The 144,179-nt window shown below is 38.5% G+C and overlaps 1 protein-coding gene and 1 long non-coding RNA gene across 4 annotated transcripts; one reads left to right on the top strand and one right to left on the bottom strand.

Annotated features, from left to right (window-relative positions):
- Nucleotides 1–49,438: 49,438 nt before the first annotated feature.
- LOC142873279 (uncharacterized) lies at nucleotides 49,439–58,032 on the bottom strand. Its single transcript, XR_012921329.1, has 3 exons — nucleotides 57,976–58,032; nucleotides 55,958–56,158; nucleotides 49,439–49,664 (listed from the first exon to the last, which is right to left on the bottom strand). It is a non-coding gene; the product is annotated as an uncharacterized LOC142873279 (long non-coding RNA).
- Nucleotides 58,033–63,021: 4,989 nt separating this feature from the next.
- SLC38A4 (solute carrier family 38 member 4) lies at nucleotides 63,022–126,524 on the top strand. Of its 3 annotated transcripts, none has more exons than XM_012751814.3 (17): nucleotides 63,022–63,118; nucleotides 87,932–88,015; nucleotides 96,692–96,922; nucleotides 101,122–101,212; nucleotides 101,718–101,833; nucleotides 104,628–104,701; nucleotides 105,158–105,250; nucleotides 109,845–109,926; nucleotides 110,015–110,097; nucleotides 110,208–110,266; nucleotides 111,136–111,411; nucleotides 111,544–111,623; nucleotides 112,875–112,975; nucleotides 114,920–115,044; nucleotides 121,534–121,678; nucleotides 122,556–122,653; nucleotides 124,170–126,524. In XM_012751814.3, exons 3-17 carry the CDS (start codon nucleotides 96,804–96,806, stop codon nucleotides 124,269–124,271), a joined length of 1,644 nt encoding a protein of 547 aa, XP_012607268.1. In that variant the 5' UTR covers nucleotides 63,022–63,118; nucleotides 87,932–88,015; nucleotides 96,692–96,803; the 3' UTR covers nucleotides 124,272–126,524. The 3 variants fall into 3 exon arrangements, with proteins under 3 accessions (XP_012607268.1, XP_012607131.1, XP_012607195.1); XM_012751677.3 differs by having other exon boundaries at nucleotides 63,040–63,171; XM_012751741.3 differs by having other exon boundaries at nucleotides 63,055–63,148.
- Nucleotides 126,525–144,179: the final 17,655 nt, after the last annotated feature.

Here is a 144,179-nt window from a genome sequence, read left to right as displayed (position 1 = left end):
ATTTTAAAAAGTAATAGACCAGTTATGTTATAAGATGTCTCTCAGTTTGGGTTTGTTGGATGTTTCCTCATGATTAAATTCAGGCTGTGCATTTTGGACAGGAATACCCCAGAAGTGATATTGTGTTCTTCTTAGTGGATCATTACCAGGAGGCAAATGACAGACATTCATATTTTTTAAATCTTCCTGTGTGATTCCAACAAGTGCCCAAGGTTGAGAACTACTTACTTTGGCCAAGGGTGTATAGTCCCTTATTTTTCAAGCTGAATATCCTTTTAAAAGGTAGAAGCAGGAAGTAACCAGGAAAGAATATTCTAACTCTGCAGAGGACAAAGCCAACAGGTCAAATGGTGATGTCAAAATGTTGGGAAAGTTGGTGATAGATTGGAGGAAATATTAGGGAGGAAGAGGTAACAAGCTGTCTTCATGTTCTATACAATTTAAGTCTGTTTTTTCAACTCCTACTGAATAGGTCAACAGATTTGTGTACGTCTCCCTATCTGCCAGTCCTCCCACACTGATTAAACTCCTTCCCTCCTCCTGTGTTCCTTAGGACTTGTACTTATTACATTGTCCCTTGGATTTAAGATACTTACTTATGTTTTCCCCACTGGATTGTAAGTTTCCTAGGTGCAGAAAGCTTTATCTCATTAAAATTTTATCCTGGTACATCATACAGGTGATTCTAAACTACTAGATTCTCAATGAATGCTTGCTGAGCTAGATTGTGGGATGTGGCTGGCTTGCATGTTCTGCTAGTGTTGAAGAAAATCAGATAATGTGGGTAGATACAGACACATGAACACATGGCAAATAAAGTTGGCCTGAGTCACAAGTTCAGGTGTATAAAATATCACATCTGCTTATTTTCAACAGAACAACTTAATATGGTTAGGCCATTGAGAAACCTAACTGCAACAATTTGTGGAGCTTCCTATCCTTTGCTTGAGTTCACATCAAGAATTCAAGATTATAAATAGTTTCCAGATATGTGTAACTGAAGATGGCAATAAGGGGAGAGGAGATCCTCCTATTCCAGGCATTGTTTCTTGTCCATACTGATAACCTGCAGGTCACATCAACCATTTACTTTAGATGTAAGCAGGCTTCCAAATTAATCCGCCTTGGGGAGGTCTTGTGACTCGATGGCGACATTCTCTGAGTAAAGAATCTTATCGTAAGTTCCTCAAATTGTTGATGTACTGATCAATGTGTAACCTGCTGACATTGAAGAGGACACCGATTTATTTTAAGATTAGCTGAGGTATGAAATTTTACTGATTGTCTTGAGCGTTGACATTTTTTAGCCTGTATGTTGTAATCTGTAGCTAGTAATTATGACATCTGTATCGTACCCTCCAATGAAAAGAGGACAACTCTGTTAGAGGAGTTCCTACTTTTAAACTTTCACCTGTGACAGACTCTGCAATACTTCCAACTTTGTCGAAGTGTCTCCCCAGGTCAATCCTCACATTTGATTTTGAGCGAACCTTTATAAAATCATTTCTATCTCAACAGCCTTAATTCCAGGCAATAATATTCTGCTACTGAGATGACAATTATCCTTGTCCCTATGGTCCGTAGTGGTTTGATGGCTTTCTGTTGCTTTCATATCACAGTATTTGATTGTGAAGCAAATTATGTCTCTGTATACTACCCTAGAGCCCAAGAGATAAAAATTTGGCTCACAAATATTTTGACTCACAAATTTGCTTTGATGACATTCAAAACTTTTTACAAAAAACATGCTTCATGCCTTTAAGCAGGCCACGTGTTCTCTAGTTAGTTGCCGTGACCACCTCTCTTTCCTGCTGACACCCATGTGCTTCACACATTTGCATGGGCTTCACAAAGACCTTTGACTTTGCAGTCCCAGCTCTTAGGTTGCACTCCACTTGATGATCTTGCTAGATCTCTGGGGGAAACTCCAGGAGAAGTTTTGTCTCCTCTTCTACAAACTAGAGACTCCTCTTCTCTCCCTCCAACCTACAGCCTCCCAATAGGAAAGCACCCTTCTAAGCCACTCTGGTTCTTCCCATACTCCATGTTCATTCTTCCACTGCACGCTGCATGCATTGGACCACCACTACCTACCACTGCTGTATTTCTGCACATTGGTGTCCCCTTCCAATTTCCATTTATATCCTGAAGCAGAGGGTTTTACAGCTGTCTTTGTCTTCGAATGGGAAGAAAAGAAAATTGTAATAAAGACTAAGAGAAAGAAAATAAGTTAATATTTCAAATATTATTCCACCACTCACATATAGTTGGTTATTCCAGGTTACTGTGCTGTAAGGTGACAAAAATGAAATAATTTTTGTCTCCTAGCTGAACTTGTCTATCATCAAATTATGATATTTAATAAGTAAAATATATAAGTAGATTAAAAAGGTAGGATACCTTGAAAATGCACTTAAAATCCAGTAAGTTTTTCCTTTTTTCACACACCCACTTCTTTTTAACCTTCAGCAGGTAAAACTCAAATTTTGCTGACCACAGAATTAGAGGGTGACCTTGGTTTAATATAGCTAAACTGAAACTCTCACAAACTCTCCCCATATTCCCATCACCCAGCTTTCTCCAAATGTCTAACTAACATTTTATTTCCTGAATCACAGTCTTTCTCTCCAAGGAAAATCTCTACATCATTCTCAACTGCCCAGACTATATTTGTTCTCTGGAAGTCATATTAGGTTGCACATTTTTTTGAGGACTTCTCTACCCTGGACCACTTAAACAACACATAACTTATATCTTAAATATTCTTTTCCATGAACATTTCCTTCTGGTTAATTAGAAGACTGGTTCCCCATCCTGACCTCTGCTGGCCTGAACATGCTGCTCACCCTGTTTGGATGACCCTTTAATTAACGCACTGTTTCATCTTTGAGATTCCTTTGGATCTTCTGTAACTCCACTCACTGCAGCACACCTATCAGATTAAAAGTGGAAGAGGACACAGGCCCATGTTTAGTTTGCTTTGGTAGAAGATTCCAGTGAACTGGGACAGACAGACCTAGCCCTAGCTAGGGGTGCTATTGCTTACAAAGGTATTAGCATCGGTGGGCAAATGACAGCCCCGGGGGCCAAATCCAGCCCATCATCTATGAGTTAAAAATGGTTTCTACATTTTTAGATGGTTGAAAAAAAACAATGAAATTTTGTGACACATAAAAATTACATGAAATTTAAGTTTCAGGATCCACAGATAAAGTTTTACCGGAGCACTGCCACACTCATTTGTTTATATATTGTCCAGACTGCTTTTGTGCTACAATGGCAGAGCTAGGTCGCTGCAACAGAGACCATATGGTTCACAAAGCCCACAATATTTGCTATCTGGCTCTTTACAGAGAAATTTCTCAACCCCTGGTTTAGAAGTCTTGTTTAAAGAAATCAGGCTTTGGACAACTAGCAATTTCAGAAAAAAAAATGTAAAATACACAGAACTAACACTTGTTTAGCCTTGTATCTAAAATTTTGTTCTTCATTATGGCCTAACAAAATATTTTTATCGTTCATTCATTCATCTACTCGCCCCAAGCTAGCCAATTAGTATACTAACAAGTTTACTCTTATAACTCCAGATTCCAAAGTAGAAAGCAAACAAACAACAAAAAGTCAGTCTCTAAGACCAAACAGGCAAAGGCAAAGAAAGCACTGCATTTTCTATTCCTTTGCAATCCAGAGCTAAGGCCATGGCTCTCTCGCCGGCTGTTTCACCTTGGAAAAAAACACATAGTTCTCTATTCATATTCTCATCTATAAATTGGGTTAATAAAATCTTCCCTTTTTACCTCATAGAAAATGAGCTAATACAGGGGATAGTATTCTGTAAAATTTAAGTCAAAACACACTGAAAATAAAGTTTCATTGAACAAATACTGAGCACCTACTATGTGCCAGGAACTATTCTAGCCTTGTGAGTCACATATAGGACAAAACAAAGATGCGTGCTCCTATGACTGTCTTGCCACCCTTTCTTCTATCCCTGCCCCACTCCACTGGCAATTCACATGCTATGGAAAATTGTTCTGATCATACATAACTGTAATGATCTTCTTCTGAAGTTATTATATGCTAAATCCAATGGGCCCTGCTCCGACACAATGTTTTTTTTTCTCCCAGTCACCAACTGGGCTGGAATTAAAACTGCTATAAATTATCATTAACATTAGAGATGTGAATCAGGCAATCTTCTTAACCTTGGCAAGAATCAATCTAGTTTGTCCAGATCTGTCCAGAGTTTTTAGTCAGGGAGATTATAAAGGTTTTTTCCTTAGTGCAGACAATTTTAATTCCTCTTGGCCAATATCAGATAGTAATGCATTATAAAAACTCAAATGGACTCTCTGAAAGTGATCCCAAAAGACATATTCTAAGATTATGAATGCAAAATAACAAGTTATCTAAACAATCATATCAAAGTATTTTAATGAAATTTACACATGGAAGATCACTTCTGTCAAAATCTGCTTTTAGATGTACTCCAACTTCTTAATTTGAAGAGTATTTTCTATTTTATCTACTTTCTTGATTTGTTTAAATATGAAAACATATTTTGGCCGGGGAGGGGATGGACGTGGTGCTCAGGAGAGACAGATGGACTTGGCAGTGCAGACATGGGAGAGCACACCCCGGGGAGCAGGCGGAGCGAGAAGAGGAGGACAGCTAGGCTGGAGTGCTGAGTCTGGCATTCAAGGGAAGGGCGAGGTGGGGGGCAAATCCTGAAAAGTAGACTGAAACCAAGCTGAGAGGTCAGAGGAAAGCTGGAAAAATGAAGTGTTATTGAAGTCAAGAGAAAAAAATGTTCAAGAAAGTTAGGGGTGTAGAAAGTCAAATCTTACTGAAATCTGACACAGGGTCAGGCCTGAGAAGTGTTCTCTGGATTAGCAATAATGAACTTGTGGGAGATCTTCCAAATAGCTTTTTCAGTGGTATGTTGGGTGCAGCAGCCAGTTGTGGTGAGTGGGAAATGAGGAAGTGGATGACTATTCTACAAATGGCCTTGGGAAAAGTGAAACCATTTGGGGAGGAAGAATCAACACTAAATGTCTACTGTGTGGCATGAGTGTGGGGGAAAAAAAAAACAAAAAATACAGTCAAGTGCCTGCCCTCAAGGAAAATGTAAGAGAAGGTTGCATTTGAAATGTAGCCAAAAGTTAACTGGTATTTTTGGAGATAGAAATGTGAAAAGAATATTTAAAATACTGGGAAGGGCACAAGTAGAGGTGTGAGAACAGCAGATTAGGATACACAACGGGGAGCTGTAAGAGGTAGTCCAGTGTGCTCTGAGCTGAGTTTTAGAAAAATTAGTTAAAATTAACCAAGACAAATAATCCAGACAGAAGGAAATCTGGAAGTAGAAATATTGTTTAGGAAACTCCATGCCATGGGCACTTTGTCATCAACATTTAAATATCTTCAAGTCATTCTGTTTTAAAAGCATTCACCACCACCACAATAAAAATCCTTGTCTTCAACAGCATGCTTTTCTCTAGCTTAGCTATATTCTCTTCTCTTTACAACCAAACATTGTGAAGTACTTCCCACCCATTCACAGTCATCTCCTTAAAGTCCTTTATGGTCAGAGTTACAAGGCCCTGTTATTTAACCCAACCTACCTTTTCAGTTTTATCTCCAGATACTTGTCCACGAAGGCAGGAGGACAGAGAGGGAATCTGGGTGCTGACTGGTGTGGTCACAGTACCTGTCCAAGGCTCTCTTGTGCTGCTGCCCCCACCTGCCACCTCTTTCTTTCCTCTGTTTTAAATGTCATTGGGCTTCCACACTCTTCAATCTTCCAGGTATGTCTTGAGACCTTGTTCAATGCTTATTCCCTATCCATCCTCTTTGCTCTTATAAGTTATTTATTTACTATGGGGCCTTGGGAGGGCTCGTTTTAATTTCTGAAAATAAGAGATTAGGAATAAAGAAGAAAACAGTTTCTTTCCTGCCATATCCCTAAAGGCATACCTTAAAATGAATTTACATTCAATGACAAAATTTATTTTCAAGTTATATACATGCTAAGCTGTTCCCTCCTTAGGGTCTTTGCCCTAACCTTCCCTGTCATAGTCACAAAATTCTCTTCTTCCATTGTGGACAAACATGTTACATTTGGGATGGTCCAGTGTCTATGTATTTCCAACTCTCTCCTCCTCCCACTCTCCAATATTCTGGGTCCATATCACCAAGATGATACAATCTCTGGAAGGATTAATGTGAGAAGATAAAGGAAGGGTGAGGAGGAAATGGGATGATTTGGATATTTTTTCATTTAGAGAAATATGAAAATGCGTTTATCAATCTGTGTCTAACTTTTGAAAAAAGATTGTTTGATGGTTGATTTAGTCTGTTTGGGCTACTATAACAAAATATCATAGATTGGGTGGCTTAAAAACAACAGAAATTTATTTCTCACAGTTCTAGAGGATGGGAAGTCTTAGACCAAGATACTGGTAAATGTGGGATCTGGTGAGGGCCCATTTGTTAGACAGACATCTTTTCGCTGTGTCCTCACATAGGGGAAGGGTAAGTGATCTCTCTGGGGCCTCTTTTACAAGGGCATTAATCACATTCATGAAGGCTCTGAACTCATTACCAAAGGCTCCACCTCCTGATACCATCATCACCTTGGGGTTAGAATTTCAACATATAAATTTTGAGGTGACACAAATGTTCAGATCATAGCAGTCAATAAGGAAATAAATAAGACTGCAGCCCCTCTTGTCTTTCACACATTGAGCACTGCATGGTGTGTGTGTTTTCTGACCAAGTTAGCCCTGAAAAAGAAAGAATTCCAAAGCTGATGGTGTCGTAATGCCAAAATATCCAGATGAAGAATTCAATCAGTTGTGCAGATGTTCCAAACGTCTAATGCCAAATATCCCAATCTGTTAAACATCCAGCAATGATGATAATTTTTTTTCATTTTGTTCATGATATTTTGGCAGGTTAAAGTTGCAGCCCAATTTGCTGAGTTTAAGAGCCAAAATCACAACATTCACAACATTTTCTATCCAAAGTTATAAGGTTGATATTGTGAAAAGGGTTTCTTTGTATTCTAAAGATTTATATTTTCTTCTCTTTGAATACTCTTCAAGCAGAAATTCTGTTTCTCACTTCTGTTACTTATTTAATTTAATCAGAACAGAAAAAAAATCAATAAGATAAATCCAGAGAGATTCCTACAAAATAAATAAACATGTATTCTTCAAAAGAAATGGCGTAAGTTGGGACAAAGTTTTTAAAACAGATTTAAGTGGTCCTAAGGAAAAAAATGTATAGAAAATTGCAATTTAAGTTTTCTCATATCAACATAGTAAGTTTTAATAACACAACCTCTCTAAACTCTGGTCTATTTCAGGAATGCTCTGAGTCGGTCCCAGCTATCCAGGTTCTCAAATATCTGACACCCTGATTCCACAGTCCACTCTTGTACCAGAGCAACTTGACACCACAGTTCCATGTGGAGCTTTGCGTCCAGTTAATCCTGCTCAGCCTCACATCCCTGTCATGCTGGGTCACTGCCCAGACTCCAAGCCTGTATGGCCATCCACCTTCTCCCTTACTCTGCCCCCAACTGCTCTTGGTTTTCACTCCCCTGATCCAACCTCCTAACACTCTCCTCTACCTGAATCCTTAATTATCTGGGGGAGAGGAGAGACAAAGAACAAAGGTTACTCACTCTCACTTTTGAAAGAGCTAAGATTCTTCTCAATCTTGTTACCATTTTGTTTATTTTTTACATATATTTTATTGTCACTATGATTAAATAGACAACCAAGTATTGTTTCTGAGGCACCTATGATTCTATCTTAACCAACTATTCAAATTTCTTCTGCCAATTTCTTTTTTTTTTAACCTTCCAAAAATTAGATCCTAAATACAGGAAACAAACCCCCAAATTTTCAAGCTATCTTTTATACATAAAACTATCTTTGAGATTTTTCAAAGGGCCCTTGGAAAATTACAAATATTGTTTCTTTCACTTTTATAGAAAGAGGGATGCTGGAAACAGCTAGATTTGTTTGACGAGCTGCATGGGAAAAGATGCCAAATGAAAAGAGACACTCGACCATCCCTAGGTTAATTTTGTATGGGTAAAATTTTATTAACATAATTTTATCAGAAATGGTATGTTTTATGGGAAACACCTTGTATTTGTCACAATACAGTATATTCTAACTCTCAGGGATAACACCGATCAAAACCCCAAGAAATATTACCAGTTGTGTCATGTTGTCCTGTATTTATCAGCATTTGCCTGACGACCTGATGATATCAGGCAACCACAGTGTTATCAGTAATAATTTCAGAGGTTGATAAGGGCATGAAACTAAGAACGCAGGAAGTGCTGAAAATGATGAGATATGACTCTGACAAGGGTAGGTAGATAGATGTCTTCAAAGAGTGTGGCATCCAGGGGACAAAGGGACAGGAACATGAGCAGTGCCCCTCCTAGTTTAGGAGCCATGAAAGAACAGTGGTTGGCTCTTTGGCCAACGTAGAAAGGACTTGACGTCCTCAAGTTCTAGAGCCACGAGAACAGGCTGACAGAGCTTGACAGACTGGCTGAAGATATTAGCTCACAGGGAGCCAGATTCTGCACTACCTTATGCTCTGCTTAGCTGCATTCTGTTTGTGCTACAGAATTCCTCATGCTGTGGAAAAATAAATTTTTCATAGACGGGGATTTAGGATAAAGGCGTGGGCTGAAAGGATGGAACATGATTGCTGATTGAGGGTGGTCCCCCAGATTGCATTTGAAGAGGAAATTATATGTCCTTCAGACAGTGGTCTTGCAAGGTTCAGAGGGGATGCAGCCAGTTCTTTCTAGATGCCTCTGTACTTCTAACACATGACACAGCACTGCCCCTCAGCCGAGTCTCCAGAACTGACCCCAGACCACTCTGCACTCTGTCTCGCTCACCTTTCTACCTGGCAGGTCTAGGCTTTGAGGTTAGCACATAAACAAAATGTTCATAGGCTACTCTCCTCCATGCAGAGCAATAGTGGACCCTCCTTTGTAGCAGAGGTAACCCAGCAAGTAGACAAAGCCCTATATTTAGAATGGAAATTACATGGAACCCACCTAAAGTGGGACAAGGTATTGCCACTTGCCCTCCTCTGTATAAAGGTAGCCCTTTAGAAGCAGGCTTAAGGTAAGCCCCTGAGAAGCAGTTCATGAAAGACCCTTCCTATCACCCTGGGGTAAGTATCATAATATAAACATAAGTCAAAGAAAATAAAGCAATATGTCAAATGAGTAGGTTGGGTGCTAACCACTATGCATGAGTTTGCCTATTCCTGGTCCTTTCCCCAGTTGGAAGCAGAGAAGTGGACGTATGGAGTGCCTATAACAACTCATACCTCTTTAAAATTATGAAAAACCTGTGTCCATAATACTGAATAAAGAGATGTAGCCCCCAGTGGAGGGGCCAGCCTTAGGTGATCTGAAGCATCTATTTGAGAAAAAGAAAAAAATTGTTAATATTTTCACTAATCTTTTTTGGTTCTGTGTATGCAGGTATCCTCAAACTACAGCCCGCGGGCCACATGTGGATGTTTTTGCCCGTTTTTTTATTACTTCAAAATAAGATATGTGCAGTGTGCATAGGAATTTGTTCATAGTTCTTTTTAAACTATAGTCCAGCCCTTCAACGGTCTGAGGGACAGTGAACTGGCCCCCTGTTTAAAAAGTTTGAGGACCCCTGGGATAGAGGGGCAACTCCTTAGTGAGGATTTCCCAGGGAAATCTGCTAATCTGTCTTGTTGCTGTGTGTGTTATCCTAAAACTCACTTGGTACAAGTATTTCTGTACATGATTTCTGAATTTGCAGAAGCCGGTGTCTCAGATCACCTACAGGGCACAACTCATAGCTCTGCATTCAGAGGTCCCATGTTTCTTTTCTAACCCAGCCCCGCATCGGACATTGTGACAAGGTGACAGTCCATTTCACCTTCTTGGTCCTCATGGTTGGAGTTATTGCTTAAGCCCCTTTTCACCTGATAATGTGACCTTCCATCTAAAACATCACCCCAGTTCAGCAGGAAGTAGATTGATAACTATGTTGCCCCTCCTCCCATAGGTATGGAAAGGTAAAATTGACAGTGGGGAATATGTAACAGAGAGAATGGCTTGAAAAGGGGGGAAAATGTTTTCTGTCTCTCAAAAGCCTGTTTATCCTTTTTGAGAATTAAAACTCACATCCCTGCTTCAGGCCAGTGGTGAGGGGTGGGACAGTATCCTTTGTTCTTTGTGCCATAGGGGATGGCTCAGGAGAATTGCTTGGCAGAGGTCCCGAGACTGTCTGAGCCAAACATGGGATTATGAGATTAATCAGAAACTTTAAAAGCTCATTGCTGCTGCTCAGAAACAGGGTGTTGGTGCTTCGAGATGGGAGTTTGCCAACCTCCTCATTTGCCAGCTAATTAATAAACTCCTTTTTTTCTTAAAAAAAAAAAAAAAACAGATATAAAAGATATATCACTCTGTCTTCAACCCTGAACCTTATCCCATTTCTCCTACTGCTTCCAGGTCCAGACTATCTCCCAGCTTAATTTCTCCAAAGAAGTAACCTGTGGTCGTTTAGGGAAAGGTGATAGGTTGGTGTATAGGAGAAAGTTGTCACCTGTGTGTATGGGTTGGGGAAGAGATGTGGACTTCGAACTTATTTCCCTGATTTCAACCTTTTGCTAGATCCACACTTTGGTGTCTCCAAGTCCTGAGAATCTTTGTGAGTTTCAGTGGAGCAAATTGGCTCATTCCTTATCAGTGTCCTTTTTAGCAAGAGCTTCAGTTTTAGCTTCCTCCGCTCTGCTACACTTCCCAAACTTCTTTCAATCTGGAAATTTATTGAAAGGCCTTGTCTGCTGATGACTCATCTCCTTTTCTCGTTCTGGGTTTTTTTTTTTTTTTTTTTTTTTACCATTTTAATGGTGTTCAGGAGCAGAAAGAAGATAGCTATGTGATAAGTATGCCATGTTTCATAGGAAGTTTCGCTTCAGTTCTGATTGTGCACAATTTTCAAAAGAACCTCACTTCAAACCAAATCATAGCTTATTTCAGTAGGAGATTAAGTCACAAAGATAAATATACAGTTAAAGAGAGAGAGAAAGGGAGAATAATTTTTCTAAATTAGAGTCTACACTCCGTATGAGATGCCATCTATTGACAAGTTTAACCTCCCTGAGGGCAGGTGCCAAGTCACTGCCTCATCACTGATTTTTCAGAGCTTAGCACAGTGTCTAATACAAAGGGAGCTTTCAATAAATGTTTTGAAAATGAATGGAAGGATTAGTGAACAACTATATATAGATAAGAGTATCCAATTACCATTAGTAGCCTCTGGTCATACAGTACTTTCTTTCAGCACTTACAGCATTGATTTTAACTGACTTTTACATCCTAATTGGAGGAGTTAGAAGAAATACTCCAGTAGTTTCTCAACTATATCTCCAAAGCTAAGCTGTATTTTACTCATATGCCAGCCAACACAGACTGACCAGGTATAGGAATTTACTCCTAGTTCAAAGAAATCTGACATCAAAGTAAGTTAAAATTACTCTTAAACCAATCTCACATTCTTTCTCCCACCAACCCCAGAAGACAACATGTTATTGTTCCCTAAAATGACTCTAAAATTGAATTTAATAATGAACTCAATCCATTTGGTGATTATAAAAAAATACTAAATTTATAACAGAATACCAGTATATTACCATACTGTTTCAAAATTATTTATTTATTTATTTTTGAGACAGAGTCTCACTTTGTTGCCCAGGCTAGAGTGAGTGCTGTGGCATCAGCCTAGCTCACAGCAACCTTAAACTCCTGGGCTCAAGCAATCCTACTGCCTCAGCCTCCCGAGTAGCTGGGACTACAGGCATGCACCACCATGCCCGGTTAATTTTTTCTATATATATTAGTTGTCCAATTAATTTATTTCTATTTATAGTAGAGACGGGGTCTCGGTCTTGCTCAGGCTGGTTTCGAACTCCTGACCTCAAGCAATCCACCCGCCTCAGCCTCCCAGAATGCTAGGATTACAGGCATGAGCCACCGAGCCCAGCCAAAATTATTTATGTTTTTAAGCCTGCTGAGATATATGTGATGAACTGAATATTTCTTTTGAGTGTGCTTTGGTTTCATTTTACTGTAAAAATTCTTAAAAGATATTTCTATTTAGATTTATATCACCTAGAGATATTTGCTCTGAGTTTAATACTGTTCTTGTATGAGGTCATCAAGATGTCATCATGGCTATAAATAAGCTAAGTTATTCAAAGGTGAGGAATCAGGAGAAAAATAGGCAAACAGAAAACAATACAATATTATATGGTTATAATTTTATATGGTTTTATTCACTATATTTACTAAACCTTGATTCAATCTATTAGTAAATTCTGGCATTGGAAAATGTGAAATAAATGGTGTTTATTTTACTTCTCAAAATGCTTAATGACTGAAGAAGTTCAGATAACTTTTAGATTCAGCACATCTAAATTGTTAAGTTGGCCTCAACCCATTGCCTATGTCTTGGATTGCTGCCTAGCAATTTCTTCAGGATTGCTGGAAGGTGTTGTTGCTTGTCTTTCCAAGAATAGCTGAGACATGATCAAGAAAAGAACATGTTCCCATTATTCTGAAAAAATGTAGAGGAAAAGAGTTTCCCCCAAAGGGGGAAAAGTTGTTTGATCTCAGTTGAGCTCTGATTCATAATTCCAATCTGTTTTGTTCTGTTTTGGTTTGGTTTGGTTAAAATCTCTTTCTAACTAGTGGCATTCTTTAATTTGTTATCACTCATTAGGTATTTTTTAAATTATATGAACATAATTTTTAAACATTAAAAATAATTTACAGTACATTACTTATAATAGTATGAAGATGTAAATATTTTACTGTTAGAACCATGTACTGAGCTTGGAGCTACAGAGAAGTAATATATTCACATTTTTCTAAAGAGAACCTTTTACAAGCCCCAAACTAATGAATTCACTTTTAATTTTGTTCTAGTCTCTTTCACATTTAAGTCACACTCAACTGCTGATGTTTCTTGTTTCTTAAATCCTTTTATTTCTTGGAATCATTTTATATTTGATTGGTTTATCTTTTTGATTAGCAATGGACTTTCTGAATTTTTACATGTCCAAATGTCTTTATTTTTCTTGCCCATTTGATTAATATTTGGGTATAGAATTCTAAATCCAAAACTTCAGAATTTACAAATCATTATGTTGCTACATATGAAACATCTGATTCTCATTTGATTCACAATACTTTGTACCTAGTTGTCTATCTCTTTAGAGGTTTCAGGTTTTCTATATTTTGGAGTTCTAAAATTTCACAAGTATATGCCTACACGTATTTTTAAAAGTCATTCTTCTTGGAACTGCGTAGGGTCTATTTTTTTAGCTCAATACATTTCTACCTTTGTTTCTTGATTATTTCCATCTTTCTATTCATCTGTTTCCTTCTTTTGCAACTCAAGTTAGGTGGTATTGAACTTCCTGAATATATCTTCCATATCTCTTAAATCCCACTATTTAAAAAACTCCCCTATTTAAAAAATAGGCAATGTAGAATATTAATTAAGAGCAAAGTCTCTGGAGTCAGATTCCCTGGATTTGAATTTCAGCTTGGCTACCAATTTGCTGTGTGACTTTGGACATTTTACTTAACCTCTCTGCATATATAATGATAGTTCTTACCTCAGAGGATTGTTGTCAGAATTCAATAAGTTATTATAACTAAAGCAATTAGAACAGCCTGGTACCTATTAAATGCTACTCTTGTTTCCTACCTTATTGAAACTTTGATCTATACATTTTAAAAAGTTGCTTGAATTTACCTTCATATCATGAACTTGTCTATTTGTCCAATTCATTATTCAGCCCATTCATTAATTTATTTTAATTTGGGCAAATGTATTTTTAATTGCAATAAACTCTTTTCCATTTTATGATTGCTCTACTTTCATAGCAGCTTGTTCTAATTTTCAGTTGCAAAATCTTAATTCTGATATTAATTTTTTTAAGTGTAAATTCTTATTTCTTCACCAAGTTATCACTTTTTCTGTAGGCTTTTTATTTTGTTCGTGTTGATCTTTTTCTTTCACAGTGCTGGTTTTCCTCAAATACCTGGTGCCTTGATTTCCTGTTCATATTTGTGAATGCTGGTAAGCACACATGCTGAGCTCGGGTTTCCTTCCTAGCTGTGTCAACTATACTTCCACACCTTCGGTCCGGCTGTATCAGTCAGGCTCCACACAGGAAAACAGAAGCCACTGTAGGTATTCCAAACATTAATACAGATCAAATTTAAAACAGATTCTCTAAAAGATTGTTGAAAATTCTGGAGGAACAGAGACAATACAGTTAAGTTATTCAAAGACTAATAACTATAGGAAACTGCTACACTCTCTGTGCTGCAGAGGCAAAATCTACCCAAAGGCAGGCAGGATGTGCTGCTAAGGTATCTGTTGTTGGAGCCCAGTTACCTGAGCCTGAACCCAGTAATTAGATCTAAATGGTTGGGGCTAGAGTCTAAAAACTTAAATGCCTTCAGAGGTTTGGCAAGCGCTGGGATGTGTAGAGCAGGTGGCCAGTGGGTATCAAACAAGGGTGATAGGAATGGTGGCTAGCTGGAGAATGTACAGTCTGCCAATGGCATTTGCATTGGATTTTTCCAAAATATTATGCTGTCGAACAAAACAGATTTTCAGCTAGAATCTGTTAATTTTTACCTTTGAAAAATATTTAGGTTTTTGTTTTAAAGAAAAACTTATTTTCATATTCACCAAAGGCTCAGTGCATTTCCAGAGAATAAGTTTATTATTCTTTGTGGGGCTGAAGAACTTAGCAACTTGCATCCTATTTTATCTTTTTATTATAATCAGATATTGTGATATGATTTTGGTCATACTAGTCTAAGCATTCAGTTGGTTTTTGTTCCATTCTTTTGAGGGCATAGGAAAACAATTCTGTTACTTTTAATATTTTATAGTCTGTTTTGTGTAGCCATGTCTGACAGATAGGAGCTAGGATATCATTATGATCTGGATGCTTTCCAGATATAAATATCACTTTTCAGGCCATAAAAGGAGCCTCAGGATCCTTGGCAAATGGGCTGGGACGGACTGAACCTCAGCAGGTCTAACTTTGTGCTGACTGAAGCAGTGGAGAAAAGAAAACAAGAGAAAGCAAAGTGGACCTGTCATATAATCACTGAAATTTTTCCATACATCATTAAATTTATGGGGGAAAAACTTATACTAAGATCAAGCAATTATCTTCAACATGAGAAATAAGAAACTGAGCTTTTATGTGCCAAATCCATGTCAGGGCCTGTATGTGTGTGATTTTGTTTTTCTCAAATAATCTTCATAAGGCAGGCATTTTAGTCCATGCTACAGACCGAAAAACTGAGGCTTAGAGAATTAAGAAACTTGATCAAGCAGCTGTTAAGCCAGCAGGTCTGATATTCAAACTTAAACCAATTTGAGTCCAACAATCAGGTTCTTTCTTCTATTCTGTAGATTTCTTCATGAAATCAGAAGTTGGTGAGAATTTCAGATCTTAGGGAAGATATCAATAAAGGAGAGTTTTCAAGAACTGTCAATTTTCCCCTAGTAATGAGTTGAAAAATTATTATAATTTTAGACATTTTACTGGTTAATCTGCAAGGAGATCAATAAATGGGTAGAACGATTCCAAATTAACATCCACTTAGATAACTACGGAGCCAAGTCAGGCTCTGAAGATCACCTGGCAATCTTCCCGTTCCGCAAATAGAACCGTGATGACGCATGTGCACGAAGTTAGTATTAAACACACACACACACACACACACACACACACACACACACACACACACACACACACACACCCTGAGGTTTGGTCCTCAGTGACTTAACTGCGTCTCTTAATGTTGACAGCCTCATCTGAAATCAAAGCTAGGAATAAATAGTAAGGGGCCAAGAAACCAGATACTGCTCTCAACTTCCAGAATCCTCACGGCAGCATAATGGAAAAACCAGAGTAGGCCTTCAATAGGCAGCGGAGAGATTAAGTTCTGGAATGGCAGAATTAGTCAAGTGGAAATGTAATTGTTCAAAGGGCAATTGATCCTGTGACTTGTAGAAAACAAGAGGCCCCGGAAAGGCTGGCAGTTCACAAACACTTTGTTGATCTTTGTAAGATCAACATGTTGATATGTTTATGAGCATATAATGGGCATTGCCTAATACCACTAATTGCCACTTAGTGTTAATCTTCGGCTTTATTATTTCTGTGTGCTTTATGATCTCTTAATTGGTTAATTAGAGCATCACTGGCTGTGAAGGGGTAAGTTAGTGTTGCCATCTGCAGCTTCAGGTAAGAAGGTAGAAGTAAATAACCGCTAGCCAATGGAGACCTCGCTTCAGTTGTCCCTTTGCCACGGCCTGTTTTGCAATTAGGTGCACCTGGGAGGCTTCATTTACTTGTAAATATTCTATTAAATGAAAAGGTCCTAACTGGCTTCCTAACATCCTCTCTTGCCTCCTTCTCATCCAATGGTCCTCAAATGTTAGCATCGGAATCATCTGCTGAGCTTGTTCAAACACAGATTGCTGGGGCCACCCTGAGATCTTCACACTCATTGAGTCTAGGGTGGAACCCAAAACGTGCGTTTTTAGCAAGTTCCCGGGTGACGCTGATGGTACCTGTCTGATGGCCACACTACAATAACTACTGCTCTGACCAGATACTTCAAAGCTGCCGTGGATAACCAAGGTGTGGGCAGTCTTTAAAGACCTGGCCATGCAGAACCCCCTCATGGAGACCACAAGCTTTGTGAAAGAAACATCAAGGAACAATTAGACTCTTTTTTTTTTTCCCTTTGAAATCAATAGCAATGGGTTAAAAGCTACAATGACCCTCTAAACCAGGCGTCATCAAACTACGGCCCGTGGGTCACATGCCACCCACCTAGGACATTTATCTGGCCCGCCGGGTGTTTTTGTGTTTTTGCCGCCGTTACCCGTCCTGCTTAGCACCCAACTCGTCCCGGGCCCACAGTGTGCACTCTCCAACAGTCTGAGGGACAGTGAACTGGCCCCCTGTTTAAAAAGTTTGAGGACCCCTGCTCTAAACTGTGAATCTCCAACCAGAAGTATCAGCATCACCTGGCAACTTGCTAGGAAGGCAAATTCTTGAGTCCTGCCTGAACAGGATGAATAAGAAATTCTGGAGGTAGAATCTAGCAACCTGTGTTTTATCCAGCCCCGCAGGCACTAAAGTGTGAGAATCACTGCTTCCAATGCATTCTCTACCCGACAATCAGAGTGACCTTTTTTTTAATTGAAATTTTTACTGTGATAATTGTAGATTCACATGCAGTGTAAGAAGTAACACACGAATATTCCTTGTACACTTTCCCTAGTTCCCCCCAATGGTAACATTTTGCAAAGCTATGGTATAGTGTCACAACCAGGTTGCTAACATTGACGCAATGCGCCTATTTTAATCAGATCTCCCTAGGTTTACTTACAGTCATTTGCATGCATGTTCATGCAGTTGTGTGAATGTGTGTGTGTTTATGTGTGAATGCATGCACATGTATGTGTGACTGTGAGTGTGTATATGAATGCATGCATGCATGTGTGTATGTATGTATATGCGTGTGCATATGTATGTGTGAGTGTGGATGTGGATGTGTGTGTATTAAGTTCTGTACAGTCTTACTGCCTGTGTATGTTCACGTATCCACCAGCACAGTTGAGTTCCAACACCACAAGGATCCCTCTGTTTGTCCTTTGACAGGTGTATCCACCCAACTCCTGCACAGCCCCCACCTTCCTTGTCCCTAACCCCTGACAACAGCTAATCTGTTTTCCATTTCTAAAGTTTTGTCATTTCAAAAATGTTATATAAGTGAAATCATATAATGTGTACCTTTGGGAGTGGCTTTATTCAGCCAGCACGATTCCCTGGAGATTCACCCAAACTGTGTATATAAATTTTGTTTCTTCTGTGAAGTAGTAGTATTCTGTGGTATGTACCACAGTGTGTTTAACCATCCCTTTTGAAGGATATCTAGATTTGACTTTTGGCTATTACAAATAAAACTCCTCTGAACATTCACGTATAGTTCTGTGTGTGTGTGAGCATAAGTTTTCATTTCTCTGGGGGCAACTGTCTAAGAATGCAATTGCTAGATGGCATGTAGTGCATGTTTGGTTTTATGAGAAACTGTCAAACTGTTGCGCAGAGTGGCTATACCATGCACAGTCCCACAGTAAGGTACGAATGAACCATCTTCTTCTAGCCACTCCCCCCTGTACAAACTCATGTGAGTTTTAGCTGCTTTACTCTAGGTCTTTTCTGTATATTTCAAAGCACTAGCATCTGTACTCTTGAAGCACTTACTGCATGAGTTGTAAGTGCTCATTTTTCTGCCTCCCCACTGAAGACAAGAACTACACATTCATTCCTGTCTTTCCATTGCTGTCAAAATGCCCACCACATAGGGAGCCCAGACCTAACTGACGAATTTCTGAGATGTGCTGCACTCCTCACTGCATCACCCCACAAGAAGGAAAGAAAGAAATCCCCAAATCTAACCAAAATATTAACTTCCAAATTAATGGCACCCACACCATCTCTGATCCACTTTCAAAAACATTGTGCAATTACAAAGCAGCCTTCATTACTCAGTCCTTGTGCCACGGGATATTTTGGCAAAGTGTTTCATAATTAGCTTGTCAATTGTTTCTCAAAACGCTTAATGAGAAATGTTCATTCACCCTCTTTTAGAGATTAGGGCACGGAGCCCAGATAGACCTGAAAACCACATCTAAAGTCCTATGGCGACTCATTAGCCCTCACCACAGAGTGTCTTTGTCTCCTTGCCTTTGACCCTGAGGTGGAACTACTCACAGCGTTGGGGAAATTCATGAAGCCTGGGGAACACACAGAGGATTAGCCAATTCAGCTTTCTCTTTCAGACCATTAGCGAAAATCAAATGGTGATCATTTTAAAGGTCTGTTGAATTTGTGAATTGAACAAATACATTTTTATTTATTTTTTTGTGAAACTAATAATGCTGTTTAAAGAAGTAGGCTCTTTAGGAGTACTACTCATCACTAGCTTACTGGATGGTTTCTGACTTACGGAATAGACTCTAAAAATCATATAATCATTCCTACAGCTTCTGTAGTATTGTAAATAGAAAAAAAACTTCACAGTGGCACTATTTATTTTGTACAGTTTGATCTGGATCTCTTCTTCATTAACTGAGAGGTATTAAACAGGAACCACTGTAACCCACCCACATAGTCAGATCCACTTGAGCCCTCAATACCAGGCCCTTACAAAAGGAGAAGGGCCTGCTCAAAGGGAACAGTGGACAAAAAAGAAAATTTAGGACGAAGACTAAAAAGCCCGCCTCCTGCCCCCATATAGCGTCCACTTTCATTGTAAGGCAGCGTATTCTCAGGGTCCACAGTTTCCCTTGGCAGGGCTGTGATTGGGACAAATGTAGGATCAGGGTGCCTTCCTGGACCAAGGCTTGACTGCTGCTGCATCTCCATCCTGCCCTCCGTCCTGAAGGAGGCAAACAGCGAACAGGTCAGTCTCAAAGCATCATCTGAAGCAACAAACTGGGTCCAACAGCAGCCCCAACCTGCCGAGGTCTCGGGTCTCACCACACATCCACCCATCAGGGGAGGACCTGCTCGTCACTGGTGTATCTGTCCCACAGCTATTGCATCAGGAGCAGAAATTTACTTCCCATAGACTTACTCTCTCCTAAACCTACTCAGAAATAGATTATAGACTCAATGATTTTATGTTTCTTATGAAGATAACATTTAACTAATTAATACCGGGGCTTAAAACATTTTTGTGGTATGGTTTTACAGACCAATATAAAACTGTTACTCATTTATTCAGCATGCACTTACTGAGGGCTTCCTCCATGCCGGGCACTGTGTTTGGCACTGAGGGTAGGGTGGTGAGCAGCGTGAACAGGGCCTCTGCCCGCTAGTAGCTGACAGTCTAGTAGGGAAAGAGCCTCATATTAAACAACCACACAAGGGCACACGTCTCCTTTACGGCCAGCCTCTGTAGGCAGAACTAATTTGTTATAACATTATTTACATCCAAAATATCTTCCTTAAAAATATGTACATATACACACACAGGGTACATTATGCATAAAGCACTCTATTGCAGTGCACGGTGGGGGACCAGGGGTGTGTCCCCGCGCTTGGTGGGAGCCAGCCTGGACAATGGCACATCTGTGTACAAAGGCGTCCACCTACACGCTGCTCAGGATAGCAGCGTTGTGTTCTGCTCTGCATGGCCTCTCTTTAAATGGGTGCTTTGGCAAATAATTTGACCCAGAATACCTGACAAAAAGTGTGATAATGCTAATCTGTGACAAAGAAATGGAACAATTATAAGCTGAATGTTAAAAACCTAACTGTTGTGGTTGTTAAAGAACCATCTTTAACGAAATGGTCAAGAAAGCAGAGTCGTCGTCAAGAGGCGGATGGCCTTGGAGGGCCTCCTCTGACATGACCAGAACATCAGGAACAGCCATGAGTCGCCCAGGGTTGACTGGTAACTGTGTCAGATAGTTGGAAGAGACTTAGTGGAACATGTCGTGTCTCAGGGACTCTGAGGTGAACAGGAGAGTGCTCACCTATTGTGACACTTCAAGGCCATAAAACATGCCTTGAAGTCGGGCTACTGGAAGTGTAACTGCAATGTCCCCAGCTGCCCTGCATGGGAATCCACTGCTGTGTCTGCCCCGAGCAGTGCTTCTCCCAGGCTGCTCCCTGCCAGTGACTGAGTGTATGTCTTGGGCCACCTTGGGGTGGGGGTTACTAAGGCAGATCCACCTGGGAAAGTTTCTCATCAGACTTTGGCTCAAGGATTTCTTGATGACTTTTAGAAATTAGGCTTCCTTAGACTAAGGGCACTGTATTTTCCACCCAACCTTCCTGCTCTTTCTTTTTAACCCAGAGTCAGGCTCCCATCAGCTTCTGATTGCTCTTCCAGCCTTCTCCTGCTCTTCTCTGTCTCCTTCCCCCCAGACAATCCCTCTAATAAAATCCTTGCATATTTAATTCAATCTTGGCATCTGTTTCTTGGGGGACCCACACTAGAACATCACCCTAATAGGGTTTGAACTGACGTAGGCATTTCCAGGCACACTTCCCCCACACGAAACTCTGCAATTAAATTTTGTGGTAAATGTCATGAAGGAAAAGAGCAAGGTTCTCATTGAACAAATAAAAATGTGAGACATCAGGGACTGCCTCTCTGAGGAAGTCACATTTAGGCTGAAATCTAAAGGATAAAGAAGAACTCATTCATTCATTCATTTATTAATTAATTCATTCCATAAACACTGATTGAGCACCTGCCGTGTGCCAGGTGCTGTTCTATGTATTAAAGACACAACAGAGAACGAGACAGATCCCGGCCCTCATGGGCCTTACATTCTAGTGGGGTAAAAACATTATCCAAACAAGTATTTAGATGGTTTTTAAAGGCCTACAGAGAAAAGAAAAGGAGAGGAAATAGGGGAGCCGGGGCCTTGGCCTCACCGATCAGGTGACCTCAGAGCAGAGGCATAGAAGTAGGTGAGGACAAGATCCATGAGGATATTTGGGGTGCAAAGTCCTGAGGCACAGCGTGGCTGACACATTTGAGGAGCAGCAGATACTAGGGTGGCTGGGAGTGAGTGAAGAGTGAGGGGAAATGAGGTCAGACAGATATTGGATGTGTGTGTGTGTGTGTGTGTGTGAGAGAGAGAGAGAGAGAGAGAGAGAGAGAGCGCACAAGGCAGCACAAGAGGAAGATGGGAGAGATGAGGCACAAGGGAAGGTCAGAGAGATCTGACCACAGAAGGCCCAGGAGCCAAGGAATGTAGATGGTCTCCAGAGGCTGAGAAAACCCTCCAGCAAATAGCCAAAAATGAATCGGGGACCCCAATCTTACATCCACATGGAGCTGAATGCTGCCAGCAACCCAAATGAGCTGGCAGTGAGCAGTGAGTAGATTCATCCCCTGCACCCCCTGAAAGAAACGATGCCCTGTCAACACCTTCAACTTTGTAAGACCCAGAGCAGAAACCCAGCCAAGTATATTGGATTGCTGTGGAACTCTGAGATAATAATTAGTGCTGTTTTAAGCTGCCAAGTTTGTGATAATTGTTACAGCAGCAACAGAAAATGAATACAGGAATAAAGACATTAATTAAGAAATTTTTGCAAAATTCTAGCAGGAGATGATGGCATGTACCAGGCAACAATATGGAAGTGATGAGAAGTGGTCAGATGCTTTATATATTTTGATAGAGCCTGAAGGGGTTGCTAATGAGGTGTATGGTTGGGATGAGCCAAGGGTGACACCAAAGTTTTTGGTCTTAGTATTAATAATTAGAAGGATGGAGTTTTCTGCTTATTGAGATAAAGTCAACTGTGGAAGGAACAGTTAGCAAAGATGAATTTAGAGAGGTAGGTAGAAATCAAATTATACAGGGTGTTCTGAGTCATATTAAAACATTTTTAACTTTATCTTAAAAGTGAAAAAAAATTACTGACTACTTTTAAGTAGTCAAAGGCTAGAATCAGATTGGCATTTTCAAAAGAGCATGTGGGAGCCCTCGCAGTGTGGAACTGATGTAGCGAGAAACATCCACTCAATGTAATAAGGTAACTGGAGAAACTTTTTCCCACCTTTAGGAAGACCAGCAAGCCAGGGCCCTCCAAAGTGGCACCAAGTAGAGTCTCCTAGCCTGAAAGACAGAATTTTTCAAATATAAGTAATAAAATAACAGACCATTTCAAAGGAAAAAAATTCCATGGGTTTTCAGGATTTAGTTAAACTATTTTAATTATAATGTTACTTAAAATATGTAATGAAAGTATACATAAACGAAATAGAATTATAGTTCTTATGCTATATAAAACCAAATAAATTTACAAAGTAAGCACTAAAAAATATAAGTAAAGTTTAGAACATTAATAAACTATTATGAAAGATGTTGTTTAGTGAAAACTAAACTGTCAAAGCTTGATTTGGCAGTTGAAAGATGCAGTCTATTTTCTCTCTCTCTCTCTGTTTTTTTTTTTACTCATCAACAATACAAATGCCTGCTCACAAATGTATTATACAAAATGATGTTACTAAAAATGTTTTGCTTGCTAGCTCAAGATAATCAGATATCATGTTAGTCAAAATTTTGCCAATGGGCAATCTTTAAAGGGCATTGTAATGAGGCACAAGTTGATAATTCTGTAAACTTTACTTACAGACATCAAGATGATACAACATTGCAACATCTTAGAAATCTTCATTAACATGGCATTTAATAGTTCTGTTGAACGTTCTCCATTGTATATTTACTCCTCCACTTATTACCAATGAATTATTGCAAACTGATACAGATAAAGGTGGAACTTGTATAATACATCTACTTACAATAGAGTACAGTTTCTTTTGAATTTAACATGCCTGCATGCAAAGAAGGCAAAGAGAAGGAAGTAAAACTAAAAGGATTGGAAATGAAGAGACAAAATTGAACTTACTTGCAAATTCTATTATTTTATGTATAAAGACTCTTAAAAATGCTTTAGATAAATTAGTAGAATTAACAAGAGAGTTTAGCAAATTTGCAGGCAACAAAATCAAATAAATGTTGGTATGCATTTCACATACCAGCGTCAGTTGAAAAATAAAATTAAAAAGATATTATTCAAAGTAGAATAAAAAAGAAGTACCTAATAATGAATATAACAGAAGATAGGCAGGACTTTTCTGGAGAAAAAAATAAAACTTTTCTGAACAATGTTGAAGAAGGTCCAGTTACATGGAAAGATAGACCATGATCACTCATCAGAAAATGCAGTGTTTTAAAAAGATTAATTTTCTCTAAATTGATTCAGTGAAATACTAATTATATGCCCAATAGGTTTTTTTTTTCTTTTTGGAAATTGACAAGCTGATCGTAAATTTTATATACTCAAGGAGCCAAGAATAACCAAAACATTTTTGAAGAAAAAACAGATGGGGGATGACAACCCAAGTAAACATGCTTTATAAAAGGCATTATCAAGCTAAAGTGAGTAAGACTATAAGATGTTGGTGCAGGCATAGAAAAATAGACCAATAAAACAAATTAGAGACTTTTGAAACAGATCTATGAATATATGGGCTTTTGAGACAAGATAAAGTTGGTACTATAGATCAATGTAGAAATGAAGATTTTTCTTTCAATAAATCATTCTTGGAAATTGGTTATCCTTTTAAACAAAAATAAAGTTGGATACCTTCCTCATGTCATAGATAAAAAATAATGACAGCTGGTTGAAAACCTAAATGAGAAAGCCAAAATTATTCACCTTTAAAAAGATAATAAAATAGGATATCTTTATGACCTCAGGGTAGGGAAGAATTTTATAAATATGATAGAAAGAGCAAAATCCATAAAAGGCTAATACAATGAATTAAAGTTGGGAACATTTGTTTACTAAAAGACACCACAAAACATTTGTTTACTAAATGACAATCCACAAACTGGGAGAGGATATTGACAACACATCAATAAGATGGGAGAGTCTAGGGCTGCTTCTTGACATGAGAAGGAGCTAGATCAAAGGGAAGGTAAAGACAAGGACAGGGGCAGGGCCTGTGCGCCATTTAGTAGACTAAGGCCTTTGTGGGGGCAAGGGGAAAACATCTGAGTGCTCGAGCAGGCACTTGCCTTTGATACCTGTGGAGACATTTGCCCATTAGCAGGAAGGATGAGAAAGAAGAGGGTTACAGACACAGGAATAGTTGTAGACTTGCTGGGGTGAGGAAGGGAGAGCTCCTGAGCGATAGTTTCCGTATTCTTTGTAGTTTACAAGGTCATCATAAGGTTGTCATGAGAGTTCAGAGAGGTCAGATGCAAGGTTGAAAATTCGAAGAGAGGAAAAAAAGTATGAAATAGTTGTAGAAGGAAGAACAAATTTACTTCCGAGCAGTTATCGAGGACCAATTTGAGTTTGATGATTAATAATACATAGAGTTACTATTTTTCACAATTACATGAAAAATTTTCTGGTAATACTCAGTCTTTGAACACATGTTCAGAGAATACCAGCAGTTGGGTTTATCCAGGGTTGGGTCTTTTTCTAAGTAGGCATGACAGAATAACACTTACCTGTTTCAAACAAACTTCAAAGTGTTTCACAAACACTAACATTTAATTCTCTTAACAACCCTATGCCATAAGCTTATCTAATATTATCCCCATGTTACAGATGAAGCAACAGGATTCTAATTCTGACCAAGGGAATGGAGATAACCAAGGGAGAGAGATTGTGATGGATCATGGACTCAAGGAGGAGTAAGGAGTTAACGACAGTAGAAGACACTCATCGAAATAGACTCAATGAGTTAAAAGTCTTAATGAGGCTAAAATGTTATTTCAGTGAGAGTTCTTAAGCAAGGAACCAGAATGCTGGTAGGTTGTGACAGAAAAGGAATGTTACAATTAGTGATTTCAAGGAGGGTTTGTTTCTGGTGATGACAAGGCACAGGGCAAAAGCAAATGGGTGTCTGAGTTGGATGAGAGGAGCTCACTAGAGGCCAAGGACCTGAGATGCTGGGATGCTGGTGGAACATCTTTGCGGACATGGATGTCAGCTAGCAGGAAGGCACAGTAACCCTGTGGGCTGGGACGGGGAAGAGTGAGCCAGGTGGTCATGTCTCAGTCAGTGAGTCAGAATGTTTAGGAAGTTCAGAGGTTAAAGGCAATCAGAAGGAGGAAGGTGGTGTAACTAGACAGCATGAGCCTCAACGGCAGGGAAGGGAAACTATCTTGAAAGAGCATTGGAAACCATGAGGAACAACCCACTTTGATTCTGGGGAGCCCAAAAGGACATAACCCCCAAGTGAAAGGCTACAGAAAAAATATTAATACAATAGCCATCTTATTCATAGAAGCTACTGGGGACCTCACAAATCTTATGCTAGTTAAGGGTATGTGACACTCCTGAGCAGTAAGCAATTACAGGAAGGCAAGCTAGGAACAATGGCTGGTTATTTATTTTAACTATGCCTATACATTTTCAAAGTTCAGGCCCCTACCACAATTCTCACCTTGTGGCCCTTTATTAATTTATTAAAGGGCAGTTTCCCAGAGAGGCCTTATGGACCCTGCCCATACCTCTGGCATTCCTTCCACTGCTGCCAGAGGGCCTGTCTTCCAAGTAGCTGTGGCTCCAGGGTGGGGTGTATTGGCCTTAGCTGCAAAGGAGGCAGGGAAAGCAAGTTACTGATATATTCAACTTTGATAATGAGCAGAGTCAGAGCCTCCTGTCAAGATTCATAAGGTGAGGAATTCCCCAAACGCAGGGAGGAGGTTCAGGCACAGGACAGCTGAGAGTAACGTCATAGTTATTTGTTGTCATTGTTTTTATCTCTTGTCTTTGATTTGGTTATTTGTTTTATTATCTTTATTTTTCCTTTTCCCTGGCATTCTAAAGAACAAATGAGCTCGTGTCTGAATGCAATAGAAGGCTACAGGAAATCAGCACAACATTGAAAAAGGATCGACCATTTGGTTGATCCTTGTGTGGATTAGTTAGGACCTTAACTGAAAGGAGAAACTATTTTTGCAATAATTATGCAGTCCTTCAGGTTACTCATGTTTATTCCATTCACATGGATCACATGAGGAGATGTGAAAATTGAGGTGTTAGTTTTAAATGAAAGCAACAGATAGGATTAAGTTTAGCTCAATTTTTCATTTATTAAAATCTGACCATGCAATATTATTTTTATTATCTATGTCTACAATGTAGAATGAACAGGGGTAGCAGTCTCCATACTTGTAATCATTCTCTCTTCATTTTGCTTGTGTTCTCTTCATCACTTCTCACTTTATCTTGTCTTTTGCCTCCTTCTTTTCCCTCCTTTTTCCCAGTACTATTGATTCAACCTGCTACCATAGCAACATGTATCTCAAGCACCAGCCACATGTCTTTGATCCTGAATCTTCAGTTCAATTCAATAAATATTTATTATTTGCCTACTATGTGCAACACATCACAGGTGTTATTAAAATTTCAGGAAAACTTTTCTTTCCTTGTCTCCCTCCTCACAGCTTATAACATATTAAAATGTACCAAATTGATATTTTATAAAAACAAATGAGTTGAATGGAGGGATATAGGTGAGATATACACAAAACAAATGATTCAAAGCTTTCCATAAAATATCAATAAATTACTTCTCTTTGTCACAACTTTGTTGCTATTACCCTTTAATATCTAAAATCACACTTATTTTAGCATACAATTCAGTAGCCAACTCTAAATGCATTTAGAAATTTACTATATAGCAGAGAGAACCAGCAATAAATAAATAAAAGGAAGCATACTTCATATAAAAGAAAAATGTTAGAGATACCTGTTATTATTAATAATTCTCTTTTCTAATATTCAGCAAACATATTCTCATAAAATAGTGAATGAATTTAAGAAATATGCATCTGAGATTAAGGAAAAAATTTTAAGTCATTTATAATTTACAAGAATTTAGGTAAGATGGGATAATATGTTAGATACAGTTAGAGTAATATTATGTTTAACAGGGTCATAGTGCCTCTGCCTGAGGAAGGCAATGGCTTGGTGCTTGCCAAAGCCCAAGGGAATAGGGCCGAATGTCTCCTACTATGAGCAGCACGTTAAAATCTCATTGAGGACCTAATAAGAACACAGTTGTAGCTTTTAATCTAAACATTTATCTTGCCACTTAACAGACTTGTAGACATGGGTTAGCCATTACTAGCACATTTACTACAAGTGGAAGATTCTTCTGCAAATGACAATTGTTGTTGGTGACATTGTGATAAAGATAGTGGTAACTTACAGACACTGAAAGAAAAAGACTGATTTTTTTAAAGTGCATATGTGACACACACCGTCAACCTAAAAATCAAGTTCTAGGATTTGAATTTGGAGATATTCAAGCAAAAAGTATGCATAGCTCTGCTCTGGTTCACATATTCTCGGTCTGGCTGGTCCTCCTTTTCCTATGGCTGCTTTTCCTCACCGTCCCCGTTCCTTTCAGGCCCCCTACCCAATTCCATTGCCTTGCTGAGCGAATGACCTTGCCTCCTGTCTTTCAGTGAAATCAGACGCTTTCAGGATGGAACTCTCCCAAAGCCCTGACTTTTGTACTGACGTAAATAGGTGTGTAATTATTTGCTTAATGTCTTTGCGTCTCTCCTGCTCCAGACCTGGGATGGAGCCTGGTCACCAGTGTCCCCAGTGCCCACAGTATGGTCCACCAGGAGGTCAAGGGGTATCTATTACCTAAATGAATGAACATTCTTGTTTATATTTCTTGTTTTAAAAACAAAAGCTTTATTTTTAATGTAATATATTATCACAGTCAAAAACCAAAACAGTACCAAATTATATGAAAGGAAATATAAAAGTCCCCCCTCCTCTAGTAAATTCCACGGGCTCCCTTCATCACCTCCTTTCCTCCAGCCTCAGAAGCTACCCTTTCCCTGCTCCCCAGATTTCATCCTCTTGTTGTGATCTCCTGTAGAAAACACTCGCTTGGAGCGGGCAGTCAGGGAGGAGGACTTGGCGGGGAAGTGACTCAGAGTGGCCAAAGGAGTTGCAACAGCCAAGGGTGAAGGCAGCAGCGTGGCCAAGCACAAGAGTGGCCAGTGCCAGCGATGCTAAATCAGTCATCGGATCTTAAGGGTGAGCACAGGCCAAAGAAAGTGGAAGGCAAAGCAAAGGGTCAGAGGAAAGCAGCAGGAGGTCAGGAATGCGACTGCAAGGCAAAACCAAGGGAGAGGGTCCAGGGCTGCACAGGAGGATGGAAAAAAACACTGAGAAGGAATTTTTAATTATTTTATTTTTGGGGATCTGCTGTGGTGTGCACCCATAGTGGGTGGGTTGACATTCTGACAGATCTTCAGAACTTCAACCCTATTAATTATCCCTTCTCTCCAGGATACTGGGCATCTTCTTTTCCTCTAATTCCCTTTCTCAGACTGGAAATACGCTGTCTCTTTTACTTAAAAACAAAACACAAAACCCCTTTGTCAACCTTGATTCTCCCTCCAACTACCTCCCTCAATCTCTCTTCTGCCAATTCTAGACCAATTTCTTGAAAGAATAATGTGAGCTCACTGTCTACGTTTCTGAATTCCCACTCACTGCATGTCTCAATTAATTCTGCCTTCTGCCCCACTGTGCTGAAAACTGTTTTTGCCAAAGTCATCAATGATCTCCGTATTACGCTCATTAGATATAGAAGACAGTCAGCATTTCTACCTGCGTTGACTCTGGAGGTCCGATGCTGTTGCCCGCTTCCTCCTCCGTCGGCCTTTCTGACACGCCCCTCTGCTGGCTCTGCACCCCATCTCTGGCTTTCCCATTTCATTTCTTTCATGAGGCTGTATTTGTCTACTTGTTTTTCTAGATAGTTGCCTAGCGACATACAGGCGACATTGTGTGGTAGGTAACTGGTTATACATGTCTTCCCTTTCCTTTGCTGTTGAAGTAGTCGGGCTGCCTCGGCACCAGGCCCTGAAGCAGACCCTGCTCCAGATGGTTGTCCGGGATCATTCCCCCACACCTTCCATCGTCTATGCCTAGCCCATCCCACTGCTTCCTTTTTCTTACAAGAAAGCACCTGCATGAGTCATTTGTAGCATTGTTGTTAGGGTTAGGAGTCACTGAGCTCTTGCTGTGTGCCAGGGACTCCACTGGGTGCTTCACTTTCATTTATTTATTTATTTATGCAGTTATTTCTTGGTAAATATTTACTGACTCATCATGGTACAGTCACTGTGGATATATAATCTCTAGTTATTGCAACTAACTTAGAAGATAGTGTATTGTTATTTTACAGGTGATGAAACTGAGGCCGGGAATTGTCTGATTTGACTATAGCTCTAAGAATACTTAAGAGGCAAACCAGAAATTTGAATTCATAGCTCTTTCTGTTTCATTAAGATACCCAAAAAAGCATTCTTTCTTTCATCAAGCATCCCATGCCAGGAGTTTTCCCACAGTTTATCTCATTATACGAGTGGGAACATTAGCCTACAGCCTGATGTCAGTTTTCAAACATAGGAGGGAGGGATTCATGGCAATAAAAACCCATGATCCAGACAAGGCTACCTTTAAATCATGTAGCTTGAGATCCATTTTTTTTTTTTTTTTTTTTTTTGAGGCAGCATCTCACCCTGTTGCCCAGGCTGGAGAATAGTATGATCGTAACTAACTTTAACCTCAAGCTCCTGGGCTCAGGCGATCCCCCTAACTCAGCCTCCAGTGTAACTGGGACTACAGGCATGCACCACCACATCCAGCTAATTTTTTAATTTTTTTGTAGAGAAAGGATCTCGCTATATTGCCCAGGCTGGTTGGGAACTCCTGGCCTCAAGCAATCCTCCCACCTCAGCCTCCCAAATTGTTGGGATCATAGGCGTGAGCCACTGTGCTTGGCCGAGATTCGCATATTTATTCATGCTTTCATGGAGCTTACGATATAGTGGTAGAGGGGTAGGGGATGGGGTACATTTTTATCTCTGAGAAGAGTCCCAGGAAAGGAAAGAATAAAATTAAATAAGAACTAATAGCAAAGAGCCCTGGCCCAGATTGGATGCATGTGTCAGGGGATAAGTGGGGTGGTCAGGGAAGTTTCCCTAAAGAAGTGATATGTGAGTTGAAATCTGAGTGATGAATATAAGTTACCCTATAAGTGGGGGAGGAAAGGCACTTCAAAATGAGGAAACAGTATGTGCAAAGGCTCTGAGCTAAGGGGGAGGCATATGTTTTCAAAACCTAAAATTCCTGGGCACAGAGTAAGGTATAACAAGAGGCCAAGAGGGGCAGGCTGGGCCAGACCATGCAGACCGTACGTCCTTCTGTATATCTTAAGAATGACGATGCAGCAGGATCTGGTGTCACATCATCAGATTTGTGATTTGAAAAGTTCACTCTGGCTACAGCACAGAGAACCTGTTGGAGGGGCCCAGGAAGGACCCATGGAGAATGATTAGGAAGCTATCTCTGAAGTCTAACAAGCAATGATGATGGCTTGGACTAATGGAGTGGTCACAGAGAAAGAGAGAAGTGAATCAACTTGATACGTAGTGAGGAGATAGAATCAGTAGGGCTTGCTGACAGATTAAATAAGAAGTGATCAACGCTTATGTGCAAATATAGTAGTGACATTCATTGGGTGTCAGGCAGGTGGGAGTGGGGAAGAAGGGATGGGTATATTCACACCTATTGGGTGCGGTGCGCACCGTATGGGGGATGGACTGCTTGAAGCTCTGACTTGGGTGGGGCAAAGGGAATATGTATAACCTAAACATTTGTACCCCTGTAATATGCTGAAATAAAAAAATGCTATAAAAAAAGAAGTGATGGAGAATAAGGCACCAAGTTTAAATCCAGGGAGTCTGAAGTGCCTAACTGGATGAATTATGGTGCAGTTTATTGAGATAGGGAAATGTAGAAGTTGAAAAAATCATGGTTTTGCTGGGTTGTGTGTATTCAATTGAAGAGTTTATGGTGCAATAAGACAATTGCTGAATGCTGGACTAGGGTTGGCCTAAATCTGATGACTAGTATTCTTATAAGAGACAGAAAAGGGGAAGACACAAACAGGAAAAGGCTGTGGGAAGATGAAGACAGAGTGGAGAGACTCACAAACCAAGAAATATCAAAGATTGCCAGCAACTGCTAGAAGGTAGGAGAGAAAAAAGAACCAACCCTACTGACACTGTAATTTCAGACTTCTATTATTCTGAACTGTGAAAGAACAAATTTCTGTTTTTTTAAGCCACCTAGTGTTTGGTAATTTGTTACGGCAACCTAGCAGAACAATACACCAATTGTTTTCTCTTATGATGTCATTGGTTTTGGTATCAAGGTAATACTGGTCTCATAAACAGAGTTGGGAAGTATTTCCTCTTTCTGTTAGTTTCCTATTGTTGCTGTTAAATTACTACAAACCTAATTGCTTTAAACAATGTCAATATTTATTATTTTATAGCTCTGAATGTCAGAAGTCTGAAATGGGTTACAGTAGGTTAAATTTATGGGTTTTGCAGGGTTGTGTTTCTTTCCGAAGGATCTAGGGAGAATTTGCTTCTTTCCTTTTCTAGCTCCTCAAGGCTGTCCACACTGTCAACACTTCTTGGCTCATGGCTCCCCTCCACCTTCAAAGTGAACCTTGGCTAACCAAGTCTTTTTCTCACGATGCCAACTCCTTGGTCCTAATTATAGTCATACCTTGGAGATATTGCAGATTTTGTTCCAGACCATCGCAATAAAGCGAATGTTGCAATAAAGTGAGTCACACAAAATTTTTGGTTTCCCAGTGCATATAAAGGTTATGTTTACACTATACTGTAGCATATTAAATGTGCAGTAGCACTGTGTCTGAAAAATGTGAATTACCTTAATTTAAAAGTATTTTACTGCTGTAAAATGCTGACTCAGAGACACAAAGTGAACACATGCTGTTGGAAAAATGGCACCAGTAGAGTTGCTTGATACAGGGTGCCACAAACCTTCAATTTATAAAAAAATAAAATGTAATATCTGTGAAATGCAATAAAGCAAAGCACAGTAAAATGAAATGTGCCTGTATTTTACCTTCTTCTCCATTTAAGGATAACTCTACCATATGGTTAACTTTGTGGGACCATTATTTGCCTTCCATATTCTTCTTTGTTTTTTTTGAAAGAGCTTATAAAGAATTGGCTTTATTTTTTATTTTATTTATTTATTATTATTATTTTTTTGGGGGGACCCATCTGCAGGATAAAGAATTGGCTTTAAATGTTTGGTAGAGTTCATCAGTGAAGTCATCTGGACATAGGTTTTTCTTTGGGGCCGTTTTATGATTACTGTCTTCCTTTGTCATAGGTCATTTTTGTCTTTCTAGTGATTTATTCATCTAAGTTATCTAATTTGTTGGTACATAGTTTTTCATAGTATTCACTTATAATCTTTTTTATTTCTTTCAAGGCTATGATAATGTCCTCTTTTCCATCCCTGATTTTAGCCTTCTAAAATTTTTAAATCTAAAAAGACTTGAATCTTCCCTATTTCTTTTTTTATTTCAAAATATTAAGGGGGTAAAAATGCTTCTGCTGCATGGATAGCTTCTGTACTGCTTGAGTCAGGACTATAGTGTGCCCATCACTCAGAGAGTGCTCATTGTGCCCGTTAGGCAGGTTTTGTCCCTTCCCTCCTTCCTTCTCCTCCTCTGCTTTATTTCCAATGACTTTTACTTCCCTCTGTGCCCATGTGTGCCCATCAGTTAGTTCCAACTTGTTAGAGAGTGCATATGGCTATTTTCCCCATTCTTGAGATACTTCACTTAGGATGATGGTCTCCTTCCAAATTGCTGCAAAAGACATTAATTCATTTCTTTTTATGGCCGAGTAGTACTCCATGGTATACATTTTGTTAATCCACTTGTAAATTGATGGGCACTTGGGTTGACTCCGCATCTTTGCAATTGTCAATTGTGCTGCAATAAACATTTGAGTGCAGATGTCTTTTTGATAAAATGACTTCTTTTCCAGTGGTGAGATTGCCAGATCAAATGGTAGATCTACTTTTAGTTCTTTTATCCCTCTTTCTTTCTCTTGGTTGCTCTAGCTAAAGGTTGTCAGTTTTGTTGCCTTTTTCAAAGAACCAACTTTTCGCTTTGTTGATTATCCCTATTGTTTATTTGTTCCCTATTTTATTTATTTCCACACTAATCTTTATTATTTCCTTCCTTCTACTTCTTTTAGGGTTAGTTTGCTCTTCAGTTTTTAGTGTGTTAAGTGGAATGTTAAGTGGATTTGAGGTCTTTCTTATTTTTTTTTAATTGTAAACATTGTAGGTATAAATTTCCCTTTAAGAACTGTCTTTCCTGTATCCCATAAATTTTGTTATGTTGTATTTTTATTTCCATTCATCTGAAAGTATTTTCTTATTTCCTTTATGATTTCTTTTTGTAACCATTGTTTAGGAGTATGTTGTTTAATTTCCATATATTTATGAATTTCTCAAATTTCTTTCTTTCTGAATTCTAATTTTATTTTATTGTGTTTGAAGAACATATTTTGTAGATTCCAATGCCTTTAAGTTTATTAACACTTTTTTTATAACCTAGCATATAGTTTATTTTGAAGACTATTTCATGTGTACAGGAGAAGAATACCTATTTTGCTGTTGCTGGGAAGAATGTTCTATAGATGTTTGGTAGGGGTATTGAAGTTTCCAACTATTATTATTGCACGGTCTATTTCTATCTTCAATTCTGCTAGTTTCCTTCATGCATTTTGGGCCTCTATTGTTAGATGCATATATATTAATAATTATTATTCCTTCCTGATGAATTAAGACTTTTATCATTATAAAATGTCCCTCTATCGCTAGTAACAGTTTGCAAAGCCTCTTCTCTCGTACTAGTATAGCCACTTCTTATGATACCTGTTTGTATGATGTAACTTTTTCCATCCTTTACTTTCAATTTATTGTATCTTTGAATCTAAAGTGTGTCTACGGTAGACAGCAAATAGTTGAATCTTGTGTGTTTTAATCCAGTCTAACAATGTCTGCCTTTCTATTGGATTGCTTAATCCATCCATACTTTGTTATTATTGATAATAATTGGATTTATGTATGTCCTTTACTTTTTTCTACATATCTTGTGTCTTTTTTGTTTCTCTGTCCGTACTCTACTCCTTTCTTTTGCATGAGTATTTTCTAGTGTAACATTTAATTCCTTTAAGGAGCTCTAGGACTCTAAGGCTCACCAAATACATTCTACTTATTAGAATCAACCTCAGATTCATACTAATTTAATTTCAGTAAGATATAGAAACATTCATCATAGGTAACTGTATTCTCTCTTTCTCCTTTTATTTGCTAATATTGTTGTGTATATTATATCCATATATGTTACAAATTCCAAAATATAGTTATAATTATTACTCTATATAATTTTGTCTTTTGAATAAGGTTAGAGAACAAAGGAGAGCAAGAATATATTTTAAAATATTTTACATTAAGCTTCTTTTTTTCCATTTCTGGTTCCCTTCATTTGTTCCTGTGGATTTAAGCTACCATCTGGAATAATTTCCATAGCTTAATACAGTTTTGCTCCCAACCACTTCTCTTGTGCTGTTTTTGTCAAATACATTACTTTTCTATATACTTTAATATAACACATATTATTCTATACAATTGCCTTTTAAATCAATTAAGAACAGAGAATAAATGTGCATTTATACCATCTTTATAATTATTAATTACCCTTACTAATATTCTTTGTTTTGTTTTTGTAAATATTTAAATTACTATCTGGGGTCACTTGCTTTGAACTCAAAGAATGTGTGTGTGTGGTGTTTGTTTGTTTGTTTTTTGAGACAGAGTCTCATTCTGTTGCCCAGGCTAGAGTGCCGTGGTGTCAGCCTAGCTCACAGCAACCTCAAACTCCTGACTCAAGCAATACTTCTGCCTCAGCCTCCCAAGTAGCTGGGACCACAGGCATGTGCTACCATGCCTGGCTAATTTTTTTTTTTTTTTTTTTTTACTTGGCCAATTTCTTTCTTTCTTTCTTTCTTTCTTTCTTTCTTTCTTTCTTTCTTTCTTTCTTTCTTTCTTTCTTTCTTTCTTTCTTTCTTCTCTCTCTCTCTCTCTCTCTCTCTCTCTCTCTCTCTCTCTCTCTTTCTTTCTTTCTTTCTTTCTTTCTTTCTTTCTTTCTTTCTTTCTTTCTAGAGATGGGGTCTCACTGTTGCTCAGGCTGGTTTCAGGCTCCTGACTTGAGTGATCCGCCCAACTCAGCCTCCCAGAGTGCTAGGATTACAGGCGTGAGCTACACCGCACCTGGCCAAAGAATGTATTTTATTATTTCTTATAAACTGAGTTTGCTAGCAACAATTTCTCTCAGTTTTTAAATCAATTTTTAATTCTCTGGCAATGTTTTATTTCAACTTCATTTTTTTAAGGGTAGTTTTTGCTGAATGTAAAATTTTGGGTTGATATTTTTTGTCCTTTGAACATTTGAATAGGTTATCCCACTGCTGTCAGAATATCCATTGTTTCTTATGGGAAGTAGGCTGTTAATCTTATTGCTTCTCCTTTGTACATAATGAATTACATTTCTCTTGAGGCTTTCAAGATTTTTACTATGATGTGTCTGAGTGTGTGTCCCTTTGTGCTTATCATGCTTGTGTTTTGAGCTGTTGAACATGCAGATGTTTTAAAATCAAATTTGGGAAGTTTTCAACCATTATTTTTCAAGTTTTTTCTACTCTTTTTTTTTCCCCCCTCTCCATCTGGTATTCCCATTACATATATCTTGGAATGTTTAATTGCATCCCACATTTCTCTGAGGCTCTGTTCATTTTTCTTCATTCTTTTTTTCTCTCTGTTCTTTATATTACATAATATTTAATATGTTTTGATACAACTTCAAGTTTTCTAATTCTTGCCTCTGCCAGTTTGAATCAGCTGTTGAGCTTCACTGTTGAATATTTTATTTCAGTTTTTTTACCTTTTATCTTCAGAATTTCCATTTGGTTCTTTTGAAAAATTTATGACCCTTTATTGACATTCTGTATTTCATTAGACCTTTCCTTATTTCTTTGTGCATAGTTTCCTTTAATTTTTGAATATGTTTATAACAGCTATTTTGCAGTTTTTGTGTGTTTACTCTAACATCTGGACCTGTTGGAAGCAATTTCTCTTGCCTATTTCCCCCCCTCTCCCCACGTATATGGGTCATACTTCCCTTTATCTTTGCCTGTGTCACAAACTTTCTATTAAAAATTGTATATTTTTTGTAAAATATTCTGGACATTATTCTCCCCTTTCCCTGGGGCTTGTGTTCCTTCTTGTTTGGTTGTTCATTCGTTTAGTAACCTTGGTGGAGTATTTTAATGAAGTCTATTTTCCCTGTAATGTAAAGCATCTAATGTCATTCCTCATTGGGCAAAGTCTTGGGTATGCACATGTTTACCCTGGGATCATAGTGATTTTAACAGGGCTCTCTTTGTCTCTTTCCTTCTCTCTATTAACTATTAAGTTGTCTGCCTCGGTTGGTATCACATCCAGATGTTAGATTTAACTAATTGCTGGCTGGTTGCCCTATTGTTTTGACAGTGCCCTGGAGCGTACATTGCTTCATAGTATTATCCAATTAAATTCAAGCTCTTTCGCAAAGACAGTCTTTGAAGCCAGTCTTTGAAGTTTATTCTAACCCCAGGAAGGCTATTCTCTGTTGTCTCTTTCCCTGGTTCTGTCAGTGAACTAGTTGGCCTACAGTCGGCTTATTGCTCTCATGAAGTTATCAGCCTCCTCTTAACTGCTTACACTCAAACCTCCATTGTTTCTAAAAGTGTTTGGCCTTGAACTTCCCTACAGTCTATTTCAAATAAAATCAGTTCATCTGGGGAGAGCTTTGGAGCTGTTCTTATGGATTGCCTCTTTCTTTAGGCAAAACGTCTGAGCCCCTGCTCTGGAGCTGAAAAAGAGGATACTTGTCCATTTCTTTCAGAGTGACACCCCTGCTTTATAAGCAGGATGCTAAGTGTGGGTGATAGGCTCTGGTCTTCTCTGCTGCCTCTCCTGGTGTAGAACTTCTGATTCATGAGTGAGTTGGTGTGAGGGCAATCAGGCTCCAGGATTCTTGGCTAGTACACCTGGTGTATCTATCTTATGAGTGGAGGCTGGATAGAGGAAGGTACCCTTGACCTCTTGGTTGTACTTACCTAGAATTTAGCTCCTACAACGTGGAAGTGGAGGTGATAAGAAAAGTTGGCAAGCCGCCCTCCTAGTGAAAAGTTGAATCCCTTGGCTGTGGTCTGAGGAAAAAGGGGACCTCATTTTCTTAGTATCAACCCCACACTGGAACTTCTATCCCATTGAGCTCAGGAGCAGGGGAGCAGGTCATGGCTCAAGTGCCACAAACTCTTGCTATTCTTACCAAGATTTAGCTGATTTTCTTAAGTAAATATTTCTTCACTTGCTGTAGGCCTTTAGGACAATTTCCAGAGACTTTAAATTATTGTTTTTATTCTTATTTTTAAAATAATTTTAACCAATATGGTTTTTTTCTCTGAAGAGTGAGTTTACAGAGGTCCTCCAGCTGCCATTCCAGAAATAAATTCTAGCACAATTTTTAGACCTTTTGCTTGGAAATGCCATAAGTTTAACTATACTGATGATAATCTTTTTATTTTTGTTAATTCATTCTCATTGGGGTAAATTCAAAATGGTCTCAGAGTTTTGACACTCTTGCTATTAGGAGGTAGGGATGGGATCAAGCTTTGTGAGTAATTGACGCATAGAATATGGTAGAGAAGACACACTGTGCCTTTTCTCAGGCCATGATTTAAGAGATTAGCAGCTTCCAGTTCTTCCTTCTTGAGTGCCATCCTTGGTAATTTGGAAACCAATTACCATGCTGTGAGGAAGCTCAAGAAATTCGTGTAGAGGCTCATGAGGAAAGAAACTGAAGCTTTCAGACTACAGCCCTAGTTGTGGACAGTCAATGCCAGCTTGCCAGCCACGTGGGTGAACCATCCTAGAAAAGAATCCTCACAGTTGATGTCATATAGAGCAGAGATGAGTGGTCCCTACTGAGCAAACGTGTAGGCAAAATAAATGAGTGTTTTTATTTTAAACTATTATGTTTCAGGAAAGTTTCTTATGCACCAATAGATAACTGGAACATCTAAGAAAATCACTCATTGAACTTGTTATGACATAGTTTATCCTCACATGCATTTCCTCAGCTCTTTTCCTGTGGCCTTCTTTGGTGCATCTGAACAGCAGCTACAAAGCAGAGGTTCAAAAGACATCAGAAAATAAAGATGATTATTGTCACTCTAATAGTCTCCATAACATCCACTCCATCACTTCACCATTGGTAGAAACCAAGTGATTTGGTTGTGATGGACCTTACTCCAGGGTACAGAGGGAAGACTTCACTAGTGATCAATCAGGGAACTCTAATTCTTTTGGTTAGATTAATTGATTGATGAGTAGAGATAATGCCTAACATGTTCCAATCAGAGAAAATCCAGGACTTTGGTTTGATGATTACTAGAGAGCTATTGGGACTGTTCTCTCTCTCTCTCTCTCTCTCTGTCTCTTTCTGGCTGTGAATGTCAAAGCATTAGTTATTGGCAGCCACCTGGACCTTAAGAAAAAGCCAACCTTGTAACAAGCTGAAAATGCAGGAGGCAACACAGAGACACAGAAAGAAACCAGGTCTTTCGTGTTATTACCAAGCTGTAGAATCACACCATCCCTGAAGTACATCCTATTTCTAGATTTTCCAATTATAAAAGCCAATAGGAGACCTTATTCTTTAAACCAATTTGAGTTGGGTTTTCTGGTACTTTTACTGAAAGCATCCTTACTGATATAATGACTAATGATGAAGAGAAAACATTGCAGTAAAAAAAAAAAAAAAAGACATGGGATTTATAGTTTGATTTCTTATTTGGCAACTACTTCTGATTGCCTGGCAAAGGCCAAGTACTTTTATCTATATATTCTGGCTACCTACTAGCATGACCTAAGGTAAGTCTTACTTTTTTAGAGCTCAATTCCCTCATCTGTAAAAGGAGGGGATGATGAGATTAGACTAATTTATTTCCAAGATTGCTTCTTGCTTTGATATTTAGACTTTATTTAAAAAATGAATAATATTATCCCTCCAGCTTTGTTAATTCAATCATCCATTCATTAACTGAAATTAATTGGATATCAACAAGCTATGGGCTGAAACTAAAAGGATAAATAAGATATGGTCTATAATCTTAATAAGCTCATAGTTATTAGTGAGAGAGATATGTAAGCAACTAACATACTGCAGTAAGTGATATTAAAGATGTAAATAACAAATTGGACTCAAAATGGAGTGTGGATCAGGAAAGGTTTCAAAGGGGAAAATACACTTGATCTGGGTTCTGCACATAAACTGAAAGTTTAGAGGTAGATGGGAAGAAAGAAAACATATTTTAGAGATATAGATAACATATATAGAGAACATTAATAGTAAATGGCAGAAAGCAATAGTAACTAATGATAATAATAACAACAATAATGTTAATAACTAACGTTTGCTGAGTATTTACCACATTCCAGGTACCATTTTATTCTACTTTAGGTATTGTCTTATTTCATACTTTAACAGCCTCATGAGGTACACCATTATTAATCCTAATCTCACTGATGGAAGCCCAGAGAAGTAGCACAGCTTGCTCAGGTTCTGAGCGATGGAACCAGCCTGCAACCCCAGGCAGGTTGCCCAGAGCCAGCACACTACACAGCTTTGATGAGGAGACCCTGATGAGATGCTACATTAAAAGACTCTTTTAAAACTAGTAAGTAGGGTGTATTTGATCTAACTACCAATGAAGCAGGAGTAGCTGTGCAAATCATTAAAAATAATTAGAAAGTGATGAGATAAATAGTATTAAAGGAATAACATCAAAGGCATAGCTGTGGGCTAGAAGAGGAAGTGAGGAGCTTTCCTGGTGGAAACTTCAGTGTGAGCCTTTGCACACCTGTAAAATAGGACAATAGAGCACGTGTCTCATGGTCAGTGTCAGGAGGGGGTGAGCAGCATGTAGCATGCTTTTCATGGTGCCCAGCACATAGTAAACAACAGCAAGGAGAGTACACGAGCTCCTGTTTCAGGAGGCAATTCAGTAAAATCAGCAGATTTAAAGAGAGAATGTGCATTAAAAGCACTGTATGGAAGGACAAAGTACACTTCATATAGGATTTCATTACTATTATTTATTAAGTAGCACTCAAAAAATAGATTTAAAAAAATCCATGTTTTCCACAAAAGCTTTTATCCACCTTTTCATCACCAGAATTGAGATTCAAATGTCTTTTTTTGCTGTACATCACTTTTCTCCCTTTAATTTAGCAATCATTAATTCTAGTGACAAGGCTTTTTCAGGTGTAGTTCAATTGCCAGATCACTAAGAAACCAATGGCACCAAAACTGCTCTGAAAAAATCTGTTAAGTTTGTCCAATAGAGACACATTCTGGTTAGTGCTCCCTAGAAGTAAGAAAAAAGCATTACTGTGACTTGAACCAAAACTTCTTGTTTTTACAGAGATCGCTTGTTCTATAGAACTCTGGTCTAACATGAGCATTTTCCCTTAGATTTTCCATAAATTTCATCTAGCAGCAAGATTGTGCTGCCTTTGGTCTCCATCTTATTTTTGTGTCTTTTTACAACTCAGGGAGGTTGGGTGTTAGTCCCACCCCTTCCCTCCTCCCCCAGCGTGGAGCTGATAGTGCTGCCCCTGGGTGCACACGCACGAGGGGCCTGGGAACCTCAGCTTCCTAAAGTGAAGGGCTGAGGCTTGTTGATGCCTTTTCCTCCAGACTCTCCTAACCATAAAGAGATCACACACCCCGTAAGTGTACTAATTGTTTTGTTAGTTAAATCACTAGCTACTTTATGTATTTGTCAGGCGGTAACATGCAGTAGCAGGAAGCCACATTCCTTGTGTCCTTAAATGAAATTTTAATATCATATTTCATATATGTTTCTCAAAGCAATAAAAATAATTTACCAGAAAAGCAAATTTCAGTTTATAACTGCCAGCATCATCTTCTTTACCTAAACACTGGCATTCTAAACACTTCCAATTTTCCTACCCCATGCAGAGTTAAAACACTGTTTCCTAAAAGGCAATGCTTGCCTCCAACACCATAGGAGTGAGAGGCAATATTCCATGGTAGCTGTCTAAAGACTTAAGGAAAAGAAATGGTTGTTCTCCCCAGTGCTAAATTATAGCCCGGGCATGAGAAACTCAATAGTTCAGAAACTCATACTGGAAGCTTTGGGCTTGGATCCTGCAAATGTAGGAACTGTCATGCCCTAGCTCCTCTTTTTCCCCTGTCCCAACTAATTTCCTGCCATTAACATGCAGGGAAGGCTTTTATAGCAGGAGGAGGAGGGGCAGAGGAAGATGGGGGAGGAGAAGAAGGAGGAGGAGGAGGCTGTTGTGGCCTCTGCTTCCGGCCCTAAGGCCCAAGGAGCTGACTGTTCCTTTCTCCCCACCACCGCTCAACCCATCCATGCTGCAGGGCCCCTTGGGCATTCCTGGAGACCACACTGCAGGGGGTGGGCAGGGGTGTCCCTTTCTGAACTTTTCCAAGTGGTTCCATGGATAGCCCCGGAGTGAAGTAGGTGCCAGAACATAGGAGGAGAAACAGGGTGACTGCCGCTGACAAACTGCTGCCTAAAACTGGTGCTCAGAGAGTGCCCCTTTTGGACAGGCTCAAAAATAAATAGAAATTCCTCTTTATAGGTTCCTGAAAGACAGGAACCAGATCCTGGTGTTACTTTGATAGGAGAATATATATACTGTATATAAATAACAAAATTATATTACCTTTTGTTAGGTTATTTTAAAACCATATCATATATCAAATGATATCGCATCATATATTATTAATATATTAACCTTTATTAAATTTAAGCTTATGAAAGGGTGGAAATTTTGTATCTTGAAATAGATAGACAATAAATATTTATGAATGAAAGAACACAGTTAAAAACATACCTTTTTAGGACACTGAAGTTCTATATAGTACCTTGTGTACAAAAGGAGACAATGGATGAGTTTATCTTTTTGCCTCATTTCACATTTAAAAAATTTGTTATTTATTCTAAGTTACATAAGTTGCTGATAAAATATCAATTTTTATAAAGCATCTCCAGCATGGGATTGTTTTAACTGAAGTTTTTTTGCATAGTTCTCTCAGTTATATATTATCCTTTGCATTTTTTTATTTTACTTTCTTTTGTTATTAAAATGGCAAAAGTGATGCAAATTAATTTTATCAACTACATAAAACAGCTGTTTTCCATAAGTGAAAACAGAATTTAATGCTTTTTTGCAACTACTCATGGTTCTATTTTCTTTATAATCATTTCCTTGTAGGATGAAGTACTATGAAAAAATCTTACTACAGAATGATTACAGCAGAGTTCAGGGACATGGCTTTCTTCTTCTAGCAACTAGGGTGCCATGGCCATCCTGTCTTCCAGAGGCCTCCTGGCGATGCAGTGCAGTCAAGCACTGTCCTTCCCAGCCTTCATCCTCCCTTTACTCATGGCCGTGTGGTATTTTCCACCTGCAGAATCAGTTTCAACCCAGTCCCGAGGAATCTCGTATTCAGGGACTCCACCTTGAATCACTTGTATACCCAGAGTTGAGAGCAGGCTCCTGCATTGTTTCTTCTATCTAAATTCTTCCTGGGTAACCTGCCTTGGATCCCAGTTTCCTGGGAGCAACTGGTGTCCTGACCTCACCTCCTGGCCATCTGGACTAAAATGCTCCCTGCATTTCCTATGTCAGGGTCTCTTTGTCATTGTCCCCACGCTAGCCCCTAGAATTTCCTGATTCTGCCTAGAGGTCAAGACCCTTGAACTACACTCCTTTCTTGGCCCTCCTGCCCCTCCACACTGTGGCCAGTTGTTACCAGACCTTTGGGTTCTGCCCTTGGCTTGCCGGACCTACCACCCTCCTAACACCCCTCGAATCTGTCTCCTCAGGGGGTGAACCAGGTCTGGATATTCTTTTTTTTTTTTTTTTTTGTAATCACACAAGAGGAGATTTGTTTTCTGGCTAGCCAGGGTCTGGATATTCTTGATCTTAGTGAGAGAAAGAAACACTCAGGAAACCTGTTGAAAATGTGGATTCCTGGGGTTCAACCTAGAGATTGTGATTCAATAAGGATGGGGTGGTACTAGGGATTTTTTTACATTCTCACTCAGGTGGCCATCCAAGGAGACTGATTTACAAAACATTGATCTGGTCCCAGGCTTCGTGCCAGTTGTCCCCCGCCCCTGCTGAAGTTCAGGGAACTGGTCCCAGGAGCAAGCAGCATTCATACACCAGGGGTGGACACCAACACACAGAGAACGCAAGTCTGTCTGGGGCCTAAGTCACTCCCTGCCATAAAGTTAGGGTCCTTGAAGGGGTGAGAGTTGGTTTTCCAAATAGGCAGGCCTTCTTACCTGGTGTAATTTTTAGGCAGTCAAGAGGTAGAACAATGGTTTCCAAACCTGGTCACACATTAAAATAACCTGGATTATGTGATTAAAATATTGACTTCAGGGACAAAGCCCAACACTATTACCGAGTCAACTTCTCCGGAATAGAGTTTGGGAGTTTCCATTTTATCATATGTGGCAGATGAATCTGAGGCAAGCCTGTGGTTGCCTTGTCAGCAATTAGGAACTATGGGGATGTGCACATTTCTTCCTGGTACCTGAAATTTCACAGTTAGAGATTGATCCCTTTGGCTTGAAAGTTATTTTATAATTCTGTTAATATGTAAACATCTCTGGGAAAGAGAGACCCTTCAAATGCCAGAGAATAGGAATAATTAACATTCAGCACAGCCACGTTGTTTTGGGGAGGGTATTTAAGTATGTTCCAGCAATACCTCAGTTAAAACCATGAGGCAGCTTAGTTTTACATTGCTTCATGCATACTTCTCAACACTGGTCCCCGTACCCCTCAATTACTTTCATTTAGAATAGTTCTTTTTACATGGATACACCCCCTCCACTAGACTACACACTTTTAAGAACAGAGAATGTCTAATTTTCCCTGTATCTCAGACATTATAAGCATGTAAGTGTTCAAAAAATTGTTGCATAATAAACAGAAGATAGTAGCTTAATCCTCACATCTTAATGCCAGTGGGTTTATCAGGCCTTTTCCTCTGAACAGGTTTTAATGTGGAGAAGGATGAGCACGTGAGGATCCTAGGCTGCCACCTCTCCCGGGGCAAGAGATAGCTGAAGACACATTAGGCAAATGTCAAATGGTCATATTTTTTACTGAAGTCAGTTCTGGAAAGGGTGATTGCCTCTCTTATATCAGGATACCTCATAGACTGCCATAATACAGCTCTTTTCAGGGCTTGTTCTACAGGCAAACAGAGAAAGTTACTCTCTGTGGATTTTGGTTTAGGTTGTGCCTAAAGGCTTGCTTGCCCTAACTATTCAGTCTGTTGATATCCAAGAATAAGCTTCTTATAAAATGAGAGGACATTAAATTTTGATGAGGTGTCCAGAGATTGGGACAGTATACCTGGGAGCCGAGTAGAAAGTTTGCTTTCATATTTGAGTATAATTATCTATTTTCCCCTGCAACAAATAGGAAATGAGATAGTGGACAGGCATGCAGGGACCAAAGGAAGGAGAAAGACACTCAAAGGAGAAGGTAGGACAGTGTGCCAAAGTCACATTCCATCCACTTTACTCTTCTGTCTCTCGCCAACCTAAAGAGGGTTGTGCTTAGGTAAAGAGTAGGGTCCCTACATGGTGGGATGATTTTAAGCTGAGAGCCAGGGTAGCAGAATAATGGGTTGATGAGCATAAGACTCAATGTGATGAGGATGTTTGGAATTTATATCCAGATGCCAAATGCCATGGGCATCTTTACAAATTACATGACTAGCTCATGCCTTTGAATAGGGATGGTCAAGTTTAACTGTTAGGATTTTCCCTGTATGTTATAAATTAACTGGTAGCATGAAAATTGCTTGCATTAAAAAACACAAAACCAGAACCTAGGATTGAGGTGTGACTTTGCCCTTTACCCATTAAATATTGCAGAAGCTTGCAACACACCTTTCCTAACACACTACATGCTGCAATATGTCAACACAAGTTTAAGAACAAATGTGGGACTGACTGTAAATCTCAGTTTCCAACTGATGTTCCCACTTTTTTGTTTGTTGGTTGGTTTAAGGTTTAAAGGAACCTCTCTCTGCATCCTGTACCATCCCCTCCTCAAAACGGAGGTACTCAGTGTCCCCACGTCTGAGGCTCATTCCTTTCTGACTCGCTCAGAGGCTTTTTCCAGTTCACAGTCTGGCTTATTATGAAGTGCAGAACCTTCTTTTTCCTGGACTCTCGTGGCAAGTTAAATTAACTAATTCCTCCGTGCCCCATCTCAGTCATCAATGGAGAATCCAAGATGCAAAAGATTTCACCAGACTGGATCATTTCTCCCAGAAAGCAACGGGAACAACCGCTGACAATGATCATGCTCTGATGTTCAGCAATGTGGCTGACCTAAGGCAGGGAAGACAAAGACAGAAACACTGCATGGCGGTGGGATGGGATTTTCTGTCATTTCTAAAGGACTGGACCAATAGGAGCAGTGACTCTGGTTATCTCTAGAAAAGTAGTGTACATCTTTGTGAGGTGTGCTGATTTATGGGGACTTAGTCACACAGACCAGCCACCTGTGATGGGGAGACAGAACTGGAATCCAAGTCCCACATTTATCCTGACTTGGAGACTAGAGCTTGTCTGGCTCTGGAGAGAATGAGCAGAGAACAACTGAGCAGCTCGGGTGGCCCTCTTGCTACAGAAGGCGAGCACTCACTGAGGTGCACGTGCCCCGCCCACTGTCTCAGGAGCACCAGCACAGAGTCTGCCCGACCAACAGCAGGCTTGGGCTTCCCACAGCAATAAATATGCTAAGTGCAGCCATCCTATGGAACAAAAACCTTCTCACACTCATCCTTGGGTCATTTCCTCAGTGAAGTCTTTTCCCAGGCCCACTGTATCTTTCCTTTACTGCAGTTTTGTCATTTTGTATTTATTTCTGTCACATTTTGATTAAAATATTTTCTCCTACCAAGTTACAAACTCTATAAAGACAGAGATTGTGTCTGTTTTTGCATACTCTTCTGTCCCTGGCACCTAGCATTTAGAAGGTACCCAATAAACACCTGTTAAAGCAAAGGATGAGGCAATGCAGACAGCACTTGTTTTTCTGAGGGAGGAGATGGGTCACTAGACTTGAATAGGGGGCCATCTATGGTCAGGCAGAGTCCAGAGGGGAGAGACACTGCAAGAGAAGGCAGCGTCTGAGGGGCACAGCCTCCTGGAAAAAATCTTTGTGTCCTCTGCTGTCAAATTAGCCAGAATTTCAATGTTTACTTTTCTACCTGGGAATACCCTTCTGAGATGTGCCTGACTCTTCAGAAGTTGGCATATGTACAGTCCTGCATTTGTAGGCTGTTGAAGGTTGACCAGGTAGGATGGCCAGGAAAGACAGGGGCCAGGCCCAGGCCTTCCACTTTCCTGAGAGTCTCACCAGAGAAGGGGCTGGAAGGGCATTGGTCCCCTGAGTGGAGTAGAAGGTGGAATTCCCTTTGGTCAGCAGCAGTCACATGGAGGCGCCCAGGAGATGACTCTAGTGAGACTCAACTTCTCCACCATCTCACTTCCCCCTTTCAGATGGAAGTAAGATAAGGCCTCCATGAACACCAGGATACAGTGTTAGAATCACTAAATTCCAATGTCTTCTTCACTGTAGTATTTTAATCTGACATGTTTTTTTGATTAAATTCCATTCTCATCTTTAAGAAAATTATTACTCAGCAAAACTTCTGAAAAGTAGAGGAGCATCAGTTGATTTATCCATCTGTCCACGCCACTGATTTATTCAGCAAAAAATGTTTTGCTTAAGTGTCTACAGAACTTGCAGCCTCAAGAGGAACCATGCAAACAACCAGGTGTACGATGAGAAAGAGTGAAAACTGTACTACAACACTGGAACAGCCAAATGCCGGAGGAGAGTGAGAAATGAGCATGGAATTCTGACCTCTTTCACACCACCCGTCTCCTACTTTTGAAGACAAAAAGTTAAATGTTTCCATGGAACTTTGAGAGTTTTGTTCTATTTTAGATCTAGGCTTGGGGAAATTAGATTAATAAGAGTCTCCTTTTTTTCCATCTCTTCAGAAAGCAAATAACAGGAAAACTGGGGTTTTGTTGTGGCAACCAAGGAATGAAAGAAATACCCAGAATGTGTGTAATTGCAACATGTTAAGACCACCCAGGATATATGGATCAGTTAGTCCTCTCTCTTGGACTAAGGATAAGGAAACGGGCTCAAGGCAGAAGAATGAAGTTTTGGGGGGTAATTATAAGGATTTTTCACTAACAAATGATGTGACTATAATTGGCATTTCATGCTCTAAGTGCCTTATGCATGTCAATTCATTTAACCCTTTTAACAGCTCTACAAATAGGTATAATGATTAGCCCCAAATTACAAAATGGGAAAGAGAGGAATAGAGAAGTTAATAATTTGCCTAATTATTACATAACTAGTAACTGGTAATTAGCTAATAAGCACCAGAGCTTGGATTCAAACCCAGGGAGTCTGGCTCCAGAAACCATGTGTTTAAGCTCTCATGTTTTACCTCTTGCACATTTGGAAAACATATGTGTGTGTGTGTGTGTGTATTTAATATGGTGATTCTCATTAAACATGTCTAATTCTTGGTGATAAATCCTTTAATTTTATTTTTCCAGATAAGGAAAATATAAAGTACATCTGGCATAAATAAAATTCTCTCAAAGGAATGTGATGAAGGATAAAATTTGATATCACTTTCTGAAAGCCGCCATAAGTATTGGGTTACCTGGCAATATCCAATCAATGTCAGTCTCTGTTCAAACATTAGTTGTGCAAAGCATGCCACAGTGGCTGGTAGCTTAGGAAACTCGATCACAGAGTGTCTCTCAAAGCACCAAAATTATAACCGGGCAACTAATCAATGTGCCTCTTAACTTTACAGGAAAAAATATAGAAGATACAAAAATCATTAGGGATAAATCACAGGTAATTTTGTTTAACAAATAAATCAGGCACAGGTAATATTGATTACAAGATGTAAATCTCAAGGATGTTCTTCATTTTTTCATTCCCCCAGGCAACAAATATCTACTGAGTACTTACATGCTCAGTGCTATGGCAAATCCCAGGAACACAGGTAGGTATAATACAAAGACTGTCTTTTAAGAAGCTCAAAGTCTGGTGGGGGACAAAACAGCATATAATCCCAGAGCACAGATGAGGGCAAGTCTAATAATAGAGCAAAATAAGGAGAGCTTTGAAATCACTTGCCCCTGCATCCTAATTCTGATTCTGCCTCTTGCAGACCACTTAACTTGCTCAGCCTCTGTTTACTCATCTGGAAAGCGAGGATAAAACATCCACTTCACAGGGTGGTCCTGAGTACTAAATCACATATCCAAAACATGATAGTTCTTTTTTTTCCCCACCCATTTTCAATCTTCTCCACTACCTTATACCTTCAACCTACTAAGAAAAAAATCAAAGCAAGGGGAATTGGTAAAGGTTTCATTCACTTAAGAGGTAACATGTGACCTGGGTTTGAAAGATGAGTAAAAGGTAAAGTTGACACCAAGAGCTGGTCACAAGGGTTTCCAGGAAAAGGCAACAGTATGTTTGAAAGTACAGCAAATGGTTTAGAATAAAGGATGGACAGAGGGGTACAGTTGATTGGCACCATGAGTGTAATGCTAGAAAGGGAAGGTGGACGCCTTGGTGGATCTCACCGGTCAGCTGTCTATGTGTAGTGTTATTTCCAGACCAGCAAGATGAAAGCCGACCTCCCTGGGGTTGGGTGTCCAACACAGACCACGCGACACACATTCTCCTGTCTGAACTGCGTCCAGGTGCTGAGTGGTCTCCGTTCTCCTTTTTCGCCTTCTGGATGGGACCTCACAGTCTGGGCCCTGAAATCCCAATTTTCGACATCAGAGTTGGATCTTCTAAGATCCAAGATCTAGTTTGATATTTTTGTTTTTAGATCTAGGATCTAGTTGTTTCAACATGTGTGAAACTGAGATGGTGAGTGATCTATTCAAGTATCTTTTCCCTTCTACAGTAAGAAATAGTAGCCCATTTAGAGAACATAACACTACAGAAACTCAACCATAAATGTAATTCATGGTATTACTCAGTTTTTCACATAAATCAATTTCAAATTCATATAAAAGAAAATCATTATACTGTCGTTAGAAGGTTTAGAGAGGTTCATGTAATTATGACAAAGCCAGAGATAAATACTGTTTAGAAAATCATAATCTTCTGGCTAAACATGCCATTTGGGGTGCTCCATTATAGATACAAAAACAATAATGATTCTTAGTAAAGGATATGCTCAAAGAAAAGACAACTGAGTTATGGAAGGGAGGATATTGAATTTGGAGTCTGAAAACCTAGTTTGTGTTCCAGTTTTGTTTATTGGCTCTGTGTCTCTGGAAAAGTCACTTAACCTCTCTGAACCTCATTTTCCTTCCCCATTGAATGTGGAAATAATACCTACATGACAGATTTGTTTTAGTATAAAATGGCATAAGGTAAAGGTCCTTTGTAATCTAAAACTATTAATTGTGATAAGTATAGATTGAAAAATAATTCATGTTAAAACTCTACTGTTAAAGAAAATATAATTTATGCAAAAGTCTACTAAAATCACTGCTATCAAACTTCACAATGAGAATGCATAAACCAAAGAACTTCATAGCACTGTCATATGGTGTTTGAGTAACAATTGTATTCTATTTCCTTCCTAAGGCATTCATTTATGTTCAAATCTATTAATAGCTAATCTCTGGATCACTAGACTTGAGACTTATTCCTTCAAAAATGAATCATTATCATAGAGAAATATTGCATGCTGTATCCCAAGAGAGTCACAAAGATTTTGACTGATCAAAATCTCTGAAGCCAAAAGACCCCAAATAGTCAAAGCAACCCTGGGAAAAAAAGAAAAAAGCTGAAGGCATCATACTACCTGACTTCAAAATATACTACAAAGCCATAGTAAACACATCAGCATGTATTTGCATTAAAATAGATGCATAGATCAATGGAACAGAATAGAGAACCCAGATATAAATCCATACATTTATGTCACCTTTTTTTTTTTGACAAAGTCACCAAGAACATACAATGAGGGAAAGGACAGCCTCTTCAATAAATGGTGCTGGGAAAACTGGATAACCACTTGAAGAAGAATGAAACTAGACCTTTATCTCTTGACATATATAAAAATAAAATCAAAATGGATTAAAGACTTAAATCTAAGACCTGAGACTATGAAACTATTAGAACAAAACTTTGGGGAAACAGTGGTCTGGGCAAAGAGTTTTTGTGTTAGTATAGGCGACCAAAATGAAAATGAACAAATTGAATTACATCAAGCTAAAAAGCTTCTGCACAGCAAAGGAAGTGATCAACAAAGTGAAGAGACAATCCAAAGAATGGGAAAAAATATTTTCAAACTATCCATCTTATAGGGTATTAATAACCAGAACATATAAGGAGCTCAAACAACTCAACAGCAAAAAACAAATTATCTAATTTAAAAATGGGCAAAATTTATGAATTGACATTTCTCAAAGGAAGACATACAAATAGCCAACAGGCATATAAAAAAGTGCTGGGCATCACTAATCATAAGGGAAATGCAAATCAAAACCACAATAAGATTTCATCTCACCCTAGTTCAAATGACTTTTATTAAGAAAGACAGGATATAGCAGATGCTGGCAAGGATGTGAAGAAAGGGGAACCCTCATACACAGGTGGTGGGAATGTAAACTAGTATAGTCACTGTGGAGAATAGTATGGAGGTTCCTAAAAAACTAAAAATAGAACTATATATAATCCAGCAATTCTACTTCTGGGTATATATTAAAAAGAAAGTAAATCAATACATTGAAGAGATATATGCACTCCCATGTTTACTGCAGCACTATTAACATTAGTGAAAATATGAATCAATATAAATGGATGAATGGATAAAGAAAATGTGGTATATATACTCAATGGAAAACTATTCAGCTATAAAAAGAATGAAATCTTCTCATTTGCAGCAACATAGATGGAACTAAAGGTCATTATGTTAAGTAAAATAAGCCAAGCACAGAAAGACAAATATTGTGTGTTCTCACTCATATTTGAGAGCTAAAAAAGTGTATCTCATGAAGTCAGAGAGTAGATTGGGAGTTACCAGAGGCCAGAAAGGCTAGGGAGGAGGGGGGATGAAGAGAAATTGATTATTTGGTACAAATATACAGTTTGATAGAAGAAGTAAGATCTAGTGTGTGATAGATTAGCAAGGTGACTATAGTTAGTAATAATCTATCATATATTTCCAAATAGGTAGAAAAATATTTCTAGCATAAAGAAAAGGTAAATATTTAAGGTGATCACCTCAACAAACTAGACACAGAAGGAACATACCTGAAAATAATAAAAACCATAGGTGACAAACCCACAACCTACATCTTACTGAATGGGGAAAAGTTGAAAGCATTCCCCCTAAGAAATGGAGCAAGACGAGGATGCTCATTGTTACCATTTCTATTCAGAGCAATCAGGCAAGAGAAAGAAATAAAGGGCATCGAATTTGGAAAAGAAGAAGTCAAATTATCACTGTTTGCTGATGATATTATTTTATACCAAGAAAAATCTAAAGACTCCTTCAAAAGACTTCTAGATTTGATAAATGAATTCAATAAAGTCTCAGTTTACAAAAGCAACACATGCAAATCAGTAGCACTGCTGTGTTCCAATATTGACCAAGCTGAGAATCAAAGCAAGAATACAATCCCATTTATAACACTTGCAAAAAATAATAATAAAATACTTAGAAATATACCTAACCAAGGACAAGAAAGATCTCTGCAAGGAGAACTACAAAACACCAATGAAAGAAATAACACAAACAAATGGAAAGCATCTTGTCCTCATGGTTTAGAAGTCATTATATCAAATGACACCTGCAATTGTAAGTTTATTACAGCACAATTCACAATTGCAAAGATATGGGATCATCCTAAGTGATCATCACTTGAGGAATGGGTAAAGGAAATGTAGTATATATACACATGGAGTACTACTCAGCCATAAAAAGAATGAAATAATGCCTATTGTAGCAACTTGGATGGAACTGGAAGTCATTATCTTTTTTTTTCTTTTTTTTTATTTCGGCATATTATGGGGGTACAAATTTTAAGGTTTCAATAAATGCCCTTTCTCCCCACTCCCCACAAGTCTGAGTTTCCAGCATGACCATCCCCCAGATGGTGCACATCTCACTCATTATATATGTATATACCCGCCCCCCTCTCCCCTCCCACCTGCCCAATAAGTAATGCAGGAATGGCAAACCAAACAGCACATGTTCTCACTTATAAGTGGGAGCTAAGCTATGGGTATTCAGGGGCATACAAAATGTGGTACAGTGGACATTGAAGACTCAGAAGCGGGGAAGGGAGGAAGAAAAAACTACCTGTTGGGTACAATGTACACTATTCAGTGACAGATATATTAAAATCCCAAATATCACCACTATACAATTCATTCATGTAACCAAAACCCACCTATACATCTAAATTAAAAAAAAAAATTAAGGTAATGAATATCCCAATTACACTGATTTGATCTTTGCAAATTATGTGAATGTATTAAATTATCATATGTACCCTCAAAATATGTACATCTATTACAAAATAAAGCCTTTGAGGAATCACACAATAATTTAACAGAGTTTTCCGAACTTAATGGAGCATAGAACTCTGTTTTCAAGTATTAGCTTTAGTTCTAAAGAATATACTTGGGAATTTTTTAATATTGATTTTTCTTAAAACAAAAGCAGACTAACAAAATCAATAACATTCCTAGGACAAGTGTGTTAATATAGTTTATTTTAGAGATGGACCCTTGCTATGTTGCCCAGGCTGGAGTGCAGTGGCTATTCACAGGTGTAATCATAGCACACTGCAGCCTTGAACTCCTGGCCTCAAGTGATCCTCCCACCTCAGCCTCCTGAGTAGCTAGGGCTACAGGTGCATGCCACTGCATCAAGCTGTTTTAATATAGAGTAGAGAGCTCCAATTAATTCAACTTTATAAAAATGGTGAGTAAATTGTAACTGTTCTATAAGCTTTTGTTTTCCTCCATTGCTAGGTGAATTTGTAGTACTGTCTGAAAATGACTTATGCAAGGAAAGCAATGTATCAAGAAACATTTCCCATTTTTCAGATAGAGAAGCTGAGTCACTAAGAGCTTAACTGACTTGGTCAAAGTTCCACAGCTAGTAGGTGGTGACTCTCAGATTCATGATCACGGTTCTGCTCCAGAACCAGCAAATGATCTGATGAGAAATCAAAATGTGTTTTACAGTGTGGCCCTGAAGGGCTCTTTATGATATTGGTTAGAACTGTTTCCCATCCTTTCTAACACTAATTTAAAAGAAACCCTTGGGGATTGTTGGGTAGTTTCAGCATGGCCATTAATAGCTCACGTTTTTTATTGTAGCACAGAAAATAAAGGGTTGTCAGTTGTCTCATACCACCCTTTGAGATCTTCTAAAACTCTACTGATGTACCACAGCCACAAAAGATGACAAACTTGAACTTTGCTCAGCAAATGAATATAAGACTCATTTTGCTTTAACCCACAAGTAATATTACTCATTTTGCTGTAACCTCACTAAGTAATATTACTGTCATATACACATGAATAAACTGTAGCTCTTTATTAAATTAACTGCATTGATCTTTTTTGTATTACTAAGATATAGATACCAAAAGCTGATTAAATAAACAATTCATTTAAAAGTTGAGCAGTTGCACAGTAAACCAGTTTCTGTCTTAGCATTGCTTTGATCTCATCTTCATTTGTGTTTTCTCTGGAATAGCATTTTTTTTTATATACTTGAGTTTTGCTTTTCTTAAATCTCAGGTTAGGCAGGGAGAAACATCTACCTTGATCTTTCACTAATCCTCTACCCAATCCTACCAGTTTTGACATTTTATTAGTTTTAGAAAAGATGCTTATGTTTATTAAATAAGAGTCAATAGAGAAGTGTGAGAGTGTGAAGAAAATCTAGTTTCAACAAGCTCACAGGGACTTCAAAAATTATTCTGATATAGTCTAATTCCACAAATGTAAACTTCTTGTTATGACAAACTAAAAAAGTATACCACATTTTGTTTGAGAGTAGGGGAGATAATAGGTTTTCATAAAACAAATGTTTCTTTTATACAATTTTTTTTTTATGTTCCAAAATGGTAGCTCCTGTGAAGGTATGTGTTATATCATCCTTCTACTGAATTTACATTGTCAGATGGTTTTAGTACAGCGTGATGTGTATGTGTGTGTGGGCATTCATGCAGTGTTTTTAATGTGCCTGATTATTATACATTATAATTATTATACCTGGTTATTATCTAGGTGGGTTTCTGTTGTTGCTATCTGTGTTTTTTAAAGTGCCCAGCTGCTGCTGGTGTTGCAGTTATTGGGAACCATAAAATGAAAAGGTTCCAGGGGTTCATGGTACAGAAAAACAGTAAAACTTGCCGTTTTGAATAAAGTAAAATTGGATATATGAGAATTCAGAAAGTAATGTGTGTCACCTGGTGATTTTGCTAAACTGTGGGGTCAGGTCTCCATAGGGGAATTATTGTTCCCTGAAGAATGACAGCTGACTACTAAATAAACAGGGAATTGTGAATATATTTTTCACCTGGGCCTTCTTTGAAACAAGAATTTCATATCAGAAAATAGTTTAAATATAAACAGTTTTTTTTTAAGATGGTAGGTAGTACCTTTAACAAACAGAACTGAAGTGATAGTGCCCTTTATTATAGCCTAATTCCTTTTTCATATATACTGGGGATTATGCTTAAACTGGAATTCCGGAAAAAAATTTACCACCAATGACCCAGTGTTAAACGTTAGCAAGTTATCCCCTGCTTTGCTTTTGCATAAGGGACTTTTGCTGTGAATGACAGGTTTTTCATTTGTACCCCTTCCCTGGAATGTTTTTTTTTTTAATGTAATGTTCATGTTTGCCATCCCCAAACCTGGAGGAATTTAATGAGTCAACTACCCTGAACGCTCTTTTACAGACTTCCATACGAAGATCAGCTTGTATTCCTGCTTATAGGACGGATCCAATAAATATAACCTTGAGTAATGAAGAAAGTTAATCATCAAAAAATAAGCTCACACCAAGATCTTCTCTGTTATCCCGGACCCAGGGACGCGGGAGTTGGGACTCTGAGCTCCCAGGCTTCTCTCCTGGGGGGCGGCTGGACACCTCGCCCACCTGGGAGGATGCTTTCGCTCACATCTCAGGTTGCTGCCTGACGATTGGTGGCCGGGCTGGAAGGGAGGGTCCGCAGGAAACGCGACACTGGGGATGCTGCCCCTATCACATGATGGAAATTTCCACTCTTTAGGAAGGCAAAAAGAGAAGAAAGCAGGGTCTCTCCATCCACCCTTTCCCGACACTTCCCCTGTATCCCAATCCGGAGAGAGTAGAAACAGAGGCGGGTGAGTGAAATTTTTTTAATATTTTTTGTTAGACTTAGAGCCTTGTCAATGTGCAAACTTGGCTTGGTTGGACCCTAGCCTGGATGGGTGTTTGTGTGTTTGCACGGGGGACACGCACACGTGTGCAGCTCTGTCTCGTAACCGTCTGGGGCTTAGGTTAAGGCGCTGCGGCTCTTCATAACCTGCTTACAGTTCTTAGTAATATCTTACAAAGAATCACACCTTGGGTAGGTTATTGCAGGCTAACGACCAGATTGACTAGAAATAAAGTGAAGCAAGGCGCACGCAGGGAAAAGAGACTGGCAGGGCGGGCTCTGGTGTGACTCGCTTTTCAAGGAGAGGTGGTTGTGCCAAGGTAGCCTCCTCCTGGGGAGGCTGGGGCGTGGGGTACCTCCGTCCGCAGCCCCAGGATTCCCCTGGCGCTTGGATTTTGAGTTGGCTGTGTTGGGACCGCCTTGGCCGTGCCGCCTGCCTAGCTGAGGGGACCCGACTCTGCCGGGGTACCTGGCTCGGCGACCGCTCTGGCTAGTGCTGGCAAGGTGTTCCCGGAGTCTCTGGACCTGTGCCCGCGTCCTCAGGGCGGGGACACTGGGTGCAGGGCTTAAAATAGACCCGTCGTGTATGACAGCTGGGCCGCTCGGGAGGCCAGCGTGGTGCCCCTGGTCGGGGGCGGGGAGACTCCGGTCTGGGGAGTCCCCAAGGCGTCTCTGTCACGGGGGAGGAAGGCCAGGGCAGTGTTGGGATTGGGGGGCCCTGCATCTGGGCGGTGGGCGGGTCTGAAGACCGAGCCAGCGGTTCCGAGGGAGGCTCCTCGCGCGGTCGGATCGCGGAGCCTGCGGCGAGCTGGGGCGAACCGGGGGGGCTGCAGAAATGCTGAGCGGGAAAGAGAGTGGGGTCGCGGGAAGGAAGAGGGGAGAAGCCCAGGTTGGAGAGAGAGAAAGAGAGAAGTGATGAGACTAGACCCGAGGGGGTGAGGGCAGGAGGAAAACTGGAGGAAAGAGGAGAGAATGAAGGAAGGAAGGGAGAGGGGCAAGGGAGCCCGGCGCAGGAAGCCCGGGCAAGGGTGAGCCCGGAGCGCCTCCGAGGCCCGGGGCCCGAGGCGAGCGCGACGACAGCTGTGCGCCGGGTCCCCGCGCGGAGACCGGCTCTTCGAGCAGCCGTGGCACAGGTGGGCGCTGTGCCCTGGGCCGACGCGGGCTGGGGGATGTAGGGAGCCGGCGAATCCCCCCAGCTCCTCTTAGTGACCCAGCCGGAGAGGTGCTGGGGAGAGTGGCCCTCGCGTGCGCGCCAGGACCCGCCCTGGAGGTGCGCAGCGGGCTGCGGACTTGGTTGGAGGAAGAGGGATGAACTAGGCTGGAAACCCAGGCGAGGGATACAAGGTCACAGGTGTGCCAGAGCGTTTGCAGGGTCGTGCAGGGGTCAGTGACTGGGGGACTTGTGAGACAGACTTGGCTAGGGCCAGGGGATTCCCGAGCCGCCGTCCTCCGCTGAGTCTTTAGATACCTGGGCCAGGTTTCCGGGAGGAGGACAGGTTGGTGCTCCTGTCTATTTCTCACAGCAAAACGTGCATCCCTACCTGACAGATGGGGGATCTGGGCACTTCCCGCAGGCGTCCTTGGCTCAGCGCCCCATCCCCGAACCTGAGGGACCTGCCTGCTCTGTTACCCCCTGGGGAGGGCATGCATTTCTCACCTTCAGGCAAGTGGGGAGTCCCCAGGGCTTCAAAGGTGGATGGCTTCCGGCTTTCCTACAGCCATCCTTATTTGCTCCTGGGCAGCTCAGACATAATCATTATGACCCAATTGTCTTTGTTGCAAAGAGAGCAGTGACATACCCCTAGATCACAATTTCCAGGGCCGAGTACAGGGGTGGGGTGTGGAAATCAGCCTATATTGTATTTTTTTGTTGTTCCCACTGCAAACAAGTCTCTCCAAAGTCCCTGGAATAGGTAGACTTTCTCCTCATGCAACACAAGAAATGCTTGAGTGTGACACAGCCTCTCAAATTTGAACAAATGAGTTAATAGAAAATCTGTATTTTGGGTAGAGGTCTGTAAAACTGGAGACACTGCATATCTGATTTTCCCAAATTCCTGAATACGAACTATGTACAGAGACAGGGAACTTTTATCCGGCTGATTTTATCACAAAGCAACAAAAAGCTGGAAGATTGGTATGAGGGGATAAATAACTTTCTTTTGAGGTCACTGGGTTAGGAGGTGAGCTGGAGGCTGGTCTCTACTACATTAATACTAATTATGGCTCATGTATATATATATATATATCAATTACTATATTCCCTATATGTTACTAAGTGCTTCCTTAAAGTTAACATTTGACCTTCATTACAATCTTATGAGATACTAGATTTGGGGAGTGATCTGTGCTAACAGAGAACAAAATGACTGAATACAGAAATTAGCAATACATTTTATTAGATGTATATTCTATTATACCCATCTTATAGATCAGAAAGTGGAGATACACAGTGTGGGGAACATAGAACATTTTGGAAGTTATATATGGGCAGTAATTGTTTTTTAATGTAAATGAACAATTCTCTTTCACTTTGTGCTTTATCATGAGCACAGCTGGACATGTGACTTCTAGGCACGGAAAGCTTACTTCTTGTTCTATTACAGACCCAACTTATCCTAAGAGAGCCAAAGACATGGTCATGTGGCTAAAGGCTCTGAATCTTCAGCCCCAGGGCTGAATTTTTCACAAGTGACATTTGAGAAATGCATGGTATACCTGTTTTTTGTTGTTGTTTTTGAGACAGAGTCTCGCTTTGTTGCCCAGGCTAGAGTGAGTGCCATGGCGTCAGCCTAGCTCACAGCAACCCCAAACTCCTGGGCTGAAGCAATCCCCCTGCCTCAGCCTCCTGAGTAGCTGGGACTACAAGCATGCACCACCATGCCCGGCTAATTTTTTCTCTATATATTAGTTGGCCAATTAATTTATTTCTATTTATAGTAGAGACGGGGGTCTCGCTCTTGCTCAGGCTGGTTTCGAACTCCTGACCTTGAGCAATCCACCCCTCAGCCTCCTAGAGAGCTAGGATTACAGGCGTGAGCCACCCCGCCCGGCCCGGTATATACCTGTTATATGTCAGTTTTTCAGCACAAACATGTGCTGAGGACAATCACAATACATATAACAACTTGTGGACTTTTGTATTTAATGTTTTTCTTCTTATATGGCATTGTTTTGTTCATTTCTATAGTGTTTTCAAGCATCTATTTATCTGTTCCTTTTAGTTTGTTTTTTTTTCCTTATCCTAGTTTTGAAAATGTAAACCTCCTTTTTTTTTTTACTTTTTACATATCCAAAGCAATTATTTCTGTAAAAATCAAAAGTTTAATGGGTTTAATGGCTAGTTATGTATTTTTGTTATACATCGAAGTAACATCAAAATAATAATACAGTTTTAAGAAATGCGCTTCTGTGTATCGCTTGAAATGATCTTGCATGCCACTACTGCTCTGATGACACCCTGGGGGAAGGATACGGGTAGAAGCAGGGGAGAGATGAAAGAAAGGAAAGAGCCAGGCCTTGTGCTCAGCTCTTTACCCATGTGAACCTTATTTAATCTTCACACAACATTCTATGCTACAGGTATTTGCTATCTCAGGAAAGCAAAGCTCAGAGGGGCTAAGGAAAGAGCCAAAGGTTACACAGCTAGTAAGTGACGGCACTGCTTGTTTAATAAAGACAGCAGTGAAATAAAGACAAGTGGAGGGAGGAGAACAGACACTTCAGGAAAGAAGAGGGTTAAACATGTGTTATACGACAATAGGATTCTAGAGATGAGAGAAATGGAAAAACAGAATCGTTTGCATGTGACTGATAATCTTCCTCTGTTCTTCCTTCCACTATTTATGTAATGACCCAATTCCACTCATTCATTCCACAAATAATCACTGAGTATCTTTATCTTTCAGAAACCACATTAGGGAGTTTCTTTTATCCCTGTCTTGCTAACACCGAGCACAGTGCTAGGAAAATACTAGGTGCTCAAAAAAACGTTTTTGAACAATGAATTAGCCTGGTGAAGGAAAGAATAAATAAACAAACGTTTGCACTACATAGTGATAAAGACCAGGGAAAAATCAAAGTTGAATACTCCACCACAGAACCTGGGTCAGAGAACATTTCAGGACCAAGTGATGCCTGAGCAAGGTTTTGAAGCAGAAATAAAAGTTAGCCAGTCAAAGAATAGGAGGAAGTGAGGAAAGGACCATGAATGCAGAGACCAGCCTAAACAGTGAAAGGGGAAGGTGAGAATTTAGGAGTTCAGTACTCTTATTTGGTGGAGAATGCAAGGAAGAAGGCTGGGGAGGGAGGTGTGGTCAGGGAGGTTCTGGGACTTTCTCTCTGCATGGGTCCCTTAGCTCTGTCCCTCCCTTGAATTTTGGGAGTGATCTGTGCTAACAGAGAACAAAATAACTGAATACAGGAATTAGCAATACATTTTATCACTTTAGTGTGGCTCCATACTAGAGACTGGATAGGTTTTTTAACTCCTTACAATGTTAAGATTTAAAATTAGTGCTCAAATGGAAAGTTTAGACTTTGTCGTCTCCTGCATGGGAAAACCAAATTATTTTTCTGGTTCTTAAGGGCAGATTCTATTTTAGCATAATTTATACAATCACACACACACATATACACACACACAAATTCCAAACAAATGTTCTTGTATGTTTTTCTGGAGGGAGAGTTTCTTTCCTGATTTTAGGTTTTGGTGGTTTTATTTTTCATTTTACTATGTTATAGAAGAGTCGGGAAGTAAAAATGTAGTTCTGTTTTGTTTGTTTGTTTGTTTGTTTTTAAGTGAGATGAGGCATTGAATGACAATAACAAAAGCCATCCTTTTATCTTCACAGTCGCTATTTATGCCAGTTAAGATTCTGGCTATTCATAATAGACTTTGAAACCTTAACTCCCAATATCTCTTCGTTTTGTAGGGATCTTTTCTACCAACTTTTCATTCCAGGCTCAGAGGTCTGCACGCCTCTTCACCATATCCACATTTGTAAAACACCCTTGGTCATAATGTTATTAGGAAGGGAATTCAAAGCAGAAATGAAATTGACAAATAATCCAAAACCTATTTCAGGTACTAGATTAAATCCTCTACATTTTAGCATTAAATTCTTGGGCAAGTTTCTTAACATTTCTGAGCTTCAATTTCATCATCTATAAAATCAGGATCATAATAGCATATGTCTCATAGAATTGTTGGGAGTATTAAATGAGTTATTACATGTAAAATGCTTATATCAATGCCTGAGGCATAGTAAGCCATTATTATTGTTATTGTTATTACTTCTACCACCCAAAGTATAATTTGAAATGTTAACAGATGTCCATATTAAATGCTTTTTGATAGCATGCATTCCTCTACCTGTCATAACTAAAATAAAGGAAACAAGAGAGGAAATGGAAAAAGGACTAAATAATACTCATGCAGAACAGTCCAGCCCAGAGAGTGAAGTCATTCTTTGTATGATATGATTGAAATGTTGTTCCCTTATAACTTGTTGGCCATTTCCCACTATTGCTCCTGATAAATCTAGTATGTATTCATCATTAAAATGAACATCATCTCCAGTTCCCTCATTTTATTTCATTTGTGTTTCTTTTGTTCTCTGCTGTCACCCTGGTGCCTCACACAGTGCCTGGTGTAAACAGATACTGGTACATGTTTGATGATTGAATGAATGAAGGAAAATCTGCTTCTTTATCTATTTTTGACAGTATTTATTCTTCAAATAAATACTTTTTCATTAAACCATTAAAGGCCTTTGCAAAGAGAATTTGTGCATTGTTGATAGTCAATATAAACATTTTTAAAATTATTGAATGTGCATTAGTGAACATGATTAAAGGGGCAGGCTTGGTAGTCAAGCTGTGTGGACATGAATCCCAGTGCCATCACAGAGTTGGGTTTCCTGGGTTCAGATCTTGGCTCTATCATTTGGACGTCCTGGATTCCAATTTTGACTCTTCCACTTTTTACCTGAGTGATCTTGAACAAGTTAGTTAACCTGACGGCTTCACTCTTCATCTGTAAAATGGGGGGGGGATAATTAAGGATTTTACGAGGATTAAATGAGTCAATGTTTATAAAGCATTAAGAATCATAGCTGGCACTTTGTAAACACTAGAGTTACTTGTTAAACAGTAAAAAGAAACCCTAATTTTCCAACTAGATATAATAATAATACCTACCTTATAGAATTATTGTGATGATATTGCATGGCACGTAATAAACACTTGATAAAATATTATTGTTACTGTAGATATTGTTGCAAAGCTTTATTTCTATAATCTATCAGGACTCGGCGCCCTGACTTAGCCCTTCCATTTTTGGATCCATTGAAAAAGTCTTATTGATTCTACTTTACCTTTCACTCGCAACTCTTTCTACCTACCCTGTGTTTGTCTTGTCATTTTGCCTTGCGTCATTCCCTCCTTTTACACCGTATACTCCTCAGGGCAGGGACTTTGTTCTTTGTTTTGGCATAATTTAATAACGCTGGGTACACTCAGGGTACTATAAAATGTTAAAGAAGAAAAAGGAAAAAGATGTAATTTACCAAGAGGCCACAGGTTGACAGCTGGTTGGGTCACTGTTCTGTCTGCGGTGTTGGTACTCAGTGCAAGCCGCCCAGCAGCTTCTAGGGGCGTGGCCGGTGGCTCTCGGGTCGCGCGCGCGTCCTGCAGGGCCACTGGGGTGTGCGCGGCGGGCGCGCCGGGAGCATGAGCCTCGGCAGTGGCACGCAGGCAGGCGCAGGAGGCTGCAGGCTCAGGACGTCGCGCTCACACAGGTTTGCTGGCTGCTTTTGCTTGGCAACTTGGTAAGAGAGACCCGGCGGCGTGAGTAAGTGAGCTGAACTTGGAGGGGGAGACTGAAAAAGAAATGCAGCAAAGAACTGAAAAAGGAGGGGAGAGGGAGGGATTCATTAAGGAGAGAGGCTGTGGTGGCCCTTGCTTTTGAGAAAGGTTTCTTGCATGCTGGATGGTGCAACGCAGGCTGTGATCTTGTTTCTGGAATTTTTCCAAATGGGAGGAGTATGCTACATGGCTGTAGAATATTCTTCAAAAATGTAGGACCAATCTGATCTTTATTGTCAAAGCGATCTCACTGGAAGAATTGGTGTTTCCAACTTTGTTTTGCGAAAGCCTGAAAAGCCATCAAATGGTTGAGAGCACTAGGAAATGGAGCTATCTTATCACAATCCTGAGAGTACTGTCCTTGCTATTTTATTCTTTCTTGTCTTTTGAAGCAATTATTCAGTAACGGCACATTTAAAAAAAAAAAGTCTGACACCTTTTTGGCATGTGTAACCATACTGTATTTAATTATTCTTTCTGTACATTGGAGTCCATTCTGAGTGGTTGATATATATATATATTTAAACTTATTATTTTAAAATAATTACAGATTCCCAGGAAGTTGCAAAGGTAGCACAGAGAGGCCACAACATGCCTTTCACCCAGTTTTTTCCAGTGGTTACATCTGACATACTTTTAGTACAATATCAAAACCAGGAAATTGACATTGGTGCAGTGTGTGCATAGTTTCTATGTCATTGTTTCACATGTGTAGATCTGTGTAACCGCCACCACAATCAGGATACAGCACTTCCATGGCCACAAAGATCTCCCCTGTGCTATTTATTTATTGTTATGCACCTCCCTCCCTCCCAACCACATATTTTCCATCTCTATATTTTTATCATCTTGAGAATGTTACATAAATGGAATCATACTGTATGTGATCATTTTGAGATTTATTTTTCACTCAATGGCCTTGAGATCCATTCAAATTGTTGTGTAAATCAATAGTTTAGTCCTTTTTATTGCTAAGTAGTATTCTGATTACTTGACTCTATCTAGTAGTACACTTTTTCTATCAATAATTATACTTACTTGAAACTTCAGTGGGATTAAAGAGGTGCTGGGACACTCGGTGAGGTGAAAAGTGTGAGGACAAAATTTGAATGAAGTTTTTCTTTTCAAAATGACTTTTGTGTGTGATAGGGCAAAAGGATGTATAAACCACATCTTCATTTAAAACAGAGACCACCGGAGGATTGGAAAGGAAAAAGGAATAGAGCAGAGGAAAGTATGTATTTAGACAATAAGGTATAAAAATCTGGTACCTCTTAAAATTTTTACACCCATATGGTAATCTGTTAATTTACCTTTAGCTAAGACATCTCAGATTTCTTAAAACTGATCAAAACAATGCCTCTGCAACAGGAAATTTCCCACTCAGTCACATACAGACAACTCAAAGATAGAGGCATGGCTGGAAATGACAGCAAGTAACTGATAGGAGTCACCCAGAACCAAGACAGCATCTTTAGCCCAAGGGCAACTGTTAAAGTCAGGATGTTAAGGTTCAGAGACCGGTTCAGTGTTATACTGCTCTGACCTTTCACCCCACCTGCCGGTGGGAAGGGCATCTCTCAGAAGTCCCTTTAAGCCAGGTTTTAAAACAAGGATGCCATCCTTTGTTTGCATGTCCACACATGCCAGAGACCTGAAACTGGAGGCTGCAACTATTGATAGCTAAGGGAAATGCATCACTTTTGAATAGTACCTAGAAGAATTAGGCTCGACCCCTCCCTTCAGCCAGCGCCCATTGGAGAGGTTGCCATCACCCCACCTTCCCTCCCCAAGCAGAAGAGAAAACAAAATATTTATTGCAGTCTGAATGCATTTGTAAATACCCCTTTGAGTCTCTAGAATTTCACATTCTGAACTTCCAGAGACATACTGTCAGTTCACAGAATAGAACAAACTATCAGTCTGGAGCCCTGACTAGACTTGAGTCTAACTGAATGCATTGCTGTTAAATCTCTGCTTTAGAGGTTTCTGTTACCAGAAAAATATTCCTTATCCTAATCCTTGGGAGAGGATGGAGGGTAGGCAGGAGATGGTGGTTCCAAAGTCTAAATAACATGGAGGACTGTCATAGCTAACATAATTTATGACTCCTTTTATAGCCCAATATGCTTTTCTGAATATTTCAAAATGGAATAGAATCACTTGTGCCGTCTTTATGATTTATTTTATTTTGAGTAAACATTAGATACCTCATATCGCTTTGCAAGTTGCTCTTCTGGGTTATATCTCCTATGTGTTTGGACCCACAGAATGTGGCAGGGTAGAAAACTGTAATCTTGAGGCAATGAATACTTAGCTGTGAGTCAGGGAGTTGAACAAAAGCTCACTGAATCTTGTCTACTCCTCTTATTTTATGCTGTTTACTTATTTGACTAATGATGATAATCATTAGGAAGGTGTGGCATGAAATGTAAATATATTATATTGACTATGGTTCCCAACATTGCAGGCATTGTTTTTTTAAGGGGTAATGTTTTCGACTGTTTTTTAATGCTTTTTCTTTAAAGAGAATAAGAGTTTTTGAAAGAAAAATAAAATAGAAATGCCTCATGTACTATATCAATGTAGGCAAAAATCAAGCATTAGTTGTAAAACTTGTAATTAACATTTAAACTATTTTGTAACACTTTGAGGAATGAAATATAATTCTCTCCATTATTTTGTATACCATAATTCCTTAAAGTTCAAAGTCCTCAACCTAGTAGTCAAGATCGACCTCAGGTAAACCCTAGGCAAACATTCCATTTTAGCTAAAGTAGACTCTTGTTGTTTGGTGTTACTGAGGTCAGACTTCCGATCCTATTTCTCCTGCCTGGAACCATGTCTTCTCTGTCTGAAGTCACATCTTTTGTCCTACACAAATCCTGGTCTATTTGCCACAGCTCTTGTGCTGAGTAATCCAGTTCAGTTCAACATATCTTGGAGACAGGGATCCTGTGTTACGAATCATGTTCAACACTAAATAGGTACCCGATGGTGACGGTAAGTCCTTAAAGCTGGACTCTGAAGTCAGACATGGTGGTGTGTGAGTTTTGGCTCAGCCAGAACCTCAAGACCTTATTAGCTTTGGTCTTTGGGTAAGTTACTCCATCTTTCTGAGCGTCAGCTACCTCGTTTGTACAATAGGGATAACGATAATACCTACCTCCAAAGTGAGGGTATTAATGGTGTGATACATGCAAAGTGCTCAGCACAGTGCTGGGCTGGGCCCCAAATAAGGTCTCAGTGAAAATTTCATTGTTATAATTAATATGATTATTACTAATGAGAACTTTAAAAATGAGATTTCAGACTTTACAAAATTAATAAGACTGTGACCTGAGTGAAGGATAGTGTGCACAAAACTCGACTGTTTAGTCTTCTCTGTGTCTCTCAGCCCTACTTGCCATCATAAGAAGGGACAGGGTCCGTCTGTGCCTATCAGCCAGGAAGAGAGGGTCTGCAGTTGCCACCCACTGAGATTAGACACAAATAGATGAAGGCAGAAAGATTCTTCCCTTCTTAGGGCTAATAAAAATATGTGTGGCTTGGCACAGATTTTATTTTTGGAAGGAGATAATCAAATGATGAATGAATTCCTATAACAAATGCTAGATGTTGGCTTCAAAGAGTAATTAAAATAACCTCATGGTGAGTCATCTATCCTTGAAGCTATTTACATATTCAACCTGTAACCTTAGAAAAGTGAAAATTTCAATGAATTAGCTGATTGTTTGATCTGCATAATACCAAATTATTAGGTTTTCTGACATTCCCCTACAAATTGGTTGATGTTTCACCGAGGCATAGCTTCAGTTCAATCAAGAACATAGCCATTACTGCTTTTTTGGTTACAGTGATGTCTAAGCAAGCACCTTTTATGTTTTGAATTACAGATCTACAAGAAGTTTGTTTAAACTATAGCATACAATCACAAACAGAACAGCAATACTTTAAAATAAATAAGAAGGTAGAATGGGTTTGGGATAAGGGGTATAGTCACAGATTCTAACTTTATCCTGTTCCTGGGTCTGCACCTTAAATAATACTCTTTGATAAGTGATTGGAACCCTATATATACATATATGTCAAATTCACAGCCTCCCCAAGATGTCCCCAAAACCACAATTATGGAGTGGGGTTCACACATGCACATAGATATGCATAAATTTCATGATCTTGTATGTAGAGGAATCCTAGGCTTCACACACAAAAAAATGTTAAAGATAATAAATACATTTAGAAAAGTTGCATGATACAAAACCAACATATTAATACAAAAATCTGTTGTGTTTCTATACATTAACAATAAACTATCCTAAAAGGAAACTAACGAAACAATCCTATTTCTAATAGCATCAAAAAGAATAAAATATTTAGGAATAAACTTAACCAAACAGGTAGAAGACTTGTACACTGAAAACTATAAAACAGCAATGAAAGAAATTAGAAGACAAATGGAAATACATCCTGTGTTCATGGGTTGGAAGACCTAACAATGTTAAAATGTCCATCATATTACCCAAAGTGAGCTACAGATTCAATACTATTGCCATAAAAATCCCAATGGCATTTTTTACAAAAATTGAAGAAATAATCTTAAAATTGTTATGAAACCACAAAAGACCCAAAATAGTCAAAGTGATTTTGATAAAGAACAAAGTTGGAGACATCACATGTCCTGGTTTCAAAATATATTACAAAGTTACAGTAATCAAAAGAGTATGGTATTGGCATAAAGACAGTCACATAGATCAATGGAACAGAATATAGAGCCCAGAATTAAAATCATACATATAGGGCCAACTGATCTTTGACAAGGGTGCCAAGAACACTCAATAAGTAAAAGATAGCTTCCTCAACAAATGGTGTTGGAAAAGCTGTATATCCACGTGCAAAAGAATGAAATTGGACCTCTATCTGACACCATATATAAAAATACACTCAAAATGGATTAAAAACTGGAATGTTAAGACCTGAAACTGTAAAACTCCCTAGAAGAAAACAAAGGGAAAAAGCTTTTTGACATTGGACTTGGCAAGGATTTCTTGGATATGACAGCAAAAGTATATAGGCATCCAAAGCAAAAATAGACAAGTAGGACTACATCAAACTAAAAAGCTTCTGCACAGCAAAAGAAACAATCAACAGAATGAAAAGGCAACATATGGAATGGGAGATAATATTTGCAAACCATACATCTGATAAGAGTTTAATATCTAAAATATGTATGGAACTCCTATGAAACAAATATTGTGATTAAAAAATGACAAAAGACTTGATAGACATTTCTTCAAAGACATACAAGTGGCCAACAAGTATGTGAAAAGATGCTCAACATCACTGACTGATAGGAAATGCAAATTAAAATTTGTCTATGCTGTCCTAACCATATACATATTAGGATGGCTATTATATATATACATATATATGTATATATATAATAGATGGCAAGTGTTAGCAAGGCTATGGGAACTCTCATACACTGTTGATGGGAATATAAATTAATACAGCCATATGGAAAACAGTATGGAGGTTCCTCAAAAAATTAAAAATACAACTACCATATAGTGCAACAATTTCACTTCTGGGTATATATCCAAAAGAATCAAAATCAGAATCTCAAAGAGATACCTGAAGTCTCATGTCCATTGCTGCACCATTCACAATAGCAAAGTCATGGAAACAACCCAAATGTCCATCGACAGATGAAAAAGAGATTGTGGTATATATATAAAATAAAATATTATTCAGCCTTGAAAAAGAAGGAAATCCTGCTGTCTGGGACAATGTGGATGAATCCGGAGGGCATCATGCTAAGCGAAATAATCCAATCACAAAAGGACAAATGTACTTATATGAGGTATGTGAAATAGTCAAACTCATAAAAGCAGAGAATAGAATGGTGGTTCCCAGGGGTTAGAGGGAAGGGGAAATGGGGAATTGTTGTTCAGTCGGCATAAACATGGCAAGATGAATAAGTTCTTGAGGTCTGCAGTACAGCGTAGTGCCTGTAGTCAATAGTACTGTTTTTATGCACTTGAAATTTTGTTAATATGGTAGATTTGACGTTAAGTGTTCTTACCACAAACAAAACACGACTCAAACACAGGGACACAAGGAAAGTTTGGGAGGCAATAGATATATCTATTAATGTTACATTGATTGTGGTGATGTTTCACAGGTGCATACACACGTCCAAACTCATTAAATATGTGCTGTCTGTTACAAATCAGTTATATCTCAATAAAGCTGTTAAAAATAATACAGTAAGATCCACTTTCAAATCAAAATTTAGTGAATGTAATTTAACTTTTCAAAGTTTCAGAGTGCTCAGCATTGTCACTGTAAACTTCATCTACAATGGCAAAACTCAAAAGTGCTAGTTAGTAAATATTCCTGGTTGGTTGAAGGAATTTATAGTATTTTTTCTCTGCTTTCAGACTTTTTGGGGAACCATCAAGAAAAACATATGTAGTAGTTCCAAACTAGGCAAATATGGAAAATTTCTAATATATACCAAAGTAGAAAGGATACTATAATGAACTTCCAGCTTCAAAAATAATCAGTTATTGTCTGTTGTATTTTATCTATACCCACACCTTTCCTCCCTGCTACCCCTACCACAATCATTACTATATTATTGTCAAGCAAATCCAAGTCATCATGTAATCTGATTAGTGCATGATTCAGTATAGGCAAGAACCCTTTAAAAATAACTGAAATATCATCACACCTTAAGTGTGACCAACATTTCTTTTTGTCTTTGAATTTTTATTTTTAATTGACATATTATAATTGGTACAGAAAGGTATTTTGGCACATGTATATAATGTGTAATGATCAAATCAGGGTAATCCACATAACCATCACCTCAAACAAACTTTTCCTTAATATTATAAAATATTCAGGCAGTGTTCAAATATCCCTGATTTTCTCTCTCTTATTCTCTCTCTCTCTCTCTCTCTCTGTTTGCTTGAATCAGAATTTAAACAGGGTTCATACTCTCATTTGCTGATATGTCTTTTAAGTCTCTTTTAATCCATAGGTTCAGTCACCTCTCATCCATTTCTTGCCCCCCTCCACCCTTGCAATTTATTTGAGGATGATGAAACTTGTTTTTTGTCCTGTAGAATTCCCCATATTCTGGATTTTGTTGATTTACATGACTTTTAAAATGTCATCCTCAAACTCCAAAATTCTGCCTTCTTCAACCTAATCCTCATAAAATTGCTTCCCTTTAATGAAAAATTGCAACTTGTCCCTTTGCCTGTTGCCTTGAGGACCCTGTAGCCCATATTTTGCCTAATTTTGATTCATATCCTTCTACTTTAACATCCATGGTTTACCAAACACTCCTTCCTGAAAGCGCTTGGCCCACGTGGAGTGCTCTTTCAGTCAGGTTTCAACATATGTACTGGTCTACTCACCCAGCAGAGCTTGCTCAACTTTCTCTAAGATTGCAAGACATAACCAGTAAACAGTAGGTGAAGTTTTGATTTTGTAAATAGTGCCACATGACTACTACATTTTTAAAAGTATTTTTCTATTAGAGATATACATAGAAATATTTACTTGGAGATTGTATATCTGAGATTTGCTTTCACGTGATGGAAGAGAGGGAGTGGTGGTTTAGATGACATAGTAAGATTGGCCATGGTTGAAATGGCTGCAGTTGGATAGTGCCTACATGAAGGTTCCTTATATCAGCCCATCTATTTTTGTTTAAATTTGAAAATTTCCATAAGAATATGTAAAAACAAGTTGTATTACAATTCCAAAACTAAGTAATGAGACATTTCATTGTGGGGGCCTAGATTGTAATACTTTTGCCAAGGATCATCAACAATTCACATCTGGGCTAGGCGCAGTGGCTCACACCTGTAACCCTAGCACTCTGGGAGGCCAAGGCGGGTAGATTGCTCGAGGTCAGGAGTTTGAAACCAGCCTGAGCAAGAGCAAAACCCCGTCTCTACTATAAATAGAAAGAAATTAATTGGACAACTAATATATATAGAAAAAATTAGCCAGGCATGGTGGCACATGCCTGTAGTCCCAGCTACTTGGGAGGCTGAGGCAACAGGATCACTTGAGCCCAGGAGTTTGAGGTTGCTGTGAGCTAGGCTGATGTCACGGCACTCACTCTAGGCTGGGCAACAAAGTGAGACTCCGTCTCAAAAAAAAAAAAAAAAAAATTCATGTCTGAAGAGCAATGTAGTTGTTTTTCTCATTCTGCCATTCTGATTTGCCTAAAAACAAGTCAGTTTTAAACTAAAAAGCAAGCAGCTTAGGAATAATATTTAAATAAAATGGGAAAATGATTTGGAATGAATGAAAATATAACTCACGTAGAGGTTGTTCATAGGTTTTGTGATTTGTCTGTACTGCCTTTCTTAAGACTCTCTAGTGTGGCAGAACTCAGTGACATGCCCCTGTAACCACCCAATAGCTCATATAAAACTCCTAGAAGAGGAGTGACAGCAAGACCCAAACCACTGGATTATCCCATAAGAAACAATTGCTAGCATGGGCTATGAAGGTCACACTTACATGTGCTCCCTACTATAATGCCAGATGGACATGCAGGCCCTATTCTTCCAAGGTGAAAGTCAAAAGCAAACTTTTCAAAACACCTATTATTTTTTAACTTTGCTATTAGTTATTATTTCATTCTTTTTATTATTTATTAATTATTCCATTCAACTGTTGAAAATATTATTTAAACATCTTATGCTTACACCATCCATACCTTCTGAAAAATACCCTTTAAAGGACATGTAGCCTTTATTAATAATAATGTTCTATTATTCTGTTATATTATATTTAATTAATTTCATCAATAGTAATTAATTTTTAACTGTAATCAGCTATGCAACTGCAAAATTTATATTATGTGTTTGCTTCAATACATCTTTTCTGAAGTTGCTTGAATTTAACATCACATATGCAAATTCTCAGTCAGTCCACTTGAGAGGATAATTAAGGGAAAATGAGTAAGAACCAGGAGCTCTAAACAGAAAGGGAAGAAAACTGGATGCACAGGGAGAGAAGATGCTTTTGTATGAAGGTTTGGAAAGCATAAGGGAGACCTGGGGCTTGAGGTGAGGCCTTAGAACTGGGTTTTGGGCCAGTAATCACCAGTGACAAGAAAGGTTGGCAATTTATGCCTTGTGATATAGTTTTGATGTACCAAGTTAAAAACCACTGCTTTGAGAGGCAGAGGAACAGGTTTGAGAAATAATCTACTCATCTAAGCCTGATAGGTTAATTAAAGTTTCCAGAAGTTTCTGCATGTTGAACATCTAATTTAGACCCGTTCCTGGGCCAACACTGGGAGTTAGCAAGCAGGAGACAATGTGTCTAGTCCATAAAAGCAGAAAGGTATTGGACATTTTGATGGGAAAATACCACGCACCAAAAATGTCCCCTGGTATGTGTATGTTTATCTACATCAACACAGTATGACTTTGCAATTGTAGGAGCTCTTGTACAGAAAGACTCTAGAAACTTTTTAGTGAGTAAAGAGCGGGAAAGCAAAATTTAATTATATTCATTACTGCCATTTTAAAATATGTAAAAATATCATTGATGATATTTTTACTTTTATGTGTGTAAGATTTTTTTTTTTTACAGATTCACACATGCCTGGCCGCAACCCCATAAACTATAACTTTCCCGTAAGCTATTAAGTTACTCAACCTGAAATTCTCCTGTCATAGACTTTTCAGGAATTTGATCCTCTCAACTGGTAAGAGATTATTCTATGTCAAGATCTCCCAGTCCCTCTGAGCTGTTACATCCTACATAGTTACTTTTTAAAATTTTCCACCGGAATAGAAATAAAAAGTCTATTTGGTGCTCCTTTGTAATTCTCTCAATAGGAATAATGTATAGATTTCTGAGTGTCTAGCTTTATAAATATTGTAAGTTTTGTAAAAAATTTAGAAAAATTGTTCAATGTGAATACATTTTTATTACTCCTTTATTCTGCACCAAAATTAACTGAGAAAAATAAATGAGGGTGGCACACTTTTAAATAAGGAAAGTAAGGAAAAAGTCAAGTGCAGTAGGCTTCAAATTCCTCAGGAGATGTAGGCCACCAAAAATACTGACTTAGGCCAAAAGAAGGCCCAATCAGCTGCCCACCTGACAATAAAGCACAAATAATTTTCCACAATAAAAATAGAAGCAGCATTTTATCATGTACTTTAGAAATAGGTACAGAGTATTTTTTTTTAGGGTTCCTCAAGGTTCAGTTTAACAAATAAACTTCAAACATACAGAAAATGTCAGGCAAAATAAAAATAAGACATTATATTTACATATCATACTTTTCCTAAAATAATAGTCATTATCCTAAATTCTTACATTGGTATGGTTTTGTGTTCTTTGCCAGGCACTATTATGCATCCAAGTATTCTTAATCTTTAAGATTCCTTTTGTAAAAAATAATGATAATAATTAACTTAGAAATTTTCCTAGTACAGGATTTAAAAGTATTCTTATGGCCTCATATTAAAATATTATTACTATATAGGTTTCTATTTTGCAGTATATCTAACCAGTACCTGTGCAACCAACATATTTTTGTATGTTTCTTTAAAAAAAGTTCTCCTTATCTTAGAAACACATCTGTGCTTTGTGTTGCAGAGGTGGTTGCTATGGCAAATCCATATATTTTATTAAATACCAGACCAGAGTGAACAAACATTGCAGTGCTGGCGGCATCAAGACCATATCAGTACAGCAATCCCACTCCTGGGTATTTACCCAGAGGAAAAAAAGACATTTTATAAAAAAGACACCTGCACTCGAATGTTTATAACAGCACAATTCACAATTGCAGAGATGTGGAAACAACCCAAGTGTCCATCAATAATGAGTGTATTATAAAATGGTAGTATTTTACCATGGAGTATTAGCCATTAAAAAAAAATGGTGAACTAATACCTTTTGTAACAACCTGGATGGAACTGGAGACTATCGTCCCAAGTGAAGTACTGCAAGAATGGAAAGACAGGCAGCACATATACTCACTATTAAACTGGAACTAAATGATCAACACTCATGTGTACATATGGTACTAAAATTCAATGGAAATCAAGCAGATGGGAGTGGGGAGGAAGGGATGAGTAAATTAGTAAATTTATACCTAACGGGTATGATGTACACTCTCTGGGTGATGGACACACTTTTAACTTTGACTCAAATTGTACAAAAGTAATTCGTGTAACCAAAACGTTTGTACCCCTATAATATTCTTTTAAAAAAGACATATCAGCATTTCTTTTATAAATATATATATTTTCAGGGTTCCCTATTTGCGAAATTTGAAGTCCTTAATAAGTTTACAGAAGGCACAGAGTGCTAAAGCCCAAGTGTCTGAATATTTTGAGGGGCCTACTAAAGGAAGCCATTGTTTTTGGTTACCTGTTAATATGATAAATAACAAAAGTTTGAGAACCATTCCTGAAATGTTTGCCAGGAGGCCTAGGAATCAAATTTATCAACTGTTTTTTAGCTAAGAATAAAGGAATTAAATTTTTGAATTGGAGTTTAATTTAGTTATTTGACAATCTAAAATAATCTACTGCTTAAGAGAGAATTCCCATAAAAATAATAAGTATCGAGGCTATTTTATGTAGTCCACTAATTTCAAAATACACAGCCAACAAATAACAAATAATACGTATTTGATTCTTACTATATTCCAGGCTGTGTTCTAAGCTCCTTACATGTATTATCTCATTGCAGAAAAGCAGATAAAGAATACATGTGCTTTCTTTAATAAGTTATTCTTCTGTACAAAAGTAAGAAAGATAGAAAAGGAGGGATAAAGGGAGGAAGGGGGCCAGGGAGGAGGAGTAGAATGAAAAACAAAGAGAGGTCTTAATTTATTAGTCTACTCAGAAGATTAAAGGAGGGTTATCTAAATGTGATTCATATGTGTATATACTTGTATATTATATGAAAATATAAATATATATTATATATATTTATAAAGAGAGAGGCCCTCTAGTCACTTAGAATCCTTGAAAAGTCATTTTGCCCTCAAATCTACTTCATACAAGTATATCATCTCATGTATATCTTATGGTCAATTATTCTTAAATAATTTCCACAGCAATAGTATAGAATAACTGTGGTTACAGAAGATAAAGCAAAGATTTGAAAGGAAATTGTTTCTTAAACATTTTAGGTGAAAATTCATGTGCCATGAATCCATGGTATCTGATCTGTTTCTGCAAACTGAAATGAATGAAACTCCTCATTTCTTTTTTTTGGAGAGAGTCTCACATGAAGGCAGTGGCATGATCATATCTCACTGCAACCTCAAACTCCTGAGCTCAAGAGATCCTCCTGCCTCAGCCTCCCAAGTAGGTGGGACACCACGCCCAGCTGATTTTTCTATTTTTTTGTAGAGACGGGGTCTCGCTATGTTACTCAGGCTGGTTTCCAACTCCTGAGCTCAAGCGATCCTCCCACCTCGGCCTCCCAGAGTGCTGGGATTACAGGTGTGAGCCACTGTGCCTGGCTGATACTCCTCATTTCCAAATCTCAAAGAATGAGTCAAACTGGACTTAATGAAGTATTTGACACCACAATCTTTTAGACTTCAACTCAAATTCTAAGCAGTCTTATTCAGATTAACCTCAAATTAATGAAAAATGGCATAAATGCATCCTTGAAAGACTTCCCTGAATTTAAGAGACGTAAAGATTCCCACAAATTATGTGATCTTGTTTGATCAAGAAGCTGCCTCGAAGAGAGTTAACCATCCATTCTTTTTGGCAGCTTATCCAGGCACTGATTCACAACAACTAAAAAAAAGGGTCTTACATTTGATTCAACTAACTGTGATTAGACCAAAATCGTGTGGCCAGCAGATTTGGTAATTAGTACTAAAATGCTCAGCAACCTTAAATCTTAGAGTATAAGCAAAATGTAGGTCACTTGTTTTGGCATTTGGAAAATGTGTCTTGGTACATCTTTGGGTCTTCATATTTTATCAATCTCATGAAAAAGAACATTAACCCAAAGCAAATCAAACCAACCCCCCCCCCAAAATCTACCAGTACAATTGGATGTGTTAGCATTGGCTGTGAGGCCAGGTTCAGGGGTAAATATGTACCATGCGCTCTTCAGCTTCACACATTGGTTAATATTAAACAAACACATATTGCAAACTGTGCCTCATTACGAGGTTGTTTTCTGAGATTCCATGGGTCAGGGTCAAAACCTGCCGTTTTCCAGCTTTACCATGGTGCTAATCAATAGTTTAACAAGTGAAATAGTGGTGTAATAAACAGAACAATACATTTCAAAGCAAAAGGTGTTGAAACTAATTTAATTCTATAATCGATTTTGCTAATGTCCTATCACTTTTACAAAGGAAGAGCAAAAAAATACCTTATATGTTTATAATGCTTATATGTTCACGACCGCAGTTGACACTCAAAATTATCTTGTCTAAGCTTTTATTAGACCTAGTTTTAAAGAGAAAACTGAGTTCCAGAATACTTGCATGACTGTATCTACTTATTGAAAAAGGACATTAAGTAGATTTAATATTGAAGTTGGAGACAATTTTTTAGATATACGTAAAAAACAAATACACAGTGTTTACCATGTGCCATGTACTCTTCTAAATGCTCTACAAGTGTTAACTTAGTTAATCCTCATAACAGCAGTGTGAGATAGGCACTACTATTATTTCCTTTTTACAGATGAGGAAATTGAAGCACAGAAATGGCAAATACCTTGCTCAACGTCAGACAGTTAATAAGTGATAAATGTCAGATTTAAGTGTAGGTAGTCACGCTCCAGAGTCCATTCTATCTGCCCCATGCTATGCTGAATAAGACAGTGTCTGCTCTTAAGGACTTCAACGTCTAGAAGGGCAGACAAGTAAACAAATGCGTACAGCGCAGCGTGGGTACAGCGCAGCGTGGGTACAGCGCAGCGTGGGTACAGCGCAGCGTGGGTACAGCGCAGCGTGGGTACAGCGCAGCGTGGGTACAGCGCAGCGTGGGTACAGCGCAGCGTGGGTACAGCGCAGCGTGGAAGCTCAGCAGTGGGCCTCGCAGGCAGCAGAGGCAAGAGAGCGGGAGGCATGGACTCTGTTTGTAGGCGGCAGAGCAGGGATCGGATCCAGAGCCAATGTGCTCTCCATTTCATTGGGCAGCCTCATATTTGATAAAAAAAAAAAAAAGAGTTTGAAATTACAGTGAGAAAACAATAATGCACTTATTGGAACATAGCATGTGACAAAGGATAAAAGCTAAGCTTATTTAAATAGGAAAAAACCCCACTGTACTTTTGTAATAGATATAAAAATGCAGACATAGATATAGGTATACAGATGTCTCTCTTCATATATATAACATATAATTGGTAAGTTTATATATGTATATGTATATATCGGCAGAACTCTAGTGTATATCCACTCAACTGTGAAGCTCCCCAGCTATTCTAAGGCTTATGGTCTGTCAGAAGAAAACAAAGCCCATATCAGGAAGCAGAATGAAAGCCTAAAGGCATAGAGATGCTGATGAGCACCATTCTGGGTGGGTAATATTAATAGATGTTCAACAATTACTTGCTGATTGAATGAATGATGGGTTAATTGACTGAAAATGGGAAAGGAAATTTTAAAAAAACTAAAGACAGTTCATTTTATTCACTAAAGACAGTTTATTCACCTTGACCTATGGTGAAAATTTTCATGAGGAAAATTAAATTGAAATATTTAGAATTGGGGTTCCATGTCAACATGCCAGAATTTTATATCCAACGCACTTCTATTGGACAACCACCTTGATATTTCTTTGACCACTATAGAAGTGTAGTTACCACTTATTTACATTGCTAAGTCTTTTAGTCCAAACAATGGTAAAAGGAGCTCCATGGATAGAAAGAAATTTGGCCAGTTTGAACTACAGTTGTGTTTATAGTGTATTTTATGGCTACAAAACTCCGTTTTCTAATTTATTAAAATAAAAGAATGCACGAAGTTTACCTGCTACCCCCAGTGGTCTCTCTAGGAATTATATTCTGTTTTGTAAATGAGAAAATGAGGCTTATAGAGTTTGCTAAGTTGTTGATAGCACAGCTAGTAATTGATAGAGTTAGAACTTGAACCCAAATCTTCTGAATCAAAATCTAATGCTGAGTGTTAGCATCACAGGAGAGAACATGTTCAGACATTCAGATCCTTAGGGCAACAAAAGGCTTCTCTTGTAGCTTAGAAGGGATAAACAGAGATAGTTTCAAGACAAAAACAGTGAAACTCCTCTCAGCCTTCCTTAGAAAAAGTTAATACTAAACGTCTTAAGCAAACTTAAAAGGAAATGCCATCAGCCTTTTAAAGAGAGAGAAAAGACGCAAGCAAAACTATTTGAGTCAATATGATTGCCTTATGTACATATGAAAATCAGATCACCAAACCAAAAATGCATGTATCAGTCTTCTAATTGTTACTTATCATACTATACTAGTCCCTGTTAAGAATTAGAGAATATAGATGCTTGCAAATTAAGCAATTAATATTACTGAGAAATTACTCATATAATTCAATTAAGCATCAATCTTTACTTTTAAGTGGATTGTAAATTAATTTAGAAATGTTTAAATCTGTTGAAGCTTAGATTCTAACTTAAAAAATAATCTTCGAATATGTAGGAAGGAGTAAAGATTTCTATAGTTAAATATTCAATTCCTAAGAGATTTGTAATTACCTTCTTTTTGATATATTATACATTATTTGAAGCAAAATACCTCATGAACCTGAGCTTTTCCATTCTTAGCAAAAATTATAATATAACCATCCTGATGGTCCAAACACGAACCAGATGCACAAGCCCACATGGACACTTTCTCCAAGGATGCAACGTAGGGAAGAATTGCAGTAATTTTAGTATCACAATTTCTAACAAAGTATTTTCCTTTTGCATGCTTAAAATCTGGAGCTCTACGTTTGTGGCACTGCTGGGCTGAACTTTTTAATAAACTCATTTGGGTTGAACAGGACAAAGGAAAGACATGGTGTCCAAAGTCCCCTGGGATCCCTGCAGTGACTTCTCCAGTGGTGTCTTCCATTTTCCATAAACACCTGGCAGCCAGAAACTGCTTCTTGCCTCCTTGACTTTGCTCATGCTGTCTGCTGTGTCTGCAGTCTGCTCCCCATCCCATTTCTCCTGCCAACTCCTGCTTACTCTTTCCACTTGAGCCCACCTGTCACCTCCTCCTGAAAGTCATCCCTGCAGCTTTCAAGCTGAGTTGGGTGCTACACTTCTCCTACTCCTCAGATCCTGTGGGTACTTCATGCACCACATTATATATCAGCATGGCCTGCTTAAGCAGTGGATTCACTTGACAGACCAGGTCTTGAGAGAAGAAACCGGGTCTTAGTTTTTATTGTCTCTTTTGCCTTAGCCCCTGGCACATGTAGGTGTTCTGTTATATTTGTTGAATGAATGAGATGACTCCTTATTATGCCAGAATAAAAATTATCTGACAGCATCATTAAAAAAGTATTGATCTCCATTTTTCTCAACAATATTTTTAGATCTATTAGAGTACCTCCTGCAGATGGGGGAAAAACAGTTCGTCCTTTCAGAACAAGCTTGAGATGTATAATTTTATCTAGATTCTAAATAACTCATAAGTGCCCATTCAGAGGCAAAGATTTTTTAAGGGAGTGATTGTTTGCTGGTTAAGCACCCAAAATATTCTCACTAAAAATAGATATTTAGCTGGTGGCTAATAGCTGGGATTGATTAACAATTATTGAAAAAAACCTAAAAGAGGAACTCTTTGTTTTTGTTGCTTTTGTTCCTAATTATGTTTATTGTTTTTATGGTTACAAAATAATTCATATTTTTAAAAAGTTAGTTGGTAAATATGGATAAGAAAAAATATAGATTATCTACATTTCCACATTCTGGAGATAACTATTAATAGTTTGATATGTGTTATTTCCCTTTGTATATATTTTATATATATAGTTGTGAAAATGATACAAGGATCATATTATTAGATTTTGTATCTTTTTATAAAATTATAATTATCATTTTTCCATGTCCTCATTATTCTTTGAACACATGATTTGCCATTACTGCTTAATATTTGAGGAAGGCAGCTCTCTCTAATGGAACTAACGGATCCTTGCATATAGCACGAACACTTACATCTCACACTTGGGCATAAGCATAAGAAGGAGCTATTGCATTTACTGTATTGCAAGATCCATCAATTAGAGCAGTTATTAGAATGTTTCTTGTTGCAACCTCATAGAAAAGTTCTAAAGAAAGGTTTTGCATGCACAGATTTAATCAGTGCCTTTAATAAAGTCTTCCATTCAACATTTATACAGTACCTACTATGAGCCGGGCATAGTCTAATATTAATCAAGGTAAACAAACAAAAGAGATTATTTATAACTAGTCCAAATTGACTGTCTAGACACAGTTGAATCCGTCCCCAAACCTCTTAAATAGGTCATCTGCCTGAATGTCTCCCCTCTGCTCTCTTCCCGCTGAGTGAAGTCAAAACATTTACTTTTTCTGAGTTAGCTTTCCTGTATTTAAACAAAGACTGGTGCTACTGTACTCCCAGTCCTCCAAGAATTGTAATTCTTAGCTAAAGCAACCCATAAAGTACAAAAAACTTGGTTACTGTTACCATGCTGAGCACTGCTAACTCTCCTACCAAAGAATGGGCACATCTGCCAACAAGCCCTGGGAAGGGCTCTGACTACACCATGGCCCTCCCCTTGAGATGTTTGGAGCCCAGCAGTAGATGTGATACGATGAGCTCCCCATACAGAAACCTGTTCTCTCCTCTACTGAGGAGACCTGAGTTCACTGAAACGTGAGTTAGGAGATGTCAACAACATTATTATTTCTCTCTCTCTGCTCAAATTCCTTTGAAGAACACTTTCTGGTGGATATGCATTCCTTATTTCAACTTTCTAGATAGGAAACTAAAAATGCCAGCCTGAATATATCTTTGGTTAGTAGGGCTACTGATTCTTTGACACCATTTAGGAGGTGCCCCCTCCCCTTTAAAAGTCCTACTGGGTGCTCCCAGTCTAGCCACACAGTCTGATGGGTCACAGCTTGAGAAACTGCTGAGAGTCTAACCTCAAGAAAGATATGAGATTTATAAAGTCCAATCACTAATGAAATTATAAAATCAAAAATTGTTCTGGGAGGGAATTTGCTTTTAAGGAAAAAGGACAGTAGTAGTATGAAGAAGAGCAATGGAAATTAATGTGCTGTGATCCAAGAATGTAATGTTTTAAACTATCAGTTGCTAGTAACTAGAAACGCAGTCAATTCAATCCAGCACTGCATTAGTGCTGCATTCTGTGTGAAGAACTTACATAAACAAGGTGAGTTGGTTGTTTAGAAAGTGTTGCTCTAATTATTTAACTATACATATTTTGGCAGTGCTGTTTTTTCAAACAGGCATTTTAAAAGCTAGGAATCATTCTTTAAAGTAAGCTTTTAAAAGTTCTAATTCCATTCTTATGATACTTCACTTAGACGAATGGTCTCCAGTTTCATCTAGATTAATACAAGAAGTGATAGTTCACCACTTTTTTTATGACTGAGTAGAACTCCATGGTATACATATACCACATTTTATTAATCTACTCATGTATTGACAGGCACTGGGTTGTTTCCACATCTTTGCAATTGTGAATTGTGCTGCTATAAGCATTCCAGTGTAGGTGTCTTTTTGATAGAATGTCCTTTTTCCTTTTGGGTAAATACCTAATAGTAGGATTGTTGGATCAAACCATAGTTCTAGTTTTAGTTCTTTGAGGTATCTCCATATTACTTTCCACAGAGGTTGCACTAGTTTACAGTCCCACAAGCAGTGTATGAGTGTTGCTATCTCCCGATATCCATGCCAGTATCTATTGTTTTTGGACTTTCTGATAAAAGCCATTTTCACTGGGGTTAGGTGATATCTAAGTGTGGTTTTGATTTGCATTTCTCTGATGATTAGTGATGCTGAGCATTTTTTCATATGGTTATTGGCCATTTGTCTATCTTCCTTTGAAAAGCTTCTGTTCATGTCTTTTACCCAATTTCTAATGGGGTTGTTTGATGTTTTCTTGATTATTTGCTAGAGTTCTTTGTAGATTCTGGCTATTAGCCCTTTATCAGATGTATAGCATGTGAATATTTTCTGCTGTTCTGGAGATTGTCTATTTTCTCTGTAGATTGTTTCCTTGGCTGTGCAGAAGCTTTTTAATTTAATCAAATTTATTTATTTTTGTTGTTGCTCTAATTGTTCTTAGGGTCTTCTTCATAAATTCTTTGTCTAGGCCAATATCTAGAAGAGTTTTTCCAACACTTTTTTCTAGAATTCTTAGGGTGTCATGTCTTAGATTTAAGTCTATGATCCATCTTGAATTAATTTTTGTGAGTAGTGAAAGGCATGGATCCTGTTTCAGTCTTTTACATGTGGCTATCTAACTTTCCTAGCACCATTTATTGAATAGGGATTCTTTTCCCCAATGTATATTGCAAATTAGGGACCCATCTTCAGTCTTCTTAAGCGGAATAATGGCCAGCCTAGAATTTTGTAACCTAGATTTTTTTTTTCTTGTCAGCTGAGGCTAAAAGCAATTTTCTATTCAGGTCTGTGGCAAAGTCAATAAATTTGTCAACCTGAACCAAACTTGTTTGCTAATTTTGCAATATTGTGGCTGACTATTCAAACATTTCCAGAATGCTCTATTGTATAACTGTAAAGGTGGTTTAGGTTGGGTTTAAGAGAAGGGGATGCCATCAATTAAGCAATTTCCTTAGAACTCAGAGATTATTGCATTTCAATTGGTGGGGTTTTTATAATGGAAAATCAGGGTCTCTTCCAGGGGCCTGGAGTAGGAGGCCTTTGGGGCCTCATATTTGGGAAGGTCTCAAATTTAGACATTTTGAAGTTATCATCAAATGAGGCTATATTATGATATAGTTGTTTGTATTTGTGTGTGTATTAAGGTGTTATTTTGTTAAGTAGAAAAATTTTAAATGTACTACAGTTTAGTAAGCCCATTGGGGATTGAAAATTTTTTTAAAAAGTATATTTGGTGCTTCTAAAAAATAGAAGTAGCCCAAGCTTCCATGTATATCTGAGAGGCTCTACTGAAGGACAATTAGAAAATTATTAATCTTTACTTCTTTGTTTGTAACTAATTTGATATGTGGCTTTGGAGTGAGTAGTGTTTCAATTTTATCTTCTTATTTTTTTATTCCGTAAATTTAAATTAATCATGATGGAACCATGCAAAAAGAAACCTGCAGTATGCCTAAGCTTTTGTCACTCCACAAATGATACAAAGAATATGGTAGCACAAGTATGTAAGTGCTCAACTTCTCTTCCTGATAACATGGAATTCTGCTTTTAAATAATTTAGGAAATTTCTGTAACATTTCTCTATAGAGTTTTTTTTTTCTTTTCTTTTCTGTAACTATCCATATTAAAACAGAAATAAGATGAAGACTTTGGGGTGCCAAAGCTGTTCCATCAAAAAAGATCACAAATTCTTTTCAACACTGTAGGCCTGAAAACCAAAAGGCAGAGGGTACATTATGTTAAAAAAAAAAAAAAGTAATCAAAATATTGTTTCTAATTACAGTTCTGCTAATGTCTTCCATTTTTTAGGAAAGACTTGGTAGGCCAGATAGACATTTACTTACAACACTGTAAAAACTGTTGGATTAGTGTTGTCCATATTTGGAAACACAAATATTGGTTGTGGGATGAGAACCAACATGAAGTACTAGGACTTGATCTACTTTATTAGATTTTATGAATATTAGAGTTTACGAATCTAAGGGCTGAAAATGATAAAAAGTAACACTTCTTGGAGAATACGGCATCGTAAATACAATGTAGGATAGAAAAGTTAAAAAAATACAAGGGAAAAAAGTATACTACCTAAAAAGCAATTAAAGTGGAAACAAAGAAAAGCAATGAATACAGAAAAAAAACAACACTAAATTATTAAAAATTAGGTACTTTGGTTCTTATTCATTTCTGTTTCTACACATCTTCCAGTTTAGCTACAACCAAATTCTATTTCTAAGTATCATTTTGTCCCATGACTTATATTAGAAGTTTGGATACAGTTATGAGAACAAGAGGTTATCTTTCCCAGGGTCATTGCAAAATGCTATGATGGTCTAAGAGATTGTTTCTTAATTATTGACTAGTTTTAACTTGATCCAGCTGAACTTTCTGAACCAACTGGACATCGTTGAAGGTATAAATTTTAAATGGAATGATCAATGATTTTAAATATGGGTGAGAAAAATTCTAATTCAATGCATAGATATGATCTGAATCACTTTATTTCAAGCCAATAGTTTTGTAGTTTCAGTAGATAACATTATATTGGGATATACATTCTAGGACCGTCACCACACTATTTGAAGATGATAGCCACAGACCAACTGAAGGAGTGCTGAAATAGATGAATTTTAACCATATATTCTTTTTCTCTATGTAAAGAAAAAATGAAGATTTTGTTGCTAGTTTCTTGTTTTTCATAAAATTATCACATAACATTCATAGCATGTATTATGAGCTAGTGAAAGTGATAAAAATAAATGGTAATACAAGAAAAAGACTCAAATCACGATTGGCCCCAATTAAAATTCTGTTCACCTACCTTTCCTTCTGCCATCATTCTCAGACAGGCAAATACCACTAGACCCAAATTATCAGTGTCCCCCCACCCCGTCCTCATCCTCACCTCCACCCCCACCCCATCATCCTCCTGCGTTCCTCCCCTGCTGATTTTATTGTTTTCTTCAGAAACTTTCAAAAGTTCCTCATCACTAAAAATCTGAGTTCCCTAAACTAACTGCCTTTTGCGGTCTGTGCTATTCCATTCTAAAGCCCTATTTTGCTCCAGAAAGTCTCCACTGCAACCAGAATGATTCCCACTGTTGCCAGAATATGCTTTTAGCATTTCTGCATATCTCATCCAGGATGTCTTTTCCTTTCTTTGGTACCTACTGGAATTTCACCCGGAATTCTGAGACCCTGCTTAAGGTCCATGGCCTCCCTGAAACCTTTTTGGGCTCTCCTGGGGACTCTTCATCTTCAGGAGTCCTGGAGCACACTGTGCAGTTCTGTTGGCATTCATTATGCTATGGTCTGCGAAGCCAAGTATCTTTGTATGTGGACATATCTTGACCTCCACCCCCACCCCTGTGTAAATACAGACCAAGTCTCGTATACCTATTCGTGGTGGCACTTATTTGAATTTCTTATATGAAGGATCACTTAAAATGTTTGTCATCTCATTCCAAGACTTGCTTCATTATTTATTACTTATGATTTTTCATTTTTTCAGTTTTAAAGTCTGTGCATATTCAGGTCTGTTACCTCTTTCTACAGTGATATATGTGAACTAAACCAGAGCCTCACTGAATGTGTTGCATTTGCCATCTTGTAAAAACCAAAAGAGCATAAATCCATTACCAAATGTATATGAAATTACACTATGGTATGATTTTAAGAAATATTCGGAACATTAAATTATAATGTTTAAGTCTGTGTTTTGCTTATGAAAGGGAAGTTACTTTGAATTTTGTCAAGACTAGATCATTAGTTTTGCTATGTTTAAACATATCAAATGATCTAAGGAAAAAATATTCAAACAAAAAACTAGTTCCTTAGTTATTTTAACTCACCTAAATTTTGCCAAATTAGTTTTCATGTGTGTATATTTGATTTTTTTTTTTTTTTTTTTGAGACAGAGTCTCACTTGTTGCCCAGGCTAGAGTGAGTGCCGGCGTCAGCCTGGCTCACAGCAACCTCAATCTCCTGGGCTCAGCGATCCTACTGCCTCAGCCTCCTGAGTAGTTGGGACTACAGGCATGCGCCACCATGCCCGGCTAATTTTTTGTATATATATTTTTAGTTGGTCAATTAATTTATTTCTATTTTTGGTAGAGACAGGGTCTCGCTCAGGCTGGTTTCGAACTCCTGACCTTGAGCAATCCGCCCCCCTCGGCCTCCCAAAGTGCTAGGATTACAGGCGTGAGCCACTGCGCCTGGCTGTATATTTGATTTTTAAGTCAGTGTTAGAAAAGTCTTGTGATAAGAATTTTGTTATGTAGAGTAGGTTCCAAAGATATATGACTCTTTAATAGAAGTCTTTTATGTATGCTTTTATTTTAATCCAACATGCTAATTTACTATAATTATTTAGTATACTTAAATATAAAAATTATAAGGAAACTGTAGCTTAAATTTTTAAGGGAGGTAAAACTTTAAATATTTATACATTTATCTTCACCTTATTTTATATGAAGATGTTATTGTATAAAATGCACATATTAGAGCACATTCATTTCTATTCAATTCACCCACTATTAAATGGAATTTTATCAGAATAGAAGAATTTGATTTTCTAACAGTTATTGCAAGTTTTTGCTTGGTTAATCTTATACTCATCTGGTAACTTGGCAAACAGAAAGAAATCTTAAACTGGAAAGATCACAATTAAATTATGGGAGCAGTGGTTTGAAAAGGAATATTCTTTAGATTTCCCTGCAGTTAAAACTAGTACATTTATTGTAATCATTTTCCCCTACACCATAATATTAATAATTCTCATTTGATAAAAAACAAAACTACAGGCAACTCTAAAAGATAAAGAACAAGTTGAGAGACAAGTAAAACTAAATCTACTATACTAAAGCTAATAGACCACATGGGCACATTTGGAAAAGGAAAAGAGAAATGAGTAACTATACATTTTGTTAAATGTTTAATGTCTTGGATCAACTTAAAGAATTTCTTACTCGAGGAACAGTATTCAGTTGTCTTTTTATAGAAATAGGAATTGACAGAACTGTTGTAATCTTCCATTGCTTCTGATTGGTTCACAGATTGTTCATTCATGTCATAAATATCTAAAAGGAGAAGAACTTTTAATTCTGAATTGATTTCTAATCTGTTCTTCTTACCTTACTTACAGAGTAACTTCTAGTTGATACATTTTCACAACAGAATAAATAACTGTGCCAACACATTTTAACCCTTCCTCCGACATGTGGAGAGCTAAATAGATTTTTTTGAAGGGGGGAAAATGTCCACTTAGAAATTCCTTAAAAACACCAGTCTTTTATTTACTTAGCACACTGTCTTTGGAGTGTTAGCGGTGGCTGATAATGACCTATGATTTCCAACCACACCACACCTTATGTAACTTGGTACCATTTGGGAAGTGTTTGTCACTTTGTAAAATTACCCCTGAAAAAGTCAACAATTCAAAAGAAAATAACTCTTCCACCATGTAATCAATATTTTCTATGCATTCTGATTATAATATTTCATTAAACAATCTTACTCCATAACTATTATTATTGTATGGTTTTACTTTGACTTTCATTCTTACACCTTTTGAAAAATTTCAACATTTCTGGATTTATCAGCCAACCAACCTATAGAATCGTGAAACAGAATGACACTAGCCAAAGAAAAACTTTCAGTGAGGATTTTATTGTACGAAAGCCAAAATTCTAAAAGCAAATAGAACCAGTGTTGAATCCAAATGTACAACAGTAAACTGATTTAGCTTCTCTTTTTTTAAAAAAAAAAAAAAAAGCTGACGCAAGTTGGAAAGAGGGGGGTGTTGGGGCAAGGTGGTGGTGTTGATTGGCTTGTCTTGTTCACTCCCACTGTCCTTTAAATCATTGTCTACTTCCCCAAAGGTTCACACAAGTCAACGCTGTTACAGGGGACTGCCATTCAAAATAATTCAGGAAAGACTGCACAGGACTGGATAAATAACTAAGGTACAGCTGTTTTTACATGAATATTTGCAGTGTTAAAATAATGCTTACTTTCTTCTTTTTATTGTATGGATTGTTTATTCATTACAAATTAAACTGTGTGAACATACTACTTGGGTAAATTTTTTCTCATTTTAGAAAAGATCAATTCAATGTAATATCAAACATCAAAATTATTTACCCAGATCCTGATTGCAATTTTCTTTTGGAGTCAGTTTTAGATTTGAGCATAAAATTAGGACAGTGGATAAGAGGAAAAAGGGAAGCATTGCAAAAAGTGGCAGGTAACAAGTGCTTGGTTGTATCTTCTTCTGGTTGATTGTTGAATAGAATGAAGAGTTGACATAATTGTGCCTTAGCAAAAAAACATAAAAGTTTAGAACATTCTCAATACAACACCATTAAAGATTTTTATTTATCTTGAAAACAAAACAGAAACCTACACAGATCTAGACTAATCAAAGGAGGAACATCACATGAAGGCAGCTTATGTGAATGGCTAAGGATTTGGGCTGTACCATCATCAAACAAAAAAGAAAAAAAGTGTGTCTTACCTTGTCTTCTTAATTTGACAGTTTTAATGATGGAGTATACTTAGAGCAAAGTTACTAGAAGGAACTGGGGAATTGAATAGAATAGAAGCATAGCTTTCGATTTTGAAGGAGAAGAATCAATTATCTGAAAGTAGAGCTGTTCTTGTCAAATTTATTAATCAAACAGGGGGAGAATTCACAGTGGATTTAAGTATCCCTGCATCCTGAGCACTATACAGCATATGGTGATGGTTTTAAATACCCAGGCTGTAGCAAAACTAAGAGTGTTTTATACCTGGGTGGAAAAATACTTGAACTGATGATATAGATCCTATTCATGGACACTGGTCAAAAAGAAGTTTTGTTTTTAACAAACTAAAGCATTGAGGTTTACAGTTTAAGATCCTTCAGTTCAGTTTTATACTTAAATAATGTTCTGGGAATTTTCTGAAAGTAATTATATTTATATTCCTAATAGTATATTTGCAACATTTAAGTTCTCAAAAATGTAGTTTTAGTGGCTAAACTCTTGAGTTTTCTTTAAAAATGTTACACAATATGTTTTAAGGGTTATTGATGCTATTATTTTTAACACATGAGTTACTTTAAAGAAAGTGAAAATAATTTATTTTCAGAAGAAGAAAAAGTACCTCTAGGGTGGTCTATTATAAAGAATGTAGACACTTGGGAATTTATTGCATCCATAATTCAAGACAGGTTACTAAGTATCATGCATTAAAATATGTAGCATAAAGAGTTCACTACGGGCCAGGTGTGGTAGCTGAGGACTGTAATCCTAGCATTTTGAGGATCATTTGAGGCAGGAAGTTCAAGACCAGCTTGAGCAATGTCACAAGATCTGTCTCTACAGAAAATAGAAAATTTAGCCAGGCATGGTAGTATGCACCTATAGTCCCAGCTACTCAAGATGTTGAGGCAGGAGGATTGCTTGAGGCCAGGAGTTTGAGTTTGCAGTGAGCTATGGTGGTGTGATAATGCCACTGCAGTCTGACCTACGTGACAGAGCGAGACCTTACCTAAAAAAAAAAAAAAAAGTTAACTATGTTAATATCATGTATACTATATATCCCTGTACTTTGTGGAAAATATGGTTTAGGAAAATAATAACTAAAATTTATATAAGAATTTATGTTTAAGATGACTAGAGAATCTATGTCTTCTATAAACAGAGCTGGAAAGTCTGTAAGCAAAATAGCATATTCAAATTTTATGAATAGTTCTTTATACCCCATCAAATGGCTGCTTTAATTCTTACCCTAGCAAACATGTAATATTTTTAGCAAAGGGAAAAGACCTTAGCAAAGGATTATTTATTTTAACTTTCTAGTTCTTCCTCGATATTATTTCTAATCTATATCTGAGTAGAGGAAAGGAATGGAAATGCTAAAATACTATCACCAGCAACAGGAAATAGTTAAGCAAGTATGGTTCTGTTGTTATTGGCAGTTTCTTTTCTAAGAGGTACCTCACAGTGAATGCTTTTATGGAAGCTAATGCCTTTGAGAAATTATGCCATAGACCAACAAGAGGTCTGGCTGTCAAAATGTGAATGGTATTTTTGGGAAAAGTAAGAGAATTTAATATAAAGGTAATATTAGATTGATTTTATTGTCAAAGCCATGTTCGCTTATTTGTGATACATGTTGGATGTAGATTTAAATCAGTTCCTTGGATACAAGATCATTTGGCTTTTAGCAGTTTTGTGACCAGCTACTACTTACTTGTTCCACCAAAGAGTAAATGACATGCGAGGCTGTTACTGAAACCTAGATTTCAGAGTAGATTTGTCAGTGTTGGGCTGGCATGAACGACGAGACAGATAGCGATGGTGGGAAATCTGCTTTGACACTGTTAGCTCCCTTTTCACTTTCACTTATCAGGCAAAATAAATGTTTGCAGTAACTAGGGAAGGTCAGGACTTCTGCTTCTTGACCCAAGGTCAGTTTTGCTTTCCAAATTTTATGTCTGTCTTTGAAGTAAAAATTGAGAAATTTGCTGTTTTGAGAATCTTCCATCCTGAGCTTCTTAGGTACCTATTCAAAGAATTAGACATTAGAATGTTTAATAACTAGACGGTAGATATGAAGCTCAGCTACTTAGAACACTTAAGTCTCTCTTAACAAAGGTGATGAATTCTTCTATTGGGATAATATTCTGAATTCTTTTGTTTCAAGTTTTGATTTTGTATCCTTATAGATGAATAAATTTAATTAACAATGCGGTTGACCACTGCACTGGAATACCCAGTCTGCTTTTGCAAGATCTTTGTGTCACAGAGAAACTTAACCTCAATGGAGAGAAAGGCTGGACTATAGAAAATTCTATCAAAACAAATTTGAGTTTTATTTTAGAAGCATTTTGAACATTATTTGTGCAACAAAGCTCTTTGTAACCAGAGGAGAATATTTCCATTTCATTTTGAATTATTAACCTATAAAACTGTAATAGGAATGCATAACTATATCTATAAAGGCGATCATATGAAGTTGCATTGGTCTTAGTAGAATATAACACCAAGCACCATGCTAGATGCTGGGTATATGGAGAGTCTACAAAGCCGGCACTGTTCCCATCCTCAAGAAGCTTCCTGCCTTGTGGAGGGTGGGAGGAGGGGGAGGTGAGGGACAGTTATTTATCAGTTAATCACACAACTAGAAATTAACTACAAAGTGTGATAAGTACTATACAGGAGACAAGGGCATGTTCCAAGAGCATAGAGTGGGGAGGTGGGGTGGTGTCCAGTTCAGATGTGGAGTCAGGGAATGCCTCTCTGACCACATGACCTTTTAAGATTTTCCAGGTTGTTCTAGTTAACATGGGAGACACTTGAATGTTAAGAATGTGGGGAAGCGCATTCCAAGCAGAGGCTTGAGGAGGCAACGGGGAGATGAAAGAAGCCCAGTGTCACTCACTGAATGAGGGGGATGCCATTCAGTATGGGACTGAAGAGCTGTGTCTGGGGGAAAGCATGTAGAGCTTACACCAGATTATGAAAGTTGACTTTAGTCTAAAAAGCGATGGAAAAAATCATGGTAGGACCTTTTGTAGGGTAGTCGATTGGAATAACATAATGGTCATGGAGACAGAAATGAAAAATTTTAAATAGATGTTGAAAGAAGAACTGATAGGACTTGGCGACAGGTTGGGTGTGAGTAGGGCATGAAGGATGGAGAGTGGGAGGTGTCAAGGCTGACAGCCGGGCTCCTCCCGGGAGTACCTGGGTGAATGGAAGTGCCCTGTCTTCAGATGGTGACCGGCAGAAGAATCTGTGCTTATGAACACTGTGTTTTCAATCACAGTATTTGCTAACACCATTATTTTCTACCCTACCCGTGCAGTGATTCACTGATTAGTTCAGTAAGTATTTGTTCAGAGAAAGAAAGTAAAAATGTTAATTATGTTTTACCATAATAATTTGTTCAAAAATCTTTTTGTTCTAATAGGCTGAGTTCCTCAGGGGCAAGGATCCTGTCTTATTCATTCTTTGTCTCTTGCATTGTTTTTGGCTCATGTTTCATTCTCAGTATTTATTGAGTAAATAAATAAATACCATCTGTAAAACACTTCCACACTGAAGTATAATCATGTGATTAAATTTGAGCAATTATGAGGTTGTCTAAAGGCTTCAAAGTACATATTTTGTGCCGCAGGCAAATGATTCAGAATATTTAGTTTCTCATAATGTCCTAATTCTTTCAAAATTGTGCATTTAGCCCTTATCCCCTTGAAATAGAGCAGTAATCATATCTTCAGAGCTGAAGTTATGAGCTATGAAAATGTGTTCCAACTTTGATGAGATCTCCCTTGGATGGGGCCCAAATGGAATAAATATTTTATATATGTTAAAATAGCATAAAATGGGGTCTTAATTACCTCATTTGTGAAGGGGCATCTACCTTGCTTATAATGTTTGTGAGAGTTTTGAGAACTGTAAAGCCCTCTTTTATAAATGTCTAAGGCAAATTATGCATATTTCTATGCATATTTGCATTCAGATGAAGACATCACTTAGATTCTGATTACTAGAAGAGGGAAAAAGGATTTAAATTATTACGAGCCTACTATATGCCAAACTTTGACACCCATTATCTCATTTAAACCCTCACAGTACTGCTTTGTGGTAAATGATGTTATCCTCAGTTAGCAGAAGATGGAAAAAAGTCAGAAGTTAATTTGCTAGGATTTACAGCCAGTTTCATTTATCACTGAAGCTAGAGTTCTTGTTTCCTGACTAGGCTTTAGTTCTCGTTAGTTGGAACAGTAGTACAGAGGTAGCATAGCAGGAGGCCATTAAAACTGTGCCTCCATTATCTCATCTGTCAAATGGGAATTAGAACCTCAGAGGGCTGCTCTGAAGAGTGAATGAGTGAATAGGTGTAAAGCCTTAACACAGTGCTTGGCATGCAGTAAGTGCCATATGAGTGTTTGATATTCTTTTTTTTTTTAATCCTGGGATGAACATGGCTTAATGCAAATGAAATCAATGAGTTTCCTATGAATAAGTACAAAGTGAAACAGACTTTAACTGAAGCTCCCAGGACTGCAGACATGTATACTTACAGCAACAAAAGTCTCAGAGGAACCTTCCCTGATCCCCCAGACTAAGCTGGATACTATGAAAGGCACTCCTGGCTCCCAGAGCAGCCTAGAGGGGTTGGCTAAGGAAAGGGGGGGGGAGGGGAGAGCATTCCAGTCACTGTGACCCGCATGTGGAAAGGGCCTGAGGTGGTAGAGAGCAAGGTGAGTTTCTGAAATGGAAAGACTAGTGTAGCTAGAACACCGAGGTGGGAGGGTGTAGTAGGAGATGAGATAAGAGAAGTGGGAGGACCATGTAGAATCTTTTGGGGCATATTGAGAATTTTGGCTTTTATCCTACAAGTGAGGGGAAGACATTCAAGGGTTTTAAGCAGAGAATGATATAATCTGTGTTCTGTTTTAAAGATCACTCTGGCTATTCTGTGACAATGAATGGGAGAGTTAGGGAAGGCAAGAGAGGATTCAAGGAGATCCAGTCGAAGATTGTTACAGTGGACAGTCTAAGAAATGATGGTAGCTTGGACAAGAGTGACGGTGAAAGAAGTGAAAAGAAGTAGACTAATTTAAGAAATACTTCAGTTTGTTGCAAAATCAACCAGACTTTGCAAAGAACTGGATGTGGGGGGCAAGAAAAGAAAAATTTGTAATAGAAGATGTATGTCTCTGGCTTAAGTAACTGCTTAAATATTGACAACATTCTTTGGATAGCAAACATTGGAAGAAGAGGGGACTATCACAAGTTAGATTTCTGGGCACACTGAATTTAAACTGCCTTTTAGATATGCATGTGTCAGTTAGGCCAGTGGACACACATGTGCGTAGATTGGAAGAAGGGGGCTTAGGATCTAGCCTAAGGAAGTCAAGTTATGAAACTTTAAGCAAAATGACACTTTTTAAAAGGGCACACCCACAAAACTGTGAAAAACAATAGTGGTACCACCATAAACAGAAAATTTTAAGAATTCCTAGAAGCCAGAAAGCAGATGGAGTTGGAAAACCTGAGAAAGCCAAAAGGAACCAGGACAAGCAAGTGTGCTTTCTCCAGAGGGAGCCCTATAGTAGTTCCACATTAAGTTAACCCGAAGAGGAGCTGTGGATCACAGGCAATCAGTGATCAGGTATTCATCAAGGAACCCCAGTCCAGACATGATGGTCTGTTTGGGCTGCCATTTTTGCCCATAGGCTAAGGCTATGATCCAGTGTGTAAAGAAAGCCCAAGCAAGGACTCTAGGATAAGTATTAGGGCCCCTGAAGCAGACAAGGAGGTATAACAAGCAGGAATGGAAAATCCACCAAGAGGAAAATTCACTAAAACGTTTAACCACCAAAGTAACCTGTCCTAGAGTGGTAGCTGTGTCTAGGAGTGAGTTATTCCAGGATGCTCTTCACACAGACAAGCTGCAGAAGAGCCCACTACACAGAACCTATAAGAAGCAGCACACCAGTGAAACAGGCCTACATAATTTCAGGGAAACCCTGAGTACTAGCCGCCTATGCTAACCAACCATACTCTCTAATTCATAAATATGAACAGACAACCTAGGATCACTAAGAATTTTAGGAAAACCAGGAGCATGACCAAGAAGAACCAAGATGAACAAATGATAACTAACTCCAGAAGAAACACATACTTTAGGGAACAAAAGGAACTTTGGAAAACCTCCAATTAATATCCTTAGATTTGAAAAATATTGCATCCCCAAAAATCAAAGAAAGAGGTGACATATTATAAAAAATAAAGAGAGAGAGAGAGAAAGAGGGTAGGAACAAATTATTAGAAATTATACCTATTTAATGAGTTTCTATTTTTTTTTTACCTGTATGCATGTCTTGTATTTTCTCTGGTAGTTTTTAAGCTTTTTCTGTTGATATTTTATATTATGTGCTTAGACCACATTATATTAATGAATAGATTCATTTTTATTCCTCCTGCTTGAGCACTGTGTTTTTCTTTTAATTTGGAGAACTATTGTTTTTCTTCATTTCTGGACAATTCTCTACCACTGTCTCTTTCTATTTTGTCTCTTCCTACTCCCACAATTCTCTCATATTAGAATAACTAATAGTGTATGTTTAAACTTTTTATTCTTGTTTCTCCCCTATGTCTTTTAACTTCTTCATGTTTTTCTTTCTTTTTCTCTCTTTATGCTATATAATTTGAGTGCTTTCCAGAGATCTACTTTCCAGTTTTATAATTCTCCCTTCAGCTAAGTTTTTTTTTATTTCAATGACTCTATTTTTTATTTTTAGAATTCCCTCTCCCATTTTTGGCTCTTTTTTCACACTCCTTTTCACTGTTCTTCTTTTATAATGTTTTTATTCTATGGATGTTACTCTCTTATTTTAAATCTTTTTATTACTCTTTATTATATTAACTTAGAAGTACCTTTTAAATTGCTTTGTTATTTATAGTTCCTCAGGTGTGAATCTTATCATATCTTATGCCTACTCACACTGATACTAGTGAGTTTCCATGTGTGTTTTTTAACTTTTGTAATTTGGGGTTGTGAACTTATCTCAAGTGTGAGTTGTCTTCCACAGATGTACATCCATGGCACTGGATTGTGAAGGCATTTACATGTGACAGTTTCTGTTTGTCAGAAGATTTATAGATTTTGTGACTTCTGGAGCAATTTTTATGTTCCTTTCTCTGCTCAGGATTTTCTTATTGAATGGATAGTACAAATTTCAGAACCACACCTTCCAAGAGTGATAGTGTTTCTCCCAATATAATGTTTCAAAATAATTGAATGAATCTAATAGTAAAAGTTTCAGAAGAAATTGTTTCAATAGCATATAACGAATACTTGGCATTTTTAAAAGACAATGCCAGTCCACCCATCTTTACTTTACAATTTAGGAAAATGAGGCCCAAAAAAGTTAAATGACTTGTGCTGAGATCCAATGAATTAAAGGCAGAGCCTAAAAGCTAGATTTCTTAGTTGTTAAAATACATTTTAATTTCATATAGATGGTGACTGATACTGATTCAAAAGTAAACCTACACTTTCTTTGTTAGTATTTTTATCTTTGGCTTGAGGATCCAAGTGCCTAAACAGCGACTTTCTAAGCTTGATCCTAGCCTGTGTCGCATATTATTAAGCATTTGGGTAGTGTTAATTCTTTCATGCCAATGGAATTAAAGCAGTAATTTTCTTTCCAGTTATAACTAGCAGAGACATTGGTCAATTCTGCCTTGGTAGATCGTTAGTCAACAATTTACCTTTGTCTCTCTTTCTTTTAAAATATGTACTCCACTTTTAAATACCTAAATTTTCTTAAAGACTGTTGCCATGTCTTAAGATTTCGTTTTCTTTTCATAGTGACAAGTAAAGCATCTGCCATGTTCATTATACATAGACACTTTATAATTGCTGGTTTAGCAATTATTAGTAGTTTTACTTCTCTTTCATTTTTTTTTCCTCTTTTGTATTGGCTAAGGGAACCTTTCAGGACATACTTATGTGAAGTTTTCAGGAGTTCACTTCCTTTTCATGTTTTACAGAGAGCATACAGAAAGTAGGTAATTCATATTCATTTATCTAATTTAAAGAAAATTATAATGATTTATTTTGTGTTCTGTTTGCAGAACAGAGTGTTCTGAACATCAACACAGAGTGGAAGAGCCTCAGGCTGAAGGCACAGTATATTATTTACACTGAAGGGGTTTGTGTGTGGACAAGAAAGCGCTGACAGCTCAAATGGATCCTGTGGAACTGAGAAATGTCAACATCGAACCAGATGATGAGAGCAGCAGTGGAGAAAGTGTTCCGGATATCTACACCGGGATGGGAAATTCAGAAAAGGCAGCAATGAGCAGGTATGGGGTTAAAAATTACCAGGTTCTATGGAAAAAATGAGACAAGTTTATGAACATGGAAAACAAAGGTCTCATTGGAAAGTATTGGATTTATTAGGGATAATTTTGAGATAACAATGACATTGACGTTAACATATCAATTCCCTGATCTTGAAATACAATCATAATTTCAATCCCTTGTGTGACTAATTTAGAATTGAGGTTACAGTGTCTTCATTCTGCATTAGTAATGTAGGATAATTTTAATTATATTAGCCTGTCACTCCTCTCACCTTTTGTACTATTCTTTCTCAGATTTCTCTTCCTTTGACTATTAAAACTAGGGTTCTACGGAGATTCTTTTCTCTCTAAAAGTGTCTTCCCAGCAAGCTCATTCACACCTACCCTGGAATAGTTGAATATATGCCATATTCTCAGACTGTTTCTCAACTGAATTTCAGATCATTATATTCAACTGTCTACTGTACATCTCTACTGGACAACCAATGTGTCTGAATGTGCTCATTTATGAAGTTAAACTTGCAAAGCCTGATGTTGAACTCCTCTCATTCCTTCAAAATCTGCTCTTCCTCTAATAATCTCCATCCTGATGAAAGTCACCATTATCATTCAGTATCGCAGTCAAAAGACCCTACCTGTCAACTTTGCCCCACACAGCAGTGGTTATTAATGTTTCAAATTCACCCTCTCCACCGAACACGATGGCGCGCCCCTGTAGTCCCAGCTACCCGGGAGGCTGAGGCAGGAGGATCGCTTGAGTCCAGGAGTCCTGGACCGTAGTGCGCTATGCCAGTCGGGTGTCCGCACTAAGTTTGGCATCAATATGGTGACCTTCCTGGAGCAGGGGACCACCAGGTTGCCTAAGAAGGGGTGAACCAGCCCAGGTCGCAAATTCACCTTCTCCTAGGCATCCATTTTATTGCCATCTTACCCTCTCTCTCACTCTGTCCTCTACCTCTACCCTGCCCTCATCCTGACTCACCTGTCTATTAGAACAGCCCTGATTAGTCTCCCTGTCTTACATTTTGCTCTCCTCCCTGTAGGCCTCCACACTCCTGCAAGAGTACTCTTTTACAATTGCAGATTGAATAATAATCCATCCTTAGAAAAAGTCCTTCTGCACCTCTCCATTAGCTATAAGATAAAGGTTAGACTGTACACTGCTTGGCATGAAAGGCCCTTGGGGATCTGTCCCTGGCCTACCTCTCCTGTCCTGCCTCTTGCCCTGCTCCCTTTTGTACCCTCTTGCCTTCACTCATTCTGCTTCACCTGCCTGCAGTCACTCACAAATCACTTGCCCACTTCCCCTGTCTCTCTGTTGTCACCTCTACTCCCCCAAGAATCAGCTCAACCACCTTTACACCCCCAGGTAGAAGTGTCTACCCTTCCTTTGTTCACCCTCTCCTTGCTCAGATGTTAATCACACCACTACAATGGCTTAATGGCCTCTGTGGTCCACCACAAACCACAGTAGGTGCACAATAGCTATTGGGTAAGTACATTAGTTTCCCACAAAATGTTATATAACACAAATTGTGTGTGATTTATGACTCTCAGAAGGGAATTTTTAACTCAATCTAGGCTTGAAGTAGAGAGTATTATCCTCAGACAAGGACTTGTCATTTCATTCATGACATCCAGGAGAGGCAATCAGGAGGAAGCTGTGTTCTTCCTGCGAGTAGCTCAGTGCCATGAACTTTAGGGTTGTTGGGCTAGAGAGGCCACTGAGATGTAATTGTGGCATTTTCTAGTTCAAGCGACTTCTGAGAAAACACAGTGTGGTAGAACACAGAGCTTTGGAGTCTGCAGAGTAGTTGCCTTACTTTGGAGACAATATTTATCTTCTTTGAGCTTCAGTGGAAAATGCAGAATAGCAAACCAATAGCTACTTTTATAAGGATTAAATGAGTGCCAGAATATAGATGATATTCAATAAAGTTTTATTCTTTCTCCTTCACTTCATTAGCCTTAGTAAATTGATCCAAATCTGAGGAGTATTCTGTTTCTGAGAGGTATGCACACAATTTTGGGCTCTGCAGAGGTTGGCTAAGCCAAAGGGGACACCTTCCAAGAACTGTCCCAGAGTCATTCCAATGGCAAGAGCAACAATGCTTCTGTTAAGCTCCACACAGTGTGTTCTGGGCCACTAACAGTGACTTCCCTTTTAACTCTTGGCCTAAACATGGGCCATCAGTTTGCAATTTTATCCTCACTTCAAAAAGATGGATTTTGTCTATGTTTGGTTTGGATTAAACCCTTAAATGTAAATTTTTGAGAAATGCAACATAATGTATTTATTTGGGATCATTATAGTGGTGTTTTCAATATATACTGGATTTCATATCAAAACATTTAACACATGGGGGACATTTCTCATATATTTTATACAATCTTGGCATGTTTTATGACTACAACTCATCTCATGCCAAAATAGGAACTTGCAAATGCCTCAGAATGAAAATCTATTTACTTTCAAATTCTAAATTTTAAAAACTATTCATGGAATACAGATTTTAGTTCATTGATTAAAGGGAAAAAATGGAGTGTTGGACATTCCAGAGTTCAAATTCCAGGTGACACTTCTGTTTTTATAGTCCTCAGGCCCTTTTTAGGCTTCATTTCATCCTATTGTCTCAGTTTCCAACAGCAAACATTAAGTGCCAGTCTTCACATAGCAAGTATACTAACTATAGAGTATTATAGTAAATCACAAAATGGCAGCAGGGGTATGTGGAAATTGAGGAAGGCAACAACTGAGGGCATTATGTTTTCCATGAGACATAGGGGGAGAAGGCCAGGAAATGTTCTTAACCTGTATACTCAGTGCCATCTACTCCTTGAGCTCTAGAAGAGTATATGAAACTTGTGGTTTTTGTCTGCTCCTTCTATCTATACTTTATATTGTTATCTTTTCTCAAAAAGTAATGCTGTCATCCCTCTTCCCCATCAGATATTCTTATTATAAAAAGTAATTTGTACGAATCTCCAATAATAATTCTTTTCTACTTTATTTATAAGGATTATTTTAATAAAATATTCTTCAATTATTGTATCTTACTCTTTCATGTATGAAATGTCCTAAAAATTGTAATCTACCTAATTTGAAAGCACTGTTAGAAGCATATGTAGTTGAGCATTTTATATAACAAGAAGTCTGCATGATATTTTGCAGTATAAAAATGCAATGGTAGCAGCACGCCTCACTAGTCAAGCCTTTTGGAAATTTGGCTGGTCATAGGGCCATAGACTCAAAGGCTCCGGCTTGTAACTGCAGGAGCTCAGCAGCACAGTAGGGGGTGGCACCATGACCCAGTTGTGCAGGTTCTAGCCTGTGCCCAAGACTATAATCACAAGTTCTGTGGATAGTAACATTTTACAGCCTCCCTTCCCTCCCAATGCTTCTGCTAATTCATTGGGTTGCTTTAATAATTTCCGTAGCTTTATCCATTATCTAATAATAATCCAAGTACATTTTAAGAGTAATTAAAACACACTCATGCACATAACCAAACACAACACAGAGCAATCATTGAACTACTTTCCCACAAGGGATATATGGGTAAACAGAGGGAGTCCAAAAAAGAGGAAAATACCAGGTACGGGGCTGTGCCTGGAGCTGTTGGATCCATGGAAAACTGCAACCTTGGAGTTGTGTGGATGTGGGGATGCTACTTCACTCTTCTGAGCCACAGTTGCCTCATCTTTAGAGTAAGGACATGAAAATTCTTCTCAAGGATATTGTGAGCATCAAATGAGCTAAAGATCACAGTGCCCGGGCATTTAATAAATGTTTGTTGAATTCATAAAATCATCTGATTATGGTATGGTAGTACTTCAGAAAACTCAGAGTCATGCCTCCAGACCCTTTTTTTTGAAGGGCTCTAAATGGGAATGAAATTAGTTTTAATTAGCCTCTTTCTTGGATAGCTAATGTGGGAAGGGAGAAATGTGGCACAGAAATTTTTTCAACTTAATATTTCCTTCCTTCATAACATCCTTTCTCTCTCTCCCAAAGCATATTCATAAATGGAGCTCAGTTTTTGGTCTGGAATGACCACTAGTGTGAAGAGGAGAAGAAAACAATTTTACATGTCTTGTTTTTCCTCTCCTAATTTAGTTACTTAGATCACTTGAACCAATATGATTCAGAGCACTTACTTAGATGTTTTTACTCTCTTATTTCGTGTGTGTGTCTTCAGTCCATTTGCTAATGAAGATGCTGAAAGTCAGAAATTCCTGACGAATGGATTTTTGGGGGAAAAGAAGCTGGCAGATTACGGCGATGAACATGTAAGTGAATCTATGCTTTTAGGTGGTAAACAGGACTGAGGGTGTCTGATCTACCTAGACCTCTGGGGGAAAACAATGTGACTGAAATTTTCCAAGCCTTGATCAGCACATTCTCTGTTTATTTAGGCCCTTACTGGAATAAGGGCTTGTTTTTCCTGTTCGCCATATGGCTGCATAAATCATTTATGAAATTTATTTGTTTTTTTGGAGAAATCATTCTAACCCAAATGTAATCTGCAATCATACATGTTTTCCCTTCTTTGTGTTACTACACTTGTATTTTTTATTTTTACTGAGAGCTCTGCTGAAGCCAAGCACTACATTCCATTGAAAATTACATGCTTTTATTGACTTGAATAATGGCTTTTACTCATTGTGATTTTATCTTAGTCTTCAATTAGGGACTGTAATCTCCTCCATTAAAAATAATGTGTGAATAAGAATAATCCCCAAAAGTTTACCCTTTGGCAAATGTTTGCTTATAAAGCATTCCTTTTTCTTCAAGCACCCTGGAACCACCTCCTTTGGAATGTCTTCATTCAACCTGAGTAATGCCATCATGGGCAGTGGAATCTTGGGCTTGTCCTATGCCATGGCCAACACAGGGATCATACTTTTTATGTAAGTGAATGTACATATCTACATTTGGCAAGGAAGTCCATGCATATCCAGTGCTCTTTCAATGAAAAATCTGAAGTTTGATCTTTGTGAGCATGGAGAATCTGAGAAAGAACTAGTGTATTCCTCTTGCTTTTAGATAAAACAGCAACCTGAGGAAAAATCAGAGCAGTCTAATCATGATGTTTGCTCACCCAACTATCCCTAACTGAATGCTAGAAAGTTTACTTGCTCAACCACCGAAAGTGCTGGAGCAGCCTCGCCAGCCCATAGGAACCATTGTACAAAGTCTTTCATTGTTTAGTAGGCTTGAAATATTTGGTGTTTAGCAGTCAAAAAGATCTTTCCCAGAAGCAAATCTGATTTTGTCTCACCATTAGAAAAAAAATCTCCATCTCCCAGCAGGTTGGAGAACACTTCATGCCCTGGTTCCACCTCATAGCCCATTCCCTTTGCCCAATTTATGACAGATACACTGGGCATAATAGCCTTCTCTCCATCCCAGGAACATGCCTCATTTCCTCTCGCCATGGAACTTTGCAGATGGTCTTGGAAACTTCTTCCCTTTCTCCTTTATCTAGTAACTCTTCACATCTCAGCTCAGCTTCACCTGCCTTCCCTGACCTCCATGATGGGGAAAATCACCTTATTATATACTCACTGTAGTTTTTTTTTTTTTTTTCACTGTAGTTTTAATACTGTAGTGCATTTGTCTGATTCATTTGGTTAATGCTTATCTTGCTTGCTACACTATAAATTTTAGATAGAGTTGAGCCCATGTCTGTTTTTACTCAGCACATTTCTCAAGCCCCAAGACCTAGTACAGTGCCTGGCATAGGAAATATTTGTTGAGTGGCCGAAGCTTATTCCCAAACTTGTGCACTTTCACCTAACTTGGTCAAATGCTGCTTAAGGGTAACAGTTTGTCATAGCTGACCTGTGGGATAGATACCAGGTCATCTGTGACAGACAACCACAGACATTCCTGTACATTACGTACAGCCTGGTATTTTCTAAGACATAGTTGGCAGCAGTGGAATTCTTCACAAGAATAGAGTCTAATATTAGGCGTCAATGTCGACACAGATCCTAATCCCAAATGTAATGCTAGAGAGTTAAATAATGGTCTAAGAATGCAACACTTATACTGTATAAATATGCTATTTATGTTCTGAACATCACATATGATTAGATAGTCACACAGCTATTTCAGGGCCGAGGATCAGGACTATAAATATTTATATTGTGTTAGGGCTTTCATTGAACTGTTTTATGTAGAATATTCTTTAGCTGAATGGGTTTTTATAACTTTACTTTTATAAACCATATTTGAAATAAAGTAGGGTTTTCTTTATTATTTAGATCTTAATAGCTAGTGATGTATTCATGTATTTGTATGCTTTTGTAAAGTGCATTACATCCAAGACAAAAAGACTGTCTTCTTATTAATTATCCAGACTATTTAAATTAATTAGAAAATTATCATAGATAACTGATAAATAGAAGGAGTAGACATTTCCCTCAATCCTACAGTCATAGATCATTTTCATAGCAGGAGAATACTCCACTTTTAAAATAAGAACCTCATTTCAGGGCTATAAACATTTAACAGATTAATTTAGCCAGAGCAATTAAATTGCTAAACATCATGGGGTGTGTCTTGTGTGTCGAAGAGGCACAGACTGGATTCAGTTTTCTCCCTTAATTCACAGCAAGTAACACAGTATTTCATTGGTTCTACCTTTAGTATTTTCTGCCAAAACAAGTACATGTTTAAAAATACAGGGAATGCTCTTTATTCTTCAAAAATGGATAAGTACATTGGTTATAAGTCATTGGTTAGACAGTTCTGGCAGACATATTTTATGGAAAATAAGAGCACAATATAGTAGGAGTGATTATAAAATTTATAATTCCTGGTTATATATAACATTGATTTCATTGGGAATTACCAAACGATTAGATCAATTGTGAAGAAAACATTTAGTGTGTTCTTATCGTGTAAAATAAACAAAGAAAAATTTTTTTAAAATTTCAGGTAAAAGTATTGCTCTTTCATTTATTATGTAGATTCTCTATCTATGCTCTTATTTTTGTGCTCCAATTCTTGGTTTGGGAGAAATACTGATCAGTATAAAGATAATGAAACTATACATGCATATGGACATGTAGAGGGTCCTTACACCAAAACTGATTCTTTCTGAACACAAAAAAGGAATTTTCCTCTCCCCTATATTTACCTTTCTCTGCCTTCCCCATTACATTTGCAACTTCCTGACCCTCTGGTTGACACAATACCTTGCTCCTCATGTAGTATCAATAGTAATGGAGCTCAGATTCTGCATGCACTGCCTTCTGGATTCCTGGATTTTAGATTAAGATTTAGTCAGGCTATTGAATAGCCCTTGAGTTCTAATGTTGATATGAATATCATGCAAATATGGTGTGCATATACCCATATGCTGAGTAAGGAGATGTAATATTTGCTCATTTTGCAATACACTTAGTATCTAAGCTATGATCCAGATTCTACATTTGAGTAACACTAAAAAAATATTCGTTAGGAACTTCATGTGGTAGGTTTGGGCCTATAAAATATAGCAAATTCTAGTTCTGTGACATTAAAGGGTATGTGTGGAGTTCTGAAAAGAATCTCTCAGCTTCCAAAAAGAAATCCACATACTTTTGGAAAGTTGGTGATTAGAAAGACCGATGCAATCATCTACTGTAACATCTAATATTATTATGTCTTATTTATTACAGAAACTTTATTATCTACTCTCTGTTCCCTTTACAGAATCATGCTGCTTGCTGTGGCAATATTATCACTCTATTCAGTTCACCTTTTATTGAAGACAGCCAAGGAAGGAGGTACATTACCCCTTAAATACAAGATATTCTGTTTTAAATCTCATAAAAGTATTTCAGTGTATAACTTCATAACCTTAGGATGATTTGAGTCAATTTCACATTTCATTTTCTTCTGACCTCAGCGATATGGTCTCTCAATGTTTTTAGTTGTTTGGGCAAGTGAGAGGCTCATGTTCAAGCAAAATAGAAAAAAAAGAGCCTTTTAGTAAATGATAGAAATAACCATTTGACTTGCTGCATGCAGCTGAAGTGAATGAAGCCATTGCTTCTTGCCTGAAGAACATTTTAATATATTACTCATTGGTTTTTCAGGTTGCATCCTCGGGGTTTCAGGTTGCATCATTTCTATATGATGTCTATTTACGTGTTTGAGACTCCAGTGTATAATTACATTATAGAAATATTTTAGTCATTAATACAGTCTTTTTAACATGGCTATCTTATCTTTGATTATAGGGTCTTTAATTTATGAAAAATTGGGGGAAAAGGCATTTGGATGGCCTGGAAAAATCGCAGCTTTTATTTCAATTACAATGCAGAACATTGGAGGTAAGGGGATATAGCTTTCAGTGAACCACTTACACTTTCTATGGCATGTTCAGTAAATAAGAAAACTCTTATGGTAAGGAACAATCACTTTAAAACAGAAAAATAGCTGCTTCTTTATAGTTCTCAAATTTTAAAAATAAAGTTCCTTAAGTAGATTTGCTGTCCTTCTTTAATTAAAAATAACAATATCTAAGAATGAAATAATATATAAAACCCTACCAATTGAATTTTAGAATTAAAATATAAAATAAATGCTTTCTTGTATTTTTAATGCTGTTATGGCATCAATTATTACTTTTAAAAATTAAAGTATTTGTGTTTATTTCTGTCATTGCCAGAACAGAGGGTGTTTCATATGTATGATTGATTTCCTTCCATAAAATTGAAAAGTAGGTGTCTGGGGCACAGTAGGGGGACACAGCCCACACAGAGCCAGCCCTCTGGAGAGTGTCGCTAGAAGTTGTACTAATGCAAGACTCTGGCTAGGCATCAGAATCACTATAAACCACAGATTCATTGGTTCTACAGGTTCTTTTTTCTTTTTTTGGAGACAGAGTCTCACTCTGTTGCCCGGGCTAGAGTGCTGTGGCGTCACCCTAGCTCACAGCAACCTCAAACTCCTGGGCTCAAGCGATCCTCCTGCCTCAGCCTCCTCAGTAGCTGGGACTACAGGCATGCGCCACCATGCCCTGCTAATTTTATATAAATATATTTTTAGTTGGCCAATTAATTTCTTTCTATTTTTAGTAGAGCCGGGGTTTTGCTCTTGCTCAGGCTGGTTTCGAACTCCTGAGCTCAAGCAATCCTCCCGCCTCGGCCTCCCAGAGTGCTAGGATTACAGACGTGAGCCACCGCGCCCGGCCTACAGATTCTTATAATTCCTACTGAATTATAATTTCAAGGGTAGAGCCTAGAAATGTATGCTTTTAGCAGTGTTGTAGATGGCATGTTTGTCTACCAGCTTCACACTCATTCTGTGTGTCTTTGACCCTCAGAAGACCCTCAGACTCATAGTGCAGAAGTCCCGTTGACTGTGTGCTGCTGCATGGTCCCAAGGGTATCCCCACATGGTGGCACTTATTTCCTCACCTCCTACCCAGTCCCCAAATATGCTATTCTATTTCTCTGTTCTCTCTTCTCTCAGTGAATACCCCCCGTAGCCATCCATTGTCTTAAGCCAGAAATCTGGGTGTCAGCCTAAACTTTTTCCTCTTTCCCTGACCCTGAAAGTCCAATCAGATGCCCAATCCTCTCCATTCGATCTGTTCTTTATCTCTTGAATCTCCCCTCTCTTTCTATCCACAGGACCACAGATAATCACCTTTTTTTTTTTTAACTCAGACTGTTGCAGTAATTTTCTAATTGGTCTCCCTGACTTGAGTTTCCCCTATTCCTATCTCCAATGCTTCCTCCCAATACATTTTCTCAAATTCAAATCTAATCCTGCTTCTTTCATGTATAAAATTCTTCAGGATGTCCTCATTTTATTCTATTTATAATTTATTAATTATAACCAATATTTTTAATTATTTTTAAAAACTTAACCTTATTGGCCTGACACAAAGGTCTTCATCGTGTTCTTCTGCCTACATTTCTATACCTTTCCTGCCAATGCCCATATCATCCACCTATCTTCTATCCCCTACGTGCCCTGTGCCAAACCATAAAAACTATATGCAGGCCCCCAATGGTATTATTTTAGTGTTTTAAAAAATCCTCTATGTCTTCTTTGCACATGCTGTTTTCTTCCCTTGAATGTTTCTTGAACTGTAACACACACACACACACACACACACACACACACACATACATTTTCTCTCTCTCTCTCTCTCTTTCTTTCTCTCTCTCTCTCTCTCTCTCTCTCCCCCTCCATCCTTCACTCTGGTCCACGACTTCTCTAGGCTGTTTGGTACTAGTTCTTCTGGGCTCTCTTGGCCCTGTTTGTACACATCTGGTACGTTACTGTTTTTTAAAAGACATTTAAAAACCCTTGAGTAGAGATTAAGTTTTTGGAGTCTGATACATCTCAATTTGAGTCTGTTTCTGTCACTATCTATGATTTTGGGAAAATCACTTTACTCTTTTGAGTCTAATTTTTCCATCTGTAGAAATGAGAGTAATACTTCATCCTTACAAGGTCATTGTGAGGATAAAAGAAGAAAACATATGGCGCATAACAAAGGTCTGGCACTTGCTTCCTTCCTCCCTGGTTCTCTGCGTCAATATCCATGTCTCTGGAGACCATCTGATTATTTTTTAAATGGACATTTTTATAATTATTATAGAAATATATGCTAATTGTGGAAAATAAAACATTGCATAAATATATAAATTACCAAGAAAAGTTTATGTAAGTCACCCTCAGAAATAACTACTCATAGGTTTTTCTCCTGTGTCTAATTTAACAACTATATTGGTATTGTTAAAATTGGATCATCTTATAATACTGATTTCTAGCTTGCTTTTTAAATTTAATGATATGCCTTGAATATATTTGCATGCTATTCCTTTTTAATGGCTTTTGAGTTTTCCATTATACAAATGTACCATAATTGGTTTATAGAATCCTTATGGAACAGATTGTTTCTAATTTTTTGCTATTACAAACAATGCTGCAATAACTAAGCAGATAACCCCTCAAATTCCGTCAAATACACTGCTTTACATTTGGTTCAAATTCTCAGCCTTATTAAGACTTAAAGACTTAATTTTACAGGATCACCTCATAGTTGATCTAATTTACTTGTTTTGACAACTGAACCAAGCAGTCATAAGCATATGTAGCTTATGAACTCAACTAGCTGAGTGGCGGCAGAGGCATCTATGGTTCAAAGTGCGGCCACTATTATGCCTCTAAACAATGGAACAAACTATAAAGTGGTCTCTCAGTCAAGCCACATACAGGTGAGAGGTGTGGCTTTAAGGAAATGAGATGAAATTTCCTAATACCATCCCAGAAAGTGCTCTCACTTTGGTTACTCTATATGATTAGTACATATTTGGCATAAAGGAAATCACTTGCATTTCTGTATTCAACAACTCCACAGTTAGAACATTTAATTTTCTCAATCCCCTAAAAATATGAACATTTACTGCAAATGTTTTAACATTAGCAGAGCAGTGTTGACATTACTCGGACTGGTCTGGATCATTCTGAATTTTCGAAGACCAAACACATTAACAGTGGTGACATCACTGAAAGTCAGCAATTAATGGCTCTGACATTGAATGGTACCTCACTGAGCCAGTTAATCAGAAATATCCCCTCTGTTTACGCTCTGTAAGATTTAGCTTTAGCCAAGGTCTCTGTAAAGATTAACCAAATAATGTGTACAGAAGACGCGTTGGGCACTGTAAAAATCATTTTCCTTTGACAATAGAGAAGAAGCACCAGACCGGGAGTCAGGGAACTTGTGTGTTTTAAATGTGTGATCTTGGGTATGTCATTTAAACTTTCAAAATCTTTATAGACCTTCAGCTGCAGAGTGAGTATAAATATAGAGATTGTCATCTCACAGGGCTTTTCAGATGATCAAATGAAGTAATATGCAGCACTAAACAATGTGGAGAACTATGATCAGCATTATTACATTCATTTGAAGTTAAGAAAATATTTTTAAAATGTTAATAGTTCAATTTACAACCTACATATCTGTTTTAGATGCCTGTTAGCAAAAATTCACCAGCAGGATATAGCACATACTTGAAATTTCCATGTAAAACTTGCCAGTTTTATCTTTAATTGAATCTCTTGACCATGTGTCAAATAACAAATTATACTTCACTGAATGGGTGGACTTGAAAAAAGGCATACATTTTCACAATTTTAGGCAAAATTGTAATGTTAATCATATGTATACATATTCATTTTTCCAGGGAGGGCATTTATAGATTTCATCAGATTTTCAAAAGAGTACATGATCACTCATATATCACTTACCTAGGTGTTCATGAAATTTTACACTTTGTGTAATTCCTTAATTAGTCAAAAGGAGAGTAAGATAAGAGGGGGGGATAAGAAACTTCACTGACAAAGAGGGGGAGAAGCTATCATCTTTTGTATTCTTTTATCAGTCCAGGAAGACTAATTTTAGCAACAAGTGGACTGAGACTTTTTGTGCCCCTCAGGGGGATCCCAGAGGACTAGATTGGTGCCCACCTGCAGAAAGCCACACCTCCATGCCTCTGCCTATGATTCTGCCTCTCTCGTCTGGCCCATGCTTCTTGTTCCCAGACCATTGTCCAAGTTATAGACACTAAAACAGGCATATTCAGTACAGACCATGATGATTTATAACTGATGGGGGTAAAACTTTGAAACTGTAGCCTCATTGTAAACTTTAGAGCTGGATTTAACACAGAATGAGCACTGATACTGTTAGCAAATGTCCACCTGCAAGAGCTAAAGGGCCAAGTGTCTATTTTTGAAAAGAACTTGGAAGGAGTGCAGAATACACAGTGTCTTTTCTTTCCATGTGGAGGATTAGATGCTCATCTGACAGAGAATAGCAGCCCCAAATGTCATGACTTCATACAACTTGCGTATGACCTCAGTGCTGTGCACGCCACTAAGCTGTCACGTTTTCCATTTCAGCAATGTCAAGCTACCTCTTTATCATTAAATATGAACTACCTGAAGTAATCAGAGCATTCATGGGACTTGAAGAAAATACTGGGTATGTCTTGTTTCCTCTGTGACATCAAATGACTCATTCTACTTGTTCTTTTCTGATCCTAATATCCTTGTCTCTCTTTCTCACCTAGAGAATGGTACCTCGATGGCAACTACCTCGTCATATTTGTGTCCATTGGAATTATTCTTCCGCTTTCTCTTCTTAAAAATTTAGGTAAAAATATTTTCTGATTGCAATTTTTTAAATTTTCATTGCATATTCTAATAGGTAAGCCAATTGTAGATACCATATTCACCTTCCAAAATTTTTCTGCTAACTCCTAGGTTACCTTGGTTATACCAGTGGATTTTCTCTTACCTGCATGGTGTTTTTTGTCAGTGTGGTAAGTGATGTGTTGACATGATCCTTGCAGCTTGGTGAGCATGAGATGGTTTTTGTGCCTGAATTAGTGTTCTCATTTTTGTTAAAGCATGTCACTAGCATGAAATAGTTCTTGTATCACAAGTGATTTTCTTATATTCTAATTTGGGATGAGCAAAGAGCAGTCATGAGTTTAAAAATAGTTGAGTTCAAATGCCAACGCTGTTGCTAATGGTATGTTCTAGGCACAAGGGGCGTAATTTTGGACAAAAAGAACTCCTCAGGCAGGAACATAACAATAACCCAGTACTTAGAAAGATGGAGGAGGAAGCGAAGAGTCCAAAAGAGAGACAAGTAGGCTATAAGCGTATGCACATGAATCAACCGTTCTCTTTCATACATTCTACCTGTTACGACAGGGCAACCACAGTGGGATTAAAGAAATCCTCTTCTCCCCACCGCTGCCCAAAGGGTGAATTTCTTGCACTATCATGAATGCCAAAATGTATAAAGAATTTTCTCAAAGAGGTAAAGAAGGAGTAGAAAATTTGTGATGACTCATGCTATAATTAGTTTGAAGAAATAAAAGATCTGAAATTTAGTGAGGAAATGATCATCTTTCTCATGGAACAGCATGAAAGAGGCTTGGGATGGATTTCTGCAAAACACACCGTCCTATTGACTCTAAGGGGCAGGGCTGCCAACCATACCATAGCTCCAACTCTCTTAGGACAGAGGCAAGGCAAAGTCTCCACTGTCCATTAGTCTCAAAGGACTCCCCAGCTGAGTTCCCTCACCCCCACCTCATAAGCCACACATATGGATTCTTATTTCATTGTTTTTCTTCAAAAGGCTGACTTTTTTTTTTTTTTTTTTAATAACTGGGTCTAGGTGATCTACAAGAAATTCCAAATACCCTGCCCTCTGCCCGTCCTGGATCACAATGTTGGAAATGTGACATTCAACAACACACTTCCAATGCACGTGGTGATGTTACCCAACAACTCTGAGAGTGCTGATGTGAACTTCATGATGGATTACACCCACCGCAATCCTGCAGGGCTGGATGAGAACCAGGCCAAGGGCTCTCTTCATGACAGTGGGGTCGAGTATGAAGCCCATAGTGATGACAAGTGTCAACCCAAATACTTCGTGTTCAACTCCCGGGTAAGTGAGAGGCACGGAGCTCTAATGAGCCTAGGAATGTAGCCTCTGAGTTTTTGTTTCACAAACTGAGAGGGACTGGAATTGCCATCTATGTTGGAATGCTAAACATGTGGTGTTGTCTTTGTTTTTCAGACGGCCTATGCAATTCCCATCCTAGCATTTGCTTTTGTGTGCCATCCTGAGGTCCTTCCCATCTACAGTGAACTCAAAGAGTAAGGCAGCCATCATTTTAGCATTCTGATTTGCTTTGATGATCTGCTCATATGTTCAAAGGTGCTTTAAGAGGAAACATGGTTTGTAGCTTTCTCTTCAGAGAAAGTTCGTGCTGTGTCCACTTGTCATTAGCTTACCTGCCTCCTTCTCTCCCATCTCTCCACTATGATGGTTCAGGGGAGCAGTTCAGGGAAGGGGGACAAGGAGCAAATGGTTGTAATGATTTTGGCAGTTTGGGGGAATTTACCTTTGAATTTTGGTGGGAAGAAATGATGTCATCTGGACAGGAAATGACAACACCGATGAAGACCAAAAATTATGATCAGGGCAACCTTGATAAGCCACTGATATCATCCGTTCACTGTACGAGATGTGCCAATATCTGGCCTTTATTGTCTTATCTGTATAATGGAGACATTGGCTAGAAAGTATTTTTTTTGTTCCAGCTGATGGTCTATGATTCATCTTCCCTTTTAGATTGTTGATATCTGCTTGGGGACAAAGAGTATGAGGTCACGATAGTAGCTTCCCTCTTTACCTTTAAGGAATGGTGTCATATAATAATTCTCAACTTCTCTAATCCAGAAATCAATAACCTCAGCCTTCATTTTCATTAAATAGTGACCCCTTTCCCCACAAATTCTGATTTATCTCATAAAAAATTTTTGGTACGCTCCAATTATTTTGATGTCTTTGATTTACTTTGAAAATCACATGCAGCCATTACTCCAGAAGCCTGACAGTTGACCATAGACAGCTTCGTGCCCTCTAGAATGATTTCCAGAAGCTGTTCAGGTAACAATATATCAGGCTTCCTGGTTGTCTGAACTCTTGGCAATAGTTGTTTTGCTGATTCTAGAAGGTTCTTTTTCTTACTAAAGTCAGCTCATCATGACATTCAAAAGCTGTCTACATTAGGAACCAGTTTGATAATTATGTTAATTGCATTCTTAATTTCGCAGTAGACAAGCTTACTTATTGACATGAAATATACTATTCCTCTTATAGGGAAATGGTTGTTACTAAGACCGAAAAAATAGTGTTTAAGAAAAAAAGAAAGAAATCCTCATTATCCCTCTAAGACAAATTTAAATCAGCTATAAGTTTATGTACTAGAAATGTGGTTTCATAACGAGCAATACAGACATACTTTTTAAATTATTTTTATTTTAATTTTAAAAAGTGATATTTTCAAAAGCTAAAAAAAAAAAAAAAAAAAAAAAAAAGCTCCGTGTTCTTTTTCTTTTCAGTCGGTCCCGGAAGAAAATGCAAACAGTGTCAAATATTTCCATCACGGGGATGCTTGTCATGTACCTGCTTGCTGCCCTCTTTGGCTACCTAACCTTCTATGGTATGTCACTCTGTCAAGGTTATTCTCTGCGCAAATCCTGCTTAGGCTGATCATTGACCTGTCTAGGTATAACTTTTTTGATTGCCCTCAATGAGCATGGTCTATAGATGACATATACTCAGTTCACATGCTGTTTTAGCTTTGCCACTTGACCTAAGGAAATAAGACCTGAACCAGCCTGGCTAACAAGTTACAATTTGTGAACTCATACATATTTTATAAAAATATATCCTTCAAACTAAATCATTTTCCTTCAGGGATAGCTATTTCTTTGGCTAGAATCCTTAATCCAGTTCAGGCTAGAAGCAACAAGAATGACTCCAATTGCACGTGGTAAATCTCCTTTGATGGAAAAGTTAACTGCCAAGCAAACGGCAGGAACACTACAAAGTGCTCAAGTATGAACTTGCTTCTTATTTATATCAGGGTTTGGTGTATTAGGTAAAATTTCCGGCTTACCCCATTCTGTTCTTTTATTGTGAATGGTTTTCTAAGAAAGAGAAGGACATGGCAGAATTTCCTTCAATCTAGGAATGTAGTACAAAAAAAAAAAGTAACTATGGCCACATTAGATTATGCCTGCAAAATTTCCTCTCTGGCATCTTGACAGTCCACCAGGGGGTACAATTCCATAGAAGGAATTGTATTCCTTCCATCAAGTGTGGCCCTATAGATGAATTTCATGGAATCAAACATTGACCTGATAGCACATGTTTACAGTAATCAATGTATCAGCATAAATATATTTTTTGTATAAACCTCTCTTTTTGGATTTTTTTCTGACTGACTTAGTAATTAAATCGATTGCATGACAAGTTAAGGAGGAAAAGACTCAAGAGTAGGCCACCATTTGCTTAGATTTTTTTTTTTTCTATTTGACTAATATTTGACTATTAACCAAGCACGTGCTTTAGATTGGGCATTAACTTCTTGCTGGTTGTGAGTAAATGAAAGTCAGGGTCAATACCATTGAGGGTATTTTTACCTCTTTTTGTCTGCTCTTGACAGAAGCAGGGGGAATATTAAACTACATCTCATTCCATAGATACCTCCTTGTCATTTGTGTCTGGAATTCAGAATGGATGTGTTTTCAAGGAGGGCAGCATGTTAATCTTACAGCAGTATTTATTGGGTGACCCTATAAAAATTATACTAATTTATCCTCACATGTACGTCACTTATGCATACCCTAATGAGTTTCATAAGATAAGCCAACACTTGCAAAAGCCTAGAATATGTGTTACAGTGTCCTGATAGAGTCATAATTGTTGAGGTTGAAAGAATGTTAGAGATCATTTGTCCTAGAGTTTCCATACTGAGTTTGGAGAACCTGTGCCAGGGGTGGCTGGGCAGGTGGGGGCAGAGGAAGGGTGGAGGATGGGAGAGACAAGCTGGTGGGGTTTGCGCCTCTCGTTCCCTTCAACAAGAACCCCTCAGCTTCTCATCTGGGTTGTGATGCTTCTCTGTCACATAGGCAGGTATATATCATGATGCAAATGAGCCCAAGAACCACCTAAGCCATTTTCTATTGCTCCTGAAAGTTTATAATCTTTAGCCACCCTTTGTTAATTTCGCCCAGTTTGTTGTGCTGCAATAACAACCAAAAGTCGCCTTATTTAATTTGATGCCCTGAAGGCTAATGAGAAAGGGAGTCCTGTTAAGTAAATTACTACTGGAAAAATTTTCTCAAAAAATAGTTATCTATAATAAATCTCTTTCATCCACCCACCCACCTCCCCCCTGCCCCCCCGAAAACCTCTGTTCATTCAAACAAAGGTTCATAGCTAATAATAAGCTCAGAGACATGATAAGAACGGAGGTATCTGGATTCCCAGACCTGGGTCTTTTCCACTGTCCTCTGTTCCCTCCATAAAATGTTGCTGTAAGTAACCAGTGCCGAATTGACAACACCGAGTGAACTCATTCTCTTCTTCCTCTCTGTAGGAGAAGTTGAAGATGAATTACTTCATGCTTACAGCAAAGTATATACATTTGACACTCCTCTGCTCATGGTACGCCTGGCAGTCCTTGTGGCGGTAACACTAACTGTGCCCATTGTCCTGTTCCCAGTAAGTACCTAAGGCTTTGATGCAAGAAACCTGTTTAACCTCATAGATTAGTGCATGTGCTGTGCTTTGCTGTGGATTTAATTGTAATGCGAGTTTGCAGTTGCAGTGCCTGAGGACGTTATTATTTTCATACGGCATTTTGAAGCCACTTACAATCGATCATTTAATATGTAAATAGAGCAAGTACTTTTAGGTGGTAAGTATTTTTAAAGAGTAGGGGAAAATAATCATGAAATTTATTTTTAAATTCAAAAAGTGGAGCTTGAGCTTCAGTCTTATGGATTAGTAAAAATGAGTAGGAGTTCATATAACTTCTGAAACTTGAAAGCCAAAACCACATTAACTTTCAAATCATATTGAATTTCAACACAGTTTTGAAGGCATTTCATATTTTCTTCCAATTTTTTTTTTACTGCAATAACATCCAAAAGGCAGCTTATTTAATCTGATGTCTTAAAGGCTAATGACAAGGGGATTCAAGTTAAGTAAATTATATATTAGAAATAATTTTTCAAAAATAATTATGTTAACTACCATATATCTCTTTCACTCACTCACTTCCTCCCAGAAAAACCTGACACATGCCCTCTGACAGACTCAGACTGGGATCACCCCTTCTTGGCATTTGCCATTGGCGTCAGTTTGTTCTGGGCTAACAGAGCATGGCCGGTTGTGGCAATTTGGGCTGCATGAGTTAAAACCACCACCTATGGATAAACACAGCTCTTCACCCTCCTGCCAACTCTTCTCCTTTCATCAACACTAAATTTACTCATTCATTTGAGGGGAAAAAAATAAGTGACACAGTAACCAGCACTGTCCTGCACATAATGTTCCATACAGGGCCTGGCGTATGAGGACCACTTATATAATGACACTGTGCTTGTTTTAAATGCAGCTTGTGTGCTGAAATGTATTTTGGCACATTCCTTTTTCATGAGTGCATGAAATCAGATCCTTATTACTATGGTGGCTAATATTTTACTCGTAAATAATGTCTTGCCTCTGATATATCTGGAAGTATTTCAAATGACGTACACACAGCTTTAGCCTAAAATCGGCTCCATTTGGGGTACAAGACAGAAGACAGCTATAAACAGAAGGTGTACTATCGGGTAAAATTTCCAAGCAAACAACTTGACGGAGAAAAGAATATGTGTAGCCCTTCCTTTTGTGTGAAAAGAAATCACTTACTAAGTTTTGGCACATAACAGGCAAGCACATCTTTGTTGAACCAAAGGACTTTATGAAAGAAATTTGTTATGTGCTTCAGTATTGCTTTATTCACTTTCATGCAGTGTTTCCAAGCTGTGGTCTCAAGGGACTGATGGACTTGGCCTGGTCACACAGCTACTTGGTAACAGTTGAACTAATGCAGCTCATAGCATAACACTGATGGCTGCAATCATTATAATGGGAGGCAAAAGTCATTTACTGGTGAACATTTCACCCCAACATTGACAATCCATATCTCCCCTATGGAATTCTTCCCCTGCATGAAAGATAAAGCACTAGTATAAAATGACCATCAGGAAGTGCAATCGTTTGCAAACATTAGATGCTATTAGAAACAAAATTGACCAGGAGAACAAAAATTCAGAAAAATAACTGCTACCTTTCACTATTTTCACTCAACATTAGCGTTGATGGGACATTTTGCACATGACCCTGTCTTCACCCTTGTGATGCTGCACTGACATGGTCTGTGAAAGTGTCCGCTTCCTCATGGGGTCATCAGTCCCCAGAGGAGGGGGACAGACACAGAGACTAGCACAGAGGATGAGCTTGATAATGTTTGTTAAGAAAAATGGTCTCCACATGAATCTTGCCTCTCCTTGAAATATATAAACTTCCTTTTTCTACTGTGTTTCTCCAAAAATAAGACAGGGTCTTATATTTATTTTTCCTCAAGAAGACACCTAGGGCTTATTTTCAAGGGATGTGTTATTTTTTTTAAGTACAGTACTTAAGTAGATTGTTACAGTACAATCTACAGTACTACAGTAGATTGTTACAGTACAATCTACAGTACTACAGTAGATTGTTGTAATCTACATTTATTCAAATATACTTAAGTCGTCGTCTTCTGGAACATCATCATAGTAAAATGGCAGCCACAGCTTTCCTTCTTCCCCCTGGGGACACACAATACCTAAAGTGGAGCATCCCGCTCCTCACTACACTGAGGAGATTTTCCCCTCAAAGCCTCAGCTCGCAGCACGCACGGGATGGCCGGGACCTGACAGGGGGAGCCGACCTTGTTGGTGGGGCTGCCCGCACCTTCTGGTCACCTCTGGGATAGTAGCTGTCACGATGGGGCAGATGAGAAGGTCTGCTGGTCTTCTTTACCATTCTGTGAGGAAATGCATGGGTTGTGCAGATACACTGCATAGCCACGCCCATCACTAGGTCTTTTTTTCCGGGTAGGGCTTATATTGCACAAATGCTTAGAAATCCTGCTAGGGCTTATTTTATGGGTAGGTCTTAGTTTCAGGGAAACATGGTAGCAAAAGCATGGGCTATTTCTCTTGCTGACATGTGTCATGAATTCAGTTTGGGTGAGGATCTGGGCTAAATGAACCAAACCTCCACGTATGTGACCAAGGCATAGATACAGGGACAAAGAAGTATGCTCAGCCTCCTTGAGTGGATCCCCAACAAATCCTACTAGGCTAAATTCAAACACTTTTTTGCCAAAGTGGTAGAAGCTGTCAGTGGATTGTTTTGTTTTTCCTTATAATTTAGAGCCCAGATTTTCAATGTGCCAAATGCTGAGTCACAGCATGGTTCTACAGATAGGTTTCTTTAAATTAAGAAACATGACCAATCAGAAGTTTATTTACTTGCCTTGATAGCTGCACGTATAAATAACAAAACAAATAAAACCTCATATGGATTAAAACCTATCAGCTTTAGCTATTATTTTGTGTTGTCTTTCTTTCAACAAGTGACAACTGGGCCCTCTTTCATAGGAGCCTGAGAAGATATGACAAGGGTTGGTTTGTTTTTCCTTTACTTCATTTATTATCTTTCTTTTCTCCAATAAGGTTAGTTTTTTCCTTCTTAGTAAAAGGCACATATAACTGCTTGTAATATCTGTTGAACAAATGAATAAATGAAGTGAATTAAGACTCTAGCTTTTCCCTAGCCGCCCACCATTTCTTTCACTCAGCAGTGTGTGGGAGGTGGCCTGGGCTGGGCGTGTCTATTATGGAAGGCCCCTCCCTCCAGAGGACTGACCTTGCTGTTTCCAGTTTGTGCTTCCTTTTGTGTAGTGAAGTTCCCAGACCACCATGAAAAACAGAAAACCAAATAATCCTAATGAGTTTATCATGAACACACAGACTCAAAGCCCATGCCTTTAAAAACAATTACGTCTCAGATTCTCTAGCTCAGGGATCCTCAAACTATGGCCCGCAGGCCACATGTGGCCCACGAGGGAGGACATTTATCCAGACCACCGGGTGTTTTTGCCGCCTGCTCCCTGTCTTGCTTAGCAGCCCACTCGTCCGGGGCCCACAGTGCGCATGTGTGGAATGTGTGCTGCAGTCTCCAACGGTCTGAGGGACAGTGAACTGGCCCCCTGTTTAAAAAGTTTGAGGACCCCTGCTAGCTACTTGTATTTCATCATATCGTAGCAAAGCCATTCTTTTCACTTATGTAGCCTTGAGATCGGTTTTCAAGTTCCGTAGATATAGGCATAGAAAGATAGCAGATGTTGCCGTGTACTGCAGTCGTGATTCACAGGTGTTTCATAGCAAACTTGCAAAGTATGAGTCACTTCCAAGCAATAGGAGAGTTTTTGTTTTTTGGATTTTTTTTAAGGGTTCAGAGCTAAGGCTCTCAGTTTCTACTCTGCCTCCACATTTCTGACCCTTACCCTGGGTCCCCACATCAGCACACAGCACCTCCTAACAGGCTTTGTTTGGGACCCTCTCTCCCTGGAAATAACAGGCGTTTTCTCTAGAGCTGCAAAGAACCTTTCTGGAATCATTCTGGGTCAGAGGCCTGGGCTGTCGCCAGGGACTTCCCCACCCACAGCATCTGACCCACATCAGCTTGTGTCAGTAAAGAAAAGGGCAAACAGATAAGTGGAAGAGCAGACCAGGCTGTGTGGGTATTGAGCCAGAGGTGCCTCTGTCCTGACGTCACAGAACCCTTGCGGGCCTTTTCATCCCAGACTCACTCCTCAGGGCAGTACTTTAACATGGAGTAACCAGCAAGTTTCCTTCTACCCCAGCCTGCTATCTCCCTCTTTGCTCTGTTGCCCTCTCCAGGAATGCATTGGAGACTTTGTTTGCCTTCACTTCTGTTTGGGATTTTCTTATTCCTTATTCGCTATGAGGAGGAAGCTTTCGCCATCTACTCCAACCACTCCACCCCATCTATCAACTTTCATACTCTTACATCATTAGGCCAAACCTTAGCCGCTCTGGGAACCACGAGGCCCGTAGGAAGCCATATTCACATTCAGAGGCCCTGCACATACATATAGGATTGCTTCTAACTCAGCTCGTTGAGTTGAACGCACCATTTTAACAAAGGACTAAAGGCACATGGCGACCACTTTCTGAAAATGAACCTGTGTTCTACTTGTTTATTCCATCTGTTTAGCAAACCCTAAAGCACCATGTATGTATCACCAAAAGGCTTATTTTAAGTCTACTAATTAGAGCAGTTTGGACAATATTGGATAAGCACTAATTGCAGGTCATAATATAAAATTTAAAGGCTGCTGGGGAAAACAACCTCAAACCATTTGCTTTCTTCAGTTTTCTTTCCAGAATGAGTTTCCTAATTTTCACTAATCCCGTTTTTAAAATCCTTTGCAAAGTCATTCTTAAACTGTTTCCAGAGACTATCTGGTTTGTCATTCTGAAATGAAATTGCCTTTTCAACCTAAACAGATGGCTTTAATTTTTGGTGGAATGGTATGAAAGGAATGCTGCATGAGAAATTTCAAGCAATTTTGGCTCAAATATTTTGTCGTTCATGCATGTTTCAGAATATATCTTACATTTTCTCTCTTTTAAGTGAGTTCTTATCTCCACGCTATTAAGAGACCTTAGAACTAAAATTGTAAAGTGATAATGGATCACAGCCTTTCTCCAAATGTGGACTCCTAGCTTAACTGAGGGGTGCACTTATTGAAAAGCCAACAGAGTAATTCCACTACATCAAAAAAGCATCCTCTAAAAGATTCCAAAGATAAGAGCATTTTCAACTTTGTTAAGCTGTACAAACGGCTCCCCTCCCTGTGCCCATGGGGATCTCTTCATCCAGTTACAGCAGAGTAACTTGAGCAGCTGCCACGAATAAAGCCTCTCTTGACCCTTCACCTACTTATTTCAGCTGCTGAAGTAGGGCCCAAATCCACCAAGGATCCTGAAGGGAGGGAAAGATTTCTACTGATTAAGTTAATTCAGCATTTATTGAGTGCCTTGTATGTATAAGACACTAAACTAGAAGCTCTGGGGAATGTTAAGATCATTAGGTCCTGTTCTTTGCTTTTGTGGGCTTATAATCTATTGGGGGGAGGCAACAGGGGAGAGAGAGGAAGAAGTAAACACAGAAATATCATCTATTTTAAAAATATCAGGTGGCAAAATGTTAACTAAAATGCAACATTAAGAAAAACCTAGATTTGTAAAAATTCATTTCACAGTCTCATGTAAATCAATTCAGTGCTTGCCCTTTAGGTTTAATCCAGTCTGATGAGACAGGATTAGTGACCCACGGGGTGTTACCATGTATCTAAATTACAGATTTTATCTGTTTTTTTTTTTAAATCTATTTCTGACTGAGATTATTTTTAACAAAAATTCTGAAATTTGAGAAAGTAAACACAATGCGTTACCAAGGAAAAATGACACTATCTCAAACATCAAAAATCAGCATCAAGGTTGCACAACAATATGAAGGTCCAGTCATGCATTGCTTAACAACAGGAATTCCTTCTGGGAAATGCATCATTAGGCTATTTCGTCATTGTGTGAACGTCATAGAGTGTAATTACACAAATCTATATGGTTTAGCCTACTACACATCTAGGGCACAAGGCATAGTCTATTGCCCCTGGGCTACAAACCTGTACAGCATGTTACTGTACTGAATACTGTAGGCAACTGTAGCACAACAGTAAGTATTCATGTATCTAAACACAACTAAACATAGAAAAGGTACAGTAAAATTACAGTATCATAATCTCATGGTATCACTGTCATATATGTGGTCCGTACTCAAATAATGTTATGTGGTGCATAATTGTACCTTATACCATCAAACTGGACACTCAGATATGGTGAGGATGGTGAATTTTGTTGCGTATATTTTACCACAATAAAAAAAGTTGGACAAAAAAGCATCAGGATCTTTTCTGGAGGAAAAAGGAAAAAGAAAGAAGATGCTTTCAAGTGATGAGAATATTTGAAATAGTAGATAAAGTCAAATACAAAGAAGTGATCTAACCTTTGAACTTTCTTGTTGCAGATTCGTACATCAGTGACCACACTATTATTTCCCCAAAGACCCTTCAGCTGGATAAGACATTTCCTGATTGCAGCCGTACTTCTTGCACTTAATAACGTTCTGGTCATCCTTGTGCCAACTATAAAATACATCTTTGGATTCATAGGTAAGTTTCAGAAAGATATTTATTTAGTCAACCCAAACTTAAACCTCCTTAAATGGTGGACAGGGAGCCAGTGCTGGGTGGTCAGCATCCCGGGTACTTTTCAGGCTACCTGATTCCCATTAATCCCGCAAGACTCCAGTGTCTGAACTGGTCACTTTCCCTTACTCCCAAGTGACACTGGGAGCTACCTTATAGGTCAGTTAGTCCAGCTGCCTTTTCCAACAGATGAGGAAACTGAGCCCCATAGAAGTCAAACCATATACTTTGGAGTGGACCCAGAATTTGGACTTAGGTCTTAACTCTATCATCAGTAAAAAAAAGTCAGAAAGATAGATTCTGTCTATCTCTCAGGTCTATGAATATCAACTGGGCATTTAAGGGTAGCTTCAGAGCAATAGGAGGTTGATTTTGTAAAGCATATTATTTTCCTTAACTGCATGGTCTATTCATCAATTTTTCACTCTACTGATTGAGGAGTTACTCAAATTTTACACACATTCTAGAACTTTAAAAGAATCAGGTGTAGCCAACTTGAAAAATAAGAGGTGGGTAAGAAGGTATGTAAAGAGTTCAGCCTCAGTATTTATTTTTTTAATCCCCTGTAAATTTTTATTAAGTTCAGCTTTTTATTGCTTTGTTTTGTTACATATACTCATGCAGCTATAATGTTAGATACATTTTAATTTTCCAAATAAACATATCTTTTACAAATAAGCAACCAAGATGTGCTTACGTGATTTAAATGTGTGCTTTTACTGCTAAGAAGAATAGGATAGCTTTATATTTGGTTTCTTCAAAGTGCATGCCCTGGGGTGTCTACTTTGCTGGGTAAGACCTGCTGTGTAAGACATTGACCTGCCTGTGTTTGTCTCCTCAGGGGCTTCATCTGCCACCATGCTGATTTTTATTCTTCCAGCAGCTTTTTATCTCAGACTTGTCAAGAAAGAACCTCTTAGGTCACCCCAAAAGGTCGGGGTAAGTAAGGCTTACAATTTTCCCCATAATTAGTTGCTCTTCCACTACTTGGAATAAACCAGAAAATGCACATGGTTCAGAAAAATGAATCAATGGGCAAGAACCAAAAATCAAAAGTGGGCTAGAGCTCTCTGGTAAGAGAGAAAGGGGTAGATTTCTGAAACTCAAATGGTTCTATTAGAAGTCCCTCTCTTCAAACACCAAATATCCTGTGTTGAGTCCCTCATACATGTTGAATGGTAATAACTTTTCCCACTGGCACCTGGGCATTCTGTGCATACCCATTTCCCATGTTAAGCTGCTGCTGTTGCTGCTGCTGCTGCTGCACTATTCACGTGAAATTTTGCAGGATGACATTAGGCTCCCTAGCATTGTTATAAAATAATTCAAATATTTGGGTTTGAATATTTGCTAGGTTTGCAAGACCAAACAAAAGATGTTGCCTTTGTTTTCTCCTCCGTAGGATCCTTTTATCCCTTGTGTGGACTGAGATCCAGAATAGCACCATTCATAGTCCAGTTAACCTCTTTAGATACAAAATATAGTCTTATTAAATTAGTACTACAGAAACATATGCTAGACATAATTGTTTTTTCAATAACTAAATATTATCCATGATAGCTTAATAAGGTCTTATATGAAGGCTTGAGAAGAATATTTCTTACTGAATTATTCTGAATTTTTGCCTTGAAGTCATTCACCTCTTGGGATTATTCAGGGACTTCAGGAGAGTTTGATATCAAAAGCCCCTCCCATCACCTTGACCCTGAATTTCAACTCCACGTAATCCACCTTGCTTGGACTTTTATAGCAGGGGGTGCTCTTGGCAAATTACTTGTCCTGTGTGTGACCCATTTTCAGCTTGGTCATATGTAAAATGAATGCAATTATATCCTAGACCCTTTCTAGTGAAAAAGAAATGTAACTAATGCTTTTCATGTATAGAATTAGAAGGTTGATCCATGTGGTAATATGTAAGGCCTCTTCTAGTGTTAAAATTCTGAAATATTTTATATATATGTATATACATATATACTTATATATAATATGTATATATATGATATGTATGTAAACACACACATATATACACTTTTTGTAGAAATATACATTAGGCTTTTGTTTTTCTTTGTTTTATAAAACTAGAATCATATCATACATACTACTCTTTTATGACCTGCTCATTTTCATTAAAACATTGTAAGCATTCCCTAGATTATTAAATCTTTTCTATCACTTGATTTTTAATGATCACAGAGTATTCCATCATTTTAATTTACCAAATCAATTAGCCACTACTCTATTGTTGAAACTTTAGTTTATATCTCTCTACTGTACTCCTCCTTTTTCCCCAACTAGGGTTAAACTAACTGATCTTTTAGGCATGGGCATCTGAGTTATTTAAAATAATACAATTCAATATGCAAATCAGATTGCCACCTTGGGTAAACAACTTGTAAGAACAAACTGTGCTGAGTATGGTTTATGTGTTCCCTAACAAGCTCCCTCTGAATTACAGGCTTTAATTTTCCTTGTGGTTGGAATCATCTTCATGATTGGAAGCATGGCACTCATCATAATTGACTGGATTTACAATCCTCCAAATTCCAAGCACCACTAACCCCAGGAAAAATACTTTCTACTGGAAATGGTTGCAAGTTATGCTCCAAAAGACATTTGAGTTATCTTGATTGGAATGTTATTCATAGGAAATAACAGGAAGATTCCAAAGACGTTTACTAATAATATCACCAGACACCTGCAGAAGAGAAAAATCATCATTTTTGTCAAGAATAGCTGTTTATGTGTTTAAAATCTGTGGTGCACATTTCTACCCAGGTTTTACTAGAGCAGCATGAGATGATCATGCCGTATTTTTACTGCTGTACAAGCAGTAATGAGAGCTGTGTGTAATGGTTATCAGATAGTACCCTTTCCCCCTGCCTTCTCCTTACCCTCCAAACCTCCACAAATTAACAAATACTTGTTTTCTCAGAACATCAAGCAAAAATGCCCTGGTGGCAAAGCTATCACTACATAATGCCTTCCCTGGTGGCAAAGCTATCACTACATAATGCCTTCCCTGGTGGCAAAGCTATCACTACTTAATGCCTCCCAGTCTTGCACCAAACACTCTGGGTCTCTTTACTAACAGAGGCAAAAGGCGTGGCTCAGAAATTGTCCCCATAAGGCATGCAAACGATCAGACACCAGCTTAGAGCATCTTGCTGTCAACAGCAAAATAATAATTTGCCCATCTTGTTTGTAACATTCAATTAGTGACTTCTTTATTCAATGGATTTTTTGGTAAATGTTAAAACATCTTGCTAAACATAGAGAGGGGCTTTATTTAAATCATAGAGCAACAAAAAAAATAATTCTTGTAGCTAAAATGCCTGTTCTGGAAACACCTGCTTTTTAATGTTATTTCTAGTTCTCTTGTCATACTTTTGTCATTGAACAATGCTCTCCCTCTCGTCTTCCATTCTCATTCAGAATTTTTTAGAAGGCCACAATTTATGTGGAGATACACTGCCCAGTATTGTTTGCTACATTTTTATTTGATAAACATTCAGTGCAGGAAACTGTGATTTGCTATATGTTTATGTATATAATCTTATTCTGGAGTCATCAGAATGTTAACGTATGGTACATTTGATTTTTATTTTTTACATGTGTAGTTTTCTCTCTTCACAGTCAAAACATATATATTATTGGGGGTGGGGGCAGAGAATTAAGTTGGTGGGCTCAAAAATCCATTTGTATGTATCTGTCTATAGGGGATATTTTAAATTTGAAACCTAAGTTATATATAGTTCAGTAATGCTCTTCAAAGTTTCCAATAATATAATCATCTACAAGAAAATAAGTTCCTTATTTGCAAATAATTATCAATACTAAGGTTTTTCTTTTAATTTAGCATGTCTAAAATAGGATTTAATTCATTTTTGCTTGCATAGGTGTTTGCTAACACTCATTTGTCATTTATTACAATGTTGAGTGGTTCTCCCATAAAGATAAAAGTGCCAACACTACAAAGAAATGCAAACTATCATTCTTGCTCTCTCCTACAATACACTTTTATGAAATGGATTTAAAAATTACTACTCATTGCCTAGAATTTTTGGAATTTATTACTTTTACTCAAATCATAGTGCTCATTTGTATATTTTATATTTTAGTAAAGCCAACTATGAAATACAAGGATCATACCAGTATGATAATACCAAATCACATTCAATAGTTTTTCTGAGATGTGCCCCCCCAAAATATATTTGTTTTACATATTATTGTCTAGAGGCACAATACTATAAAATGATGCACTTTGCTGTGGAAATTGAGCATTGCTAGAAAATATCATAACTTTTGAGTTACCATTATCTGGGAAAAAATTGCCAAATATCATCTTTAAGATATATTTCCATTTTCATTCTTCTAAAGAGTGTATCAAAATAGAAAGTAGAAAAAAATATTTCTGAATGTCAAAAACATTTAATTGAGGCATATTTAAGTGTAAATATTAATGATCAATCTCCCAAAATGGAAAACTGTAAACTCTGTATATATTTTGAATGCATTTAAAATTACTAACTTGAAAATATCATGTGTAATTATATAAATATTCAAGAGCAATACAATAGTGCCAAATAAGAATGCATCATTTTTTCTCATGGCCATTTTCAGGAATAGAGTTCACATAAACTGCAAGGCAGACATACATATGGTATCTTGTGCTGATTAATTTAACCCCATTTGTAAACAGATAAAAATTTTATTTTCTTATTTCATTTATAAGATGGTTCAATGTATTGGGAGGTTTTTTTTATTACAGAGAGTGTATATTGGTATATAATAAATGAACTTTTCAAATGACTATGATGTGGCTTTCATTCTGTTGTTAAAGAAGGCTATGAATTATTTGGTACATGAAACAAAATTTAAAATCCAAATATTGTCTTATGCAAGCATATGTTCCATTTTCATTGTTACCTTTGACATATAGCTAACATCAACAGTCATCAAGATAGTAGTTACCATCTTATTTTGGCAAAATAAACATCTAATACTAAATTTTTTTATTTTTTGTCATCACATATATACCTTCTAGAATGAATGTAAACAAAATGAGTCTCCTTATGGTTAATTGGGAAGAATTCATTGAGGATGTGAAACAATAGGGGGAAATGAGAATAGTATCACTAAAATATGGAAAATATGGGAGCAGGGAAACCAAAATGCAAGTGCTCAGGCTTGTGTGTGAATGGACTATCAGTGGGATTGATGGGTCTTATAAAGTTTCCTAACTTTATAAGAAACTTCTGAATAGTCCTCCAAAGTGATTCTACCATTTCCATTTCTACTTGCTATATACAAGTTCCAGTGGCTCCATATTCTTGCCCAACATTTAGCATTGTCTTTTGTACTTTAGTCTGTGTAGTAGTAGGTGTGAAATGGTATCTTATGATTTTCATTTCTACTTCCTTGATAACTAATGTTGAAAACTTTTCATGTATTTAATGGTCATTCATATATCTTCTTTTGTGAAGTGTGTATTGAGTCTTTTGCCCATTCTCAAAATTAGGCTCTATGTCCTTTTATTGTGGATTTGTAGTTCTTTAAATATACATGACCTTTATCATACTGCTAGCATATCTTCCCAGCCTATGGCATGCCTACTCATTTTCCTAAAAGTGTCTTAATTACATGTTTCTGGGCCCAGATCTGTGTAACTTCAAGCTCTGCAATTCATCTCATAATAAGATAAAATTAATTGGAGTGGTATCATCATAATTAAATGTTTTGATATCCTGGGCCTATCTAGGAAATACGAGGTCATCTAACCAAGATGCAAAGTACCTAAGTGTGCACATACCAAACAACAGGCCTCAAAATACATGAAGTAAAAGCTGATAGAGCTGAAAGGAGAAGTAAATAAATCCACATTTATATTAATAGTTGGGGACTTCAGTTCCCACCTTGTAGAAACTAATAGAACTACTAGAAAAAAACCCAGCAAAAATATCGAAAATCCAAACAATACAATCAACCAATGGGTTCCAACTGATATATTTAAAACATGCCACCACCAACAGCAGAAAACAAGTTTTTTCAAGCACCCACAGAAAATTAATCAAGATAGACCATATCCTGGGACATAAAACAAATCAAGAAATGTAAAAGAATTGAAATCATACAAAGGGTGTTTTCTGACCATAATCAAATCAATTAAAAACCAATAACAGAAAGGCAATAGGCAAGTCTCTAAATCCAATTAATTAACCAAGCCACTTCTATATAATCCTTGGGTGAAAAAGTATCAAAGGAAATTTAAAAATATATAGAACTGAGCAAAAATTTCAAAGCAAAGTGTCTAAATATGTGAGACACATCTAATGCAGTGCTTAGAGGAAAATTTATAACACTAAATACTTATATTAGAAGTGACAAAAGGTCTTAAGTCAATAATCTAAGTTCCTACATTGAGAAACTAGAAAAAGAAGAGCAAAATACATCTGAAGCAAGCAGAAGGAAGAAAACTAATAAAGAACAGATATGAATGTGACTGAAAATAGGAAAACAAAAGATAAAATAGATGAAACAAAAGTTGATTCTTTAAAAAATCAATAAAATAGATGATCCTTTAGCGAGATTGACAGAAATAAAAACATAAAGCACTATGTCTCAGTTTAATTGGAAGCAGATTTTCTCTTCTAGTGGTTCATAAAATAGTGCATCTTAAAAGAAAAAACATTTTAAATTTAATAAAATATAATTTTTAATTAAAAAAAACCTTATTTATGTCCTATGATTAAAAGGATATAGTCCCATTTGTCTCAAGTTTCTTTGGATGATAGTACAAAGTGGTATGGTTAGCATCACTGTGTGCCTCTCTAACACTAGGATAGTAGAGTGTGTGTGTGTGTGTGTGTGTGTGTGTGTATGTGTGTGCATTGGAGGTGGGATGGAGGCTGCCAGGCCAGACCAAACAAGCATCACAGAAGGCGACCACCTTGACCCAGCAATCCCACTACTGGTTATTTACCCAAGGGAAAAAAAGACATTCTATAATAAATACATCTGCACTAGAATGCTTATAGCAGCACAATTCACAATTGTAAACATGTGGAAACAATCCAAGTGCCCATCAATACATGAGTAGATTAAGAAAATATGGTATATGTATACCATGGAGTACTACTCAGCCATAAAAAGCAATGGTGAACCTCTTGTATTATCCTGGGTGGAGTTGGAACACAATCTTCTATGTGAAGTATCACAAGAATGGAAAAACAAGTACCACATGTACTCATCATTAAATTGGCATTAATTGATCAACACTTATGTGCACATATGGAAGTAACATTCATTGGGTGTGGGGCAGGTAGGAGTGGGGAGGAAGGTATGAGTAAATTCACACCTAACAGGTGCGGTGCACACTATCTGGGGAATGGGTACACTTGTAGCTCTGACTCAGGGGGTGCAAGGGCACTACATATAACTGAAGTGTCTGTACCTCCATAATATTGTAAAATTTAAAAAAAGAAAAGAAGGTGACCAAATAAAACATGACTCACTACAATGTGGATTTTTTTTCCAAAACAGCCTAATCTTGATCTATTTGATTAGCTTAAAAGACTTATAAGAAGACTATATTATATCCATTTTAATAAAGGGAAACTGAAGTCCCAGGAATGAAGGAAAAATAGAAAAATGGTCTTCACACTGCAATTGGCCTTCCTGGTCTCTGTAAGTCCCAAGCCTTGCTTGGATAATGTGTAACTCTAACAATAAGTCTCCTAGACAACTCTCTTAACTCTTAGTTTGACATCAAGTATAACTGTCACTAAGCTGAAGTTTTTTCACCAGCCCTGGGGGTGAAGGAAGAAAGACAGAAATCCAATTCTTCTCTGCTCGCATGACTGAGACTCCTTGGCTCAGGCTCACAAAGCATTTTATCAGAGTCATTGGTGAATAAGCTACTTGAGATTGATTATTTTATGGTTAGGTTCCTGGTATTATCATCTCAAAGGAAAACTTGATTGTTTTCCATAGAGCAATGAGCATGTTTCTCCTATTATTGCCAGAACTTTAAGCTTAATTTTGCAGAATTACCAAGTTTTTTTTTGGTGAGTAAGAGATTGTCTAAGCCTGGTCTGTGGCCCAAACTTGTTCTCAGATGGATAATCAGCATTTCTTTCAGTCTATTCTAACTCAGTAATTTAAACAAGGCCAAAAAATAGTTGCCATATTGCACTTATCTTTTTTCCTAAAGATACAAACCTTGGCCAGCTGCTGATGGGTTGTTGGAAGGATAGAACTGCTGCTAAAATGATAGAGTCACTCATCTTGCTGTATAGAAAAAGGAAAATAAGAAATTGGATTATTTCACTATGAAAAGTGCTCAACTCATGGAGCATTTTCTATTTAAAAATATAAAATGGAGTACTGTTTAGTAGAACTTTATGTAAGTATTTTTGCTACTTCTTTAGCGTCAAGTGTTGATTTAATTAAATCATTTTACTTCTGACTCCAGCGCTATTGACAGGAGAATAGAAAAATTGAGGATTGAGGCTCTGGAGGTCTGAGTGCCGGTCACCATTCCAGCTGCTCCTGGAAAAGCCCTTCTCTCCATCCAAGCTCTATCATCAGAAAACACAAATGAACTGAACTGGATCATCCCTAGGAACTCTGAGTCAATAAAGGAGTCTTCACCTAGAGGAAAATTTATCAAGGGAAAATTGTAAAATAGCTGGATTTCTATGATACTTTAAAAAATCTCCCTGAAGGACAAACTGCCTTCACAGTTTGGGCAGAATCTAGTGTTAAAGTAGAGAGTCAGGGCATGACCTACTGATTTCTACAACTCTTCACATCCCAGCCCCTTGTTTCTCTTAGTAACATGCTGCTATGGACTGTTTGTGTCCCCTCTCAAATTTACATGTTGAATCCATAACCCTCAATGTGATGGTATTTGGAAGTGGGGCCTTTGGGAGATAATTTAGAGGTTTAGAGAGGTCATGAGAGTGGGGCTCCCATGATGAGATTAGTGTCCTTATAAGAAGAAAAAGAAACCATAGCGCTCTCTCCATCATGTGACGATGGTGAGAAGGTAGCCATTTGCACACTAGGAAGAAGCTTTGATCTTGGACTTCCCAGGCACTTAAACTAAGATAAATGTCTGTCGTTCAAGCCACCCAATCTATGGCATTTTGTTATGGTAGCCCAAGTTGACCAAGACACAAGCACACACAAACACACACACCTCACCATACCATATACACACAACATACTACACACATGTGCACACCATTCCATTCATATATACATACCACATACACAGACAGCCCATGTACATATACTCCCTCCCATACCTACCCTTTCATACATACCACTCAGCATCATGCGCTTGATCCGCACTGATGGGCAATTCCCCAATAGTGTCGCTCACTTTTCAGTCCTCGACACACACTGTGCCTTGTACATGTAACATTTCCCTGTGACCCTCTTCATCTGGTTTATTTTTCCTCATCCTTCAGTTCTCATCTTAGGCGGCCTTACTGACATCCCCATCCTCCTACCTCAACTAGTCCATATCCACTAGAGCCCTGCAGTTGGCTTGTACATAGTCCCCCTTTATGCATGGTTTCTCTTTCCAGCATTTCAGTTGCTCACAGCAACCATGATCTGAAAATATTACATACAATAAGATATTTTGAGAGAGAGGGAGAGAGACCACACTTGCATAATTTTTATTACAGTATATTGTTATAATTGTTCTATTTTTATTATAGTTGTTAATCATTTACTGTGCCTAATTTATAAATTGAGCTTTACCCTAGTTATTTACGCACAGGGAAAAACAGAGTGATATATAGGGGTTTGGTACTATCCAGTTTCAGGCACCCACTGGGGTTCTTGGAATGTGTCTCCTGCAAATAAGAGGGGGAGTACTGCATGGCTTTCAAGAGCTACACCTCTTTTTGTAACTCCATTTAGTGATGTTATGTAGTCGCTTGATATTGGTGAGGGTCTTTACACCACGGAAATTGGCAAGCACTGCAAATCGGAAAAGCTTTTTTGTTTGTTTTTGTTTTAGTAGAGCTAGTTATTGAACACTTACCAGTATACCACTGATTAGACCCCTCCTGGTCTTCTCATAGCACCTTGTAATTTCCCTTTATTTATATTTAACACTTACTTGTGCCTTGCCTGTACGCCCCACCAGACCATAAGCTATGTGAGGGGAAGCCCTGCCTGACTTGTCTGCCACCAATACACCCAGTACCTTGCATAGCACCTACCTATATTGGCCTCAACAAACATTTTTGGATGGATGACTCTTGATGCTTCACACTTTCTATTTGGTATCTGATATGGTGGATCTCCTAATTGTGGCTGAGCAGGACACAGGAATGTGGTTCCAGGACAGCTCTGTTCCAGGTTACAATAAACACCTCATCAGAAGCTGAGAGCCAAGGTCTGGGGCAGCATCTGTGAATGGAAGGCTCAGCCCCTGCAGGGTGACATTACCCTTTTACCTCCAGCCAGGTTTTACAAAAGTGGAGAAGGTGAAGCACTTAGACCATGAGATGAGACTCAAGAGCAAAGCTCTGAGAAGCCCTTCTCCCTCTTGCTGATGTCTGAACTTGCCTTAAGAAGAGATAAATCATGTCTTTCCACGATCAGAGAGAGATATAAAATGTAAGTGTCCTGTTAGGAGTTGATGCATCTTGTGTTATTAATAAATTTAAATGTGTCACTAATAAAATAAAAGATTCCTGCAAAAATCTTTTTTTAGAGCAAACTTTGATGGGAAATGCAGGAGAAAGCAAAGGAGCCAAGAGCTGGAGAATGCCAGTGCCTAAAATTGGGGAAGGAAAATATTAATATGGTAGATGGTCTCCAAAGATAGTCACCATCAATCCCACCACCACCACCCAGGTGCAGGCTGCTCCTCCCAGCAAGAGCTGAAGTCTCCTTGAAGCTGGCCTGACCTTGACACTTGCTTTAACCAATAGAATACACTCAAAATGACCCTATGCCACTTCTGGGCATTTAAGAGGCCTGAATTCTTCCCTTTCATACTCTCTGGGGAGGGTACTACTAGGAGTTTGCTGTGCCTCCTTTGAGATCTTTTGCTATATTTTCATATCATAGATAAAAATATAGAATTGTTTTGTGTCTTTATATGTATAAGTTTATTGTTGCATTTATTTTATAACTTTATATTAGTAATAATTTTGAGATCTATTTTTGTTGATTCATATAGGTTTAGTTTATTGCTCTAACTACCGTAATTCCACTGCATGAATATATCACATTTTATTTAACTATTCCTCAAGCAATGCTCATTCGGCTGTTCATTTTTCATCATTACCCAAATGCTGAAGGGAATTATGCAGATCATGATTCACATCTTCACATACACATGTGCAAGTGTTTCTCTAGCTGAGTCATACCTCACACACATCTTTAATTTAATATAAACTGCCAAATTATTCTCAAAAATAACTATCAATTTATTCTTCACCACAACATATGAGAACACTTATTCCCCCACAATATAACTCTTCAATATGCTCATTATTTAACATTTGCATTTATAATGGATAAATATGGCATCTCATTGTTTTAATTTATATAAACTTGATTACATATTTAGCAATATGTTCATGGCCACTGGTCATTGGAAAGCTCTTGTTTGTATTCTTTGATCATTTTATCTGTTAGAATGTTTCTTTTTCTCTTTTTTAAACATGAATCTGCATTATCAGTTTATTACAGACACTGCACAAATGTGAATTTTAAATGATCTGAACTAAGTCTTCTGATTTCAGATATCTCAGTACAGAGAACAGTTTAGTCACAAGGAGTAACTGAGAATATATTTATAGATAAAGCAAATATTCATAATAATGAGAAGATGGAAGGATTGAAAACCACTGAAGCAAGACCCTTCATGCTTACTTAGTTCGTTTGAAATTTCCATATCTTTCTTATAACTTATCCTTTAGACTGAGTATGGTGATACTGCCATAAAACGGGAAGCACACATTTAGAAGTTTGAAGTGTTATCCTGCACTGTGGAGGATTTTTAAATTTAGCTTGGGCAAGATAGTGACTAGAGATATTAAAAAAAAAAAAAAGAAAGCAGGTCAAAACAATTTATTGTTACTGACTTCATCATGATGAATACATATCTTATGTGATTTTTTTAGCTTTTCATAGCACATTTGCATATACAATATATAATAAATCTCCAAAAGGAACTCAAAACTTCATGAACCATGTACAGGATTCCACTAGAAATTCATTTTCCAAACATTCTTTGACTCCTGGAAAAATTTTGTGAGAACGTCATCTCCCAATCAAACTTATATTGGTGAGGGCCTAACTGTGCTCACTCACTGTTACAGAACACTGATGACCCGACTGCATCAGCAGCAGTACTCACCTGCACGGCACCCTGCTGTGCCCACCTGCCCCTTCAGAAGCCCACTAGTTTCACGTTCTCAGTCATCCTTCCTGGTATGAAAACCTGCTGTTACGGTAAGTTCTGATATCGAGCATTTAGAGCCAAGGCTGAATATAAACCAATTGTTTCCCTCTTCCTGGAGTAATTACATATAAAGCTTCTCACAAACTGACATTTAGAGCTCTGATTATTAATTGTGGGGAAACCACATAACCTAAAATTTGCCATCTTACCATTTGTAAGTGTACAGTAATGTTAACTATAAGCACCTTGTTGTGCAACAGATCTCCAGAACATTTTTATCTTGCAAAACTGAAACTCTACATCCATTGAACAACACCTCTTTTCTCTGCCCCCTTCCAATCCCAGCCCCTGGCACCCACCATTCTACTTTTTATTTCTGTGAATTTGATTGCTTTCCATGCTTCATATAAATGGAATCATGCCACATACAAATCTAGTTTTTATCCTTTTGTGACTGTCTTATTTCACTTAGCATAAAAGTCCTCAAGTTTCATCCAAGTTGTAGCATATGACAGGATGTCCTTCCTTTCTAAGGATGAATAATACTCCATTGTATGTATGTATATACCACATTTTCTTTATCCATTCATTCATCAGTGGACTTTTAGATTGCTTCCACCTCTTGGCTATTGTGAATAATGCTGCAATGAACATGACTGTGCAAATACCACTTTAAGATTTTGTTTTCAATACTTTTTTGGGCATATACATAAACGTAGGATTGTTAGGTCATATGCTAATTCTATTTTTTTAGGAATTTCCATATTGTTTTCCATAGTGGCTGCACCATTTTACATCCTGATCAACTAGAATGTTTCTTATCTATTCATATTTTTATATAGCCTGGATAATACTTGTTTACCTGTTTTATATTATAAATATTTTCTTTAAGCTTAGTTTTTTAGCATCTTTTATAATATATTTTGTCATAAAGTAGCTTTTCATTTTGATGTAGTCTAATTTATCACTTTTCTACTTTAATTTTTCTTCCAAGCCCAAGGACATAAAAATATTGTTTTAAACTTTTTAAAAAACATTTAGGCATTTACCTGTAATTTATTTTTGAATACAGTATCAAGAGGAAGCGTAATTTTCTGTCCTTATAGATAATCCATTGTCCTTTCTTTTATTTAAGAAATGCCATTTCTGTCATGCAAAATTTTTACGTAGACCAGATGTTTTTTCCACTATGTTACTTTGGCTTCTACCCCCTGACTCTAAGTGTAAATAACCACAGGTTTTTTTTCCAATCATTCTGCAAGCATATAATTGAATGTTTTGGGTGAGCAAAGTCAATTACGGTCCCAATTACACTGGAAACAGGATTGTGAAATAATTGGAGAACAAAGAGCCTTACTCTGGAGAGATTACCATCTACATAGGGAATATAAAACACATGCAAGTAATTACTTACTAGCAATAAAGAATACCAAGGACAAAATATGAGGTATATACAAGCATAGAAGTGTTATGGTGTCCACTATGAGCCAGAAGTGGCTTTATAAGAAAGTGACCCCTGCGTGATGTTTAGATTGTGGAGAAAGATACAGCATGGCTGAGAAGTGTGTGAGCCTGGGAGGTGGGTGAAAGAGATAGAAATTGAATGTTTTTATGTATCCACATGGAGGTGACTACCAATAAGAAAAGTGCCAAAAATGAGCAAATTAGATTAACTAGAAAAATATAAGCAGCATGGTGAAGTGATTAAATATGAGGATTATAAACTGAATTTGCCTAAGTTAAAACACTGATTCTGAGACTTTTAGGGGATGATGGCTGATCAGAGACACCAGCTGCCAGATCACCTCAGAGAGAAGGAAAAGTTTTAGATGAAAAGAAAAAAACAAACAATCATAGATCAGGTGTAATTTTGAGGGAAAAGTGCCAGAACCTACAAAAGATTCCAGAGGAAGAAGTTGTGGAGCAGAACAAGAAGGAGAAAGATACCAACAGAGGTTAACCCCCGAGAGGCCTGCAGTCCAGTGAAAAGGATATTTCTCTCTCCCTCACATTTCTGGCAGTCATCAGGCTCCTAAGCTCCTGAAGAGCCTTTCTATCCTCATGAGCCCCAAAGCTGCTGCCACCAGTGAACTGAGGTCTTCTTGAGGACAAAGCACCAGGCTGCCAGTCTCCTTGAGGCGATTCCCATCAACACAGATTTGAGCTGAGACAACAGATGCCATATTGGTTTTCCACCCCTTATATGCCTTTGTCCTCCCCAGGGTGGCTTCAGCCCTTTAGTTTTCATCTTGCTTGTTCCCACACAAACATTTCCCAACTCTGGCCTAGACTACAGGAGCCACAGGGGGTTGGTGGTTCCCAGGGGATCTGCAGAACCCAAGACCCTAGTCATTCCAGGTGGGGCGCCTTCTGGAGAGAGAGAGACAGAGACAACCAGAGTGCTAACTCTCCTCCATTCACACTCTTTTCCTCTCCTTCCCTTCTCCTGCCCATAGCTGCTGAGAGATACTTGAGTCAAGACTCCCAGGAGCTGCTGCTTCCCCTCTATTGGGGCTTTCACAGAGAGAGGGCCTCAAACTTTTCTTCTTAAAGACTTGCAGCAGACTAAAGAGTGTTCAAACTGTGAGTTACCTGCTCACCTGCCTTCCCCAGTGCTGCTTGCCAAGCCGCTCCATCAGAGCAGGGCACACCCAGAAGCAGAAGGGTGTCAAACCTACTTGAGCACCCAATAGGCAACTCAGGACCAGCATGCTTCTCTCTAGTATGGTCAGGGATTGATCTTCAAGAAACCTGGGGATAGGCCTCCAGTCGAAGAACCATGATTCGATAGTGTTGCTCGGAGGCATGGAGGGGAGATTCCCTCCTAATCTTGGGAGGGAAGAGAACCCCTGTGGGCAGAACTGAAAAGAGAGTGCAGTGTGGGTTTCAGCTACAGCATTCCCCTCCCGCCATGCTCTCAGCCCAGGGTAGGATCTTGGACAAGGAAGGTCCCAGCCTGCAGTGCCATCTTCTCCTGCCTTCCAGCAGACTCCAGAAGAAGACTGTGGAGAAGGAGAGGGGGAGAAGCACTAACAACAGACAGGTTGTGGATCTCAGACAGTCCCCACCTCCACAAGCAGACTATCTGGCTGAGTGGGGCAAGCTCAGCCCCTTCCTGACAGCTTTCTCTAGAAGACTGGGAGCAGATCTTTGACACCCACCAAAATGGCTATCTTACAAGCTGTTGTGGAGCCTGAGGGCAAGCTCACCCAGCCCAGTCCTTCCCAGCCTCACTCCCCCACATACCCCAACTGTAGCTGAGAATAAAGACTCATCTGGAAATTCCAGGGCCCCACCCACCACCTGGGGCATTTGAGTACTTTTCCTTTGTGGCTAGAGCCCGTCATAGGTCACACACACACAAAAAAAAACAACCAAACACTGCAGCTTATTCCTTCTGGCAACCACTACCTACTGATAGGGAGGTCAATTTGCACATCCCTTTACAGCATTTAGTGATTCAATCATACAAGGTATGGTTGATTCTTACCCACAAGCACCACCTACTGTCTCAGACATTAAACTGTGCATGCCAATACAATTCACACTGTTAAAACCACAGGGCTTGAGAAATAAAAAGGATCTCAAAGACCTCCATTCTCCCTCATCAAAGAGAGACAGAGAATATGCCTACCCACATAGCTCACCACTGTTACAGCCTACAAACAACTAGCAACTGATAAAACTACCACACTAACACTATAAAAATAAAAAGTGACAGCTGCCCCAGATCAGAAGGAATCAGCAAAAGAATTCTGGAAGTATAAAAAGTTAGAGTGAGAGGACACCCCCAAAAGGAACACCAGCTCTCTGGTAATAGATATCAACCACTATGAAAATATTAAAATGATAGAATCCAACTGTGGATTTTAAGGAGACTTTATGAAATCCAAGAGAAAATGGAAAACCCACTCAAAGAAATCAGAAAAACAATTCAAGAAATGAATGAAAAATTCATTAAAGAGATCAACATATTATAAAAACAGAAATCAAATAGAACTTCTGGAAATGATTATTTGTTTAAGTAAATACAAAACACAGTGGAAAGCTTTAAGAATAGACTAGATCAGGCAGAAGAAAGCATCTTAGAGCTCAAAGACAACTCTGTTGAATTAACTCAGTCAAAAATAAAGAATAGTGAATTAAGAGGAATGAACAAAGCCTACAAAAATATGGGACTATGTGAAATGGCCAAATATAATAATCATAGGCATCCCCAAGGATGAAGAAAAAAACACATAAGGGTTGGAAACCCTATTTGAGGAAAACCTATTTGGGGGAATAATTGAGGAAAACTTCCCTGGCCTTGCTAGAGATTTAGACATCTAAGCACAAGAAGCTCAACAAATACCTAGGAGATTCCTTACAAAGAGGCAATCACCAAAATTCATAGTCATCAGACTGGCCAAACTTAACATGAAAGAGGAACTCCTATGAGCCCTGAGACAAAAACATCAGCTGCCTTATGAAGAAAACCCATCAGGCTAACAACAGACTTCTCAACTGAGACCTTACCAGCCAAGGGTATGGGACTCCATATTCAGAAGAACTGTCAGGCTAGAACTTTGCATCCTGCAAAACTAAATTTCATGTATGAAGGAAAAATAAAGACTTTTCCATACAAGCAAACACTGAAGGAATTTTGTCAAGACCAGCCCTGCCCTGAAGGAAATACTCAGAACTGCATTATACATGGATCAGCACAATAGACACCCACCAGAGTAAAACTACCAAACAGCTAAAGCTCAGAACTCATATCCAACAATAGCACAAAAGCAAGAAGGGGAGATTACAAAAAATGGCAGAGTAAAGATGACATCCTTGATTCCTGCTCCCAGAGAAAGAGGCATGTGTGGTCTGCTACACATGAGTGGATCACTCCCCTGCAAGAACAGCATTGTGAATTGGCAATGAAACAGTGTGGGACACACAAAACAGCAAAAAAAAAAGGTGAATGGGAGATAGGATCATGAAATCTAGAGACTGTGAGACAGACAAGAACGAATAGAACATTGGACGGCTGCACCCACCTGGCCAGTGAGTGCAGTGGGATCTGACCCACATGAGAACTTCTTGCATCCCCACTGACCTTCACACTCACTTAGGCAGGGACCTGCCTGAAGTCAGTGCAAAATCATGGCAGGAGGCACTGGACTTTATGGAGAAGATGATAGCAGGAAGCATCTTGAACTCCCTGGAGCTCTGTGCCAGGACTGCACTGGGTGTGGGAGGGATTGGTCTGAGCTACTACTCGAGGGAGTTAGGAGACAGGCACTTCACCTCTGGCCATCAGCAGCACCAGAACAATGAAGATGAACACTAAAAAGGGACTCTAACCTGGAAACCACTGTGGGCGAATAGGCTGGTGAGAAAGAGCAATAGCTCCTGTCGGACAGGCATGAGATTGTGGGAGAGTGACATAAAAGAAACAATGGGGCATCCTGATGACCCAGCTCCCCAATCCAGCATCTGCCAACTCCTGAATGGTTGCTCCGCTGCTTGCACTCTGCAGGTGCGGGTCATCATTTTCAGGGTCCACAACCAAGATGTGGTGCTGTGCTACGGTGTCGGGCAGCTACCTTCCCCCAACCTGGGGACTCTCAAAACAAGCTCTGCCCTTCCATGACCTGTGGTCAACTAGCCAAGCCCGTTTTGATGGGTGAATTTTGAATACTTCCCCAATGGTGGGAGGCTAACACATGCAGGATTTACAGGTGCTGGGGGGCTGGGTGGAGTGGGGCAACACCCACTTACCCCAGCCAGCAACTTTCTCACTGAAAGCAGTAGGCTCCACCTCTGAAGATAGGGAGAGACAAAAAAATCTACTTTCCTTGTGCAACTAGTGTGAATCCATGGGGCCTTGGCGCAGATCAATAGTTGACAGCCCAGTGGCTTTGCTTTTCAGGCTGGTTTATGGATCATAACTCTGGGACTGGATTTCCATGTCCAGTTAGCTGACAACACTAGGGTCCATGGTCAGGGAAGAAAAATCCTAGCAAGAGGTCACAATAGGCTCACCCAGTAACCCCTCCCATCAAGAGTAGCCTCCCGTACAACAGCTTTCTCCTAGAAAAAAAAAAAAAAAAAAAAGAGTAGCCTCCCAACTGTTGTAGAAGAACCCTGAACAACATATTAGTAGCTCCCCCTAGTGGCAGATCAAGCAACTATTGGAGTGCACACATCCAGGCTGGTAGACAGTAGCTGGGATCAGTCTTGCTCCTAAACAGCACCTACTGGTACAAAGCCTAAAAAGGAGGGTATGTTATTTTCCAAATGAAAACCCAAAGGTGGGAAGCAACAGCTTATCTATATGGGGAGGAATCAGTGAAAGAACTCTGAAAGTATGAAAAATGAAATGGAAAGCACACCCCGAAAGGGGAAAACACCAGCTCTCTAGCAATGGACATTAACCAAATTCAGAACACTAAAATGACAGAAGAAGAATTTCAAACATGGATTGTAAGAAAACTCAATGATATGCAACAAAAAACAGATAACCAATACAAAGAAACTACACACAAAAAAATCCAGGACTTGGAAGAAAAATTCACTAAAGAAATAAAATTATTAAAGAAAAATCAAACTGAACTCCTGGAAATGAAGAATTTATTCAAGGAACTACAAAACACAGTGCAAAACTTCAAGAATAGTGTAGATCAAAAAGAAGAAAGAATCTCGGGGATTCAAGATAACACCTTTCAATTAAATAAGTCAGTCACAGAGACTCAGCCGAGAAATAAGAGAAAAGATTAAGCCTACAAGAAATGTGGGATATGTGAAGAAGCCTAATGTGAGAGGTAGGGGCATCTCTGAGGGTGAAGAAAAAATGTGCAAGGGTTGAATAAGCTATTTGAAGATATAATAGAGGAAAATTTCCCAGGCCTTACTAAAAATCTAGATATCCAGGTATAGGAAGCTCAAAGGACCCCTGGGAGATACAATGCAAACAGGAAGACACCACGACATGCAGTCATCAGACTGACCAAAATAACCACCAAAGAGGACCTCCTACAAGCTGTAAGGCGAAAGAAGCAGGTAATATACAAAGGAAAGCCCATCCAAATAATGCCAGACTTCTCAACTGAAATCTTACTAGCAAGAAGAGATTAAGGCCCCATTATCACTCTTCTCAAACAGAATAATGTCCAATATACAATCTTTTACCCTGAAAAACTAAGTTTTGTATACGAAGGAGAAATAAAGACATTCTCAGATAAGCAAAGACTGAGGGAATTCACCAAGACAAGACCAGCCCTCAAAGAAGAACTCAAAACAATGTTACACATGGATCTGCAAAATAAACACTCACGAATGTAAAACCATCCAAAAGCTAAAAGTCAAAGGCCATATACCACAATGGTTCAAGAGAAAAAACAAAGTTCAATTCAACAGGATGAACAGAAATTTGCTCCACTTATCAGTTCTCTTAAAAAATGTGAATGGCTGGAACTGTCCACTAAAGAGACATAGGCTGGTTGAATGGATAAAAACACACAAGCCAAGTATCTACTGTCTTAAGGAAACACATCTAACCTTCAAGGATGCATTCAGACTCAAGGTGAAGGGGTGGAGAATAATATTTCAAGCAAACAGAAGCCAAAAGAAGGCTGGCATGGAAGTCTTGATTTCAGATAACTTAGTATTTAAATCAACTGAAGTAATGAAAGACAAAGATGGTCACTATATAGTTTTTTGTTGTTGTTGTTAAAAATGGCAGACTAGGGATTGCTCTCTGTTCTTGGAGTAGGGGGTGAAGAAGGCGGCCTAGATCACTCAAGTGGGTAGTTCTCCCATAGGATCAGCTTCACAGAATTGCAGGGAAGCTTTGAGGGGCAGCAGTGCCGGGAAAAGGAATAAAGTGTCTCAGTGGATTTACTGTGAAGTTCCGAGAATCCGAGTGGTACTGGGGAGACTGGAGTGTAAGCTGGCTGCACTCAGCGGCCAGCCAAACGGCTGTGTGATCCTTCTCACAAGGGGATGACTTCTCCTTCGCAGACCTCCAAGCACACGCAAGCAGGAAAGTGCCTGAAGACAGCTTGAAGAGGTAACACAGATGGGCAGGCAGGTTGGAGAGGAGGCAGAAGCAGAAAGTAATTTGAAATCGGGCGGCGACCCAAGCCCTGTAAGGGAGGGAGTGGAAGAGGGGAGTGAGAGGCATCCTCCGGGACCCTCCTGGGGTCTCCAGTAGCCAAAGCCCCACTGCCACCGAGGAAGCAAAGATAGTTTTCGCCCCTCGGCGGAACTTGTCCGCAGTTCCCAGCCCCTTGAGTTTTGCAGGTGAAAGGACAGAAGTGGGGTGAGAGCCATTCTCCGCGGACCCTCCCCGGAGTCTCCAGCAGCACAAGCCGCACCGCTGCCGGGTACGCCCTGATAGTTTTCTCCCCTTGGCGGAACTTGCCCGGGGTTCCCAGCCACTTGAACTCTCCCAGTGAAGGAATGGAAGGTGGGGTGAGAGCCAAACTCTGCTGACGCTCCCCAGGGATCTCCAGCATGTCACGCCCCACCACCATTGGGAGGCGCAGATAGTGTTCACCCCTTGGTGGAACTTGTCCGAGGCTCCCAGCTGCTTGAACTCTCCTGGTTAAGAGACAAAAGGCAGGGTGAGAGCCAAACTCTGCGGACCCTCCACAGGGGTCTCCAGCGCCTCACGCCTCACCGCCGCGGGAACACGCATATAGTGTTCACCCCTCGGCAGAACTTGTCTGTGGTTCCCAGCCACTTGAGCTCTGCCAGTGAAAGGACAGAAGGCGGGGTGAGAGCCATCCTCTGCAGACCCACCACAGGGGTCGCCAGCATCCCATGCCCCGTCGCCACGAGGACACACAAGTATTTTTCGCCCCTCCACGGAGCTTGTTCATGGTTCCCAGCTGCTTGAACTCTCCCGGTGAAGGGACAGAAGGTGGGGTGAGAGCCATTCTCTGCAGACCCTCCCCAGAGGTCTCCAGTGTCCCACGCCCCACTCACGTGGGGACACATGGATAGTGTTCACCCCTCGGCGGATCTTGTCCATGGTTCCCAGCCGCTTGAACTCTCCCAGTGAAGGGACAGAAAGTGGGGTGAGAGCCATCCTCCGCGGACCCTCCCCAAGGGTTTCCAGCAGCCCAAGCTCCCAGGGGGAGCGGAAAGTTTTCACCCCTCAGCAGAACTTGTCTGCGGCCCCCAGCTGCTTAAGCTCTGCCCGGAAAGGGGCATAAGAGGGGGCTAGCGCCATCCTCTGTGGATCCTCCCCAGGGGACTGCAGCGACTAAAGCTCCACAGGTGACAAACAAAAAAGGGAGTGTCTTCACCCCTGAGTGGAGATTCTCAGTGGTCCCTGGCAGCTCAAGCACAGCTGATTGTAGCTCATAATCCATTCCCTGCATCTCCGATCCTCAATAAAGCGTCCAGATGAGAAAGAACCAGCGAAAGTTTACAGGAAACATAAAGGACCAAAGAGAAAAGTCACCTCCAAAGCAAAATACTCATTCTCCATCATCTGACACCAACTTACATAATATGAATAAACTGACAGAGAAAGATTTCCAAATATGGATTGCTACAAAACTGAATGGAATTGAAGAGAAAATAGAATCATAACATAGAGAAACCAAAAGAACAATACAAGAAATGAATGAAAGATTCTTCAAAGAAATTGAGACTATCAAGAAAAACCAAACAGAAATTCTGGCAATGAAGGAAACAATCAAGGATCTCCATAATTCAGTGGAAAGCCTAAAGAACAGGATGGACCATGCAGAAGAAAGAATCTAAGAACTTGAAGATTATGCCTAGGCTCTAAACAAATCAGAGGAAGAAAGGGAACACAGAAACAAGACCAAAGTTTACAGGAAGTGTGGGATTATGTTAAAAAACCAAATATCAGATTAATTGGGATTCCAGAAGGGGAAGAGGAACATTCTCAAGGGCTGGAAAACTTATTTCACGGAATACTGGAGGAAAATATGCCAGGCCTGGCCAGAAATCTTGATATCCAAATACAAGAAGCACATAGAACTCCTGGGAGACTCGATGTGAAAAGGCAATCACCTC

Source organism: Microcebus murinus, chromosome 10, assembly GCF_040939455.1.
Source record: "Microcebus murinus isolate Inina chromosome 10, M.murinus_Inina_mat1.0, whole genome shotgun sequence".
Lineage (NCBI taxonomy): Eukaryota > Metazoa > Chordata > Mammalia > Primates > Cheirogaleidae > Microcebus > Microcebus murinus.
This window is presented reverse-complemented; position numbering and strand designations above follow the sequence as displayed.

What these genes read in the sequence shown, in the direction of transcription:
- SLC38A4 (XM_012751814.3), top strand. Translation starts at nt 96,804, where the DNA reads ATGGATCCTGTGGAACTGAGAAATGTCAACATCGAACCAGATGATGAG. An exon ending in GAAGACAGCCAAGGAAGGAG is followed by an intron (nt 104,702 to 105,157) that starts GTACATTACCCC and finishes CTTTGATTATAG; the next exon opens with GGTCTTTAATTTATGAAAAA. An exon ending in GGACTTGAAGAAAATACTGG is followed by an intron (nt 109,927 to 110,014) that starts GTATGTCTTGTT and finishes TTTCTCACCTAG; the next exon opens with AGAATGGTACCTCGATGGCA.